At 45.1% G+C, this 143,857-nt stretch overlaps 7 protein-coding genes, 2 non-coding genes and 1 pseudogene across 12 annotated transcripts; 6 read left to right on the top strand and 4 right to left on the bottom strand.

The window, feature by feature from the left end:
- Positions 1-12,480: 12,480 nt before the first annotated feature.
- Positions 12,481-16,853, top strand: LOC120674712 (annotated as a pseudogene).
- A 6,077-nt stretch (positions 16,854-22,930) lies between these two features.
- On the bottom strand, positions 22,931-23,593 carry LOC120674714 (protein DMP5-like). The gene has a single exon (XM_039955852.1). It carries the CDS (start codon positions 23,591-23,593, stop codon positions 22,931-22,933), a length of 663 nt encoding a protein of 220 aa, XP_039811786.1.
- A 1,112-nt stretch (positions 23,594-24,705) lies between these two features.
- LOC120674715 lies at positions 24,706-26,987 on the top strand. Its single transcript, XM_039955853.1, has 4 exons — positions 24,706-24,743; positions 25,980-26,157; positions 26,248-26,621; positions 26,909-26,987. The coding sequence occupies exons 1-4, from the start codon at positions 24,706-24,708 to the stop codon at positions 26,985-26,987; spliced, it is 669 nt and encodes a 222-aa protein (XP_039811787.1).
- Positions 26,988-34,404: 7,417 nt separating this feature from the next.
- On the bottom strand, positions 34,405-37,361 carry LOC120673344. 2 transcript variants are annotated; one of them, XM_039954141.1, is made up of 6 exons: positions 37,148-37,361; positions 36,490-37,001; positions 36,043-36,333; positions 35,599-35,892; positions 35,318-35,440; positions 34,405-35,203 (listed from the first exon to the last, which is right to left on the bottom strand). In XM_039954141.1, exons 2-6 carry the CDS (start codon positions 36,845-36,847, stop codon positions 34,917-34,919), a joined length of 1,353 nt encoding a protein of 450 aa, XP_039810075.1. In that variant the 5' UTR covers positions 36,848-37,001; positions 37,148-37,361; the 3' UTR covers positions 34,405-34,916. The 2 variants fall into 2 exon arrangements, with proteins under 2 accessions (XP_039810075.1, XP_039810077.1); XM_039954143.1 differs by having other exon boundaries at positions 35,599-35,859; positions 37,148-37,322.
- A 2,936-nt stretch (positions 37,362-40,297) lies between these two features.
- Positions 40,298-46,394, top strand: LOC120673345. 3 transcript variants are annotated; one of them, XM_039954144.1, is made up of 13 exons: positions 40,298-40,461; positions 40,607-40,688; positions 40,785-40,849; positions 40,923-40,997; positions 41,261-41,341; positions 41,439-41,594; positions 41,686-41,781; positions 41,885-44,094; positions 44,207-44,415; positions 44,512-44,636; positions 44,716-44,754; positions 45,014-45,079; positions 45,222-46,394. In XM_039954144.1, the coding sequence occupies exons 1-13, from the start codon at positions 40,321-40,323 to the stop codon at positions 46,092-46,094; spliced, it is 4,218 nt and encodes a 1,405-aa protein (XP_039810078.1). In that variant the 5' UTR covers positions 40,298-40,320; the 3' UTR covers positions 46,095-46,394. The 3 variants fall into 3 exon arrangements, with proteins under 3 accessions (XP_039810078.1, XP_039810079.1, XP_039810080.1); XM_039954145.1 differs by having other exon boundaries at positions 44,515-44,636; XM_039954146.1 differs by lacking the exon at positions 40,785-40,849 and having other exon boundaries at positions 40,316-40,461.
- Positions 46,395-47,361: 967 nt separating this feature from the next.
- On the top strand, positions 47,362-47,468 carry LOC120677125. Its single transcript, XR_005676188.1, has one exon. It is a non-coding gene; the product is annotated as a small nucleolar RNA R71 (small nucleolar RNA).
- A 4,907-nt stretch (positions 47,469-52,375) lies between these two features.
- On the top strand, positions 52,376-60,383 carry LOC120673346 (protein DMP10-like). Its single transcript, XM_039954147.1, has 2 exons — positions 52,376-53,367; positions 60,259-60,383. Exon 1 carries the CDS (start codon positions 52,543-52,545, stop codon positions 53,218-53,220), a length of 678 nt encoding a protein of 225 aa, XP_039810081.1. The 5' UTR covers positions 52,376-52,542; the 3' UTR covers positions 53,221-53,367; positions 60,259-60,383.
- Positions 60,384-88,844: 28,461 nt separating this feature from the next.
- On the bottom strand, positions 88,845-90,055 carry LOC120674716 (uncharacterized mitochondrial protein AtMg00310-like). Its single transcript, XM_039955854.1, has 4 exons — positions 89,707-90,055; positions 89,447-89,581; positions 89,252-89,309; positions 88,845-89,156 (listed from the first exon to the last, which is right to left on the bottom strand). Exons 1-4 carry the CDS (start codon positions 90,053-90,055, stop codon positions 89,129-89,131), a joined length of 570 nt encoding a protein of 189 aa, XP_039811788.1. The 3' UTR covers positions 88,845-89,128.
- Positions 90,056-108,440: 18,385 nt separating this feature from the next.
- On the top strand, positions 108,441-108,830 carry LOC120674717 (glycine-rich cell wall structural protein 2-like). The gene has a single exon (XM_039955856.1). It carries the CDS (start codon positions 108,441-108,443, stop codon positions 108,828-108,830), a length of 390 nt encoding a protein of 129 aa, XP_039811790.1.
- Positions 108,831-132,659: 23,829 nt separating this feature from the next.
- LOC120677038 lies at positions 132,660-132,766 on the bottom strand. The gene has a single exon (XR_005676103.1). It is a non-coding gene; the product is annotated as a small nucleolar RNA R71 (small nucleolar RNA).
- Between the last annotated feature and the right edge of the window lie 11,091 nt (positions 132,767-143,857).

Genomic DNA, 143,857 nt, shown 5'->3' on the forward strand with positions numbered 1-143,857 from the left:
CTTATTTCCTTAAGGAAGCTCCGTGACAAACATTTTACAATGATATTCTCTACACTGTGACTTAATTTTTATTGTGATTGGATTATGAAGCATGAAAGTACACAATGATAAAACTTATTTTTAAGATAAATCTGCTTATGTTATTCTAGCATTAATAATATTTACAATTGAGGTTATTTTTTATCTTTATCGGATCTTGCATTTACTTGATTTATTTCATTGCTACCTAATTCAGTATATATCTGGTCTGATTTATTTAGAGCAAAAATTTTATGATTATTTTTTTACTAGTGAAACTCAATTAATCGTCACGTCTCTCATGGTTAAGCAAAATTTCCATTAAAATATTTTCGATTCTATTTGAAGGTTTAGAAACACTAGAAATGGATGTTATGGTTTGACAATTTATGATGAGATTTATCTGATATAGCTTATTTTGGTCTACTTGATGTTCTTATAGAAAAGCTAGATGAATAAAAAATTCTAGATGATTAACTGCAAATATCTATGGCTAATGCAAGTCGAGCTAAAGAAGCTAGATATTTATAAAAGTTTAATCATCCTATTTATGCATTTGATTGTGATCCAAATAATCTTGGACGATAAAGACAATGATATTTATGTTGGTGAATTTGTATGGTCACTTATGGATGGACCTAAACTTTTGCTTTCTCAAACCGATTTATAAAAATCAGCAAGAAGATCTTAAGTTCACTTTTGATGTAGCTAGGGGTGGTAAAGGGCCTTGAAATTTGACTTACATAATTCAAGATCAGCTCCTAAAAGGGTCGACTTTAATCTTATAAATTTTTAGCTAAAAATATATAAAGGTCAAGTTGGATTGGGAAAAGACTACTTAGGGCTTAGGGATGGCAACAGGTATAAAATATATGCGTACATGTGGCTACCAAACCCAATGGGTGCAAATATGGGTTTTAGTTTGTGTCCGCGGGCACGGGTACGACTCTAAACCTAATGGATATCTTCTAACGGGTTTGAAAAATTGATATCCGAATCCACAAACTTGCAAAATATTGACTTTTGTGATGTATCATGTATGAGACTAGTTCATTTGTTTGCTTAGATTTATTTGTTTCTTCAAATAAATGATATTGGCATGTTGCTTGTTGGGCTATAATTTATTAGTGTTAAGATATAGAGGTGCATTCATTGATATTAATATATTCACATGCTATTAAAATGTATTTGTGCGCTTGATTTTCTAAAGTTTGTGGGTATACGAGTGTGCCCGTGTGTATGCGGGTATCCGCAGATAGCAGGTACGAGTGTCATTTCCTATCTGTTGTGGGTTGCGGGCGCAGGTGCGGGTACGAACTTTAGCACGTGGATACGGGTTTATGAAGTTGATACGGGTTTGTAGTAGGGAGATACAAACGGTCGAGAGAGGGACGGGATCCCAAAGTCTCTGGTGTGAAGTGTTTGTGCGTGCGTTCTTGCTCTCGGTTCCCAGCTGCTGCGGAGGGCTGAGCGCTCTATCTACGACTGTGAGAATGTGTGTGTGGAATGGGAATAAGTCCGGAGTCCCACCTGCGAGGGGCGTTCCCTTTCTCTTTTTTATGTCAAGGGAAAGGGCCTGTTCGCATAGAGAGAGAGAGTCTTCATGTTTATGGTAATCTTTTCTGGCACCGTTGGATCTGAGGGACCCGCCTTCTGTCCCATTGCTCTTTCCGTCCGCTCCTTTGTGGAAGTGCATCTAGGCCCCTGATGGATTTGGGTGAGTTGAATAACAACATGATTAAAAAACTAATATTTTTTTCAAGATACATGAGCATGAATTTATTTGTAAGAGGAATTCATGTCATTGACTCATGTAAGAAGGATTCAAATAAAAAAGGGGTATATTGGTGAATTTCAAGCATATTGTGAAGAAAAACATAAATAAGTATTTATGCATTGATCAATGATGGTTTCTAATTATGTTTTGACATTATGAAGAGTTCTTTGTCTAAAGGCTCAAATATTCATGATTACAAAGCAAGACAAAGACATGATGACATGAGAATTAAAAGTGGAATTCATCGTTGATGTGCAAAGCTTAACTAAACAAGGTAAAAGTAAGTGGTGAAGAAACCAACTGGAGATGACTAGTGCGAGGGACTAATTAAGCAAGCTTTGGTGAACCGACGGTTTACCATGTGCAAATTGCTAAGGTAAAGTGGCTAGTATTCGTGGGGTTTTCGAAATATCATATCTAAGTCTTTGTTGGAAGAAGCAATGCAATGCATCAAAAACATTTAGGATGACACAATGAAGTGTCTTAGAGCTTCAAGGATAGATTTGTAAGTATCATAGAAATTCTAAATCATTAGCTCAAATATGATTTGCTCAAGAGAAGAAGTTCAATGTTGAAGTCCCAGTCTGACAGAGTCAAAGTATGGCAAGATTGAAATGTTTCAAAGCTAAAGTGACTGATTTGTGATTTATATTTAATTTTGAGTTTAGGTATGTCATACTATTCAAGAAGGATGCAACATTTGTTGTTTGACAATGGTCAAAAGTACTCATAGGTCACCCAAGTGAGGATACTTGAGAGAAAACCTTATGAACTAACTCTGAGCTACATGGTTGTTGACATTTTAGAGCATCACGAATGGAATCCGCAAGCGCACGGATATCATCACAGCTTTCACCTAAGAGTATTTCAGGGTATTGTATCCATGGAGAAACGCGAGTATATTATCTAAGACTTTGATTTATCCAAGGACACCATACTACTGAAGAGGTAAAGGGCAGAGAGGATTTCTATGACTCAGAATCAAAATAGAGCTAACTAGTTGTTTACTTCGGACTATCAGCTTCGTCTGGATAAACCAGAAGTTCCGATAATAAGGCGATTGTCCTATATCTGAACGTGGAGGGTTACGATGGCACTAAACAGGGTTGTCACCACCTGCAGGTTACCTCTACAAACCATGGGGTGATACAACAATCAACAGGTAGAGTCTAGTCTAGACACCATGTCTAGTGAACTATTGATCCCGTAAACAACTAGGGAACTAGCAATAACTTAACTAAAAAACTAAAGCACAAAGAAGATCATGAATACTTACTATGATTGATAAGCATTCGTCGAGTTACAAGCTAGAGAAAAGCGCCGGGGGCAACCGGCACCTCCCCGACTCTCCCTTACTCTTGTAGAGGTACAATTTGGAGAAGAGCACCGACAGACCGACGCCCCTCCTGAGTACCTTTACCCCTAACTCCAAAAGTGAGAGAGGAGTGAATGTGTTGTGTGTGTGTGTTTTTTTTATGGGAACTTGCATTAAATTAATCAGATAGAGCTGAACCATCAGCGATAATACAAGCAATGATGTCCGGGATGGGTGCCACTACATAATCCGCATCCGGCTCACACATACTCCCTAGGGTTGCTAACTCATGTGCAACTCTATTATTATTACAAGAACGAGGGCGTTGCTGAACACGCCAAGAAATAAAATTCATCTCTAAAATGCCACGTAATTCCTCCACCAAGAAAGTCACCAGGCTGAAATAAAAGGCCTGCGAGTATACCGCCTGCACAACTTCAACAGCATCTGTCTCAATGATGATATATATGTCCGACGTCCTCATCTGCCGCAGCTTGTACACCCTGAATGACGGCGATCAACTCGCCATGGAGACACATCAGAGACTCCACTCGCCCCCGCCTAGCTGAGACAACGTCACCCTCATCATATCTGACAATACAGCCCCATCCACCGTTAAGCAGCATCACAGTTAACTTTTACGCTACCAACTTCAGGTTTCTCCCATTTACAGGTCGGGCTTCTTGCTGAGTGCCTACCCTGAACAGCCGTTTCCTTCCATTCCTCTAACCTTATTTGGATACTGTGAGAAAGACAAGAGGCATCTCTCCTCGGTTCCCCTTCTCGAACCCTGTTGTGTTCAAACCAGCAAATCCAGAGCACATAACAGCATTTGGCTTTCTCTTGTTCCCTCAAGTTCATCAGTGCCTCTATTACTTCTCTTGCAATTCTTTTTAATAGTAGAGCCTCCCTTTCACGATTTAGCCCCAGCAGACTCCAACTTCTCTCATGATCTTGCACTTAAAAAACAGATGGGCCCCATCCTCATCAAACCTGTTGCACATCACACACCGGGTATCGATATACATGCCATAACTCCGGAGGGGGAGACTGTTATGGCATAGCCTCCAGAGGAAGTGTTTGATCTTTGCCGCACACTATACATCCCAAATTTTCCTCCAGACCGACTCAAGTCTCTGATCAGGTGTATAACCCAAAGCTTCATCTTTCCTGCTATGTGTTATTTGCTCTTTTCGAAAGACCTTATACGCGCTCTTCACCGAGAAAGCTCCTTTCATTTCAAAATGCCAGGCCACCCTATTCTCCATTCCAGCATGGACTGGGATAGACAGAATGATTCTTGCATCCTCCTCCCAGAAAATGTTGCGTACTAGGACTAGGGATGAAAACGGTCGGAAACGGTAATTATTCGGTAATCAGTTTTTTTGGTCGTTTTTTTTATTGCGAATAAATAGGATATAGAATCTTGTATACACATTTGTATTCTTGTTTTGAGCATTGAGCTTGTAAAGATTCATAAAAGGTAAACCTTAAATTCATCCTATATTTTCTCAAATGATAGATATAAAATTCGGTATGGATTCGGAAACAAATTTGGTATTTTTTTCACTTTTTTTGTTGTAGGGAGCAAATAATGCATAAAATAATTTATGCAAAATTTTATTCTTATTTGTAATAATATGCTTGATAATATAAAAAATTATCACCATCAAATTTTATACATATCTATTTTAAAATATTAAATTTATTCTAACAGTTCAGATTACCACTTTCATCCCTAACTAGGACAACATCCCATTCATCCCATTCACCAATTACTGGATCAATCAGTTCACTGACATCCCGTAGTAGTACTGCTCCTCTCGGCGTGATCGGTCTCCTCGACATATCACGTGGTATCCAAGGATCAAACCACATATTCAGATTTACCCCATCTCCAACTCGCCATATAATGCCCTTCTTCAGCAACTCAACACTATGGCGGAACCACCCAAAATAAACTAGTCTGAGTGCGGTAATCATCGTTGCTAAGCAACTCTGACAAAAGACCGCACTACACGGTAGTTCCTCGAGTAAAGTCTCAATTGAAGCCACGCTATCTGAGATCGAGACAAACAGCAACTCACACGAAGGCGAGTCCAGAAAGTACAACACAGAATATTTCTTACAACTCAGAGATTGCAGCGGAATTTAAATTATTACAAACCAGTTCAGCATAGTAAAGTACTACAGAGTTCTTAACTACAAAAAGTTCATCAGAGTTTCATTATTCAGCAGAAGACTGGAAATACGACAATTAGCGATAAGTAGGATGCCACGATGAAGCCTGTACGTGACATCACTCAGCAGGAGGGGTATGAGTGCTCGCTGAGGGACCGTCCCACTCAACTGACCAACCAGAAGGCAAGGTACAAGGCCAAGTCAAACCAGCAATCATTTCCTCAAAGTCAGTTCCTGAAAAACAGTGCCACAAGCAAAGGCTGAGCAACTAATACTCAGCAAGGCTTACCTGTCATCGGATATACCATAGTCCGTTATCTAGACATGCAAGACTTTGTAAGGTTCTGGGTTTATTTTGCTTAAAAGCAACAAAGGGTAGGTCCTTAATTTCAATTTTTAGCTTTCAGATTCTATGTTGATTAACCATTCTAGATAAGCACTTATCTCTAAACATGCATGGTAGTAAAGCATTATTCATACAACCGAACTAATCATCAACATGTTCCACTAGTTACTCTATGTGACAGATATTGTTAATCAGTCTCAAACTGTGAGAGGCGGATGATTCAAATCGAATTTGTTAACCTGGCCAGGCGAACCTAACACACATGCATGGGAAACTATGCCACCCACATGACTTTTCCCCTTTCTTTCCAGTCCGTGGATCCAGGTCACCCCCTCGACTATAGAGTCCAACCACTCTGCAGCTGCATGGCGCGACCATTGCAGACCTAGTCTAAAAGAGGGTGAATGATCGTTCCACTCGCCGGTCCAATCAAGTAATTAAGCTTATCGATTACCATATTTCTCGGTATGTGGCTAGTATTTTCAAAAGCTTAACGAAATGTGCCACACACCGCGACCTTAGTATATTTTCATACGCAGACGGAGTATCACAAGTACCAGAACCCCGTCCGTCATCCTTATATTACTGCAGAATATAAAATCATGCAACTCATATAATCTCACGAGTAACAGGAAAGTACTCGACTTTTACTGGTCCTAGTTAGCCAAGCATCTAGTCAAGATAAACCGGGTAAACATTACATCAGAACCTAGGAACATACATCTAAGGTTACAAACAACGCCTAGAAACTTAAATGCACAAATAAAATTATTACAACATATAGATTGAATAAATAGGCAAAAATAATAGGATCAAATGCACTGGGGCTTGCCTTCTTGGGCACTGCTAGCCTTTGGCTCTTCTGGACTTTGGCCCAGGTTTTTATTCAAGTCAGTTAAATTCAAAGAGGCACTCTCCGGAGTGGAATTGCTGGCAGGAACCAGTTCGTAATCTCCGTCGGACAAAGGTACAGATTCTATAGGCATGCAGAGATGGTATTTGTTACAACACGATGAAAATTGATTCTTTCCTTCACTATAAAGTTGTAATCCAACAAAACATGTAATTTAGTGATGAACTTGTTTACTTTACTTTACTGGACAATCATTTTTAGAGTAGTAATTGTATTTACTTTACTTCATAAAAATGAGCTGGGTGGCAGTTTTTAATTTCTAGGGTTATACATAAGGATTCTTGCAGAAATTATAACAGAAGCTACAAACATACTCTGGTGCTGAAAATTTTACACACGACAGAACAAATGCTCTAGAATCTACAGTATAAATTTCAGATAATAACAGTAAGGTATCTAATTATGAAAAATCCTTAAATCAGAATATGCTAGGAACAAACTAAATTTGTACAGAATGAAGTACATGGATTTTGGAGCTCAAAGTTTTACAGCAAAAAATAAACAGGATATGTTAAGTACTTTAACTTTTCCACAATTAATCTAAGCATATATCAGGAGATATAAATTCGACAAGATAAACATGAAGCTAAAAAAAATTATTTCTACAGGGAGTTATATCAGGTTTCTGTGTACCAAACTTTTACCAGAGCCCAGTTTAAACCTAAACATGCTTCAGAAAAAATATAGAGCATGATAACCAACATTACATTTATTAGTGAATAAATCTAAATGTAAGCATGCATAAATATTCGAGATATAAACTGATAAGTAAAGCATGCCAAACTTTTTGTAGAGCATCTAGATACACAGATTAAGCATGGGCGCAAATATCACAAGCATTCATGCAATAGTTTGACCAGAACAAAAATGATAAATCTAGCCATGGTATAGCATGCACAAAATGTAAATATAGTTCTGCTCCACCAATGGATCTCAAATTTTACATGCTTGATTATATGACCAAAAGGAAGTTTCGCAAATATTACCATTTTTTCTAAGCACAGTAGCTATTAATTACAAAAAAACCTACTTAATATGGATTAATCCAAATATATAGCTAAATAGATCCAAAAATTTCCAAACTTGCGCATCAGTAGGGTTTTAGTACTATGAACTCAGAGAAAAAGTTTAAGGCATAGTACTCAAATATTTATACCAGAAATAATACATGAAGTACACTAGTAGATCTAGGAATCATTAAGTTTTCATCTAGTTATAGATATCCATTTGTGTTCAAATTTTTACCAGATGCTAGAAATAGTATGGGACACCTTTCAGCCAAAAATCAGCTAAATTTACTGAGTACAACTCCTAGAACAAATATTCTCTCTTTAATCTTGTATTTAACCTAGAGATAAAACTATCCAGAATCTGTCCATGGGTCTGTGGACAAATTTGTATATCTTGTTACATGGATTCCAGAACAGTTGAGCTTGCATTTTTCTGATTTTTCTACAATTTGCTAGGCATTTTCAAATTTCACTGCATTAGATTCAAATGTTCATGTTTCTTTTTCCTTTTAGCCCCTAGAAACTTACACCGAAAACCCTAAAACTATTTGATTCCTTGCAATGGGGTCCCTGGCCGACGGGAGCATGGGAAGTACGACCAGATTCCGACGAAGCTCGTCGCCGGTGGTGAGGGCTAAGGGGCAGAGGAGGATCAGGAGATCTTGGCGAACCTTTTGGTGTCCGTTTTGGAGCTCGGGGTGGTCGGAGGAGGTGGCTCGGCGGTGGACCAAGCAAGGCGGAGGAAGACACCCGGCTCCGGCGAGCTAGAGCCGGCGCGGGGGAGTCCAATAGCTCCACTAGAGCTCGACGAAGGTGTGAGGGTCATCAGCAGGGGCAATGTAGGGGCAGAGGTGGCTCGTCGGCAGTGAGGCTGAGCTCGCGGCGTAGAGCGGCGTTTTGCGCGTGAGAGAGTGCTGGGGTAGTACTTTATAGGCCGTGAGGCTTAATGGCAAAGGAATGCGGGGCCTAGGGAAGCACTACGCGGCTTGGAGGAGCTCGCCCGGGCTTATCTAGCTGGCGGCGGCTCAGGCAAAGCTGGCGGGGTGGCGTGGCGGCGTAGGGCGAGGCCGGGGGTGCATGTCGGCCTGTGTTGGCGACAGGGAGGAAGGGGAGGTGGAAAACTGGGGGTGGGGGACTAGTTGGCCAGCCACGCGCTGCGGACGAGGTCCGCCGGCGGCGTACGGCGTCGGAGAGAGAGGAGGGGGAAAAACATAGCACTAAGGGCCTTTATGTAATTTCAAAAAATTCCAAGGACCGTAGTGTAAACTAAAATTTCCTCTATCTTACTGGCCTCAAATGAAAAACTTTTGAATACCAATTTTGTGTAGTTTTTCAAGATCCACAACTTTTGTTTCATGCACTTTTTTATTTGAGCTTTCATTTTCAAACTATATTGTAATTACCATTTTGCATAAAAGGGCTTTAAGATTTAACCAATTTTGAATTGTTTTTGGATGAAAACACTATTAGGCACATGTTACTAAAGATACTAAAATCAGCCTACCATTATTTTTGTATCACATTTGTTTCATGCATTGAGTTTGATTTAATGATTTGTACCCTCACATGAGTTATTCAATTTGTGAGTTTAAAACTTTGAATCTATTTTAACCTTTAGTGCTTGATTTAATTTCTTGCTCTCACATGTATGTGATAAATTAATTTGATTTACTTAATTTTGCCTTTTAAACACCTAGAGTGTGACAAACACCCTGTAGGATACTACGCCATGAATATGACATACCCCTAGACGGTTGGGTATCTAAGCAGGAACGACCATTGTAGTACTTTGCTTGCAGCAATTTTGCACACAAAGAGTTTGGATTCTGCAGTAAACGACATGCTTGCTTACACATCATAGCCATATTAAAGGCATGGATTCTCTAAAGCCAAGCCCGCCCTCCTTCTTGGGCTTAATCATTATCTCCCAACTCAGCCAGTGATTCTTGTGCTCGCCTTCCTGTTGATTCCACCAATATCAACAGATCATGGTACTTATTTGATCACAAAGCATTTTTGTAATATCAAAACAGCCAATAGCATAGGTTGCAATGGCTTGAGCAAATAGCATTGATAAGGATTTTCTTCTTGGCCCGTGATAGAAACTTCTCCTTCAATCCTTGGATGTGTTTCCACACCCTATCCTTTAAGTAGCTGAACACTTGTGTTTTAAATACACCCACATGGACCGGAATCCCCAAATATCTTTCGTTCATAGTCTCCTTCTCCACTTCTAAAATGTCCTTAACATTCCTTCTGCCAGAAGCGCCTATGTTTGGGCTCAAGAGAATCGCTGATTTGGTTTTGTTGATCATCTGTCCAGAACACTGTTCATACAACTCCAAGATATTTCAGAGTTGAGTCGCATCCTCCCCTTTCGCCTGAATCAAAATCAAAGAATCATCAGCAAATAATAGGTGAGAGATACTTAGAGCATTCCTGCAAATTTTCACTCCAGAGAGCATACCCTCCTCCTCTGCCTTTGACAACAAAGCTGAAAAACCCTCAGCACAAAGAAGTAATAAATAAGGAGACATAGGATCTCCGTGCCTCAACCCTCTTTCAGGCTCAAAAACATTTGACAAATTCCCATTCACTTTAATCTGATATTTGACAGTGGTCACACACTTCATAACCAGCTGAATACAATTTTCACAAAAGCCCATCTTATTCATCATTGCAGCTAAGAAATTCCATTCAACACGATGATTCGCTTTACTCGTATCCAATTTAATTGCAGCCCAGCCCCTTCTTCCTGTTCTCTTATTTAGCATAAAATGTGTCAATTCATAAGCTATCAGAATATTGTCAGAAATCAAACGTCCAGGGACAAGCGCACTCTGAGTCGGTGATATAATATCAGGCAAGATAAGCTTCAAACTGTTTGCCAGGACTTTCAAATGCAACTTATACACCACATTGCACAGGCTTATAGGATGCAAGTCTGTTACCTTCTCTGGCGACTGCACCTTAAGAATAAGGCAATAATTGTGTCGTTCCATGACTCCGACATCGGGGCACCATTTAGAACAGCCAGAACCTCCTGCATCACTTGATCACCAATTGTATCCTAGAAATGCTTGTAGAACAGCGCCGGCATACTGTTAGGGCTTGGAGCCTTCAAGTCTCCGATAGAGTCTAGGACGGCTTTCACTTCTTTAGGGGAGAAATCCCTCATCAGATCTTCATTCATGTTATCAGTAACACTGGGGGGCACAGCTTGTAAAAGCGAATGAATATCCCCATCGCCCTAACCCTGAAAAGCTGCACAAAGTGGTTAGAAATAAAATCCTGCTTCTTCACTTCATCTTCAACCCAACCCCCATCCTCCTTTTTAAGTTTTCCTATTCTATTTCTCCTTCTCCTCTCCGAACACCAACTATGGAAGAATTTTGTATTTTTATCGCCCTTCTCCAACCAATTTACGTGAGCTCGCTGTTTCCAATACACATCCACCTGTTCCTCCAGCTTGTCCAAGCGATATCTCAACACCACCTGTCCCTCGGTATGGTGTGTTTCTATTCTTACCCCCAACCCCTCATATTTATAGGGGTGAACTAGGGGGTCTCAGCCAAGGGTTGGAGCTCTGGCACCTGGAACCGCGTTTGTCATCCACATGGGAGACAACACGTGGAAGAGGAAGGTCGGTGGTGCCAACCTTTGGTCGGCCGACCATGGGCCAGGCCCAATCGGCCTCCCCTTTGGCGGTTGGGTCCTCTCGAGGTACCACGTGTCAAATACAAGTGTGTGGTCTTGTCTTAAGTCTTGTCTTAAGTCGGTTTAACCCCCCTCTGGTGGGCCACTCTAATCCATGTGCTACTGCATGTCGTGCTCTATTGGCTGAGAAGGTGTTGCCTTGGATTGATGATGTGTTCATGATGACTGTGTTCCTTCTCATGTGAGTTTGTTCAGTGGGCTCTTTGATCCTTGTGCTTGTTTTCTAACTGGCTGGAAATTCACGCCTTGGATCGTACTTTCTAATTTCTTGCATGTTTGGCCCAAATTCACCCGTACACATTTTCATACCAACATCTGTGGAATTTGTCAATAAATTATCCTATGCTAACATTTATTCCCTTTGATCTCATATTTTGCGCGATAATTGACTGTCAAAATGGGTCAAAATAGGCCGCCAACAAGCTCCCCCCACACCTAGTCATTTGCTCATCCCGAGTAAAGGCTAGGACTAATACAAATTATTCTAAACTTCACCTTTACCTGTGAATTTTGATGTGTCTACCATAATTGTTCGGGAGGTTGAAGAATGGAACGGTACTGACTTCAATCTCCTTCACTTTCCTGCTATATGACTTGGGGTTTTGAAATATTTTTGCAAAGACCAACCACAACTTTACTTCTCCATACGATCTCCCATGTCACTCGGTGTGTATATATCCTAACCAAAGTATTGCTTCTTTTCATCTTACTTCTAAAGATTGCTTATGTAGAGCTCATGGTAGGGGAAATTCAAGCATGCTTGTGTCACGTATTTTGCAAAATCAATTTTGCAAAATCAAACTTTGGATTCATGGAGATGACAAATCATACAAGTTGATCAAGATTGCACACATTTGTGAAAGGTGGATGATGAAAATGAAACACTCCGTTTATGAGCCTATCATTTATTTGGAAGACACGAGGGCATGGCTATATATAATAAATAATAATAGAATTGAGAAGACAAAAAATTATAAATTATATTTTTATTATAAAATTAAAATAATTAATTTACTATTATATTAAAAAATATTAGATCACCCTAACTAGAAATTCTAGATTCACCACTGCTCGTGAGTCACCCACACCTTCTCAATCCCAGCTCGGGGCCAAGCAGAAAAGACCACCGCCACGAACCATTGCAGGAGCAGCAAGCTAGCGAGCAACTAACCAACCACAAGGGAAAGCAAGAAAGAAGATGGCATGGCAGCGGTCGCGTGGCGAGCGGCCACTGGAGTGGTGTCCCTTGCGGCGGACGCCGCGTCGGGGGAGGGGGAGCTGTTCGCGCTCGCTGTCAAGGCAGCAGCCACGGAGGAGGCGCTAAGGTGGGAGCGTGGAGTGCTAGCGGGGCTGCGCTCGCCGCATGTCGTGCGCTGTGCTGCAGCGTCGAGGGTGCGGACGGCTCCTACCAGCTCTTCCTCGAGTATGCCCCCGACGGGTCACTCGCCGAAGGGGTGGCCTGGAATGGGGGGCCTCATGTGTTGGTTAGCGTACCTCTAGGGGCGCTCCGTCCGTCCGTCATGCACGGGGATGTCAAGGCGCGGAACATGGTGATCGGCACAGATGGGCGCACCAGGCTCGCGGACATCCATTACCACAGAAAGGGTTTGTAGAGGCGGGCGAAAATACATTTTTAGGGGCGGACGGCATAACCACCCCTGCTTTTCGCAGCTAAATATGGCGGTTTGCAGAGGCAGGTTACGAGAGTCGCCCCTGAAAATGCATTTGCAGGGACGGGTGGGAGGCTCACCCGCCCCTGAAAATGCATTTGCATGGGCCGGTGGGGGGCTCACCCGCCCCTACAGAACCATTTTCAGGGGCGATTGAACCCCCCACCCGCCTCTAGAAATAGTTTTCCTGCCCACCCAAAATTTTTGAATTCGCATTTTTGTTTACGGGATTTGAATTCACAATTTTGATCTATACGTCACTTTCGCACTATTATACATCTATTAATGATAACGTTCTAACTTCAAGCTCGTTCGCGATCGAGACGTCGAATATGTTAGACATAATATACTTACGCATATAAAATTCATAATAGATGAAAAATAAATATCAATATAGTACATCATCACAATTCAGCTCTTATACATATTTTTCCATCATTCCCCTAGGCGCTAAATTAGCGTTAACCATGCCCGAATTTGTGCCACTCAACTCACGAAGTGAAAGGTATTTATCATTCATTGCTAAGTCTTGTGTTTCGTCAAAAAATTTGCCTTTCACATTGACCACTTCGTGCAGAATGAAACGGCACAAATCATCGACTACATTTAGAAGTTGTCTCTCGTGGAGCTGGCCTGCGTGTTTCTCCGGGTCAAGCCTCACATTCTCGCACAGGTAGTACCCATAGTACACGGAATCTGCCGGTTGCTTGTGGCTCGGAAAATTTGTGCGATAAGTCATTTTCTTTGCTCTGTTGGCGGGACGAGGAAGTCCTTTTTGAACGTTGAACTTGTATGACCTGTTAATTTAAGGAAGTCCTTTTTGAACGTTGAACTTGTATGACCTGTTAATTTATATAGGCATATTTCTCTAGAGGCACAAGAGACAGATGTGCATATGGAAGATAAAGAAATTCACTCACAATTGAATAAGGTCAATGAATTCTTGGTATTAGACTTACTGGACGTGGTATGGCGCAAATATGGTATCCATGTCTATCCACTGTTCCATCATATGCACTATGTAGGCTGCAATTATCTTCATGGTTAGTTCGTGAAATCTTTTGCATTCCGCATCTTTGGCCTTCTTTGTTTCAAATGGCTTCAGATAGTCATCGTCATCCTTCATCCATTTTGGCCCAGCAATGCAAAGACTCACAAATTGCTACGGGATCAAGGTATCGGACCTTGAAATTACAAATAATAGCATCCATTGTTTGCATCCTGTAAAATTAATGTATAGCATTTAATATTTATGCTTATACAATACTATAGAATGTAATACAAAGTCGATGAGGCACTTACATGCACCATAGTCGAACCATTTCGATACCAAGTTGTGAGAGGTGGAACATGCGCTGGATGTCTTCAAAATCAAACGTGATATTATTGATTTGTGGCCCCTTAAGTCCGAATACATCCGGATGGTGTGAAGCACCTAGGGTTCTCAGCCCAAGTCTATATGCCCTCTTGTACCAATTATGCATCCTCTTCATGTAAGTTGGACAATCACATAGTATCCAGCTCGGTAGCAAGTCCTTTCCATACGGAAACTCTAGAGGAGCATCTTCTAAGTCTGGAAGGCCATCAGCCGCAAGCACCTTGTTGTGCACCGTGTCCGTATGGGGCGTAGAAAAGCCCGAGCTTCTACTGTCACTAGAAGTTGGTGGTTTTTCTTGTGACTTAGCCTTCTTAGCTTTTTCATCAGACTTCTTGTTTGCGGCGTGCCATCTATTCACAATTTCGGACCCTTCCTTTTTCTTTTGGTAAGACCACAGAACTCGAGGTAGCACTGATCTGCTCTGAGAAACCGAGGTTGTTGGCTGACTTGATGGCTCTCGTGTCACTGGAGCCGCTACTGATGGCGGTGCCTGAGTTGACGGCTCTTGTGTCACTAGAGCCATTGGTGATGGCAGAACCTGAAGTAACAGATCTCGTTGCTCTGGACGGTCTAGTGTTTCGGGCATCCCTTGGATCACTCATATATATTTTCTTCTGCTGATTTTCTCACATACTCAAAGTTTGGTAACCCCCTGGTACTAGCAGCCAATACCTCTGCTTTGGTGTGGCGCAACAACTGGCCCAAAAAATCTCCGTCGTCAAGTTCATCTTCACTACTGTCACTATCGATGAGCCTGTCATTGACATCATCACTATGGAATCCACCCGTTCCATCATGAACGCGGACACCATCATCATCTCTGTCAAGATCATAATAAGCATAAAAAATTCTGCCGAAATCATCACCTTGTATGCCGAAATCATCACCTTGTATGAGTTCATCCAATGGGTTATTCGTTGAAGGGGAAACATCCACCTCACCATGTTTCTTTCAAATCATTTAGTCTTTAACAAAACCACTCACTATCACATGCGATCTGATTGTAGTTGGCTCGCTAAATACTTTCAAATTCTCATAAACTCTGCACAGGCAATGTATCAACATTGTGCTCTCCTTTCTTGCGTGGTTCTCTGCAACTTTAATGAATTTATCTAGCTCTCTACGGAAATATGCGTCCATCCTGTTTGCATTGTACATCCAAGCCCTATTCATCTATAAAAAAATAAAAATAAATAAATAATGGATTAAAACATTCATAAATTCATGTCTTCAGTGAAATCTATAAATGACAATACAAAAATACTTAAAAGAAATTTACATATATAGTACTAAATAAGAAAATTAAAACCAAAGATCATGCATAAATTAAAACATATTATCGCATACCACTACATCTTAAAAGAAATTCATGCATGTGTGTAAAAAATGAAAAAAACTAATCTTCTCCCTCCTCCATAGATCTAGTAAATAGTTTCCTTAGATATGAGGGTAAAACATATAGATTTAGTTCAAATGCTTACATATATTGTTCTCCTACTAAAATAGCACAACTTCATCCAAAAGTTTGATGCAAATAGTCTCACAAATGGCTAATCTTAACCATGGAGATCTAAATCTAGTGAGAGGCTAAGAGAGCCCAATTTGAGAAAAAAGCACACAAAAACCTTAGAAATGACAAGATTAAGTGCTAACTTACCTCTTAGAGCCCTCAGCTCGATGGGAATCAAGTTGAAAACCTCCCCCCTTTTTTTTCTTTTTTCGGACGTTGGGAGAGCTCCTCTCCCGATCCAACAATGGGGGGTCAGGAGGAGAAAGAAGGCAGAATTTATACACATATTTTTAGGGATGGGTTGGGACTCCACCACCCCTAAAAATGCCATTTGTAGGGGTGACTTACCTCCCATCCGACCCTATAAATGGCTCCTTTTTTAGGGGCGGATGGGGGTGTGAGCTGCCCCTACAAATGACATTTATAGGGGTGGCTCACCCCAATGGGCGCCGTTTTTAGGAGCGGTCGGGGGTAAGCCGCCTCTACAAATGGTGTTTCTAGGGGCGGGTGAATTGCTACGGTGTCTACGATTATTTATAGCAATGTGTTAAATTTAGGTCTGTTCCTAAAAAAATCAAAGTGTTGCTATAAATTATTTTTGTAATAGTGTTCGGATGCGAGCGGGTGCCCCGCACCACGCGGCGTGCGATCGGCAGCATGCCGGCGTTCATGGCGCCCGAGGTGGCGCGCGGGAAGGACCAGGGCCCGGCCGCCGACATCTAGGTGCTCGGGTAGTCGGGTGCATGGTCGTCGAGATGGGCACCGGCTGCGCCCCATCGGACGATGTGGACGACGTCCTCGCCGCCCTCCACGGATCGGCTACACGGACGTGTTGGAGGTGCCACTCTGGCTGTCCGCGGAGGCCAAGGAATTCTTGGCCTGCTTCTTCACGAGGGACGCCGCCGATCGGTCGGCCGCGGCGCAGCTCCTGGAGCACCCGTTCGTGGCATTCGCCGGCGGCGACGACGACAATGTTTGGTGGGTGTCCGCCAAAAGCACGATGGATGCCGCGTTCTGAGAGTCGGGAGTCCAACGACGAGCCGAACGAGATGCTAGATGGCGCAGCTTAGAGGAAAGTCCCTGGCGTGCCCCCCTCCCCGACTGGATTGCGAGGAAGGTTGGATCGACGTGCTCGACGAGCAGGCAGCAGAGCTAGCTCTAGGTAGAGGGGTTCGCTAGTTCACTGGTCCAAAACTATAAAAAAACAGTTGAACTGCTGGTTCAATAGTTTCAGGCCGTAGAATTGAATCGCTCGCAAATACTTTCAAACCGGTGCAACATCACAATCAAGATTTTAAATAGCCGGCTATAGTTTCTGCTATAGATGGCTATAGCCGCTAGGAAGGGCAGCCGATAAAGCTACCTATAGACCGCTAAATGCCAGCTATAACCCACTAAACGCCATAGCAGTATCTTACCCCTAAACATTTTAGTCGGCGATTTAGAACCTTATAATGGATAATTAACAATATATAGTTGACCACATGTAAAAAAAACTATCAAATAACATAATTATATAAACAAATTCAACACAAGTCCGCAAAAGATGTGTCTTAATTTAATAAATTTCATAAGTTTTGGTGCTCTAGAATTGTTTTACGGGACATTTCAAAAATAAATATGCATGAAAAGATAATATACATAGCATTTTTTAATTAGAAAAGGTTTAATTTAAACATTTACCATTATAAAACAACCTCAAATACTAAAATAATGTTCACCATTGCAACGAGCTCGTGGAAATAATCAAAATGGTCATATTATATGTTCAATTAGGAGCTTATATGAAGCACATATAAAAAATAGTTGCGCAACGAAGCTCCTCGATATAATCAAAATGGACATATTATGTCCAATTTGGAGCTCATATGAAGCACATAAAAAAAAATAGTTCGGTTCAATTGAAACCGGCCGGTTCACCGATTCCAAAAAAACCGGCCGGTCCAACCGGTTTTTACCAATCAGATTGCATAGATGGTCCGTGAAGTGAACCGAACTGCTATAGTCTCTGATTCGTAGGGTTGGAAACGGGACGGAAAAATCCTGTCCCGGCTCCGTTTACCATCTAAACCGACCGTAAACCGTTTTCACGAGAAAAATAGAAAAACGGGAAAACAAAACGGGAAAACAGGAACGTGAACGGGAACAGTTGGGGTGTTTTCCCGACCGTTTTCACGGTTCCTGTTTTCAGCCGGGAAAATTACCGCGGGAATTCCCGTATTTGTCATCGTCGGCTGTATTGGCTATGTTGGAAACGTGAATTATTGTGTGCATGAGTTACAACATGAATTGTGAATTCATGATCCACTTTATCTTTGTTGCTTAGTTATACGATATTTACGCATACTTGTAATTATTTTGTCGAGTTAAACGTTTGAAGTGGTTGTATGTATTTTCCTGTTTTGAGTTATCGATTCCGTTCCCGATATCCCGTAATACCGATTTCGTTTTCCCGTCCAACTTTCCCGTTTCCGCTTCCGTTTCCGACCAAAAAATACAGTTACGGGAATAGTTAAGAGGTTTTTCTGAGCGTTCCCGACCGTTTTCATCCCTACTGATTCGGTTTTTTACGATCGAACCGTCGGTCCTGTCCGGTTCTAATACTATAGCTCCAGGTGGCGCGCAGCGTGCCAGCAAGGTGTCCGGTTCGCGGTGGTGCCAGCTGGCGGCATGGCTGGCGGCGGCGGCGTATTCACTATTCAGTGATGAACCGAAAACAGAGGACACTCCTGCATCTGATTGTAACGACCCGGCCCGAGATAACGGCTAAGATCTACTCTACACGTTGAGTAGACCACACCTGCTAAATAACTCTCTTGCGTTTCGTCCTTTCCCGTCCAACTTTCCCGTTTCCGCTTCCGTTTCCGACCAAAAAATACAGTTACGGGAATAGTTAAGAGGTTTTTCTGAGCGTTCCCGACCGTTTTCATCCCTACTGATTCGGTTTTTTACCGATCGAACCGTCGGTCCTGTCCGGTTCTAATACTATAGATCCAGGTGGCGCGCAGTGCCAGCAAGGTGTCCGGTTCGCGGTGGTGTCAGCTGGCGGCATGGCTGGCGGCGGCGGCGTATTCACTATTCAGTGATGAACCGAAAACAGAGGACACTCCTGCAGCTGATTGTAACGACCCGGCCCGAGATAACGGCTAAGATCTACTCTACACGTTGAGTAGACCACACCTGCTAAATAACTCTCTTGCGCTTTCGTCCTCGGTTCGCGCAAAAGGTTCGAACCGGAGTTACTAGCTCCCCATGGACCGGCTATTTAAGCTGGTTCAACTCCCTTTCCGTTTCCAGTCTGGGACTAAGGAGCTGAGCCCCGCGATGCTACAGTAGCTCACGCTACAGTGACCTGCGCGGCCGAGTCGGCCCGTGGGCCGTGACAATCTCCCCCGTTAGGATTCGACGTCCCCATCGAATCAGCTTACCCATATAGGACAAAGAAGCAGGATCACCTCTCTTGGGCCACGTCCCATACGTCTAGTGCTAACGATCCCATGTGCCACATCCGTGGGTTCACTGTCAGCAGCCCTTGTGTGTCCGTCCACATGCTGTTAGCATCTGTGTTTCCACACGCACGCGCCGATGTGCTTATGTACGCGCACTTCTGCCCGTACGTGGCGTGAAACCGCGAGAGTATGGCTCTGATACCCCTGTAACGATCCGGCCTGAGATAACGGCTAAGATCTACTCTACACGTTGAGTAGGTCACACCTGCTAAATAACTCTCTTGCACTTTCGTCCTCGCTTCGCGCAAAAAGTTTGAACCGGAGTTACTAGCTTCCCAGGGATCGGCTATTTAAGCTGGTTCGGCTCCCTCACTGTTTTCAGTGTGGGACTAAAGGTCCTGTGCCGCGGCGCTACAGTAGCTCCTAAAGGTCCTGTGCCGCGGCGCTACAGTAGCTCGTGCTACAGTAACCCGCGCGGCCCAGTCGGCCCATGGGCCGTGACAATCTCCCCCCGTTAGGATTCGAGTCGAACCAGCTTATCCATACGGGACAAAGGAGCCCATACGGGACAAAGGAGCAGGATCACCTTTCTTGGCCCACGTCCCATACGTCTAGTGTTAACGATCCCATGTGCCACGTCTGTGGGTTCACTGCCAGCAACCCATGTATGTCCGTCCACATGTTGTTGGCATGTGTTTCCACGCGCCGACGTGCTCATGTACGCGCACTTCTGTTCGTACGTGGCGTGAAACCGCGAGAGTATGGCTCTGATACCCCTGTAACGACCCGTCCGAGATAACGGCTAAGATCTACTCTACACGTTGAGTAGACCACACCTGCTAAATAACTCTCTTGCGCTTTCGTCCTCGCTTCGCGCAAAAGGTTCGAACCGGAGTTACTAGCTTCTCAGAGACCGGCTATTTAAGCTGGTTCAACTCCCTTTCTGTTTCCAGTCTGGCGCTAAAGGAGCTAAGCCCCGCGATGCTACAGTAGCTCGGGCTACAGTACCTGCGCGGCCCAGTCGGCCCGTGGGCCATGACACTGATGCCCGGGTTCAGACTGTCATGTAGGGGCACTGCCACTTCAGCTAGTGCTACTCTGCTTAATTCCCCATGTTCATACTCTGCTCACGCCTAATTTTTCCATCAGTCCGCGAGAGAGGCCACGATCGGTTCCGCACTCTACACTCGCGCGTGCAAAGGTGGAAATAATTACCACAGTAACCCCAGTGTTAGGTTTAGGATAAAATATACGTGTCTGTAATACCAAAGGCGTACCTCAACAAGGACTCAAGGGAGCATTGCAATGGCTACGCTGCAATATCATCAGTCTGAATCTGAGGGATTAATGGATTATAAAGAACAAATAAAATACTATCATTGTTGTTCAGAAAGTGTGGAACTACCCTGTTTTTGCAGGTAAAGATGTAGATAAGTTAGGCAAGTAAGTAACACTATTATACCAAAAAAATATAGCAAACAACATATCTGACTCTATGCATCGACATACTATATTGCAGATACTATAACTAGACAGCCTTGACCTGGGGATATTATCGATGGACCCCACCGTTTTCCCCGGATGCAGTGCTTCAGTTCTGACAGAATGAAGTACAGTACATAATAAGCGCGGACAGTGGGGTAATCAGCGGACGCGCTCTAGGAAGACTGCCATCGCGCGATCTCCGACACTCCATGAATTTCCTTTTTATGAAATTTTTCTCATCCGCAACTTTCTAGTTTTGGGAACTTATAAATTATACACAAAAGTTCTACATATAATTTTTTTTCCAAACAACTGCTCAGGAATATTTTTCAGCAAATTTTCATGATACACAAAATTTTTACGTATAACTTCTTTCAATCAACTTCTAAGATATTCTTTAACATAACTTTTCACGGTATACAACCTAAATGTATAACTTAATTTAGAAAATTTATTGGAGGATATTTTTTAGCATAACTCCCACAATATTATTATTAGGAAAAGTTCTCGCACAATTTTTACGCATAAGTTCACTATTCAACTTCACATTAAACTTTTTAGCATAATTTCAATGAAATATTATCGAACAAAAACTTCTCAAGAGATAACATAATGGAAAGTAAAAATACTGAAAAATGGAACTCAGATTAACAGCAGAACTCAAAGAAACACCTTAGAAAAAAGGAAAAGAAAAAAATTGTTACTAATACATGTGCATGAGAATCTCACGTACATACTCAAGGTAGACCTGTCTAACTAACTTCATAGATATACGCGAGTACAGGACACTCGCGCAAAGCCCAAGCAGCTTGCGTCGTTTTCTCATCGCGCGCTAGGAAGCCTACCAACGCCGCAAAGCTGATTCTACAGTCAACCGTGAGTTTCTAAACTCACGGTCGACTCCACCGACGCGCGCTAGCACCCACGTGGTGGGCCCCGGCACCCATGTGATATTATTCTCCATTCCCTGGTCGAACAAATATCCTTCCCGTCTGCCTCTCTCTCTTTCATTCGCCTCTTCCATTCTCTCTCTTTCCTCCGCGAGCTCCGCGCCCTCAGGGAGCGCGCGCCGAGGCGAGGCGGCGGCAGGGGAGCTCCCCCCGGGATCTCGCCCAAGGCGGCGGCGGCGAGCTCCGCCCCTCAGGGAGCGCGCGCGGAGGCGGGCTTCTCGGGAGGCGTGACGGCGGGCTCCGCGAGCGGCGGCGGCGCAGCGTAAGGAGGGGAGCGGCGCGGCGGCGGCGCAGCGGAAGGAGGGGAGCGGCGCGGCGGCGGCGGCGGCGGAGCGGACGGAGGGGAGCACCGCGGCGGCAGGCACCTCCGCCTCTCTCCGGCGGCCCCGGATCCGCGGCGGCAGCGGCTCGCGGGCTCCGGATCCGCGCCCCCCGCACCGGGGCCGCGGCGGGGAGGCGGCGGGGTGGGGAGGAGGCGCCGCCGCGCTAGATCCAGATTTTTTTTCAAAAATTTTTCAACATTTTTTTTGAATTTCCTTTGATTTTTTCGGATGAATATTTTTTTAATAATACAAAAAATAATTTCTTGAATTTTTCCTGCTTCTCCTTTTTTTGCTTGAAATTTTTTTTTGTCTCTAAATTTTTTCGTAAAAAAAATTTCACTCTCCAAAATTTCTCTTAAAAAAAATTCCAAAATCGGAAAACGACAAAAAAATTACTAAAAATAGAAAAAAAAACGGTCGGGAGATCGACCGTAGGAGGGACTCCCTACGGTCAACCGTAAATTAGCGAGACCCTACCAACGCGCGCGCTGGTGGAATTGGATTTCCGACACACTGGCAGATAGCTCAAACTTTTACTCTCAAATCAAACATTAAACTAGCCATATTATAAGAGGCCCGAATTGCCTTAAAGGGGGTCTGTTTTTCGATTACAACCAAATCCATATCCATCCACACTATCACAATTGAGCCCAGTTTCAGTCAATCTACGAGAAATTTCATGGGCCGAGGGCCCGCACATGTAACTTAATAAGTAAAACTTCTCATTGTTTCACATGCTGCTTGCATTTGAACTTTGAAGGTCTGAATCAGCAAACATTTTTTTGTCCCGAGATGACATATAGACTACTACCAATGCACGCACGTACAACTAAACAAATGCTGTGTGCGTGCCAAATTAAATTAAAGCGTGGATATGCAGCGTGTCAGTCACTGCGCGTGGGGCGCCATGTCCGCGTATCCGATGCTCTTCCTGGTGGTGGGGAAGATCATGAACACCATGCTGGACAGGAAGCCCGCCCCCAGCGGCAGGTTCACCAGCAGCTCCGTCACGTCCCGCCCGGCGTCCGGGAACAGGCACCCCTGGATGCTGGCGTCGGCGAGCGCCACGGCGAGGAACACGAGCGCCGAGAAGAAGGCGTGCACGAAGTCCAGCGCCGTGATCCGGAGCCTGGCCAGGTCCTTGAACGTCGCCTCCCGCTCCTCGCGCGCGCCCGTGAAGTTGAACGGGTAGAAGCCCCCGAAGGTGGCCGCGCCGTGGTAGAGCTTGCCGTCGCGGCCGACGAGGCTGTCGGTGAAGGAGAGGAGCACGCACGAGGCGGCGCACGCGCCGACCAGCGACAGGACCAGGTACCGGTTCGCCGCGTGGCACACGCCGTGGTTGCTGAAGGACGGCGCCAGCGCCTGGAACGCCAGCACGGTCCCCGTCGGCAGGAGCTTCATAAGGTCCGACGCGCTTGACAGGGCCGGCCGCGCCGCCGCTTTCGGCGCAGCGGCCGGCGGTGGCTTCGTCGCCGGAGGATCCGCCTGAATGGAGGAAGATTCTTGCTGGCTTGACGCTGGGATCTGGATCTGCACAGCGTTGTGATCCATGGCGCCGGCCGGCCGACCGACGAGAGCTAGCTGCTAGCTGATGATGGCCGATGTAATTTCTGTGGAGGCTTCAGCTTTTATAGGTCCCTAGGAGATTCAGCATGCAAGGCAACGAGACATGGTTGCGGAGAGCGGCACGGGAGTGATGCAGGCGTGCCCCCGTACCCGAACGACTATTCTGGCCACGACACAGGCATGGCGCCACCCACGTTGCTTTGGTCACGGCAACAAGAAACTGCCGGCACGGCGGCACCGTTGCACCAGACAGTGGCCCAACCATAACAGACTTCTCGTTTCAGACAGTTGGCATGCAGGGAGGCCGGGATTGGGTTGCTTATCACGATGCATACATGTTGTCAGCTCAATCTACGTACACCTGCCTGATGGATGTCATTAGATGATTTTAGGATATGTACGCACTCAATAATCAGCCACGTCAAAGAGTCCAGCTTGTTGGGAAGATGATCTGTGAGCTTAAACAGTAAGTTCATTAAATGATCTACAGTAAAATGATAAGATACTTAATGGAAGAGAGTTAAGGAATGGGAACGAACGTTCCCGTCCCGTCCTGATCGGGGACGGAACCGACCATGGATGTCGGTCCCCCCCCCCCCCCCCGATGAGAGGCATATAAATAGAAGGGGGAAACTCCGTTCAAAACCCGATCTGTGCGTGCTGCCATCACCGGGGTTTTGTGACCAGCAAAAACACACACATACACTTACACAGAGGCAAAAACAAGAGACAAGATCTAAGAAAGAAGATGGGAGGCCCTAATGACCAAGGTATGTCATCTACGTGGTTTCATTTTGAGCTTAAGATCCTAGAACATCTAACAATGGCATCAAGAGCCTGGTTAGCATCGAATTGGAACTCTATATAGTACTCTGAGCACACAAATCATGCTTAACCTAAGTGATTTTGTTCATCTTTTATAAGCTTATGCCTCTGTCATGAAGAATTAAACCTAAATCTTGCAAGCCCGAAGCCCTAACCCTAGCCAAACCCCAAAACCCCAAATCTAAGAAACCCTAACCCTAAGATCTAAAGAAGAGGGTCGGGGGCTTACCTAAAGGGCCTTCTAGGCCACCACCGTCGCCATGGCTACCGCCATGGCCGTCACTAATGGCGACCGCACGCTCGGGACTTGGTCCCGAGCGGCCTCGCGGCCCACGCACCGGCGGCGCCGACCCCTCGAGCGCGCCATGAGGCCGAGGTGGCTAGCTGCCGGCCGGATCTGAAGTTCGCCGTCGCCGCCGCTGCGGATCTATGCGCGGCCGGCGAGGTGCCTTAGGGCACCGTCGAGCAACGCTCGACGAAGCTGTGTGCCCGCGTTCGCGGCACGCAGCTCCGGCGAGCGGAGCTCGGTGGTGCCGCCTCCATCCTCCGCGCTGGCGAGGCGCTCGGCGCCGCTCGCCGCCGTCGCTCGCTCCGCCCTCTGCTCGCTCGGCGTCGGGTGGAGAAGAGAGAGAGGGGGGAGGGAGAGATTAGGGTTTGGGGGGCTCGCGGTCGACCGGCCTTTTAAGGCGGCGCACGCGCGGCGTCGACCGTCGGATGAGATCCAACGGTGCGCGCGTCCCGCGGCCGGAACGGGCCGGCGGGGGCCGGCGGGGGGAGGCGGTTTCCCGGCCCAGCCCCAGGTTTTTGGGCCTGGAGCCTGGGAAGTTTAAGGGGGCGCCAAAACGGGCTCCGAAATTTGATGTTTGCGCTGATTTTTATTATGGAAAATTACGAAATGTATAATGGGCTGCATAGTGTTGGGTTTAAATGCTTTGGGCTGCATAGTAACGGGCTGAAAAAGTTTATGGGCCAAAATAATATTTAAATTAAGGTTACAAATATTGCTTTATGTTTCATGTTTTTATCTTTAAAGCATTATGATAAGTGTTATTTCATGTTTAGTTCTTTAAAGATGTTTTATTATGTTTTAGTAAATAATGATACAAATAATAATTAGATTTATTATATAATGAAATTTTCTTATGTTTATTTAATTTTTATGATGATTACATTATGTTTATTATTCAAAGTTATTATTTTATGTGTTATAAATTATTTCCGCTGCAAATAATTACTCTGACTAAGTGTGACAAATAATTGTCATTCTGGCCAAAGCTGATTGACACTTATTTGGTCATAAATTTTATTAATTCAAATCAATTCTGGCCAAAGCTGATTTGATTGAATTAACAAGAGAAGTTCATGAAATTCAATAAAGTGTGGTTTGTATTTATTATTCTGGCCAAAGCTGATTAATAAATACTTATTCACAAAATTTTGTTGTTCTCATTCATTTCTGGCGAAAGCTGATTTGAATTTGATCAATAAAAGAAGATGCTTATTTAATGATGTTGATTCTCTCTTATGCAACATTTCAAATTGCCAGTGTCTTAGGCAATATTGAGCAGCTTAATGGAAGCAACTATGCTTCATGGAAGGAGAAGCTGGAAATCACTCTAGCTCTGCTGGATATTGATTATGCCCTCCATAAGGATCCTCCGGTTGAGCCTAAACCAGAGGATGAAAATTTTCAAGTCCTGAAAAAGGAATATGATGAAGAAAAGGCAAAATAGAGTGTTTCAAATAGTAAATGCATTATGATCATTAGAAGCTCCATTATTGATACAATAAGAGGAGCAATTTCTGATACTCAGTCTGCCAGGGATTATCTTACTAAGATTGAGAAGCAATTCAAAGGCTCCTCTAAAGCTTATGCCACCACCCTCATCAAAAGGTTGGTGGGTGAAAAATATGATGCTACTGGCAGTCTAAGGGAGCACATTATGAAGAAATATCACATGGCTTCCAAGCTTAAGTCAATGGAGATGGAAATCTATGATGGTTTTCTTGTCCATTTCATTATGTCATCACTGCCCCAGGAGTTCTCTCCATTTGTGATCAACTACAACTCTATGAAAATAAAGTGGGGTATTGATGAGTTGATTGCCATGTGTGTGCAAGAAGAAGAAAGACTTAAGGCAGAAAAGATTGATCATGCTAATCAATTCAAGCATTCTGAAAAGAAAAGGTATAAGAAATTTAAGAAGGAATACTTGAAGCCTAAGCCTGGTCAATTCAAAGGAAAGGGGCAATCTTCTAAGCAAGGCCAGCAAAACAAGCCAGCAGGTGGCTCCAGTGCAGAGGAAAAAGAAAAAGATCCCGAAGGATGCCACTTTTGTGGAAAAAGTGGACACCGTCAGAGGGACTGCATTGGCTTTATGAGATGGCTCAATAAGAAAGGTACTGATGTTATAACTTTTGTTGATGAATCCCTTTATATTGATTATGCCACAGACTCTTGGTGGATTGACTCAGGTGCAACAATTCACGTTGCAAACTCTTTACTGGGATTCGCTACGAGGAGGACCCTAAGAAGAGGGGAAAGAAGAATTAGAGTTGCTAATGGAGTTGAAGCAGAAGTCAAGGCCATTGGAGACTTCACTTTTACTCTTCATACTGGCTTTAGACTTCAGCTAAATGATGTTCTTTATGTACCCTCTATGAAAAGAAATTTAGTTTCTGTTTCATCCTTAGATGATAGTGGTTATCGTTGTACTTTTGTAGACCATAGGTGTATAATTATATATGACAATAAAGAGGTTGGTCTTGCCGTTAGACGGGAACAACTTTATAAAATATCTTTATGTGATGCCACTTATCATGTTGATTCCACCTCAAATGCAAACGTCAGTACCAAACGAAAATATAATGACAATGACTTCTTCGAAATTATGGCACTACCGTTTAGGCCATATTTCGAGGGGGAGAATTGAGCGTCTCATTAAAGAAGATATCCTCCATCCTTTGGATGTCTCGGATGCAGATGTTGAACATTGCATTGATTGCATCAAAGGGAAGTATACAAAGAAAATCAAGAAAGGTGCAAACCGAAGCACGGGAGTTTTGGAAATAATCCACACAGATATTTGTGGTCCTTTTAATGTAAAATAAGTGGATGGTTTTGATTCATTCATTACATTCACCGATGACTACTCCCGTTACGGATATATTTATCCAATCAAAGAAAGATCCGAGGCATTAGACAAGTTCAAAATTTTCAAAGCAGAAGTTGAGAATCAACATGATCGAAAGATCAAAATTGTAAGGTCTGACCGTGGTGGAGAATACTACGGAAGGCATACACCTTATGGCTAAACTCCTCGACCTTTTGCAAGGTTTTTGGAAGAAAATGGCATAAAAGCCCAGTACTCTGCACCGGGTGAACCACAGCAAAATGGAGTAGCTGAAAGGCGTAATCGCACTCTAATGGATATGGTACGAAGTATGATGAGTCACTCCATTTTGCCTGTGAATATATGGATGGAAGCTCTAAAGACAGCTGCACACATTCTTAATAGAGTTCCCAGCAAATCAATTCCTAAGACACCTTTTGAATTATGGGCTGGGAAGAAATCAACTCTAAATTATTTACATGTGTGGGGCTGCCCTGTTGAAGCTCGAGTTTTCAATCCAAATATGGGAAAGTTAGACCCCAAGACAATCAGTTGTCATTTTATTGGTTATCCTGATAAGTCAAAGGCATATCGATTTTATTGCTCGAATCAGTTTACTAAGTTTGTTGAAACAAGACACGCTGTGTTCTTGGAAGATGAAGTAATTAGGGGGAGCATGACTCCTAGGGAAATTGATTTAGAAGAAAAACGGGAATATGTTCCAATGCCCATAACTCAAGATCCTATTTTCTCTGTGCATGTTGATGTTGCACCTCAAGTCCAAGGGACTGTTGATACAACACCTGTTGAAACTCCTGCAACCACTTCAAGTGTTGCACCTAATGATGAGCCTAATGAGCATATTCAACAGCCTCCAGTTGTGATGAATGAGCAAAATAATGAGCAACCACTAAGAAGGTCACAACGAGAAAGAAGATCGGCTATTCCTAGTGATTATGTCACTTATATGAGTGAAGATACGAATGAGTTGAGTTTGGACGATGACCCCACATCATTTAAAGAGGCCATGAATAATGAGCATAGCTTGATGCTATGAAAGATGAAATGGAATCCATGAATGCTAATGAAGTATGGGACTTAGTAGAAATTTCTAAAGGAGCCAAAATAGTAGGCTGCAAATGGGTCTACAAGACTAAATGTGACTCCAAGGGTAATATCGAAAGGTTCAAAGCAAGACTCGTGGCAAAATGTTTTACACAGAGGGAAGGCATTGATTACAATGAAACCTTCTCTCCTGTTTCTTCTAAAGACTCATTCAGAATCATCATGGCACTTGTGGCTCATTATGATTTGGAGTTGCATCAAATGGATGTTAAAACCGCATTCCTGAATGGTGACTTATATGAAAATGTATACATGGCACAACCTAAGGGTTTTGTTGTGGAAGGAAAAGAACATTTGGGATGTAAATTGAAGAAATCCATTTATGGGCTGAAACAAGCGTCAAGACAATGGTACCTTAAGTTTGATCAAATTATCAGAGAATTTGGTTTTGAATAGAATAAAAGGGATAACTGCATTTATGCTAAGTTCAGGGGGAGTAAATTCATCTTTTTGATATTATATGTGGATGATATACTCCTGGCCAGCAGTGATAAGAATTTACTGCTGGAAACAAAGAGGTTCCTTACCTCCAAATTTGAGATGAAAGATCTTGGTGAAGCCACTTATGTTTTAGGCATAGAAATTCACCGAAATAAATCCAAAGGGATCTTGGGGCTATCTCAGAAGGCATATATAGAAAAGGTGCAGAAAAAGTATAATATGCATAAGTGTCCAGCCTCGCCTGCTCCTATTGTTAAGGGCGATAAATTTGGAAAATTCCAATGTCCAAAGAATGAGTATGAAGATGCGCAGATGAAGTCAATTACTTATGCCTCAGCTGTCGAAAGCATAATGTATGCACAAGTGTGCACTCGCCCTGATTTGGTATTCGTGACCGGGATGCTTGGTAGATTTTAATCAAATCTAGGACCAGAACACTGGAAATTAGCGAAAAAGACCTTTCACTATTTGCAAGGCACTAAAGATCTCATGCTCACATATAAGAAGTCTGATAACCTTGAAGTCATAGGTTATTCAGACGCTGATTTTGCGGGATGTGTTGACACTAAGAAATCCACGTCAGGTTATATCTTCACACTCGCAGGAGGAGCTATATCGTGAAAAAGCTCCAAACAAAGTGTTACTGCATCGTCGACAATGCAGGCTGAATATGTGGCATGTTATGAGGCTACCGGGCAGACAGTATGGCTAAAGAATTTTACTCCGGGATTTAGAGTGGTCGACAGCATTTTAAAGCCACTCACATTATACTGCGATAATCAACCAGCAGTAATCTATTCGAGTAACAACAAGTCAATGAGTGGTGCCAAGCACATTGACATTAAGTACCATGTTGTGAAAGAAAGGATCCAGGATCAGACAATAAGTATTAAGTATATAAACACTAAGTATATGTTGGCGGATCCACTCACAAAGGGCCTACCACCCAGTGTATTCAAAGATCACATTACCGGTATGGGTCTGGTAGATAAGCCCTTGATCCTGGATTAGTTGGGACCAATATGACATCATCTCCCCATAATCCTAATGTGGACTTCCTCGGAGATTGTTCAGGAACCATAGTCACTTAGTTCAGTCGAAGAGTAAGTCTGTAAGAATAAGTCTGATGTAATAAGTTTATGGAGCTCCTAAGTTAAAGAAGTTTGTTTCGAAATAAAGTAGTATGTTATAGTCACTGGGTTCAGTGGTGTTTGTTATTAACCATTGTAATCTTTTTGTCTTGATGTACTATTTTGTTAAGAAATAAACTTATAAGTGTAAGCCCTGCGATCAATGGGGAGAATGTTGGGATGATGATCTGTGAGCTTAAACAATAAGTTTATTAAATAATCTACAGTAAAATAATAAGATAACTTAATGGAAGAGAGTTAAGGAACGGGAACGAACGTTCCAGTCCCGTCCTTATCGGGGACGGGAACCGACCATGGATGTCGGTCCCCCCCCCCCGTGAGCAGCATATAAATAGAAGGGGAAACCCCGTTCAAAACCCGATCTGTGCGTGCTGCTATCACCGGGTTTTTGTGACCGGCAAAAACACACACATACACTCACACAGAGACAAAAACAAGAGACAAGATCCAAGAAAGAAGAAGATGGGAGGCCCTAATGACCAAGGTATGTCATATATGTGGTTCCATTTTGAGCTTAAGATCCTAGAACATCTAACACAGCTTGGTTCGAGAAATTGGGTGCTTGTGTGTGTGTGGACATGCTCTAGATAATTTGGTCTAATCAACATTTCCCGTGCGGCCGTGCTAATCTTGGTCCATCAATAGCAGAACCAGGTAATTTTTTAGCAAACTGCCAAAAGTAAGTCAAATGAAATCTTCTTGTTACCTGTCAGGCCATAACGCATGGTGGGCAAGAAGGAAGGACATGATGGCCAGCCCCATATATTTATGTTTTACATTGGATTTTTATTAACAATTTTGTACTAGATCTTGATGATTTTTATTCAAACTGAAGCCACCATGGAGAACATGACCAATGATCAGAAATGTCTGATGATCATAGGCGCCCTTCTGTTTTAGAAGATCATGTAAGTTTCTACATGAATCATTATGTTTGTGTTGTGGCCATATTCATGTAACCAATAACGCAACTGATGAACACTCGGAAATGAAGCTCTGAACTAAATACGTCTGGAAGATCATTGTGACAATGGAATGTCTAAAACTGAGCCAAGAATTTGAAATCCAAGAGCTGATACTGTAAAATGTATTCTCGATGAACTCCAGATTTGCAGAATTTGATGGCCACAATTCAGATAAACATGAGCTACCTTCGTTACTGTAACAAAGTCAAGGATGAATCCTTAGAGCATACTAAAAAAAGTTGCATCCAACAGCTTCGGCAAACGAGCTCCGTCGCTATCTGAGTCGCCTTCCCGCGAGTCTCGCGCGGCAAAGATGGCGACGCGTCCCGCTTCGCCATCCGCCCTCCGGGCCCACCCGCGCCCTCCCGTCCTTCAGCCTGTGCCTCCGTTTACACGACGGGGATCTCGCTCTCCTCGAGCCTCCTCCCGCCGGCGAACCTGCCGGCCGCGAAGCCACCGCCGTGGAGCGTCCGAATAGTGAGGTCAACATTGGCCTCCTCCTTGGCGCCCTCGCCGGTGGCCCGCACCCCGGTGTGCGGCGAATCAGTGGGCATCTCGCGGCGGCGATGGGGGCGAGCGACGACAGCGCAGTCAATGCGACCGCCGAAGCACGAACGAGCACTAGCGCCGGCATCGGTGACGCCGCAGCAGCCGGAGACGCCCCGAGCAGAGGAGGTGAAGGGAGCGGCGGTGGTCGGTGGCGAGGAGCCCAAGATCCCGGCCCCGATTCCCTCCGTCGGGAGCTCCGCGGCGCCGTCGCCGACCTCTCCGCCCTAGCCATGGCCGCCGCCCTCCGGCCGCTCGCCACCATAGCCCTCCGCCCACTCGCCGCCATGGCCATCCGAACTCGCCTCCTCCGGCCGCCGCCCTCCGCCCGCTCGGCCTCCGGCCGCGGCGGCGGAGCTCGCACGCCGCCGACGAAGCTCTCGCGCGGCGGAGCTCCTCGCGCCCGACGGAGCTCGCGCACAGCCGATCTCACGCAAGTGGGTTTGGGGCACGCCGACGCGCGTGGAGAGGAGCACGGCGGCGCGCGGAGAGGGCGGCGGCACTCGGTCGGCGGTGGGGATGGTAGGCGGCGCGGGAGGAGATGGGGAGGAAAAAGAGAAAAAGCATGACACGTGGGGCCCAGTAGTCTTTGTTGGTTTAGAGAATTCTGTTTTGGAGAGTCTGTTGGTTTACCCTCTAGTTTATGAAGCTTTTTTTATCTTTTAGATAGTTTCTTTCTCTCTAAATTTAGCTAACATTATTGCTAATCTTTTGGAGATGCTCTATTAATCTCAAATCCTAAACCTCAATTCAGATAAAGCTGGCTTGCCTTCATTAAATGTTTTGAGTGCCCAATTTGCTCCGAACCAACTAAATTGACTTATGCACCTTTGCGGATCTTAATGATCCCAGCAGAGTGCTTGTTCTGTGTGGTTGATCTGTGCTAGAAGAGGGTTCAGGAATTGGGCTCCGTATTAAATACAGGCGTAATCCATTAGGGTTTGCTTTGCAAGTAGGTAAGATCAAATAATAGCGCTATCGAAAATACTTATAGAGAGTTGAGAAGGATAACAATAAACTTACTTGTCAAGAACAGTGATCCAAAGAAAGGAAAGACTTGCCCAAAAGTTTGATCATGGTACTTCATACGGCATAGACAGAGCACCAAAGCTAAATTTACTAATGGCTCTGAACGATATCTGCTAATATATCACTTAGCTGAAGAAGTTCCATTCATATCAACAAGTGCAGACATTTTAAGTTTGTCCACCTCATAGTCAAGGGTCAGATCATGCAAAAAACAAAAGAAAAGAACTTGCACCAGTAAACCCACTTCTACACCTGACCAAACACCTCACCAATGAGTAAACCACAGATTGTATGTTGCTTTTCCAGGTAAATTGTTGAAATTGGTGAGTCTATCTAGTAACTACTAACTAGACTCGGCTATAAGAGAGAAGCCTGGTGTACAACTATTCATTGTACCTCAAACTATCATTTCAATAATTTCCAATTTATGGTCTCTTAATATGTGGATAATGAGCAACTCATTTGAATAAAAAGCACTACTCCAATTTTGCTGTACACTACGCTATTATAACTGTGGCAAGAAACCAGTGCTACCATAATTCATGCTACCCGAACAAAAACAAAATGACTAATTGAAGAAAAGAACATCCACCTGTGCCCAAATAGTGGTTAGAAAGTAGAAACATTCCAATATGCTATACAAAATTCAAGTGACTTCTATGCTACAAGACTTGCCCACATCATTTAAATCAGAACACGATTCAAATGAATTCCATGTTTTTGAACTAGACAACTTGCAAGCAATCAACCCATGTTTCTTCAACAAGTGAGGAAGGTACAATCATCGTATGCTATGCTCCCTCCGTTCACCATTGACTTTTGATCGTGTGATTTTCGTGTCATTCAAAAATTTAGTGCACATATGCAAAAGTACAGGTCATGCTTAAAAACCTTTAGTGATAAAAAGAAGCCATAAAAAAATTTATATTTACATAATTTTCTTGAATAAGACAAATAATGAAATGGCGTGCCCAAAAAGTCAACAGTAATAAACATTTAGGAAAGCAGGGAATACAAATTAGTGCATTAGTTAACCCTCTTCTTCGGTCATTGGGAAGATAAATTAGAAGAGACATTCTTCTGTGACTATAGTACATCTGAGAAGTGAGGGTGATCTCCAAAACTGACGAAAAGTATGCATTTTCTGACTATGGAGCTAAACATTAACATTATAGTGCATTGTGTTTGTAAATTAGGCTATCGATCTTGACAAGATAACTGAGAATAAGTTGAAATAGAAATTCGCACATCAGGAATTGTCACACCAATTGGCTAGAGTACTAAATGCCAATCCTATGATAGAGGAAGAACCAATCTAAGGTATGACCAGTCCAGATCATTAAATTATTATGTTCTGTCATGTCTTATATATATAATTAAAATGAACATTGAAATATAATAGCTCGGGCCACAGAATATAATGGTGCCAAAATAACAATGTAGTTGCCAAGCTATACACATCATATGACTTCAGACCCAATCTACCAGATACACTGAAAATGTGCCCAGCAGTAAAAAGAGCAGAACACAACACTATTTTTGTTCCTGCTACTTCCAGTATGAAATGAAAATACTTTCTGGTATGTGCATCCATGAAAACATAAAGAAATTCGCTTTTCTATTGACAAGACAATTTGTCATTTCATTCAAAACAATGGCAGACCTCATGATTGGGAAGTCATTTACATCATTACATGTGCATGCTTGTCCAACCAAAAAAAATAGGCTTCAGAAGAAAAAAAAAATACATTTCTGTTTCATGCTTCAGTATAAACTATTTGTTAATAGTTTCAGGCCTGTTTGATTCCCTTTATTTGACTTATGTCATCTATAATCAGACCATTATTCATGCTATTTGATTATGGGCATGTGAAAGGCCATATTAGCTTTTGCCTGAAACTTACTCATTTCAGTTGTAAATCAACAAGGGCTATATACTAGTTGAAGTTCCAGATTTTCTAGGAGGAATCCAAAAGCATTGGAAATCTTGATCCATCTCTTCTAATCCTGATTATAGATATTTTCATGCACTCCATTACTGGATTATATCATTTGATGGTTGTTGGCAGCTATTGACTGGCCCTGGTGTCCTACAGCTGCTTCTGCTTGTAAATTACATAAGCATCCACCAACACTCACCCTCTTTCTTCTCCGCCTTGACGGTGAACTTATGCATAGGCTTTGCAAATCTGCTAAGTGTATTGACAAGAAGATTAGACTGGTCGACCTCACAAGTGACAGTGGAAGCATCTTCCTTGATGGTCTCAGCACGCACTGTCTTATCAGGAATATCTGTGGCTTCCACCTTAGGCAAGATGCTTAGGTTTGGTGGATCCTCCACTTTTACCATGGAAGCAGACTTGTGAACAGTACTCCTTTGCTCCAGTTCTTCTACAATTACTGATAAAGAAGCATGCACGATTAGTTGACAAAAGAGGTTCATCAAAGCACACAGTTCAGAAAACCGCACAGTAGTGAGAGAAATAAAAAAAGCAAATAGTGGAGACATCTCACCTTCCTTGGGCTTTGTGACCTGTTTCTCCATCACTGCAACAAGTTTCTCTTCCTTAGAGTCATCACAGGTCTGATCTGAGACTAATACCGGAGACCCAATGAGCACTGCATCAGAAGAATCATCTGCACATTCAGACACTAACATCAGTGACCACCCTCAAACAGTGCAGAATGTACAATTTCAAATCATGGAAAACGAAGGACACAAAGCCATTATAAAATGCAGCATTCAATCCATGGAACAATAAATGATTTAATCAGGGGAAACAGCAACTCCTCACCTTTCTTTCTATACAGGGCTGCCCTAGCCACTTTAGATTTTGCTCGTCTCCTCTTTGTTGTAGCCACCTCTTCCGCCTCTACAGGCACCACGGCCTCTGGTGCTGATGTCCTCTGGCCTCGCTGCAAGGTGGCTGTGGCCAGCATATCCGTTTTATATGCTACGGTCCTCCTTGTCTCATTCCCACCTTCAAGTGGCTTTGTGGCCTGTTCCTCCACCACAGCAACCACTTCATCCTCTTTAGGACAATCACAACTTTTATCTGCAGACCCAATGGCCACTTCAGAAGAATGATCTGCACATAACATTGGCATTAGGGAATGCTCAAGAACAAATATCAAGTCTACAATTTGAAATTACATCGAACGGTGAACAGAAAATCAACATCAAAACCTGCATTTCCAACAGTCGAAGTTAATAAGGGGAAGTGAGACCTTGTCCTCACCTTTCTGCCCCTTCAGCGCTGCCGCCGCCACCTTAGATCTTGTGGACCTTCTCATCCCTTTCTTTGCTACACCCACCTCTTCTGCCTCAACAGGCACTGCTGTCCTCTGGTTCCGCAGCAGGAGGGCTGGGGCTGGCACCTCCTCCATCTCATGCACTACATGCGTCTTTGTCACATTCTGACATTTTATGAAATCTTCCAAAACCACCACGACCATATTATGCGTTTTAGGATCATCACAGTCCTTTTCTGAAACTATTGCAGACCCAATGGCAACATCAGAAGAATAAGCTGCAAATTCAGAAATCAGCATCAGGAAATGTTTGCCAACAATAGCCAATTTACCCTTTCCAATTACGATAAACGAAGGACTCTTTCTGGCAGATTTCTGAAAATCTGCATTCAAGCAATCCAAGTTAATTAGGGAAAGCGAGAACTTGTCCTCACCTTTAGGCTCCTCCAATACCGCGGCCTCCTCAGCCCCCTTCTGATCCAAAGCCATCTTCATCTTCGATCTCGCAGACCTCCTCGTTCTCCTCTTTCCTGTCGCTACGTCTTCCGTCTCCACAAGTGCCATGCTCTCCACTACCCCCGTCCTCTGGCTCCCTTGCAAGGTGTCGGGGGCCAGAACCGTCGCCTCCTCCTTATGCAGCGCGGCCATCCTTGTGTTCACCCGCGCACGGCCACCGCGGGGAAGAGGGCACCGGTGCCCCTGCTCTTCCACCTCCACAGGCACGACCTCCCGTGCCGCCGCCCCGTGGCTTCCCTGCTGCAAGGTGACTTGGTCTCGCACATCCTGGTCCATCTTATCCGCCGCGGCCGTCCTTACCTTGGACCGCGCACGGCCGCCGCGGGGGGGGCGGGTCCCCGTCTGTCTTCTCCTCCTCGATTATCACTTCATCCGCCGATTTCATCGCCGGCGGCGGCGCCCTCCTCCCGATCTCGTAGAGCCCGTCCACCTAACCCACACAACAAACAACCGCCACGCCTCCCGCGCGTCAAATCGACCACCCCCGCTCGCTCCAAAACGCCTCACGCACGCGCAGGAGAACAGATGCGTTCGAGATTCACCGGAGGGGAGATAAGGGGGCCGGGAGATGCTCACCGACGGGAGGGCCATGAGCGCGTCCGCCATGGCCGCGTTGGACATGTTGGCGCGGACGGCGTTGCGCTTGCACAGCGCCTGGAGCTCGCGGCGCGGGAGGGCGCGGAAATCCATGGCCGCCACCACCGCCGGTTCTGCTGCCGCCGTTGCCGCCGCGGCGCCGCCTCTCTCTGTCTCTGCCTCTGCCTCTGCCTCTATTGTCTAGTGCCTTCTCATCTTACCTCTTCGCGATCCGCCTGCTTTGCCGTCAGCGGGGCAAACGGACGGCCGAGATGAGAGGTCAAGTGCACAACTGGGTCGGCACATGTGGCAGTGGCACGGTAACATCTAAACGGGCCTGGAAATTTCGAGCATCCCAAACGTGTGTGTGAATTGTGATCTTTTTCACAAGAAAATATCCGTACCCCCTTAAGGGTTCACCGTGCCTGATTTTCGAAATGAACATTCATCCAACCAAATCTCTACCAGCAGTCTGCATATATTTTTACCTATTTAGAGAACGGACCGTTTCTACAGTACTTTGAGACTCTAGTTGAGAGTAACACGGCCCTGTGAATCTAGACGTCCAATTGTCGTTCATCATCTGATAGATGGCATTTTGGATGGAGTTTGTCATGACCATCGACTTATTTATCATAGCATGATGCATAGCCTAATCTAACATCTGCTGGAAGTTCATATGGTCTTCAGAGATGGTGATATAACGTGGCATGGGGACCTTCCCCTCTCTTCCCACAAAGCTGAACGACTAGAGGCAAGCAGCTTTGAAGCCGTCGACGGCTCGATCTACCTGCTGCTTCTAGTCGTTGTTGAGATGCTCTTCGGTGAAATTGATGATATTGTTGGTGTTGACTTCAGATCCATCACCCGCCTTGCCGGCATCATGGGCGCCCGATTTGATTTCGACCGTGTTGATGTAGTGGTACATGTTGTCGTGGATGCTGAAGATGTGTCCCACCAAGCATGCCAAAAAGCGTGTTGATGCAAAAATCCCGCCGGACGGATCCCCGCGCTCCACGTACGCTAGGGAGAGGCAATCTGCTTTGCTCCGGAGTATCGAACCTAACAGGCGCACGTGTGGTGCACTGAACATACTAGTCAATTTGACCTGCTATTGACAAGAAAAATAAACGTTACATTCCGGGGCTATTGGCTAGCCAGCCGATATTGATGATGCCAATAATCGGCTATCATTTAGCCGTTCGGGGATTGCTTAAAACAACGTAGCTCGGAGACAACACTTAGATCTAAATCCAGTTGACTTGCTTGATTAGATCACAAGAGGTAGCTGATCGAGATAAATCTAAACTGGATAAATTGCGACAAAAACTTAAAACAAACTGGATTAAATGGATTAACCTAGTATGATTTAAGCAGATGTCGATAACTTGTGGTAAAAACAAAAAAAACAAACCATATTAATCGGATTAATCTTGATAGATCTAAGCAACTGCCGATAACTAGCTAGATTAATTGATCAGTTAACCTAACAAATTGATAACTTTTATCGATAAATTGATGAATAAAATCCTGTCGGACGGATCTAACTTGCTCGATAACTTGAATCGGACGGATCTAACTTGCTCGATAACTTGAACGCTATAGACAGGGGAAAAAATGATACGCTGTCAACCTGGGCCTATTACACAACTTGACTTGAAACTTACTAGCAAACGATTAATGTGAACTCGTAAAGAGAAAATATACTGCAACTATGGCGAAGCTGCCTGCGTGAAAGGTAGATGCGAATGTAAAGTTTTTTTGTTGGATATGGTTGATCAAAGTTTACAAATGACGGAGGTCTGCTATTTATAGCCTAAATCTAGACCTTGTTACCGATACGATGAGATTACAACTTGACTATCAAGGAAACAAACTTTTATAATTTAAACAATATAAAATTTAAAAGATAACTTGCTGAAGTAGTTCTGGTTAGCTTCTTTCTTAGCTACATCGGCTGCGACGCCCATTCTGACCCAAAGGCTCAAATATGCTTTTCTTTTTTCCATTACTCCTGCGTAGGCCCCAAACATGCTTTTCGTTTTTCCTTTACTCCAACGTCTACCCATTCTTCATCCGCTGTCTAATTAACAGACTAATACGTGCTAAAAACGGTATCAATAGCTTCCCGCCAAGATGAACCTAGAAGGATTTCAAACCAAGATCAGCCGACCCCTGGTGGGACCTCTAGTGTGTGGCCTAGAGGTGGGCCCCCTCTGGATCCTAGGTGATTGCCACCTTTGTACATTGGTTTGCCCGGCCAAGTGAGCTTTTGTATGTGTGATACAAGTGGGAATCTTTCATGTAGTTCTTCTATGTGTTTTCATTTTATTTTGGATTTGTATTTTGAAATGGGCAAAAAGTACACTATGGAGTTAGGTTAATGATATACATATGTGAGTAAGTTGGATCATTCTTATTAATGAGTATAGTTGATGGTAAGATTTTCTATTTAAGAACTGTCAACACATGGAAGGGTTGGCGACATTTATTGATACATGCATGGACGGTGGCTGAACGTAACATTTGAAGTGCATAGTACCAGCAAATGATCTTGGCGTCAAAATCTGTGGCGCCGAATTCGTTGACAAAATCTATGGCATCGAGGTAGTGAAGTTTGCCACAATTGTACAAAAGAGAGGAGAGCTCGGTACGTCGTGAGTCATGTCGCTTGGCGCCGGCCTAGGATCTAAAGTTGTGTTTATTTTGCCTAAGGGTCTAAACATGACTTTTTAGAAAAAAAACGTATTGCAAAAAGTCGGCTTTCTCGGCTAAGGGCGTGTTTAGATCTTTTGGCAAATTTTTTTAAAGGGAATCTTATTATTTAGGAGTATTAAATAAAATCGATTTACAAAACTTTTTGCACGGATGAGTTGTAAATCGCGAGATGAATCTATAAACCTAATCAGTTCATAATTAACGAATGGTTACTGTAGCATTACTGTTGCAAAATCATGGACTAAGTAGACTCATTAGATTCATCTCGCGATTTAAAATCTATTCATGCAAAATATTTTGTAAATAAATTTTATTTAGTATTTTATGTATGTTTGTATATTTAAATATTCGATGTGATGTTTTTTGTTGTAATTTTTTTTATCTAAACACGGCCTAAACCCGACCAACGCAAAAGCAAAACTCTACCTCCCCCCATCGCCGCCACGGCGTGCGCGATGGTCGTCTCCTTCAGGCTCTCTCGCCGCGGGCGCCGTGTCCACCCGCCGCCGCCGGTACCGCTGTCTGCCTCCATCCACGCGGCCGATGATTTGCGTCCTCACGCCGCGGCATTCCCACCGCCTGATCCGCCGTGCGAGGTGAGCTCTCTCAACTCATTTCTCCCCCACCATCGCCGTCGTCTATGATTTTTGTCTTCTCGACAGCGTCTTCGTCCTAATCGATACCCTTCTGCGTTATACTAATGAATGGTTTAATTGCTTTCCCCCCCTTTGGATCGTGTAGGCCGCCGTTTCGCGGCTTGATGCTGGAACCGCTGCTCGATCGGAATTGACTGACAGAAATGAAACTATTCCTGCTGAATCAGGTGAGACCACTATCGAATTCCCAGTAGTAATACGCCTTTGCCGGCCCAATTTCCTTACGTTTTGGAACCTTTTGTGGAAACACACTCCTGCTGTAGATCTTGAGCCGTCCTTTGCACTGAACCTGTTTCCGGATGGGTATTCAGTCGGAGAGCCGGGCAAGGTCTGTATCTTTATTGCAACTGCCTATTTGCCGCACGCAGTTTCAAATTGCGGATGTTGGTTTCTCTGTGCAGGGAATGCTTTTGTATCTGATTGGTGATGATCCAAAGAAGCGGCCATACAGCAGGGCATCGAGAGCTTTGCTTTCTGTAAGTACTGATGTTTATTCTGGCTGTTGTATCTAGTGCATTATTATTAAGAATGTCTTCCAGCAAGGACAATGTCATCAGTACTGTTATGAGTTTTATCAAGGTTTATTGTTCTTTTCTTGAATCAAGAAGCTCTGCCTGCCATTTCACATTTTTACCAGCTAAATCAAAATTTCAAAATAATTGTTTCTGTTGCAGCTAGTTGTGCATACATTATATGATTGCTTGGAAATCCATTATTTGATTGCAATATCTGCTTGCAGGATATTGAGCATGGCTGCTTGCCTCAGGACATCTTACACGATATCCCTTGCAAATTCCAAAATGGATCGACTGTGTGTGAGGTTAGCCAAAATGGTACATTTTTTGCAACTTTTTAGCATATTTGTATCATTGTATGTATACTAAGGTGTGTGTGGTCTCCTTTTACTGTCCAATTAGGTGAGGGACTACCGAACAGTTTTCTCTAATGGTGATGATTATTCAGGACATGACTTCCCAAGGGTTAATAGAGTCCATCTTAGGTTGGGCACTGAGGGTGTTTTGAAAGATCTTTCTTCCATTGCAGATACTGCATGGACATATCATGATCAATTAGTGAGAACTTCTCTAAACCTGTGATATGCGAGGTTTTGTCACTAATACTTTAAATAGCCGGCCTGGTTTACTTTGGTCTTTCGTATTTCAGACTGCCGAGTCCATCATTCTCAATGCCTTCCAACCCAGACTTAATTTGGACCCTACACCTTGCCCTGAAATGCTTTGCAATTCAAGTGCTAAGAAGGTAACCTATCTTTCAACTTTATGGATTCTAGAATTCAGTACTTTGTTCAGCTCATAAAGTAAATTTTCTTTTGTAATTTTGTACCAAACACGATGCAAAATAGATTGATCTGGGTCTAAATAAGGGAAGACAGCATAATAAAGATACCTCTGTTCTTACGATGCCTATCAATCCTCCTAAAGATTGCAAGACCAAGGAATTCAACATCTGCAAAGGTGCAACACTTTGCATCAAGAATGCAGCTCTAGTCAAGAATGCAGCTCTTGAGGGCATACCAAGTGGATTATTGGACAGCTTGTCAGTTAACTGTCCATCCACTACCCATGTTAACAATGCCAAATCAGCTGCAAATTCTGATACTAACAATATGGTTCAATCTTATTCTACTCTTCCAAACAGTTCTGCCTTCTGTGACAGAATGCAATGTGCATCAGATACTGCTCCTGGTCATTTATTTCAGACTAATGAACAGAGGGCGCAGGTAGAAATTTTACAAGTTAATCGTAAAACTGGACAACCACAAAGGGTGACAGTTCTTCCACATAAGACAAAAAAACCCTCAAATCTTATGCATGAAAAGCATGAATTCAAAAAGTGCAGCCCTCCAAACAAAAATGGAGTGTCGAGTTCTCAGAATTGCAAAGGCCTTCATAAGTCAATAATTTCTCGAAGTAAAACAGTGCTTGATCTGGGATCTCCAAAAAGACTGCAAGTTGAGACTAAGGTAGGTCAGACAATAGACAAAAAGGGCATTGAAGTGCACAAACAGGTGCCCTTTTCAGTGCCTCCATGGGATCCATGTACATCCTTGAACACAACTAATCCAAGTGTTGACAGAATCCTTGAAAATGTTAAATTTTTGCATAAGAGGTCGAATGAGTGTCATGTGGCTCCAATTGTAGACCGGAACAATTCTGATATGTTAGATGTTAATGTCCATGAAACACCCTTTGTGGACTTATTCTGTGGATGTTTAATAAGGGGAGCTTATGAACCTGTTGAGGATATGACTGTTACAAAATCCCAAGGCACTGATTCAAAAAGAAGGGCTTCTGAAACTTCTGTCATTTCTTTGAACCATGAAATTAAATTGGAAGGGAAAAGGCAGCAAAGTTTTGATACTCAGGTCAACACGCCCTGTAAGAACAGAAGGTTTGAGGAACCAGCTGTTACTGGTGGCATTAGCAGTCAATTGGACATTGATCTAGAACTAGATAAGGGAAGACAGCAAATTGAAGATATGTCTCTTCTCAATATTTCTGCCAATGCTCCTGAACGCTGCAAGGCCAACGAATTCAATGTCTGCAAAGTTTTAGCAGTATGCAGTGAGAATGCAGCTTTAAAAGGCATGCCAACTGCTATGTATAACAACAGGCAGTTGAATTATCCATCATCTGTCCATGTTAATAATACCAAATCAATTGTAGAATCTGATCCTGGTAGTGCTCTTCGATCTCCTTGTACCCTTACAAACAGTTGTGGCTTATGTGACAGAAAACAAGTTGGATCAATAACCCCTCCTGATCATTTGCTTCAGAGTAATGAAGAGCGGGCACAGGTAACAGTTTCACAGGTTGATCGTGAAAATAGAAAAATGCAAAGGGTGACAATACTTCCACAGAAGAGAAAGAAGTCTTTAAATTCGTTGAATGAAAGGCATGGATCCAAAAACCATGGTCCTCCAAACAGAAATGAGTTGAATTCTCAAAATTTCAAGAGAGATAAGTCAACAGGATCTTCAAATAATGATGTGTTTCATTTGGGATCTCCAAAAGGACAACAAGCTGAGGTTAAAGTAGGTCAGATAATAGGCAATAAGGACATGAAAGTCCAGGGAAAGGCGCCCTTGTCAGTGCATTCAAGCTGTCATCCACCTACATCCTTGAACACAAGCAATCTATTGGTTGAGAAAATTCCTGAAAAGGTTAAATCATTGCATATAAGGTTGCTTGAGCGTCACGAGGTCCCAGTTGTGGACCTAAAAAATTATGACATGGCAGATCCCAGAGGTAGCAGAACACCCTCTGTAACCTCATTCAGTGCAAATTCAAGTAAAGTAGCTTGTGAACCTGCTAAGGATAAGGCTGCGACAGAACCCCAACTTAAGGCTCTGAATAGAAAGGTCACAGGAATTTCTACTATTTCTATGAACCAAGAATTCAACTTGAATGGGAAAAGGCAGCAGAAATTTGATATTCGCATTGAGCCGCCCTGTGAGAACAGAAGCTTAGAAGAGTCAGCTATTACTGGTGGTGTTAATAGCGAACCTGATATTGAAAAGATTATATCTGAGGTCATCCTGACTACCCAGAGGTATTGCTTTGATGTACATAGTAAAACTTTTTTTTTTCTGTTATCACTAGATTATTATGAAATCGTTGTATTAAATATGATAGCATTGCTCAAATTCATTATCTTCCTGCAGGCATGGACTGAACCAAAAGGCTGCTAAAAGTGATGTTCTTGAAACATCCTGGTTATTACCACCATGTGAATTCTTTCAGTTTGAGAATGTTGGCGAGATTCCAGTTATGAGGGATGAAACCATGACATGCAATGTGCCCAACGGAGCTACGAGAACCTGCAAGATTAGAAGACTTACCTTCCACCCATCACAGTATTCCTCCTGTAATGGTGTGTTTTTTCTTTCGTAGAATCATGTTTCTTCTCTTATAGAATCAAATTTTTGCTTTGAATACCCATTGTTTTCCTAAAGGTCATCATGCACAGCAGGTTCGACTGATAAATCTCAGTACACACTTTGCCTGCTTGACTTTGAACCACATGATCATCAAATAACTGTGGGAGCCATCAATGGAGATGAGCAAGTGCATATTGCTACTCTACCAACTTCTGTGAGCACTACTTAATTGGGCTGTATCATAAGGTTATGTTACCTCTTGATTTTTGTCTTATCTGTAAGATGTTTTGCAGTGTCATGCAGAAAAGTTTGTGGATCAATTCATTTTACTGGTAAGCATTTTCCAAAGCAGTCACTATTTTGCCACACCGAAGCTAGCCTTTTCTGTTTTACATTTTCGGCAATATGAGTTTGCTTAATGGTTCTAAACCATATTATCACTCCTTGTTTATGAAATGTATATAAAATTTTATACCCATTTTCCTTAGAATCTGGGAATGAGCAATCATCAAACATTTATGATCATTATAAATATGATACTCATTTCGTAAAATTTTAGTTTTATTTATCAATTCTGCATCATCCATGCAGATGAAACGTGATGGATACAACCTTTGCAACGATGAAGTCTGTAATGGATCATCTGAACTAAGACAGGTAATCCTAGGAATACTAGTATTACTCTAGAAAGTTGGTAGCATTTGTTTTGTGGTTTTTGGGACACTAAAGCATATGATTTATTATTCATATTCGCGCATGCTGTTTGCATCATTTACTTGTATGGCTTTGCCTTTTTCAGCAATCCCAAGATGTCTCTCATCTAGGCTGCCCAACTAGAGAAGATGCAGAATACCAGATGTTCTCACCTTCTCCTGCGAATAGTTTGCTGAGTAGCATGGACAACAATGTAGGCTGTACCTTCCAGAATAAGCTTCTAGATATTCATGCAACTTATCCGCTGCCATTGACTCAGCAGTTGGTACTGACAGAACAACCACTGACCGTAGAAAGCCCAGAAGCATTTTTGTTGAATTCAAGTCATCTACTAGGTAGTCAGCAGTATACTGGCCAGTATCTCGAAGACCAGGGTTCATCATTTGCCTGTAACCTATTTGCAAGGAATCCGCACCAATTTCCATCTTTACAACCATCTCAGGAAGTTTCCGTGGATCAGTACTTGCAACGCAGAGAAGATACTGGATCAGTAGGATTCAGTGCAAGCAGATACAACCAGTTGCATCGGGAAGCTTTGATGGATCAGTATTCACAATACCGACATAGATTCATTGACATGTACGGTATGAGAACGACTGCAAGGTACAACCAGTGGCACCAGGAATTTCCAACAGATCAGTACTTGCGATACAGAGATATACCATGGTTCAATGACGCGTATGGTGCGAGAATGAGTACAAGCAAGTACGGTCAGTGGCGCCAGGTTTGCACACAGATGGGCAATGTGGTTTACCAGTGGGATCTACCGGCTTTCGGCAGGCAGATTCACAACAGCCCTCCACTGCATAATGGTTGGAATACACTACCGGAGCTGCAACCAATTAGGAGGCCCCAGATGAGCTCCAGGAGCATGGACTTTGATGGCAATGTCACGAGCACAACGGTTCCGATCCCCATGCCTCTTGGTTTCCAGTTCACGCTGCAAGGAATGTGGTGATTTTATGATGCCTAGTGTGATTTTGGCTGGCGCTTCATTCGTGCATGTTACATACTAATACAATACAGGCAGTAGAGGATACAGATTTCGTTACAGATAGTAGTTGATGTGGGAAGTTCCTTGTTCTATTGTTTCTGTGTGAATGAACGATGCTGTCCTATACTTCTTTTTTTGAGATTTATCAGGTAGTTATTAGGATGTCTGTAAACTTTAGAGCCTCATGGTTCATGAGTAAGTACTACTTAGTTTGAAACATATAGTGAAAGACATATACCATCAGAAAGTGATTAAAATTCTCGATGTCCTTGCTTCATTGTTCCGGTCCAGTTTCCTCCGGTCTGGTTCTGCTTTTGATTTTGTTACTCAAATACAATTTAGATCAGTTTGGCTAGCTGTGGCTAGTGGCTGATGTTGATTTGTTGTGAGAGAAAGTACTTATCGCTGGTGCTGATTTGGTGTGAGGGGAAAGCACTGCTAGCTTTAAGTGCCGTATCAAACAGAGAGCATTGACCAGATATAAATTCGTACTGATAAATATTTCCAAGGATGTTGAATAAAAATTTATGATATTTCAAAATAGTACCGCGGCAAAAAAGTTCTTAGGAAATTAATCGCACAAAAACACATACATGCGCAAATTTCCTTGAAGAAGGCACTCATGGCAAAATGAAAACGTCGGTTTTTGTTTCCTTACACCTAGCAGTAAAAACTAAGCTAAGTTATTATTAATTTGTTACTAATGTTATCATTAATTTGTTTCTGGCCATAAACTCGGTCCTTTAAAGAAGGCTGAAAATTGTTATTAAAGTTCATACCTTGCTACTGACTGAAGGGAAGGTTGGGTTTGGAATTCCAACCCTGCTGAGGACGGAAGCCAGAGTTGTTGGAGTTGTTCGCTCCAACGAAGTGAGCTTCCTCCTGAGTGATCGGACAAGAGTTGCTCATGTGTCCAGTTTCTCCACAGATCTCGCATGTCATGTGAGAATCCATAACTTGGTTAGCCACCTGGTGCGGGGACTCCAGTCTCTTCATGAGAAGGTCCATCTTGGCAGCAAGCATATCGATGCTGTCGACATGATGAATTCCCTTGCGGGGCTGTTGCTTCCTTTCACCTTTCCAACTTTGGTTGGAAACAATCTTCTCTACCAGCGCTTTTGCTGCAGCGACACTGAGTGAAAGGAAGGAACCACCTGATGCTGCATCGATGTGGTTCTGAGCTGGTGTGTTCAGACCATTGAAGAAAATCTGAATAATCAGCCATTCCTCCATGCCGTGGTGGGGGCATGCTGCGATGTACTCCTGGAATCTCTCCCAAGCTTCCAGAATGGCTTCATCCGGGAGCTGTTGAAATCCAGAGATCTTGCCTCGAAGGGCATTGGTTTTGCCCACCGGGAAATACTTCGTCAGAAATGCATTGGAGCAAGCCTCCCATGTGGTGAAGTCTGCTTTGTTGGTGTAAAACCACATCTTCGCCTTGCCTAGCAAGAAGAATGGGAACAGTCGAAGACGAACATTATCCATCATGGTACCTCTGGGATTGATGGTGATGCTCACTTCCAAGAAGTTTTGAAGGTGAGCGTTGGCATTCTCGGATGCCTTGCCACAAAATGGACTCGCTTGAACCATGTTCACCAGTCCTGACTTGAGCTCAAAGCCATCATTGCCTTGGTCATTGTTCAGTCTAGTAGATATGTGGCTGCTGGACGGGGCCGAATACTGCCTGAGAGTCTTGGCCATGGGTGGTGCTGAGACTGACAAACGAGGGTTCCAAGTGGGTTTCTTCTGGGGTGGGATGACGCGGCGTCTCACAATTCACCCAATTCTCTGAGGATTCGGATCGAAGTTGGATGGTAGATCAAAACCAGTCATGCACTGCTCTGCATCAAATAAAAGAGAGAGAGAGAGCAATGGTAAGCCCGCTAAAACTAGCGGTGATAAAACAATAAGGTTTTCCACTCAATTATATGATAACTTTAGCCAATTGCTTCCCCGGCAACGGCGCCAGAAATGCTTGTTGGTGTCTCTTGTGCTCAATCTGAATGGGTATTCTGCAAGCGCACAGAATTCACTGGTGTAGCACTTCACCTTGGAGTATTCCGGGGTATCGTGAAATCCTCAGGGAAGCACTATGGTAAAGTGTATCGTAAATTTGTACTGACAACCTTTACTGAAATTATCGACCGACTAATTCAGTAGGGGTAAGCCAGATAACTGATGTCGCGGGCTTTGAGGGGGTACCCACAGCCGGGTGGCGGAATGCACCTGCCTATTCCCTGAGGGGAGTACTCGGGGAAGTGCTAAGCGATTAGGCCGATCTATCTCGGCGGCTAGAACACAAGAACTCCAAAGATTTAGAGTGGTTCGGGCCGCCGGAGCCTAATACCCTACATCCACTGTGTGGTGTATTGCTCTTAGTGTGAATGAGTCTATCCTCTGCCCAGCCCGGGTTTCTTTCGGGCCTGGGTCCTTTTCTAACGGGCGTTCCCTTTTATAGAGCAAGGGAGGACGCGTACACAGGCGTTGGGCCCCGACAGGTGGGCCCAACAAGGATGTATATTATACTGGTAAGATACTAATGGAGCTACAGTGATAGAGAATCTCTTCCCGAATATGCTTCCTCGTCCTGTAGACTCTCTGGCTGAGGGGGGCCTTTATTTGTCCTATCGGCGAGGTGCCCGTTGGGCAATGTAGGTTGCGGCGTAGACTGTGGGTCTACCTCGTAGGAGTTACGATACTCCGTCGCCGAGCTGTCGTGTCTGGGTGGCGTAGCAGACTGACGAGTGTGGCGTGGGTGGCACCAGTGGCTGCACTGTGCGCCTTGGTAAGGCGCGGACAACAGTACAGCCTGGCAAAAGTCACCTCGGGCTCTACAGCAGAGCGCACCTTCGTTTACTGCATTGAATGCGGTAGGCGGGCGAGCCTTCCCGGGGAAGCGTCACGGTCGCGCGCGCGTGCCGCCACCTGCGGACACGTGGCGGCTCCGGACCCCCCCGGGTGGGGTGCCTGATTCCTCCCGCTGAGGGGTCCGGATAGTATGTGGGGGTCTGGGACCCCGTGGGAGGTCCGGGGCCCCCGGCTGCTTTGCCCTGAGGGCTTTCTTCACCGGGACACGTGGCGACACCGGACCTGCCCCGAGAGGGAAGCAGGTTCAGTGCCGTTGGTCTGGTGAGATGGAGCCGGAGCCCAGGGGTCCGGCTGCTCAGCTCTTTAGGGCGTAGTTGCTGATAACTACCCGAGTCTTGACACGGCAAGAGGGGGTACCCCAGTTCTGAGGTACCGACAACTGATGAGGTAAATGGCCAAGCTATGACCGCGTGACACACAGGAGATTCTATACCTTAGAGAGGTAGCAGCTGGGAGGACAACGAGCGAGAAAGGACTTCTGAAACACTTCTAAACTACTGAGCTAGCCTCACTAGAACTAATCTAAACTTCTATCTTGGTGTCGGAAATAGGAGCTTACTTCGGCAGCCTAAGCGAAGGGCGCAGACAGGGGTGAGAAGGGGCCCAACATACTTTTGGCAATCCTACTGCTATTAAAACACCCGAACGTGGTGGACTACGAGGGACGGACAAGGCTGTCACCACTTGCCGCCTACTACTGCGGTACCGTGGGGTGGAACATACTTTCTAGCTAGCACTGAGTCACACACCACGTTTGCTCTCGGTACTAGGATTTCTCGAGGCCTTCAAGAGAAATCCCCCTCAACCTAGTGAACTAAGTTGAGTTACACTAGTACGGGCGAGAAAACCCATAAGACTAACTCCGACAAGCAAGAAAGAGAACTTAAACTGAACTAGAGGTAAAAACTTACTCCCGCAGACAAGTACTAGTACTTGGAAAGATAAATACTTGCGGAAAGTAAAGCTGACTTAAGTAAATAAAGAAGATAACTTATATTAAAAATAGTCAAAGTAAAAGATACAATAGCTTATACCGAGCTCCGATGACGGCTCCGGATCCCCGAGACAAGCTCGACTCGACTCTAACTCCCAACTACTAACCTACTCTAGACTTGAGAAGAGAGAATTGCTCCTTTTGAGTGTGTGTTTACAAGTGAGGATGGGGGGCCTATTTATAGCTGCTCAAGGTCGGTAATCAGGTAACCGCTGTAAGATTACGCTACCCCTGACTTGGCTTGAACTTCATGCGAAAGGGGAGCTCCAGTGGCCGACTTGTGGGGCTGGGCGGCCTGGCCCTGCTGCCACATGTCCACTGACTTCGCGTGGACAGCCTCAGATAACTCCAGGAGGTCGGTAAGTCGGGTGGTTTCCTCGGATACCAGAATCTTAGGCCGGGCGGCTTGGGTTGGGCCGGGCGGCCTGCCTCTGGCACTCCTCGGCCCTCTGTTTCACCGACATTGCGCATCAATGCTCCATATTGCCTCTGGACTGGGTGCTTTCCTCATTTGACGTTCTTGGCATTGGCATGTGGGTCTTTGGTTTAACCTTGTGCCTTCCGGGTCCACCGACAGGATATGAGATGTTTGCCTTGTTCTGGAACCTTATGAACATGTCACATTGCTCCAGTGAATGTATCGGACCCATGTATGTGGAGGTGTCAGGCCGGTCAGCACGGAATGTGCCGGGCGGCTGAGGTTTTCTCTGATTTCGACCATCTTTGGACAGTGAATTCCTGCAAGCACTACTCATCCAAAACTTGTGGAATTTATTAGAATCAAATAAAATATACATGAAACATGGTGCAAAACTCAATTTATTCCGGAGAAGTTGACAGTTAAAATGTGAGATAATGGCCGTCAACAGGTTGAAGAAGGTCCCAAGGGTTTGGTTGTTCGCTGATGAAAGTGGTACGTGAGTTTGGTTTAGAACATCGTGAGACAATTCGGTTCCTATCTACCGTTGGTGTTAAAGGGAGAACTGCAAGGAGCCAACTCTAGTATGTCTGCAGATGGGCCTGCTTGCATCTTGAGGTGGTGCCATGGAGGTCAGGTCGGGTGGGAGGGGCGGGGGAAGAAAGGGAGGATCGGCTAGTCGTTTATTAAGTTGAGTCGTGCCACGCCGCACGGCGCAACTCACTGAAAGGTCGCGCCACGCCGAACGGCACGATTCGCTGAAGGGTCGCGCCAAAACATGTGGCGTGACTCAGCCTTGCCAGGTCAGCAGAACGGCCAGCGTGGCAAATTGGACCAAAGCATGTGACACTAGCGTGGCAAATTGGTCATGCCATGCGACCCTTTAGTGAGTCATGCCACGAGATTTGACGTGACCAAAAGGAATACTTAAAAATTTAGATCCACACAGGTTATTATTAAAATATTAGATTAAAAAGGATTAAAATTAAAAATTCCCTTGTGCTGCCCCTCAGATCAACTGTTGTCATGGATCCTTCCAGATTAATTTTGCAGGTGCAGGCACATATGTCTAAAACAAACAAATAACTTATTAACCATAAAGAATATTGTACTCATGGTGCTATCGTTAAAGTGGACGCAAGTGACACGCATCCGGAGGCCGTCTTTGGGTACTTCTACCCCATGGACGGAGGTGCGGGTGAGGAGTAGATGGCTGCTAGCTACAAGAAGGACACTATCAGCATATAGTGTTAACATTCTTATTTTGCATTATGTATGGAGTGCATGTGTAGTAGACTTTCCGCTGCAAACTCTGAAGACCTGATGTAATGTATTGAACCTCTTTTTGTACTGTGAAATTGTGTTTGTACGTGCCTATATGTAGTGGTGTTGCTGTTGTGCGAGTGAAGTGTGTTTAAATTCTAGACATTGCTCATGACACATTCCAAGGAGTATCGGGATTGATCCTTTTTTATCGAGTTGATAAATGGATGATGACTTGATTAAACAGGATCAATTTGGGTTAGGAATACATGATCTTCGAGACATGCGAAACGCAACTTTATTCTAATTCATGTCAAAAGAAAATTCTAAAGTATGACATTGCGTCTTCATGTATTCACCTTAAGGGTATGACATCTGGTCTGAAATATATTGCAAGGAAATAAACCTGTTTCTTAGGAAATCAGCTAGACTCGCATATGTACATGCAAGTTGAGTAGGAACAGTACAACTTATTGGGGCCACCTTCCTAGAAGAAGGAATTAATTCGTGGCATGACAAAAAAAGACTTTTCTCAGTAAGAACGAAACTAGCTCGTTACAAGTCACCGCTGGCCGCGCAAGTTAGCCATTCATGACAGATTAAAAATCTAGAGAAAATTCCAAGTAGGATACCTAACTAGAAAACATCGTGTGACTGTCTGACCACACACATGCGTGAAGAGTTGAAGTCCATGCATGTACGACGCCTTCCTCACAGCTACACACCTATGAAAGTATACAAATCAACGCGCCAACAATGGAATTATTCCACGATCCAGGATTATATTCACCTATATAAGCAGCCCAAGAACGGACCATATCACTCTGAGAAAACCAAAGGATAGTAGCTAGCTAGCTACTTTAACGACGATGGCATCTTCTCCTCCGGCCATCGTGATCCAGATGCCTTCTTCGCAGACCAACGCGACAGCACCGCCGACACCTATGGTAACCGATGAACCCCCAACCATGCCGATGGCAGAGAGCTCCGGAACAACGACAGACAAGGTGATGACGAGCGCATCCAACCTGGCGCAGCTCCTGCCGACGGGCACGGTGCTGGCGTACCAGGCGCTGTCCCCGTCCTTCACCAACTACGGCAACTGCAGCGCCTCCAACAAGTGGCTCACGGCCGTGCTGGTCGGCGTCCTTGCCGCCTTCTCCCTCTTCTTCTCCTTCACCGACAGCGTCGTTGGCCGCGACCGCAAGCACTACTACGGCGTGGCGACGCCTCACGGGTTCAACGTGTTCAACTTCTCCGGGGAGGAGGAAGAGCGGGAGTGGGCGCTCGGCGAGCTCCGGAAGCTCCGGCTTCGCCCCGTGGACTACGTGCACGCCTTCTTCACTGCCGTGGTGTTCCTCACCGTGGCGTTCAGCGACGTCGGGCTGCAGAGGTGCTTCTTCCCCAACGCTGGTTCCAACACCAACGAGCTCCTGAAGAATCGGCCTCTGGGGACGGCGTTCTTGTCGAGCTTCGTGTTCTTGATCTTCCCGACCAAAAGGAAGGGCATCGGATACAACGACACCACTCCTGATAAGAAGGCATGATGCGGCCGGTCACTCAATATTTCTGATCCGGCCGGTTCATAGCAGGGCAGTCGACTCGAACACAATTCAAAGTATGTACATGATAATCCGTAGTTTGTTGCTGGTAAAATGGTTGGTTTTGTGCTTCGTTTTTGCAGGAAAATAGGTATTGTATGTTGGAAATTTATGATCTCAGGATAACAACCTAGATTTACATGGCAATAATTTCCACAAATTAGAGATAACATACCAAATATATTCATGTACCGTGATTGGCAAGTACACCTAATGTTTCCATCTATAAGTCGGCCCCGGTCCCACAGTGCTATCTATAAATATGAGACGGAGGGGTACCCTCTGGAACACTAATCAGTTAATCTCGCGATTAGCGAAACACCAATCAATTAGAGCGCTGGAGGGGCTGGAAGCGCGACTTCCTCATCTACTTCGTGGCAGGCACAAGGAGTTGCTGTTCCTCATCTACTTCGTGGCATGCACAAGGAGGAGTTGCTGCTCGTCAAGAACTTCATCAACAGAGAGATCTAAATCTCTCCAATGGTGAAGATCAAGTCTATTTCATCTACATCAGTCATCAGCCCTACTACTACAACTACAGAGGCGTCTATGGATTCAAGAAGCTCTGGTCAGTATTAATCTAATTAATTCTGCATTAAGTAATTAGTGATCATGATTAGACTAAGCTAAGATCCTGTTTATGATTAATTAATTCTAACAATCGGTATCAAGAGCCATCTTAGATCTGTCATGATCCTAATCCAGAGCCATCAAGTTCGAAGCCTCTGATTAATGTAAGTTTAGATCTGTTTCGTGCTTAATCATAGGTAATTAATGCTGATATGGATCTAATCATTTAAGTGCTATATGCAAATCAGTGCAATGCAATTAGTAGATTGGATCTACTATTCTGTTTGCGTGAAATAAACACATATTGGATCTGTTATATGCAATTAGTGATGTCCAGCGTGATGTGTATGCTGATTAATGTTCTACTTTGTGCATATACGTGCGACTAAGCTTCCTCATCCGCACTATTATAATGTGCAAAGTAATCGACTTGATTAAACTAAGATTAAGTCCCTGCACGTAAGGTTTTATGGGCGAATTAAATTAAGGTCAATGTTTATGAAGTCATTAGCCTTATCCTATTCAGATTAGATTATGAGTAATGCAAATCTTAATCTGATTAGGCTAAGTAGCTCGGATTAGATCTAAACAATTATGTTTACGCTAATTCATGTTTAGGCCGAGGCACTTTCATGTTAATTGATGATTAAGTTAAGTAATTACAGTTAGGGTTTACGATTGCTATTAATCTGTTCCCCAAATTAGCCCCTGTTCATACTTATTCCGCAAAATTAAAGTCAAGTCCATGCAATTAGATCCAAATCCATGAGATTTGTTGCATCCGTAAGCATTGAGAAGAAGGGGAAAGCGAATCTCAGATCGCATCAAGAAAAATCCAAATTTTCCTAACCCTAACCCTAATCCAAGGTTAAGAATGAAGAAAACTTACCTCGGTTCACGATGCGGTGCGCATCAGGCGCGCACCGGTCCAGCCAGTAGCACCGTGAGGAGCCCTTGACGGCCGTGCGTGCGATTAGTACGCACGCACGCGCCGGCGAAGGGCCCTGGACGATGCATGACCAAGACCGGCGCTCGGGATGGTGGCCATGAGATGGCAACACCACCGCTTGCGGCGCACGCCGCTACCGCGCACGGCGAGGGCCCCGCACATGAGCAGGATGCGGCACGCGGCCCAGCGCGTGGCCGGCCATGACTTGCGCCAGCGCCTCGGGCGGATCACGGCGCATGAGCGGCGGCCGCGGCACCCACCGCACACGGCGCTACCTGCGGCCCCGCGCGCGCGTAAGGCGGCAGCCGTGGCCAGCCTCTGCGGCAGGAACTCGACACCCGCGCGTGAGCATCAAGCGGCGGAGCAGGCCAGGGCCCCGCGTGCGCAGTGGCGCGAGAGCGCTCGCGGTACGCTGGGGCACGGCACCAGGCCCACGCATGAGGCGCATGGGCATCAGGTGCGCACTGCGCGCATGCGAGGCGCATCAGGGGCGTTGCCGGCGACCGCCGGATCCCTGGCGGCGGCGCTGGACATTAATGGCATGAGGAGCGGCGGCTGGGGAAAGAGATGGGAGAGGGAGTGAGGCCTTCTTCCGACTGCCTTCATCATTTTAATATGAAGCTCAATGAGCTCTAGATCGTCCGATAGACATGGACGGCTTGGATGGAGCCCGATTAGGGTTTCGGCTCCTGGCGGGCCAAACCGATTTGGGCCAAACTGGGCCACGCACGCTGCTGGTTTGCGCGACTCGGGAGTTTTCAGCCTGATTATGAGCTTTAGCCCGGTTTAAGTTTTAAAGTTTTTCTTTTACTATTTTGATGAGTTAAGCTTTAATTGAGTTATTGTTCACATTTAAAGGCTTTATTTAATTACTGTTGTTTATGTTTAAGGCTTTAATTATTTTCTGTTGCACTTATTATTACCAGCATTATATTTATTTAATATCCATGAGTATTTATTTTATATTTGAGATATCTATTGTTTATAATTTCGCAAATAAGTTTATTGCTTAATTTATCTATGATAGATATTTCTCAATTATGAATAGTGATATTTTCCATAATTCTGATGTTATAAGGTCAATTTAAAAATAATTATGGAAAATCATCTTTGATAATGAGTTCAATTTCGGGCTATTGATGAGTCTTGTTTTTCAGCACAATTAATTCATAATGCTAGATGTGCTTGTTAAATGAGAAAGAATCTAAAGATTAATGAGCCTTATCTTTTGTAAGTGCAATAAAGTTTAAATTTTCAGTGCAATTAAGTTTGATAAGGTTTTATGCACTGATTATATAATGCAAAGTTTAAGATTTTATAAGGCTTATATCTAAAGTGAAATTTAATCTCTTTATGATTTATGTGTTATTTCACTGCTTAAGTTTGAGTTTAAAATCCAGAATAAGTTTATTTGCCTTAATGTTTTCATTATGCTTTATTGATGAACATTGCATTAGTTCGCATTGTTTAAGCCGAAAAATTATATTTTTCCACCATGTGCAATTAAGATGCTCTCTAATCAAATGGAACCATCGAGAAGTTTGATTAGAGTACACTTGTAATTAATTCCGACCATCGTTGTTTTAATTATGAGTTAATGATAAGTTTCGTTTGTTTTCCCCATCGGTGATGCAAATTGAAACTTATGGCATGATTTTAATCAGACCATCATAGGGTTAATCTTGTGCCTTTATGTGCATCTTGTTGTATAAGATTATTGAGACTTCAATTTTATGATTTTTCAGTGGATTATAAGGACTTACTAAGTACCATTGAGCCCTTTAATGGCACCAACTTTCCTAAGTGGAATAATGAGGTGTGTGCAGTTCTCAGAGTTCTCGACTTTGATTACGCACTTTATGAGTATAAACCTGTCAATCCTTCTATAAGTACTGAGAATCATAATGAGCAATTAATTTGGAGAAATGGTAAAAATCCAACGAATTTGCAAAATTAGTTATAAAACATTCAATCTCAGATGCCATAAGGGGAGCATTTCCTTATAGGAAGGATGATAGGGAACTAAATGTTAAGGAGTTTATGAACTCCATTAAGGAATGTTATAAAATTAATTATTCCAACTTCCTCATAAATAAGTTGTCTACCTCACGTTATGATGGGCGCAATGGACTAAGTATACACATTAAGAGCATGTACAATATGGCTGCGGAGTTGAAAGCACTTGGCAGGTTCATCTCTGATGATTTGCTGGTGCCATATCTTATGGCTTCTCTACTAGAGAATTATAATAAGCATGCTCAAAATGTGGATACTCCAGTAAGATATAAGTTATGTGAGTCACTTCATCAAGTGCAATGGAAGAATAATAAAGTTGTCTCATAAGCTCTTTTAAGTTAAAGTTTCCCCTAAATTTTGGTGGATTGATTGAGATGCATTCCCAGTAGGTCATTAAGTCTGACCCATAAGATCAGGGAGTTCAAGGGGAGCAAAGTTTAATGATGATGATGATGAAGAAGATGTTAAATGCTTCGCATTAGTTTTATATATTTAGTCATATTTGTTTTCAGTAATAAGTGATTCTGAACAATTTTTAAGTTTTGAGATAATAAGTATATCATCATTGTTGATTTTGCTATCTTGTCAAGGAATTATTTTATTTATTTCTTGCATATTGTGTAATGCTTCAATAAGTTGTTTATGAGACCTTGTCGAAATTGTGATATTATTAGTTAAATCACATTTCGAAGGGGAGAATTGGAATGTCTCATCAAGTATAAGAGATACTCCAGTTGTAATGTCTCATAAGAATGAGAGATACTCCAGTCATTAGATGTAAGACTATAAAGAGTTATCACCATATTTTATTTGCCCATAAAGATTGATATTCAAAAGGCTTAATTAGAAAATCGGCTCATATAAAGGGTGAATATGATGGAGAACGCTAAAAAAAACCCATTGTGACAGGAGAATTACTCCATAAAGCCAATTGTCTCAAATAAAGTTAAGTGTGACTTTATTCATTATTCTGGCCATCGCTGATTAATGGATACATGTTCACAAAGTTTTGTTGCTCTAGTTCATTTTAGCCATCGCTATTTGACTAGTTCAATGAAGCTCGAGACTTTTGAAGTATGGCTTATATTTATCATTTCTGGCCATCGCTGTTTGGTAAATATTTGACCATAAACTTTGCTGCTCTTGTTCATTTCTAGCCATCGCTGGTGTGAGCTTGATTAGTAAAGGAAATTGATCAATGGTATACTAAAGATAAAGAACTTATGTCATGATGAGCTACCATTTATGGATATCCTAATAAGTCTGAGGGTATCATTTCTACCACTATAATTGTCTCAACCATTGTGTTTCTAAAGGAATGCAAAGATCAGTTGTTTCAACTGTTGTGTTCTTAAAAGAATGCAGAGATTAGTGGGAGTCGGTGGGAGCTCACAAAGGAGGAAGAGATGATTTGGAGAGATGTGGGCTTAGTTACCCCGCATCGATGATTCAAGTAGCAGAATCTCATAATATTTAACTCATGCCATTAGTTAAGTAAACCTCCATCTTAAGCTACCATATATTTTGTTGAGGATTCTCATAAGTTGATTAATCCCAACATGAATATGTGATATATAATAACTGTTGATGTTGGCATAAAAGAATGACCTCATTCGTTTTGAAGGTCACTATAAAGGAGGCCATAAATTGAGTCTATGAGCTTTAGTATAAATTTGTGATGGAATCAAATTAGTATCTTGCCATGATCATGATTCCGAAAGAAAATTAAAATACTGAGCTTATAGCTTACCATGATTCTAAATGTTTATGGATAAAGGTATGTACTGAGATTAAGGTGGAAAATTTACTATCCTAGTACTTAAGTGGATGATGCTCTACTAAGTAAAGTGGCGATTAGAATATGCCACTAAGGTTGAGAGCATTTCTATCCTTCAATTAGATTTAAATTAATCTTGGTGAAAGCCTCTTATACTTTGGGCACTAATGTACACTAAGATTGGACCAAAGAAGTATTAGGATTACCACTAGAGATGTAAGCTGTCCAAAGTGGTAAATGTGAATAATGTTAAGATACGCTGTTCTATTTTGCATAGTAAAGCAAATTATGTCTAATACCCTAAGAATAAAGTTGAGATAAAGTTAAGGAAGACGTTCCTTATGCTTCAATCTTTTGAAGCTTATGCATGAGTCTCTAAGTGATTGACTTTGCATTTGTAAGCCGGAAATCCTTATGTGTTTAATATTATCCAAAAGAGGTCCATTGGATAATGTACAAGACACCATAGCATGCTTGTTTATTATAAATTATTTAGCTAAGAGTTCTGTAAGAGTGTGAGGATGTAAAAGTGCACATTATATTATGTCCTTCACTTTCGCAGAAAAGAGCAATTTTATTGAGAGCTCTAAGCAAACTTGGCATAATGAAAGCTGAGATTGCATAAGGCATGTTTTAACTTATCAAGCTTTAGAATTATATTCCGGTGTTAAGTTTATGGACAGCAAATTGATACTGCTATGATTGCAGTATTCATTCGAGTAACAACATAATTATTGATGATGTATAGACTACTGATGATTAAGTATTATGTTGTGAAAGAAAGGTCCCAGGATCAAGTTATTAAAGTTAAAGAAATAAGTTTGAGTTTATGCTAGCAAGTTATTCAAGACTTGTCACTCATCTCATTTAAATTTTCGCGAAATTAAGTATGAGATTTGTGAACGGTCTTGGACCTGATTCTGGATATATGATCATTCCCAAATAAGTAATAAGCGTTCTATCGAGGTATTGCAGTGAACTGTGGGTAATGGAGTCCCGGTAGTGAATTAAATACTACTGACGACGCATTGGTCCGGTCTTACTGTTGTACTGAGTGTGAACATAAGTTTAAAGCGAACCTAAGTTGTTAACCGTTCGATCAAGTGGGAGAATGTTGGAAATTTATGATCTCAGGATAACAATCTAGATTTACATGGCAATAATTTCCACAAATTAGAGATAACATACCAAATATATTCATGTACCGTGATTGGCAGGTACACCTAATGTTTTCATCTATAAGTCGGCCCCGGTCCCACAGTGCTGTCTATAAATATGAGACGGAGGGGTACCCTCTGGAACACTAATCAGTTAATCTCGCGATTAGCGAAACACATATCAATTAGAGCGCTGGAGGGGCTGGAAGCGCGACTTCCTCATCTACTTCGTGGCAGGCACAAGGAGTTGCTGTTCCTCATCTACTTCGTGGCATGCACAAGGAGGAGTTGCTGCTCGTCAAGAACTTCATCAACAGAGAGATCTAAATCTCTCCAATGGTGAAGATCAAGTCTATTTCATCTACATCAGTCATCAGCCCTACTACTACAACTACAGAGGCGTCTATGGATTCAAGAAGCTCTGGTCAGTATTAATCTAATTAATTCTGCATTAAGTAATTAGTGATCATGATTAGACTAAGCTAAGATCCTGTTTATGATTAATTAATTCTAACATTGTACTTGTATATAGGTACATGTTTAATAGGTAAATTCTTTTGGTATACATAAATAGTACATGTTTTCGAAATTTTGGTACAAGGAATGGATAATATAAAGATAAAAGAATGGTATATATTAACCCTTTTTGTCGATAAATTGAGTACTAATAGCATAAATATTTGGCTTCTTCAACACGGCTTCATTTAGAAACATATCTTACATAACAAGGTTTTTGCACCCCTTTTTGCTAAAAAAATATTTGTTCCGAAGAGAAGTCAAGATGTGGCATCTTTACATTACATGCAATTCACTTTTAATATAAACAGAAGTCAACCGATAAGGACACTACTAGAAAACAGAATTTCCTTATGTGCTAGGAATGTAACCGTAACCGTTAGGAGTATAGGGAAAAACTATCAGAAAAATTAATTCTGATGGAAAGCCGACAAGGATAAAATGATAGAGAAATTATAATTGCATATTAGTATACAAAAATTAAATTTTCTTGTGAGCCTTCGTGGTACCGTAATTTTTTTTTCTATCACATAGTAGGGAAATTTCGGTTAGGTTTTGTTGCTGTGAGCTCTAGCTTCTTGGCGTGTTGGAGCACTCACACTAAATCAGTTTGCGTGGGACGTGGCACATTTCAGCACACTGGAGACGTGATTGTGTGTTGCGGTGGGTTTTGGTTACATCATATAGTACCAGCAGTCACGTGTGATGAGCCTTTCAGCACACATCACGCTGGGACTGCGATGAGTAAACAGAAAAGCTTAAAAAATAAGGAACGGTTTGAGGATAAGGATAATCGAGGATGCATCGAATTATAACATCCAACTAGAAAACCGTGACTTTGAATGGAATGCAGCGAAAACTGGAGAAATCGGTGGAAAAAGAAAAAGAATACTTCGTTGTTACCGTGCAAGTTCATCCAACGCCCAAGGTCGGCATCGGTCTAGGAGGCAACTATATAGGCCAGTCGTGGCGCGCCGGCATCCATCGTAAGCGACGTACGATACCGATTTGAATTAATTTCTCGGTCCAACAGCAACTAGCTAGTCCACAAGCACGGTGCGCCCATTTACTTGTGGACGTTCCGTTCCTTTGCGTTGATACAAAGAAAAACACGGTGCCCGCACGCACGCACGTCCTTAGCATGGACGGCGACCTCCAGGCTCCAACGACCCGGCCCGCTCTCCGGAGACGGGGGGATGAGCGACGGCGAGGAATTCAAGGAGAGGCGCTCGCACCCGGCTTGATGGCTGATGGGCACTAGCGATGCTCATCAGTGTTCACACCGACGCTTCCTGCATCTTGCGTTTCCACATCACTGCTTGTAGCTTTTGGAGCGGAGGAAACTAAAGGTGGACCACGTCGTGCAATCAGGGCCATACCAAAATTTTTGAGATTCTGATGCAAGATATAAAATGGGGTTCTATATTTCATAAATATAAATAACCAAAATAAATTAAAATTCATCATTTAACTTCATGTATTTAGCAATGATAAGAAATGATATATAGGATTCTATCGCAACAGCTAGTTCCTGTTTAACATGCACACACTACTACAAAAACGTTGATTTGTCTCGGTTGGGAAACCGCTGTTGTCCCGGTTTCCCAACCGGGAACGCCTGTCCGGGACAAAAGGGGGTGCCCTTTTGTCCCGGGTGTGGCAACCGGGACAAAAGGTGCAGCCAGCGCCCACGTGGCTGGCGCACCATTTTGTCCCGGTTGGTGTTACCAACCGGGACAAAATGTCTCTTTTTTTATGTTTTTCTTTTCTCAATTCTTTTTCTATTTCAATTATACTTTTGCATTTCAATTAAACTTATGTATTGGAATTCAGTGTGTATGATCTCCACTAATATATACATATATATATAGTTACTTATATAATATTTATCCTAGATAGTTTTCATATATAAATTAATTCACTTATATATATATGTATACACATATCTATACATGTGAATTCCTTTACATATGAAAATGTCTAGGACCAATATTATATAAATATATATACACATATATATTATTGGAGTGCTTATATATATAATACATACATACTCCATCATATTTGCATAGGTATATTCGTTCTTAATTACATAGTAGAATTCGCCTTTTGGAAATTTAATACATACATACTCATAAATAGAAATTTAATACATAGACACACATATATATTTACATAGTTATATTCGTTCTTAATTACATATATACGCGTATATTGTCATATTTACTGTGATTGTCAATATTAGATATTCCATCATAGTAGAATTCGCCTTTTGGATCGAGGACTTGCTCAACAATAAATCCGGAGAATTGTTCTTGAATCGCCATAATCTTTTCCTCCGGTATGAGTTTATCGCGCATCTCCCCGACCTATGGAAAAAGGGGATAATTAATTTCGACTAATTAAAATACGAGTTCAAATATTAACAAGTTTTTTTACTTACTTCCTCCTCCCAATCTGTCCAGCCCTTTGGAGGACCTACCAGACCATGGATGTTCTCGCATACATAGTATGCGCACAATACAGTGCCTGGTTTCTGCCTCATACACTTTAAGAGAGAAGAAATTATCAGGTATTTACATGAATATATAATAAAACTAATGAATCGTGCAACGAATCATCCAAGCGCGTACCGGAAAATCTGTCTTGATCTTCAATTCCTTGTCAAATTTGCCTGGATGATTTTTAGCGAATTCTTTCCAAACCCTGTGTATGATTAGAACAATTATAGTCAAGTAACAAAGTGATTCAAATTATCGGTCATGGACGGAGTAGTGGTAGAATTACTTTTTCATCATGTTAAGAAGATTTTCGTATTGTTCTGGAGGTCTCCTCAATGAGTCCATAACCACGAGTAGGCTCTTCTCGGGAATTATGACAATTAGGACAAAGTGTTCACTACAAGATTATACGGAGGCAGTTCTTGGTAGTTAAGGTTTAAACAATTCGATTATAGAATAGAAAGAGTTAGACGGAAGGAATCACTCACGCAAAGTTGTAAGGAAACAATATCATTTGCTTGTTGTGATGAACGCTTATGTACTTGAACAAGTTTTGGAATATGTCATCGGGATTGTCCCGTAGAAGCCTCCAATTACAAGTAATTGGGTCGATGAAGCCGAGGTGAGAGTATCCCTTTCTTCTGCAAGTATGTATCTCCATTCTACATGATACCGAATAAATTAAGAGATCAGTATGTTGAGATCATGCAAAACAATACGTAAGGAGAGTAAAATACTTACAGAACCCACAAGCCGACCATAGAGATGTCGAGGGCCTCCTGATGGAATAGTTGGTAAATTTCTTCCTAGTTTATCCATATAATGGCCTCCCCCCGTAAGAAATCGTCATCTTTAATATTTGCGCCCTGCATGAAGATGCAATCGGCCATCGCACGCATGTAGTGCTGGTGCAGCTTATACATTTGCGTTGGAAGCACAGACACTACTTCGGGGGGTACAAGAGTTTTGCCGATCTCAAACGTCCATTTGACGACCACATCGGCCTTTGGAATATCTTCTTCCCCTGCAATCTGAGCGGCCGTCAGGTTTGATTCTTTCAGAAATGTAACAAAGTCTTGTTCTTGCGTCGTCTGTCCCATTACGAGAGGCTCTATTGATTGTTTCTTTTGGGCTCCGAGCTGTGGAACGTCGGACGACGACGACTTTGATTGTCTCTTCTTTTTCTCAGTAGTTTTGATAATTGTGCGTTCGTAGTCTGAAGGGGGGTCTCTCGGAATGAATTTTCTCTTATTTGCTTCGCACATTTCCTTAAAAAATTTCAAATCTATCGGATTTATGACTTTCTCGGGCTCCGGCTTCGGCTTCGGCTTGAAGTGCTCTTTAACTCTTTCTTGAGTTATCCGATCGCATTCTTCAAGGCTCATGTCCCAGGGTTTAATAGGAGCCAATAAGAACAGTTGTTCACTTATATCCATGTTATGCATTAGATGCTTCCGCAACCAGCTGCAGAAAGTGTTCATGTGCTCACGTGTAATCCATGCCTCAGACTTTTCCGGGAAATTGGAGAGCAGAATTTTCTTGTGTTCCTCGATATATGGGTCAACCAAGGATGATTGTTGAAGAACCGTATAATGCGCTTTCTTGAATGAGAAATCATCTGTGCAGACATAAGATTTCTTTCCTAATGTACCCTTTCCAGTTAGTCTCCCCTCATATCGCGATTCAGGGACTCCAATCGGTTTAAGGTCATCAATAAAGTCAACACAAAAGTCAATGACCTCCTCAGTTCCGTAGGCACTGGCGATGCTTCCTTCTGGACGAGCTCTATTACGAACACATTTCTTGAGTACCCCCATGAACCTTTCGAATGGGAACATGTTGTGTAGAAATACTAGTCCGAGAATATCAATCTCTTTGACAAGGTGCACTAGAAGATGTGTCATGATGTTGAAGAAAGATGGTGGAAATATCAGCTCAAAGCCAACAAGACATTGCACCACATCGTTTTGCAGCTTTATCAAATTCTCCGGGTCAATTATCTTCTGAGAAACTGCGTTGAGGAAGGCACATATCTTCACGATGGTTAACCGGACGTTATCAGGCAGAATCCCCCGCAGCACAACCGGAAGAAGTTCGGTCATAAGCACATGGCAGTCATGGGACTTGAGATTTGTAAATTTCTTCTCTGCCAAATTTAAGATTCCTTTTATATTGGATGAGTATCCAGATGGAACCTTTATACTGCTCAAGCAGTCAAACATGGTTTCTTTCTCTTCCTTGCTAAGAGTATAGCTGGCAGGACTTAAGTATTGTCGTCCATTATCTCGCTGTTGTGGATGTAAGGCATCTCGTTCTTCCATACGTTGCAATTCTTGACGTGCTTCTACTGTATCTTTTGTCTTTCCGTACACTCCCAAGAATGCTATCAGGTTGACGCAAAAATTCTTCGTGAGGTGCATCACATCAATTGCATGACGAACATCTAAGACTTCCCAATATGGTAGCTCCCAAAATATAGATTTCTTCTTCCACATGGGCGCCATTCCGTTTTCGTTCGGAACAGGTTGCCTACCAGATCCCTTTCCAAAAACAACTTCTAGATCTTTTACCATGTTGAAGACGTCTTTACCACTACGGTGCATCGGTTTTGTTCGGTGGTCCGCTTGGCCTTTGAAATGCTTGCCCTTCTTTCGTACCGCATGCCTGATGGGAAGAAACCGACGATGACCCATGTATACAACCTTCTTACAGTGAGTCAACCATATATTATCGGTATCATCTAAACAGTGTGTGCATGCTTTATATCCCTTGTTCGAATGTCCTGACAAGTTACTAAGAGCAGGCCAGTCATTGATCGTTACGAACAGCAATGCTCGTAGGTTGAAGTTTTCCTGTTTGTATTCATCCCACATCCGTACACCTTCATCGCCCCAGAGCAATAAGAGTTCTTCGACCAATGGTCTTAGGTACACATCAATGTCATTTCCGGGCTGCTTTGGACCCGGGATAAGCACTGACATCATGATGAACTTTCGTTTCATGCAGAGCCATGGTGGAAGATTGTACAGACAAAGAGTCACAGGCCAAGTGCTATGACCACTGCTCATCTCACCAAAAGGATTCATGCCATCCGTACTCAAACCGAACCTTATGTTTCTCGCATCCAAATCAAATTTAGGGTACGTTCTATCTATTTTTCTCCACTGCGACCCATCAGCGGGGTGTCTCAACATCGAGTCTTTCTTGCGTTCCTCTTTGTGCCATCGCATCAACTTAGCATTATCTTTATTTCTAAACAGACGCTTCAAACATGGTATTATAGGCAAATACCACATGACCTTCGCAGGAACTCTCTTCCGGGGAGGCTCCCCCTCGACATCTCCAGGATCATCTTTTCTAATCTTGTAACGCAATGCACTGCATACGGGACATGCATCCAAATTCTCGTACTCGCCTCGGTAGAGGATGCAGTCGTTGGGGCATGCATGTATCTTTTGCACTTCCAGTCCCAAAGGGCAAACAAGTTGTTTGGCTTCATACGTTGTGGCAGGCAATTCATTGTCCTTAGGAAGCATTTTTTTAACAAGTTTGAGTAATTCACCAAATCCCTTGTCGGATACACCATTTGTCGCCTTCCATTGCAGCAACTCCAAGGTGGTGCCAAGTTTCTTAAATCCATTTTGACAATCTGGGTACAACAACTTATGGTGGTCCTCTAACAACTTCTGGAACTTCAACCTCTCCGTTTCACTCTCACAGTCTGCCTGCACATTGTGCAATGCTTGCCCCAGATCGTCGCTGGGATCATTTTCTGCTACATCTACTTCGGGCTCTTTCATGGGAATATCGTCATCGAATGCACCGATTCCAGCATTCCCGGGAAAGTGGTCGTCAAAATCTTCTTCTTCATTGTCTTCCATGGTAACCCCCTGTTCTCCGTGCTTCGTCCAACAAACATACTTTTTCATGAAACCATTTGCGAAAATGTGGCTGTGTAGGATTCTTGAAGATGAGTAATCCTTGTTATTGTTGCAATGAACACACGGGCAGCACATAAAACCATTCTGCTTGTTTGCCTCAGCCACAGACAAAAAATAATGCAGGCCATCAATGAATTCTTTCGAACGTCGGTCAGCATTGTACATCCATTGCCGGTCCATCTGCATTTTAAATAAATCGATTTGAATTCTTTACACGTATCGAATAAATAAAATATATCAAACCTAAATTAAACTAAATGTAACATAACATGAATAATTAAAAGATATGCAATATCCATCATACATCTAAAAGAAAATTACATAACATGAATAATTAAAAGATATGCAATATCCACAATATGATCATATATACAAGTACATCACATGAAGTATCTACACTCATTCTAAAAATTTCTACTATCCATATACTCATCTAAATCTAAAAGAAAATTACACCTACATATGCAATCTAGCTAGCTAAATGTCCAAGAAATAAGCTAGCTACACATTTTCTCTATTTCTAAAGTATGAAATGAGCTATACAAGCCAAGAAAGAAGAGAAAAACAAGCCCCAAACCTTTAGAGCAGATGGATGGACGGGGAATCAAAGATCTTCACAAATGTGGTGAAGAAATAAGCAAGAACTCCTCTATCCCGAGCCAAGAACAGCAAGAAAACAAGTGAGCTGAATGGCTCGGGCGGGGGGAGAGGGAAGGGGATAAGGGGCGCAAGGCCTTTTGTCCCGGTTGGAGGCACGAACCGGGACAAAAGGGGGGACTTTTGTCCCGGTTGGTGGTTCCAACCGGGACAAAAGGCTACGCGGGCCTTTTGTCCCGGTTGGAACCACCAACCGGGACAAAAGGCTCCCATTTTGTCCCGGTTGGTGTCTCCAACCGGGACAAAAGGCCCCCGTCCCCCCCGCTGGCCCGGCTAGCCGTTGGACCCGGGACAAAAGCCACCTATTGTCTCGGGCTCAAAGACTGCCGGGACAAATGGCCAGGAACAAAGACTTGTTTTGTAGTAGTGACAGTGGCCCTGCGACGCTTGCACATCACTTGACACTGCGAAGGGAGGGCAGTGGCCAGGGTTCACCTTTTCGTTTTTTTTACGAATCCCGCCGATCACCGGAAACGGAATTCCGGACGAAATTCCGCCGAAAACCGCATTTTCCGAACGGAATGTGAATTCAAATTTAAAAAACGGAATTCCGGAAATTCCGAGCGAAATTCCGCTACTTTCCGGCGGAATTCCGCTACTTTCCGGCGGAATTCCGGACTTTCTGGTGGAAAATGTCATTTTTTGACTACAAATGCTCCAAACATATGAAGAATTAAATAATTTAATAGAATATTTTTTTTATCTATTGTATATTGCAATGTACAATGCATATTAAATATATTGCACACAAATTATTCATAACAAAAGTATATTGTCACATGAAATCACAAATAAAATGCATGAAAACTAAATTTATCACAATAACTTAAATTGCATAGACCATAATATAAGTTTATAATACATAAATTGCATAGTCTATATAAAAACCCAAGTTCAATCCAATAAACAATGTTTATGTATATCACGTAGTACTTAATAATTAATGAAGATATGATGAAAGTGTAAGGATAAATAAAGGAGACCTCTCATTCCATTCAAAAGGTATATTCTTTTAACCCATTGATAGTACTGATATTAAAAAGCTATAAATCATACCTCATTAGACTACAAATAACCTTATTTTTCAACTAAAATGCAATTTTAGCATAGCAAATGATCTTAGATTTGAGTGTGTTCTAGTCCTATTTGCTCAGAAGAACACCTAGTTTTTTATCATATTTTTTCCCAATTTTTTACAAATATTTTTGAATTTTTAAATTTGAAAACGAAAAATAGCGAAAAATACCGGAATTCCATTTCCCGGCCACTAGCGGAAACGAAAAATTTTCCGGTTTTCCGGCGGTTTTCCGCCGGAAAGTTGAACCCTGGCAGTGGCACGGTGGTCACTGCACAGCAAGCAGCGGAGAAGGCGAGCGCCGGGCGCGGGCGTCGGCGGAAGAGTCGCGCCTGCGATTGGGGCGCGTATGTATTTTGGGCTGTCTGTGGGCTGTTTGCTCATTAATTAAGTTTGGGCCGTACTAGTCACAACATTTCGGGCCAAATCCAGCATGGACATTCGATCGCTCCCGATGGAAGAGAAGCTCTGGCAACATCGACCTTTTCCTTTTTTTATTTCATTTCAGTTATTCTGAGTTGCGAAACTCCTTGTATGCGGTAGTAAGCAATTAAATTAGTGATCAATTCTGTAATTAGTTAATTACTCAAATAGATTAATAACATCATTAGAATGTCATCAAGCAGTTATTAATCTCACCAAGGGGTCATTGCCAAAGGGGCATGTCCCTTGGAGAAGAGACACCATTTCCCCTCTGTACATATAAAAGGAATGATCCAACCATCAATCAATACAATAATTCATTCCATCAATTCTCTTGCTCTCTCAATTCTACTCTTAACACGTTATCATGCACTTTGCTCTCTACTGGGAAAATACGAACGAAAGATGACCGGAAGAATGGTGGCCACTTGCCGGCGGCAACAACGAAGAATGAAAGAAACTGCACATCGTTCTGGTCCATGGTTCTGCAACAGGGGCATCCGCATGGTCCCTGTACTGCAGGATGACATGGTCATCGAGGCTGCCGCTTCCGTGGTGGTCATGGATGAAAGATGGATGCGGTCACTAGATGCCTCGCCATCCATCTCCTCGCTGGTGTTCTCGCTGGAGAACTCAAGTCGCCGGAATTGACGAGTAGACAAGAACTCTTGCAAAGAATACGCTTTGCACAACCATGGCGAGAACAACAAAAATTGAGTAAGAATGAAAACTGCAATCTTACATACTCGACTTTGCCCCTGCGTCGTCCCCGCGTAGGGCGACACGGGCGGCTCTCCGTCACCAGCCGCCGCCGCCACCCCCTTCTCCCTCTCCCCTTCGCCGTGCCGCCGCCAGAGCCGGCCGCCGGAAGTCTGCGCGGCCCGCGAGGACGGCGGCGGCGGGGCAACCCTTCTCCTGCTCCTTCGCCGGGTGGACGCGGCCGCGGCAGGCGATGGAGGGGCTCGCCGCCGAGCGCACGGCGTGGCATCAGTGTTGCCTGATCTGAGGCCTCCGCGGCCGGATCCGGCAGCCTCGGGGCCGGATCTGCCGCCAGACGCCATGTCGGCGGCCCTTCGCGGCTCAGGTTGCGGCCGCGGCGAGTGGCGGCGGTGTCGGTTCAGGTGCGCCGCGTGTGGCTGCGCGCGAAGGCGGGGGGCGGCGCGTCTGCTGCGGTTTCCGGAGGTGGCTGCGTGGCTGCATCGCGGCTCGTGATGGGGGCTGGCGGAAGCGGGCCCCCAATGCGGCGCTCACGAGGAAAGGGAGCAGAGTCCGGCGGTCCGGCGACGAGCGTAGCGGCAGCAGCCGATGTGGAGAGACAAGTCCTTGGGGGGCGGCACCTGGTTGGAGCACTGGTGCTGGTCATGGAGGGCCATGGCATGAGCTACGCCGCCCTGCAGTTTAGGCTGGGCGAGGTTGTGGCGGCGGCGCGCGCGGAGATGGCTGCGGTGCGGAGGTCGCCACTGGTGTGGAGCTCAGGTGTGGTGAGCGCTTCCAGACGGCGAGCGCAGCGGAGGTGGAGGTCAACGGCATGGTGCATGGAAGCGCGGCGGTGAGGGTGTGGCTGTGGTCCGGGAGTGCTAAGCCGTGAGGGTGTTGCGTGGGGTTGGAATGCTCCTAGCGAAAGCCATTGCTGGCATCATATAACCCTGTCCCCCCGGATATATAAGGGCGGGCAGGGACCCCCTCCAAATCATCAATACCTAAGGCAATACAAACCACACAGGACATAGGATATTACGCAAACTCGCGACCCGAACCTGTCTAAACCTTTGTGTTCCTTGTACCATCGAGTTCTAGAGCAGCCGATTCCTACCTACAAACCCTACTGCTAAGGGTATCCCTGAGCAGGCTTGGCGGTAAACACCAACAATCATAACTCCAGAAACTCCAAGAGCCATTCACACTCAACAAGGAGGGTTGTTCCTTGTATAAGTAATCCATGTATCTCAGAGATGAATCAAGACTTAATAATGAAATAGAACCCCTTTTGTTCAGCTGTGTGCTAACAAATTCAGAGAGTGATCTCTACCCTTTGCTTTTGTGATTTCCCTTGGAATTACAGAAGCAGCCGCTTTATCGGCTCCCAATCCATGCTCCTGCTACTTCGTGTGTAGGCTGCGTAGGTTGGTTCTTTGAGAGTATGATTGGGCGAATTCTTGGTCCAGGCTGTCGTATAAAGATGGTGGTTGGCTCCTTGTGCGTGTTGTCAGGTTACACTAGTTACCCGGCTGCTTACAGCTAGTTACCTTGGCTGAGATTTCAGCTAGTTATCTTGTTCAAGATCCTACGTCATGAAGATCGGGACCGAGACTCATCATCTGGTATCAGAGCTGCATTGCCACGGTGGGATTCTTTACCCTTAGCTACATAATGGTCCTTGAGGGTGAGATCATAATGGTGCCTACCAAGACAGAGGAGCAGACTGCCGACATACTCACAAAAAGTCTCAACAAAAGCAAAATTTGAAAAATTTTGAGAAGCACTCGGCATGGTCTGTAGGACTACTTTGGATAGAAGTTTGTCTTGAGGGGGAGTGTTGAAAGAAGCAAGTCAAACTTCTACACTCTTCTCCACAATTCAAGGATAATATATTTTCCATGAAGCTCTCTAGAATATCTAAATAAAATAAATCAAAGATATTTCTAGGACTAGATATTTTTATGGAGAGTGTAGAATTCAGATCAAGGGCTATGATTTTGCCACATGTCAATAATCCAATGACCTTGTAACCCTATAAATAGAGACCCCCTCCCTTGCCATGCCATCCATCCAAGAGCATGGTAGATGATAGCAAGGTAGATAACTAGGTGAGAGCATGAGAGGGTGAGTGCTAGGTAGCCACTAAAGAGTGTCTTGTGCAATACTATTATGTTGTAATAAAGCAAGTGTTTTGTAAGTGTTAGTCTCCCAGTTTATAAGTACTTAGTGTATAAGTTGTGATCTATCGTAGGTTGGCTCTGCTACCCGAGATCACATAAGGTCTGGGCTTCATCGTAGGAATGTTCTGCCTCCTGGAAGCCAGCTTCATCTGTTGTTAGGCTCTGTCACCCAGAAGCAAGAAAGCGGCTCTGCCGCTGAAAGTACATTATACACTAAGTAGCTAGAAATTGAAAAGGCTAACCGACTCTAGAGTGAGTTGGTGTGTCTTAGGTGTAGGCCCTCAGCTTAGTGGGTATTAGGGCCACCTCGGTTCCCAACAGCCCATTTTCGTCAGATTTATCCTCCTAGCGAAGGGACCTGCTATGGCCATGTTCACCTTCCCATTTTCTTGAAGCAGCCGAATCAAATCTTCATTGTAGGGCCATTTCTTCAGAAAATCGAGGTTGAGAGGATGCGGTCTATCACTGTTCTCATCTTTTACATAACAACTCCAGGTTCTCATTTTCACCCGGTTTAGGAATACTATTGAAGGGTCTAATAGCCCCGGCATCCATAAGTGCTTCTAGATTTTGTACTTCATGCAACTTCACTGCTGGTGGATAATACATCTGTCGAATAAGAAAATGGGTTTGCGGAACACTAAGCCAAGACCACCTCTTCATAATCATGGAAAGTCTAATATCTAAGTCATCCAAGCTGCACATGGTGGGAGATAGGAGCGACATACTGGTGAAATGGTGAACATCATGCAACTTCATTGCTTCTAGAAGATAAGTGACAAAGATAGAACATGCAAATCGGACCTGAGGAGGTGCTGGTAGGATCCCCCTGTAGTCTGACAAAATCTTGCACGCAACCCGAACAGTTGGACCGAGAAGGGTAAGTCCATGCCTGTGAGGACATAATCCTTCTTTACTGTAGCTCGATTCAAAATCAACATGTGTAGTTGCTCCATCAATGACATATGGGTTTGAAAAGGAATTGTTGTACTCAAATACCCATGCTTGTTAATCCAATCATAGTTCCACCCTTCTCTGCCGTCAACTACTAGACTGAACTCGTGACTGCCATCTTCGTCCTCATATGTGACTCTTATGAAATGAGTACCAGCTTTGGCAGTACTATATATGACTTTCTTTGGGCCCAAGAGAGAATTGACATCCAAGGCTTCCCCATGGTCACAACAATAAAGCCTTATATGCCCGATACACTGATCATAATTTCCTTGAAGTATTGGAAGAGAACCATTTAGGGGCAATGTATAACATTCTGCGTAAAACAAAAAAGTATTAAATATTAATTTATAGAAGAACTTGATTTATTAGCACAAAATGTCGTTTGAGAAAGAAATAATTAGTGTCTTACCTGTACAAGACCAATAACTTTAAACAGGGGATCCAAATCTGATGTATCAGCATGGAATGTGGTAAACAACCGCCTGCCCACGCCGCTCTTCCTTACCGGCCTGACTATGCGGTCTGTCCGGCGGGGCATCATCTGGTCACCGGAACCAACGTACAGTGCTTTGCGTGCAACAGCGCTAGCTTCACTAGGAGTCAGTTCTAGCTGACGTGCTGTTTCCATCTTCAGAGCCAGTACTAGCTGATCCTGCACCACCCAACTCATAGATGATGGCAAACATACATTTTTGCACAGGCTGAGCAAAATCAACAAAAACAGTGCATTGCCATGCAAAGAGCTACCTTGAAAGAAAGGAACGAGTTGGAGAGATAGGTAATCTGCTGCTCTAACTTATCATTCTTGTTAGCTATATGCTCCTAAAATTAGACAGTGGTTCACTAACTGTATTAGGAATTACACGGCGTGCATGCAAAATACGCAAAGGAATATATGTTACAAATGAACGAAGATATTGTCAAAGTCATAGCTAGCTGCATGAATGTACCTTGAAGGATGAAATCTCCTTTAGCTCACGATTCATAATTTTCACACAAGTCCTGAAAATAAAAGGCAAGATTGTTTCTTTAAATGCAGCAAACAAACTTAGCGAAGACTTAGCTTTGTAACTGGGTAAACCAGCTGATCTGCTGCTCTTTTTCATACCTTCAGTCCACTCGAAGTCCACATCTTCCTTGCACATTAATTGCTCCATTTGCCATCACACACCACAAGAATAAAACACAGAACAAATCCTTCGTCTATGTAAGAACTTAATAGGGTTGCAGCACTGGTTGCTTGATTTGCAGCAAAACTACATATACAGCATACTACAGAGTGCAGACAGACAAAAGGAGTAGAAAAAGAGATAGCTTTTCAGGCCATTGAGCTCCTCCGTGAGCTCCTTAACCTGCCTCTTGACTTGAAGGTCGCCGGCCACGAGGGACACAATATCATCTGGCTTCCATCGCGGCGGTAGCACCCAGTATGGATCAGACACACAGGCCTGTCGCCGTACCTCAGACAAGCTCGGCCGGCTCAAGCCAGTACTCCATGGCACCATCCGCATTGTGCTGGCGAAGGAACCCGTGAACGCTGCCGTCCGGCACCCGCCCAGCCATGTGCTTGAGCAGGTGGTGGTCACGGAGACCGGTGTCGCCGATGTGCTTGCGGGCTTCCTCCCGCAGCACCTGCCGCATCACCGGTGCGCCAAAGCTGGCATCGCGGGAGTGCATTATGTCCAGGTTGCTACACTCGCTCACCTAGGCGCAGACATCTGGTGAAACAAAACTTGATCATAACCGATTAAGAAATTGCGAGCAGCAATTAAATCCCATAAATAAACTCCTCACCTTTACTACCCGTATGGATTTATGATGGATTATTGGCGATTTTGGGGGCAATTTGTCGTGTTCGATCTCGTAGAAGGCTCCTGATGGAAATCAGACCAATTCACACTTTGTGTCAGGTGGATGTGCGTGGAGAATAGTAGTGTTGCTGTGTTGCATCGTATATGCCCGGCCGTGCTCACCAGTGTGGTATGTTGGGGTGGCGTCGAAGGTCAGGCTGTCTGCTCAAGGGCGACCTGGATTGGATCCTGGAGTCGTGGTTGGCATCATCCTTACCATTACTAGGGGTGCAAATGGGTGACCCTTAGGTGCACCTCCAATCTTCTTTAGTTCAAAATTTTGTACTAGTTTTCTAAATTAAGATTTAGAAAACTAGTACAAAATTTTGAACTAAAAAGGATTGGAGGAGCACCTAATGATTACCAATTGACACCCCTAACCATTACTGATATGGCTACTGCTGGTCTTCGTGTAGTAGTACTTGCTCACCTGTGTCTTCTTGTGACGTGCAATGGTCATAGAAACAACGGGTCAGACCGAGACGTGTATGATTATTGGAATAGTTAAGCTTTTCGGAGAGTGAGCATGCAGTGCGCGTGCATGAGAGAACCTAGCCTTGTGAAAGAGAGACATCTGTCAACAGCATGTACCACTACACCAAGAAATGAAAAGAGACATTTACATGCAAAGGGAACATATTTTTTCTGCTCTTATAGGACAACCTGGCAAATGTAGTATATTTTTTAGTACTCCCTGCATTCCAAATTGTAAATGTGGCACTAAAATAGAACTTAGATATATAGCCAATTGACAAAGTCAAGTCGAAATGTTTAAATGATAATGGCAACTACACACAGTGACCAATTTGACAACTATCTGAGACTTCATTAGGGAAAAAATATATGTAATTATGCTAATTATGTGAGTTGCATTTGATTCAAAACAAACCAAAACCACCTCTTCGTGAAAAAATGAACACGAACACTAATCCACCTAGTGGCACGTTGTCCGGTACCATGATTAGGGGCACCCTAACTAGCGGACTAAATCGCCCTCAAAACACAAAACACGTGTTCGGCAAACAGGCCCACAAAGGCCTACAGTCCCCTTCTGATCCAAAGAAAAGGAAAAGACTCAAAGAGGCCCACCTCGCACTCGGCCCATGGCCCGGCTCTACAGTGCAGCCCATCCGAAGCCCCTCAAACCTGCGGAGCCACCTCCGCTTCGCTCGAGGCCTCCCCGACGAGACCCTCGACAGCGTACCGCAACTCCGCCTCACTCGAGGGTAGCGGACCTACCCTCGGGGGAGCAGGCCAACTCCACCTCGCTCGAGGATACCCCTCGGCAGACGGAGTTAGCGATCCGCCGGCTCACCGCCCGTCTGACAGAAGCAATAAATGCCAACCACTCCACCGCGGAGTGGGAAGTCAGGCGGCGTCAGGCCACCACGCCGCACAGCGGTTGTGACCGGAATCCCATCTGCCAACTCCGGTCACTGCCCCGCCATCCCCGGCACTGTGGCGCCACTGTGGAAACCTGCGACGCCCTGTGTGGACGTGCCTCGCACTGCTCTCGCCACTGTGCTGCCAACCCCGTGTACCTTCCTCTGCTGCAGGACCCTCGATCAGCATGGGCACGACCCTCGAACGCGGCCCAGACCTTGACCGGAGCAAGACTCCCGCCTGCTGGACCCGCGAGACGCCGCCACGTCAAGCACGAAGGATAGTACCCTCTACAGAAGACACCACGATGCCCACTGGAGTCACAAGGACACTGGCGCGATCTCCGTGAGAACCAGTATGTTGCCTAGGATGACTGCCACGCCCGTCGCCATGCTCTCCAGTGCTCCACAGTGTACTTTCTACAGTACACATTTACTGCGCACCCCCGATTCGGGGGAGAAGACGATGACTTCTGACCCCCCCTTGTACATGTACCCCGCCCCTCTTTGTGTCTATAAAAGAAGCTCCTTGTGTCTATAAAAGAAGGAGGTGGGCCTCTCATCCGCTCAGATGCTCACACTCAGACCGACTCAGCTAGCTTCACCCTGTTAACGCGAGATGATCACACACCAAGCCCAGGAGCCCCATACGCCAAGCCCGGACTGCACTTGATTTGAACCAAGGTGTGCCAGTCAATTTGTCCTGTAAATTGACAAGGAAACAGCAAACCGTCAAATTCAAGAGTGTATCAGCAGGATTTCCGAATCACTCTTACGCGAGGTATCGGCAAGTCCCTGCCGATACAGAAGACGACAAAAGATCGGGTATGATGAGCGTGTAATAAAAGCGATCTGTAACGGATCGACAATGAGCTGCCGATGCCGATAAGCAACTAGACGGCTGGATCTAAAGCCGACTCGTGCAGAGTAATAATGTACAAACCTACGAATGTATGGATTTGGACAAAGCTAAGCTTATGATTCAATCTAATCGGCTTTACAAGGTTTATTGCGATAAACAAGGAGCTTACAGCTGATTAAACAGATCACTAAGTCGGGTAGTTTGTGAATTAATCTAAACGAGAAAACAGCGATGCGCCTGAGGCTTAGATAAATTCGGTAAATTTTGAATAGATCTGAACGAAGCCACAGCGATACGCCCGGAAACTAAAGCTCAGATGTACTCGGTAAACGAAAACTTACCAGCAAACCAAGTCACTCGAATGTGAGACGTCCTTGATCAGCTTGAAAGAACTCGCCGAAAAGAGACGAGAAAGTAAATTGCAAGTAGTAAAGTTTATTTGTTTGGATGTGTATCAATCTTTACAATAGTCCGGGGGTTCATATTTATACCCCACGCTAACACAATCCTATCCGATTACGGTAAATCATAATTCTATTCTAGGGAATAAAAACTACTTCTAAAAATAAGATAACTCTTGCCAAACCGAAGCTAAAATACCCGGTCAACTTCCTCTCCTTCGGTCTGCAAGATCTTTGACCGTGGCATACGATCATCCTCCCAAATTCACCGATCGTACAATGCAGAACCTTTTCTCCTCCGCAACACGCCTCCTTGACACGTGCCAAAATCTGGTGTCAACACACCAGCGTACAGATCACTCGCTCATTCCCCCTGATATTGGCACTTGCCTTAATCACTTAGCAGAGATTTGGGAGCTTCCCTCCCTCTCTCGCCTCGCTTGTACCCCTACTACAAGCACCCCCGGTGCAAGATAGATAGTACAGTGCACTCGCACACCTTTGCGGGACGTACGACCCCGTGGCCGGAACCAGAGTAAAATCATGCGTTCCTGTGTTGCCTCTTGCATCAACCATCCAGGGTAAGGGATCACGCAGCATCGTTATTAGTAGGTGCCGGACCGCCGTGTCAGGACACCGACAGTTGGCGCGCCAGGTAGGGGTCAGCGCCGCGTGACTTTTGTCTCCATTCTCTCTTATTTCTTGGATGGAAGACGAGCCACGCCTTCTCCCGGCAGGCACGGTGCTCCGGTTCGGGAGCCTCGACTTCGTCGCAACCCGCAACGGTTACGACTTGGAGCTCCACCCGACCGAGGCCAACCCCGACACTCCGACTCCACCGCCCCAGCGCAGGAGGCGCTCGGGCCAGCGCACGTGACAAGCACGCATGGAGCAGCGCAGGGCGGCTCGCCTCAGCTCCCCCTCGTGGGTCGAGGCTGGCGTGTCACAGCCCGGTGCCGCGGCGAATGGCGTCACCACCTCATCATCACCACCGAGTGCAGACCCGGAGCCTCCCAAGCGGGGCGCGACAACGCCATCACCCTTTCCTTTCGGGATGCGCAACGCGGCTGCGACCTACACTTCGTTGGTGAGCACCAACATGAGCGCGTACGAGGATCTGCCGGGTCATCACCTCATCTCGATCCGCAACCTCATCGCGTCGTCACCCGATGATTCCTACCCCGACACAGCCGACGACATCAACTTCTTCATGGGCAACCTCGCGGCCTCGAAGTGGGACTACTCTGGGGTACGTGACCTCGATGCTTTCTGGTCATTCCAGGTTGCGGCGACGTACTGCCTCACCTGCTCCGAGGACTCCAGCGAGGGGGATTACGATCCCACTCGGGAGTGCTTCATGGTCGAGCTTGCGGATGGGGTGTGTCGGTGTTTACCGCCAAGCCTGCCCAGGGATACCCTTAGCAGTAGGGATTGTAGGTAGGGATCGACTGCTCTAGAACTCGATGGTACAAAGAACACAAAGATTTAGACAGGTTCGGGCCGCGAGTTTGTGTAATACCCTATGTCCTGTGTGGTTTGTATTGCCTTAGGTGTTGATGATTGTTTGGAGGGGCCCCCTGCCAACCCTTATATATCCGGGGGGACAGTGTTACATGGAAAGTCCTAGCCGAGTACAGTTGGAGTCCTACTACAACACAATCGGGTAGTTTCCTTTGTACTGCAGCTAGTTCTATGCCTATTCGGGAAGTTACAAAAGAGATAAGGTAAATCCATGAGCTATCTCTTACTCTAGAACATTCTATGTCTATAAGCAGTCCCGCTGTCCCGGGTCTGACAAGCCCCCAAGCTCTTCGTAGCCGAGTCCTGCAGGCGTCGAGTACTTGGCTGGGCGTCTTCGAGTACTTCAAGTAGTCAGAACATCCTTCTGGTTGCTTCTGGTCCTTTCTTCAGCTACGTCGAGTAGTCCTTCAAGTACTTCCGTTTGCTTCGAGGCTGTGAGGTGCTCAAGCCCTGAAATATTGATCATATATGGTGCACGAAGTACTCGCGCTCCATATGGAGTAGCCACCGAGCCTTAGGTTGAATCGCAGAATCAGGCTGAGGGTCACTTCAGACTATTTTCCAAAAAAAAATGAAAAATAAATCTCTGATGCCTATATCCAGCAGCCCCCGAGCCTTAAATCAAAATCCCTATTGCTGCGAGTAGCCCCCAAGCGTAGATTTGGAATTAAGGATTTAAGTCGTGGCATCAAATTTTATTCTTCAGATTATTTGCAGGATTCATCAGATCAGGAATCCGAAAAGACCTCTTTTTCGGGTAAAATCCCAAAAAAATGATACAATTGGATCCGCCACACTGATTGCACCCAAAATAATTTCAGGAATAAAACCCGGGATGTACGGCTCTTTATTCAGTGCTCACATGAGACGTTACTGTTTGGAGAATCTGTATTATTGTAGCTTTGACTGCATCCGTGAATGCTGCCATGAATGCGTCCGTGAAACGTGCATTGTTGATTCACGGGTTCTCCTTCAGCAAGTGTCCTTGTGGCTATAAAAGATAGGGGAGAGGCTTTTGCCAAAAGCACCAAAGTATAGCGACCATGGCTTTTCCTTGGTGTTCTTGCTCTCGTCCTCCTGAATTTTACGTAGTTCCTTCCAACAAAAGATGCTAGAAGAGAACTTGCAAGTGACAAGAGAAGTCTCTGCTGCCTCCTCCTGCATCCCTAGAGTTCTCATAGGATCCTTGCTGGACATCATGTCCTTGCATCATCCAATGAGGCAGATTTGGGGTCGCTGGGTTGGGTCTTCGGGGGTACGGCTTGCTTGAGGTATTGCTGTTGCAGTAGCCCTTGATCGCGTACCGTGAAGCGAGGACAGGGGGTTCTATCTCTCGAGTTGTTCAACAGCATTTTTGGTGAGATTTATGACTCGTTCCAACTCGGGATTCTGGGGCATCGTCATGAGTCGCAGGGTTGCTTCTGTCATTGCGGCGATTGGTGTTCTAAAGATTGGATCCGCAGCATTGTTGAATTCGTTGTTGATGTTGCGTGGCGGGAGATGAGCACGTTCGGCCGCGCGAGTCCTGCGTACTTCTTTGCGTTGATTCTTTTCCCTGCGGGCTGTACGAGTGACTTCGTCTTCATCAGCTACAGCGTCTTGGGTCAGATTGTCTGCTGAGATCTGATCCAGGGCTTCGTTTGGATCGTGGTTGCTTAGAGAACCCCCGGCTAGATGATTATCGGAACCAAACGCTCGTGAGAGAAGCTTTCCAGGTCTGATTCGTAATCAGCTAGGGCAGTTCCACCGGAGCTAGTTTCCCTCTCGGTTTCGAGGGGAGTGCCGTGTTGAAACGGGAGATCGTCAATGCTGGCGACTTCTCGCAGATTGTCGAGTAGTTCTGCGAGGGTATCATCTCGGCAAGAGTTGAGTTGCATCTTAGCCAGCGCATTGGTGATGAAATCCAGGCTGTCTTGAGGTGACTCGACTGGATCTGGGTAAACGTAAAAAATGGGTGCCTCCCGGCTAGCGGTGGCTGATTGGTTTTCGACGTGAAGTGGGCGATCCAAGGTATTTTCTTTGGAGGATCTAATCATCTGTTTGTAAACAGACGATGAGTTGCGCAAGCCAAAGACGGGTCACGCAATAAGATTCCCAATCCGAGTGGATTTTGGTTTGAGATCAATCTGAGTCTGAATAGAACTCGAGTTGTATTCGAGTTTCGGCTCGATCTCCTTGGCGAGGTCGGGAAGCAACATGACACCGCGATCATGAGATCTGGCGAGCTTGTTGGAGTCTTCCGATGTGGAGTTCTTCGGCGTGGGAGAGTTGGTTAAGTGGCTATCAAAACTGCCTGAACCATTGGCGACGCAGACCCACGAACCGAAGATGAAGGTGGCGCCTCTGGGAGGCTTCATGGTGTTGAAAGCAAAAGTGGTCATCGAACTCGCCGATGAACTCACCGAACCCCCTACTTGGCGCGCCAGCTGTCGGTGTTTACCGCCAAGCCTGCTTAGGGATACCCTTAGCAGTAGGGTTTGTAGGTAGGGATCGACTGCTCTAGAAGTCGATGGTACAAGGAACACAAAGATTTAGACACGTTCGGGCCGCGAGTTTGCGTAATACCCTATGTTCTGTGTGGTTTGTATTGCCTTAGGTGTTGATGATTGTTTGGAGGGGGTCCTTGCCCGCCCTTATATATCCGGGGGGATAGGGTTACATGAAAAGTCCTAGCCGAGTATAGTTGGAGTCCTACTACAACACAATTGGGTAGTTTCCTTTGTACTGCAGCTAGTTCTATGCCTATTCGGGTAGTTACAAAAGAGATAAGGTACATCCATGAGCTATCCCTTACTCTAGAACATTCTATGTCTATAAGCAATCCCGCTGTCCCGGGTCTGACAGGGTGGTCGATGAAGCACCGAGCGGCGACGGAAACAACGAGGAACCCCAACCAGCCAACCAGGCAGTGGTGCCGGTCGCAACGCCAGCTGCTTCATCAAGCTCGGCGGCGCGACGGGCACAGCTGGCGCAACTCACAGAGCTTGAAAAAAGGCTCGAAGAGGAGCAACGGCAGACATGACTGCTACGTACCGCGCTCGAGCAGGAATGCACTGCGCGCGGTGCGCGAGCTCAAGCGGCGGGGCGCGTCGCCCGGGAGTGGATCCTGGCCGACGACAACGTCGACAACCCGCTGGACCTGAAGAGGGCCAGCCAGAAGCTCGTTGCGGAGGCTTACCTACTTCAAGCCATGCCCGAGCCCTCAATGACCAAGGGTCGCAACCTGTGCAACGAGGCACGGGTGCTCATCGAGCAGGCTGCGGTGTAGCAAGCTGAGAGCTCCACATCTCAAATGCGCTCAGCGGCATCGGCGACGGCCGGTGGGACTGCACAACAGGACCACGAGGCCTCGGTGCACGTTTCACCGGGAGGAAAGGGCAAGGCAGCCGCGGCGGACGACACTAAAGCACCCTCGGTGCATGATCGCATGAAGAAGCCTCCTGTGAAGGAGCGTCTTCACGACGCGCGCCGGCACGACGACGATGGGAACTCCTGGGATCTCCAAGAGTGTCGACAGAAGCCCAACGAATCCCTGCGCGACTACGTGCGACGCTTCTCCAAGCAATACACCGAGCTCCCTAGCGTCACCAACGTCGAGGTCATCAACGCCTTCATTGAAGGCTTGGCGTGCAGGAACCTGGTGCACGAGCTTGCACGAAGCCGTCCCATCAGCACCAACGAGTTGTTCGATGCCGCCACCAACTTTGCTTCCAGCGAGGAGGCAGTCGGTGCCATCTTCGACAACAAGACGAGCAAGGGCAAGGAAGATGCACCCGCGGAGAGCAGCAATAGCAAGACCAAGACCCCCGCCAAAAAGCAGAAGCGGGGGAAGAAAGGAAAGAAGCTGGTCCCACCGAACTAGTGCGGACAGGGGCAAGCGGAGGACTCCGACAAGGCCTTCGTCGCTTCCCCAGATCGCAAGGGCCCTTGAGGCCCCCCTCGAGGCGGTGGCGGCCTATTCGATGACATGCTCAAGAAGACGTGCCCTTACCACAAGGGCTCGGTCAATCATATCCTCGAGTAGAGCAAGATGCTTTGCATGTACTACAACCGCGTCGCGCATCGTGACGAGGACAAGAAGAAGGATGCGGGCGACAAGGGAGGAGACGGCGAGTTCCCATCGGTGGAGAACGCCTTCTTCATCTTCGGAGGGCCGACGACGAGCATGACCTCTCGACAGCGCAAGCGCGAGCGCCGGGAAGTCTTCTCCGTCACCAAGGCCACGCCATCCTACCTCGACTGGTCAGAGGACACCATCTCCTTCGGCCACGAGGACTACCCCGACTATGTACCGAACCCAGGGCAGTATCCACTCGTTGTGGATCCCATCATTGGCAACACTCGCTTCTCCAAGGTGCTCATGGATGGAGGCAGCAGCCTCAACATCATGTAAGCGCACACCTTGGAGCTCATGGGGATCGGCTTGGACAAGCTCCACCCCAGCAAGTCGCCGTTCCATGGCATTGCACCGGGGAAGCGAGTCCAACCCCTCGGCCAGATCGACCTGCCCGTCTGCTTTGGCACGGCTGCCAACTTCCGCAAGGAGGTGCTTACCTTCGAGGTGGTGGGGTTCCGGGGGGCACACCATGCCATCCTTGGGCGTCCATGCTACGCCAAGTCCATGGCGATCCCCAACTACACCTACCTCAAGATGAAGATGCCGGGCCCAAAGGATGTCATCACCATCGGCTCCTCATTCGAGCACGCCTACGAGTGCGACGTCGAGTGCGTCGAACACGCCGAGGCTCTAGCGCTCGACGAAGCCCTCGCCGCGCAGCTGCAGGAGATGGCCGAGGAGGCCATGGACTCCAAGCAGCGGCGCGCGGGCAACTTTGAGCCTGCCGAGGGCACCAAGGACGTCTCCCTCAACCCAAAGACCCCCGACGGCAAGGCGATGAAGAAAACCGCTGCCCTCGATAGTAAATAGGAAGGGGTGCTCGTCGACTTTCTCCGCGCCAATGATTACATCTTTGCGTGGAGCCCCTCAGACACGCCTGGCATCCCGAGGGAGTTCGCCGAGCACTCCCTGGATATCCTGCCGAACTCCAAGCCGGTCAAGCAATGCCTGCGGCGCTTCGACGAGCTCAAGCGACGGGCGATCGGCAAGGAGGTACACAAGCTTTTGGAGGCCGGATTCATCAAGGAGGTATTCCATCCCGAGTGGCTAGCTAATCCTGTACTAGTTAAGAAAAAGAGTGGGAAGTGGAGGATGTGTGTAGACTACACTAGTTTAAATAAAGCATGTCCTAAAGTTCCCTTTCCTCTACCATGTATTGATCAAATAATCAATTCAACTGCGGGATGCGAACTTTTATCCTTTCTTGATGCATATTCTGGTTATCACCAAATCAAAATGAAAGAGTTCGACCAGCTCGCGACTTCTTTTATCACCCCTTTCGACATGTACTGCTATGTCACGATGCCCTTTGGCCTTAGAAACACCAAAGCCACGTACCAGCGATGTATGCTCCACGTGTTTAGAAACCATATCGGGCGAACTGTAGAGGTATATGTCGACGACATCGTTGTGAAATCCTGGAAGGCGGACGACCTGGTAGCCGATCTCAGGATCGCCTTAGATTGCCTTAGGGCTAAAGGGGTAAAACTAAACTCCGAGAAGTGCGTGTTCGGAGTCCCTCGAGGGATGCTCTTGGGTTTCATTGTCTCCCAGTGGGGCATAGAACCCAACCCTGAGAAAGTCTCGGCCATTGCTCGGATGGGACCGATTCGAGACCTAAAGGGCGTGCAGAAGGTCATGGGTTGCCTAGCGGCCCTCAGCCGATTCATCTCACGCCTCGGTGAGAAAGGCATGCCTCTGTATCGGCTCCTAAGGAAATCTGAACGCTTTTCGTGGACCCCCAAGGCCCAGGAGGCCCTCGACAAACTCAAGGCGTCGCTCACAAGCGCTCCAATTCTAACACCACCAATGGACGGCGAGCCCCTCTACCTATACATGGCAGCCATGACTCAGGTTGTCAGCGCAGCCGTCGTTGTGGAACGACAAGAGGAGGGGCACCCTCTGCTGGTCCAGAGGCCGGTGTACTTCATCAGTGAAGTGCTATCTGAAACCAAGACACGGTGCCCTCAGATCCTGAAGCTGCTCTATGCAGTGATCTTGGCTCGACGCAAGCTGCGCCACTACTTTGAGGCACACCCCATCACCGTTGTCTCGCCTTTCCCCCTGGGGGAGATAGTCCACAACCGGGAGGTCACGGGTAGGATTGCCAAGTGGTCAGTGGAGCTGATGGGAGAGACTCTCACCTACGCCCCTCGCAAGACAGTCAAATCCCAGATCTTGGCAGACTTCATTGCCGAGTGGACCGACACTCAGCTGCCCCCACCCCAGATTCAAGTTGAATGCTGGCTCATGTACTTCGACGGGTCGGTGATGAAGACCGGCGCAGGCGCGGGCCTGCTTTTCATCTCACCCCTCGGAGAGCACATACGCTACATGGTACGCTTGCACTTCCCGGCATCCAACAACATGGCGGAATATGTGGCCCTCCTCAGTGGCCTCCGCATCGCCATCGAGCTCGGCATCAAATGCCTCGACGTCCGGGGAGACTCCCAACTCATCATCGATCAGGTAATGAAGGAGGCTAGCTGCCACAACGAGAAGATGGAGGCGTACTGCAACGCGGTGCGTCGTCTCGAAGACAAGTTCGACGGGCTCGAGCTCAACCATATCGCGCGCAAGTACAATGAGGAAGCGGACGAACTGGCCAAGATCGCGTCCGGGCGGACCACCGTTCCCCCGAACATCTTCGCCCGCGACCTCGCCAAGCTGTCCGTCGACTTCAAGAACCCTGCGGAAGCCATCAGAGCAGCACCCGAACCCTCGGGGGCTGCGACCGTCGAGCCATCGGCCAAAGACCCCTCGACGGAGGAGCCCGAGGCCATAGACACTGACATCGAGACCTCCTCGGCAGATGAGTCTGAAGCAATGGAGTTCGATGAGGCCCCACCTCCGCGAGACTGGCGCACCCAGTACCTCGACTGGGTGATTCGAGGGGTCCTACCCTCGGACCGTGCTCAGGCGCAGCACGTCGCCAGGAGGGCCAAGTCCTTCGTCTTGATCGACGACGAACTGTACAAGCGCAGTCCCTCGGGCATTCTACTGCAAGCACATTCGAGGATCAAATCTACTGCAAGCATCCGAACCTTCCCCTCACTTCTACCTAGCTTCGCAAACCAGCTCAAGCCTTCCCAACAGTGCGGCGGCGACACCCACAGCAGCAACGCCATGGTGCTCGAGGCGACTATGATCTGCATAGACAACTCGGAGTGGTCTTGCCGCCATTTCTCCATCGGCGAACTCCGATCTTGAACTAATCTCCTCTAGCAACACCTGCAGGCGCGCCGACGCGCCCCTGCGGGGCAAACTAAACCCCCACGGTCAGCGCCTGGGTCACGTCCTCGAGGGAACAAGCCTCTGCAGGGCTGATGCTCATCCCAACAAAGGCTCGGGGCTACTGTCGGGTACCATGATTAGAGGCACCCTAACCAGCGGACTAAATCGCCATCAAAATGCAAAACACATGTTCGGCAATCAGGCCCACAAAGGCCTACAGTCCCCTTCTGATCCAAAGGCAAGGAAAGGACTCACAAAGTCCCACCTCGCACTCGGCCCATGGCCCGGCTCTACAGTGCAGCCCATTCGAACCCCCTCGAACCCGCGGAGCCACCTCCGCTTCGCTTGAGGCCTCCCCGCCGACACCCTCGACAGCGTACCGCAACTCCGCCTCGCTCGAGGGTAGCAAACCTACCCTAGGGGGAGCAGGCCAACTCCGCCTCGCTCGAGGCTACCACTCAGCAGACGGAGTTAGCAATCCGCCGGCTCACCGCCCGTCTGACAGAAGCAATAAATGCCAACCACTCCACCGCAGAGTGGGAAGTCAGGCGGCGTCAGGCCACCACGCTGCACAGCGGCTGTGACCGAAATCCCATCCGTCAACTCCGGTCACTACTCAGTCATCCCTGACGCTGTGGCGCCACTGTGGGAACCTACGACGCCCTGTGCGGACGTGCCTGGCACTGCTCTCGCCACTGTGCTGCCAACCCCATGTACCTTCCTCTGCTGCAGGACCCTCGATCGGCATGGGCGCGACCCTCGAACGCGGCCCGGACCTTGACCGGAGCAAGACTCCCGCCTGCTGGACCCTCGAGATGCTGCCACGTCAAACACGAAGGACAGTACCCTCTACAGAAGACACCACGACGCCCACTGGAGTTATAAGGACTCCGGCGCGATCTCCGCGAGAACCAGGATGTCGTCCAGGACGACATCCACACCCGTCACCACGCTCTCTAGTGCTCCACAGTGTACTTTCTACAGTACACATTCACAGCGCACCCCCGATTCGGGGAGAAGACGATGACTTCTGACCCCTTCCGTACATGTACCCCGCCCCTCCTTGTGTCTATAAAAGAAGGAGGCGGGCCTCTCATCCGCTCAGACGCTCACACTCAGACCGACTCAGCTAGCTTCACCCGCGCACAGAGCACTCTTATTCCCCTTAATATTGGCACTTGCCTTAATCACTTAGCAGAGACTTGGGAGCTTCCCTCCCTCTCTCGCCTCGCTTGTACCCCTACTACAAGCACCCCTGGTGCAAGATAGTACAGTGTACTCGCACACCTTTGCTGGACGTACGGCCCCACGGCCGGAACATGGGTAAAATCGTGTGTTTCTGTGTTGCCTCTTGCATCAACCATCCAGGGTGAGGGATCACGCAGCATCGTTACTAGTAGGTGCCGGACCGTCGGGTCAGGACACCGACACACGTGTACATGTAGAATGTCTAGTGATCAATCATTCAGTTGCACAAAACGACCCGCAAGTAAACAAAAAAAAATGCATTATTATCAACTATTACATCTCAGTATCAACTATATACATCAAAAAACATCATGTCAAAATGTCGAATCAACCAAAAAACGACTAATAAAGCGGCGCACCATATCCCATATACGGAGTACTAGTGTAACTGACTGCAGAAGTGTATATCAGTGGAAAGGCGAACAGATCTTATCTCACCCAAATCACAGAAAGCAAAAGGTGATAGACTGATAGTGGAACTGGCAAAAGTGTCTACGCCGGATTTATGGCCCGACACGTACGTACCGGCGAGGTCTGGAGATGAGCCGCGAGCGCAGGACTCGCCTCCACCGTCTCTACTTCCATCTGCTTCCAGATCCTCGGAGCTTTGTTCGCCTGATATTGCAAAAGCAAAAGGCAAACAAACCCATCGATCAAAATAGCCAGTATATAAGAGGTTTTTCAAAAAAAAAAAAAACTGCAGAGTTAAGGAAGAAGGCCAGAACCAACTAATCTCTGGCCGGCCGGAGACCTTCGATGATCAAAACCATAAGAAATTTTCGAAAGCGAACCAAATTTTAAACTGCTTCTGCCATTCTCCGACCAGACGGTCGTCGCTTCAATCCACTGCTTAGAAACAAGGCCATCCAAAAAGGAGGTGGCCAGATGACTAGTAGTCCCATCACCAGGCAAATAGCACTTAGCACCCATGGACCGATCACCCAGGCAAATAGCTGAAAAGGCCCACGAGATTTGGCGCAGAGAGCCACAAACAGCTAAAAGGCCCACATGAACGTACTGCAAGAGTATTTTTTTTTGAGATGTAAGGCAGCATTATATATTAAGATAACCGTTCGTTACACAATATGGTCCGGATCATCTCCGGAGGCTCATTAAACCAGACGAAATCATCAAACTTATCTGCTACCTTAGCTAAAACATGAGCTGCCTCATTACACCATCTACTGACATGAACAAAGGAGATAAAAGGATTAGCAGTGATCAAGTTTTTTACATCTTGAATAATGATTCCAACATGAGATCTGTCATAAACCTTGGAGTTTATCTTTTGTATCACATTTTGACAGTCCGAAGCCACCACCACTTGCTGGAAGTTGTTCTCTAAAGAAAAGGAGACTGCTCTTCTAATAGCAATTGCTTCAGCAAGCTCTGGATCATCAAATCTTTTTACCAGCTGACAGCTTGCAGTTATAAAATCTCCCTTATGATTACGGGCTACAAAACCAACACCCATGCGTGGTGGACTTTTGAATATTGCTGCATCTACGTTTATCATTAACCACCCATCCGGCGGCGGAGTCCACTTTGTAATGGAACAATCAGACTCACACCTATGTGATGTCGGTGGTTTAAATAAGTGCAGCAAGGCCATTTGTACATAAGCTTTCGCCTTCTCCGCAATTATTTTGGGATGAACTTGTTTTTCACCATTGCGAACTGAATTTCTTGCCTCCCACACATGCCACACAGTGATAGTAAAAATTGTTGCTTCGTCTTCAGTTGCAGTAGATAGGAAGTCAAATAGCCATTGCTTCATCGAGACTGGATATCGGATTTTACATTTGAAGCCAAAAGACCTTTTTATTTCGCGCCAAACCTCAGATGCATACTGGCACATTAAAAAAACATGTTCAACAGTTTCTTCCTTGTGACAAAAATAGCATATATCGGGGCCAGTTATATTCCTGTGTTTGAGTTGAGTACCTGTTGGCAAACAGTCTTGAGCCATACGCCAAAGCACAATCTTCATCTTTGGTGGTGCCTGAACAGACCAAAGACGTTTCCATAATTTAGAATTTTCTTTTTGATTTGAACTCTCTCCCCTACCATTGGCACTCATATAGTTATGAAAACTTTCAAGTCTTATTAATGAGTAGGCTGATTTTACAGTATAAATACCTGATTTGGAAAGTGGCCAAGCTGGAAAATTGTCACATGATGTACTGCTCAATGGAATCTGTAGGATCTTTTCTGCATCTTCATTGCTAAAGCATGTTCTAATGATGGCTTCATTCCAATTCTTTGTTTCTTCATCTATAAGGAAATTGACTGTTATATCATCTTGAAGAGAAACTGTTGGTTTTAGTAAAGAGTAGTTTTGAATCCAACGATCATTTTTTAGCCTAATTTTTTCCCATCTCCAACTCTCCACAGAATACCTTTCTCTAGAAGTTTCTTTCCATGCATCAAACTGCGCCATGTGTAAGATGAGCTTCTTGGCTGAGGTGCTTGCCAAAAATCACAATGAGGAAAGTATCGACCTTTCAGCACCTTTGAACAAAGAGAATCTTGGCATGTGAGAATTCTCCAGCATTGTTTTCCGAGCATTGCTTGATTAAAAAGCTCCATGTCCCGAAAACCCATGCCACCCATTGCTTTTGGTGTAGTCAGCCACTCCCATGAACACCAATGCATTTTCTTCCTTCCGTTTTCAATACCCCACCAATGATTTGAAACTGTAGTTTGCATCTTATCACATATTCCAGCTGGTAGGCGAAAACAACTCATGACGTAAACAGGGATCGCTTGTATGACTGATTTCAGCATAACTTCCTTACCTGCACGAGACAATGGGCGATCACTCCAACCCCGCACCACTTTCCACATTCTTTCTTGTAGGAAATTAAAAGTATTTGATGGTGATTTTCCTACCCAGGATGGCATTCCCAAATAACTTGCCTGCCAAACTTCACTCTGCACACTAAGGATTGTTTTCACTCTTTGTTTGACATGCACCGGGCAACGATCAGCAAAGAAAAGTGCAGATTTCTGGAGATTAATTCTCTGTCCGAAACCATCACTGTAAGTCTGCAGAACGTCATTTAGTGCTTGCAGGTTCTTTACATCCTCTCTTGTAAAGAAGATACTATCGTCTGCAAAGAGAAGGTGTGATATAGGTGGACCGCTAACTCCATTCTTAATCCCTTTTAAATGCCCCTTTCTTTCTTCCTCCTTTATAAGACAAGACAACCCTTCTGCACATAGAAGAAACAAATATGGACTGATCGGATCACCTTGTCTTAATCCCCTTGATGGTATAAAGGCTTGCGAGAGCTCACCATTTATTCGAACAACATATTTAACATTTGTTACACACCTCATAACAGTAGTGATCCATTTACTCGAGAATCCCAGTTTGGTCATGACTCCTTCTAGATATCTCCATTCAACCCTATCATATGCTTTCATCATATCTATTTTAAGGGCAAAAAAAGGAGTGTTAGATTTTTGCTTTTTAATAGTGTGCATATATTCATAGGCAATTAAAACATTATCTGTAATTAACCGCCCTGGGACAAAAGCACTTTGTTCCTGTGAGATGATAATTGGCATAATAGGCTTTAATCTATTGGCCAACACTTTTGAACCGATTTTATAAAGAACATTGCATAAGCTAATTGGCCGATAGTTAACTAATTTCTCAGGTTTTGATAACTTAGGGATTAAAACAATATTAGTATCACATAGACCATCAGAAATTTGATCACCTTGTAAGAAACCCCTCACAGCAGAGCAGATTTCTTCCTTAAAAAAATCCCAATGGCACTGGTAGAACAGCGCCGGAAATCCATCGGGACCAGGCGCCTTGGTTGGTCCCATTTGGAATAAGGCATCATGAATCTCCTCATCTGAGAAGGGCTTGTCTAAATCCTCATTGGTGATCTGGTTAACCTTGCATGGGATGGTCTCAAGAACAGCATCCATTCGCTGGCATGGCTCACTAGAAAATAAATTCAAGTAGAAGTCATGTGCCATGCGTTTGATTTCTTCTTTATCTTCACATTTTGTTCCATCTTCTTTGAGGAGATAAGATATCCTATTAGTGTTTCTCCTAGTTGTAGCTCTTGCATGGAAGAAGGATGTGTTGCGGTCACCCTCTTTGAGCCATTCCACTCTTGAACGTTGTCGTGCCATGATTTCTTCACACTCAAAAAGCTCACATAGCTTTTTCTCAATCGATCTTTCTTCTTCTGAATAGCCCGATATGGTACTTGAAGATCGAAGAGTTGCCAGTCATTTTTCAAGCTTCTTGATCCTATTCCTGACTGAGCCAAAAGTATGCTTACTCCATTGCTGTAAAGAGCATGCCATTTTCCCCAGATTTGACCAAACTGATTGTATGTTTCTTGGACCTTCAAAACCTTCACTCCAACTCTTCTCTACTACTTCTTTATAATCAAGGCTCTTGCCCACATTGCCTCATATCTGAATGGTCGTGATAAGGATCTATCTTCATTGCATTTTAGTCCCTTACCAACTGAAATCAATATAGCATAGTGATCTGATGAGTAGGTAATAATGTTCTCAACTTGGTACTCAACAAACAGCTCCATAAAAAGTCCATTTGCCACCGCTCTATCAAGTCTAACCTTCACATTCTTATCACCACTTTGCTTATTAGTCCATGTAAACTTTGGTCCTATGAAGCCCAAATCAAGCAGGTTGCAATCTTCAAGACAATCCCTAAAAAGCTCCATTTGTTGTTCTCCCCTTTCCACCCTGCTCATATGTTCATCCCTGCTTAGTACTTCATTAAAATCCCTAGCACACATACATGGACCCGCCCACTGTGATCTGATAAAGCGGAGAAGATCCCAAAGTTTGTAGCGTAATTCGGTTTTGGGCTCACCATACACAAAAGTAGATCTCCATTCCCCCACTGACTCCATTTTTATTATCACGTCAATAACATTTGTAGTATAATGTTTGAGCGACACAGATCACTCTTTAACCCAGAACAGAGCCAAACCTCCACTGTGCCCTTCACTATTCATAGCAAAACATCCATAAAAACCTAAAGACCACAGAAAGTTCCTTACTTTATTGTCCCTCATTTTAGTTTCCGATAAAAACAAGAGGGAGGGACGAAAACGCTTCACTAGAACGCGAAGCTCATGAACTGTCGAGTCTGTCCCGAGGCCTCGACAGTTCCAACATAAGGTGTTCATGGCTGTCGGCGGGGCTGGGATCCAGCCACCGCCGAAACACTTAAAGTTGCAGCTTGCCCTTTCTTCTGCTTCTTTGACATCTCATTTTTTTCCTCCTCAATCAGTCCATCACCATCAAAGTGGTCTAAATCAAACGTTTCTATTGGATGAGCAACCGTAATGGCCAATTCCATGGATTCTACACCTCCTGTATTTTCAATAGCCAAAGTAGAGCATGCTTCATCCTGTGATTTGAGCCCCTTCTTCCTCTTCTTTCCCTGATTTAGCATAGGGGAATCCTGGTTCCCAACTAACAGAATCCTATCACCTTTTAGAATTTTGGGTTCCATTCTAATAATCATATGTTGGCCATCTCCTCTCCCATCCTCGGAGACATAGTTATTCTCATTCTTAGAGCTCATATTTTGTTGTCCTGCAGGGCATGTGTTCTTTTCTTTATAATCTGAGTGTCTACAAGTTGCATTTTCTGACATTGATTTCGACGAGCGTTCTGAATGATTCTTCACTTTGGATCTAGCACTCTGGCCACGTGTCTCATCAAACACCTTCTTCTTTTTTTTCATCTAAAGCTCTTAGATCCACACTGTAGGGAAGCATGCCATTTTCATCCCGTTCAGCAGGAGAGGGACACTCTACAGAAGAATGTCCAATCCTTCCACAAGAATAACAGTAGCTTGGCAATTTTTCGTATCTCACTTCATACCACTCTTTTGCCTGTCTCTTTTTTGAAAAAAATGGACACACCCCTTCGTAAAGGCTTTGTTATGTCAATCTTTACCTTTACTCTAAGGTAAGGTCCCCAAGCTTTGCCTTTGTCATCAACATCAACTTTCTCAAAAACACCTAGCATTCCAGCCAATTCTTCTCCCCAAATTTTATTCATCAGACCAAAGGGAAGATTTAGAATTCTCACCCAAATTGACAAGTGATTGAGATTGATATCTGTCGGCCTCAAATTGGCATCAAAATCCTGAACTAGAACTGCTCGGTTACCCACTGTCCATGGCGAACCATCCAAAACTCGGTCTTTGTCCTGTATTGATGAAAATTCTGCAATAAACAGATTATCCCCTACTGATGTTGCATTCAAACCTTTCGGATTTCCCCACGCAGGCCTCAGCGCAGACATAATTGTTTGGATATGTAAGATTCCCTGCGATAAGACCTTACCAATAATCGCACAGCTCGATGTCGCTAAACCTTCTTCGACATCATCAGCTATCTCCAAAGCATCACTTTCCTCAGCTGTTAATTTCAAACTACCAATCATTTCAGTAACCCTATCTTCTGAAAGGGCATCAAGACTTCTCTCACCTTCCATTTTTTCCCGTCCATCAGAGCACAACAACTGGTCTTTTCCCGCCATTGTTGTCTATTCTGAAGCCCTGCAGGCTGCTTGGGCATAAAAGCTCCTCACCCCCCTTTCGGACCTGCAGATCCGTGCTTCCAACCCCACCACAAGCGCAAGCCAAGGGCGGGCAGTGAAGCTAAAGTTCACCCCTTAGTCGCCCCGAACCGCGAAGGATGGCAGCCAAAGCAACAATGATCTACAATTTCCGGAAAGATTGAGGAGGAGGAGGAGCAAGAGTATTGTTGTGTTCATGTGCTAGTTAATGGGGGCAACTTTCCATAGATGTGACAAATATCTTCTCCCTAACGAAACCTGAGCCAAGCTCAGGCATTTCATTGGGCCACGTCACATGCATATTACAAGCTGTAGGATCTCTTTTGCACGTCTTAGATTTCTCTAACCTGACCCGTGTCCCATTATACGGATCACCGAGGGACATCATGCATGTGCGTGTCGTAGACTCTTCCAGAAAATATGAGCAACATAAGCTGGCCGGTGGGCGCACATACCCGCAGCTCCTTCTCACTGTTTAGCTTTCAGGGAGGCGGATGGACGGCGGTGGGCGTAAAGGCGGCTTGCGTGGCGGGCGCAGAAGCAGGCAGTGGCGGACGACTGGTAGAGATAGCTCGCGGAGGCGGGCGATGACCGGCGACCGGCGGAGATGGCTCGCAGAGGTGGACGGCGCAGAGGAGTGCAGTTGCCAGCGATTGAGGTGGTGGCAGGCGCTAGCACGGAGGTCGGGAGGTGGCACTACTAGAAAACAGGCCTTCAGCACCGGCTGAGAAGGGCCCAAAGTGCCGGTTTCCCAACCGGTGCCCCGCAACCGAGACCATTGGCTTGGGTATAAAACACCAGGTATTTAACCCGATGCCTTAGGCACCCATTGGTACCGGTTGGAAAGTCCAACCGGTACCAAAGAGGCTGCCACGCTGACGCAAGGTGGCAGCCCCTTTGGTACCGGTTGGTCTTTCCAACCGGTACCAATGACCTTTTCTCTTTTTTTTCCCAAATCCAGTTTTGTTTGTTATATTTATTACTATTTATTCTTTTATAATTGCTAAACGCACTCGAGCTCTACAGTACTATACGTTCATTAGTCGTTCGTGTTTGTTTTCAGAGAATATTTGAAACTAACTAAAAGTGAAATGCGAGCATATAATTAAACTAATTAGATGAACTAATATATTTACAAATATACAAACATCAAGGCATCACGTTTAGAAATATTTACAAATGTACAAATCATGTTTGTAGTCCAAATATTGGTCCCCTCAGGAGCTCGATGGAAGTCCTCTATGGATGTGACCGTCGTGGTAGAACTCACCTCTAGGATCTAAGATCTCGTTCAAAATGAATCCGGTGAGCTGCTCGCACACGGCGTTGATCCGATCAGTAGAGTAACATTCATCCCCCATCTGAGACATCTATCATTTAGGAAAAAAAAGGATTAACATCATGTGCGTTAGTATAATAATGAAAATGTACTAGTGAATGGTTTTTACGTACTCTTATGTCCTCATCAGTAGTCTTCCTGTATGGAGTCATGATGTGCAAGTAGTCACATACATAGTATCCGCACCAATTAGTTCCTTGTTTTTGTCTCGCACACTTAAAGAGAAACAAATAAATTACTCAATTTAGAACAATTTGGGATTATATACTTAAGTAGACAAATGTTTGTGAATCAACATACCGGATAATCCATTTTAACATTAAGTTCGGGTCTCCATTGACCACGTCCTTTGTTTTTATTCACAAATATTTTCCACACCCTACGCTCAAAAGTAAGTTTGATATTCAGGAATTGCTATTAACAGAAAAAGGATTTGATTGTGTAAACTGAACTTACCTATTCAAGGGGTCTATGATATGTTGGATTGCGGACTTTGGATTTCTCATTGAGTCAAAGAGTATAAGATTGCCGGTCTCTATGGAAAGTATGAGTAAAATCCAATGATAACTGCAGATATAGATAGGATATATACATACATGCATTAGACGACTTAGTATTTATTTAGTAATATAACAGAGGATTGAGTCGACCAAGACTTACCCAAAGTTGTACGGTATGTATATATAGGATTTGAAATTTTGCCTAGTCAACGAATCATACATGTTTTGGCATGTCTCCTTGTAATTTTGGTTGAGCATTTTCTGGTTGACTAGCAATGGAGACATGAAGCCGATCTGATGGTGCCATCCATGTTTTCAGCTTCTCTGAATCTCCTGTCTAAACGATATAATAGAAATTATATAATGCACACAGATAATTACGTTCTTGTTAACAAAAAGTATTAAGGTAGAGGTAAGTGATACTTACATAACCCAAATGGTAATGATAGATACGTCGAGGGCTTGTCGATGGTAAATGTGATATAAATCTTCAAAGTGCACCCAGAAGTCATCGTCCCCGCGGAAGAAATCATGGTCACGATACTTAACTAAAAATATTTTGCCTTCGTCATTCGACATTCGCAGGTACCATCTATGCAAATTGAACATCTGCGTGCCTAGACTTTTCTCCTCTTCCTCAGTGACAAAAGGTTTTCCATCCTCGAATGGAGTAAGAACGGGAGCGACAGGGATTTCTACTGCCTCATCTTGCCCCATTGCCTGCTCTAGTGTTAATCCAGTTTCTGAAAGAAATATCACTGCCTGTAGGTCCGCCTGTAGTTGTACGTCCGTCGGGTGTAGGACTGGCAACCCTGGCACCCGGAAGGGCTCGACTTCTTTTTGTTGTGTGCCAAGCTGAGGAATGGTCTTGCCACATTTTTTTTTCACATTCCTCACCTTGTGTGCCTTTGTCAGAGTACGATCATAGTCTGAGGGTAAGCTTTTCGGTTTTTGTGGGTTGTCTAGGTTCGCGAGAAGCTTTCTCCCTAATTCTAGATCTACCTTTTCCCCCTGCGGGGGGACTTTAGGCCTCAACTGTTCTTTTATATATCGAGCAGTCTCCTCTTCCAACTCCTCAGCGGTCTTCTCGTAGGTCAATTTTCCTTCGATCGTTTTCGGCTTCTTCTTTGAGGGTCCAGCCGCTGGGAGGGATGCTGTCTTTTTCTTTCCTTTTTCTGGTGCAGGAGGAGTTGGAGTACTCGTGGCCCTTTGCGCCGGCGGAGATGGTGGTGAAGGAGCTGGTTGTGGGGACGGCGGTGAGGGAGGCCGCGGAGATGGGCGATCGGTCTGCACGGGAGCCGTTGTGCTTGCAGTAAGTTTGATGTCAGCCTTGCGCCATAGAACGACCCCGTGAAGTGCGTCTCCCAATGTCTTCTCTCCATCCCCTCCAACGAAGTTGAGCTCAAGATTCTCATTATTTCCATCTATCTGCTCGACTGTGACGGAGGTGTAGCCAGGGGGTATCGGCCTTCCATGAATTGTAGTAGAAGGATTCAGGGGCAGGGCTGACCCGTATGCGACATGAATGGATATATTCCTTGCTCGCACGATGTCGGAATGGTGACATCATCCACTGGATACCTCTGGTCATCTACTGCCGTTGGCTCAATCTGGGGTTGCTGTTCAGCTTGTACATCGGGCGCCGCCGTGGATGCACAGCTGCTGCATCACTGAGAGGCCGGGCTTATCACAACATTCGGGTGCGACCCAGCAGTGCCCCTTTGGCTCAGAGCTATCTGCACTGCCTCATTGACCCTGCCGTCCATCTGAGATTCCAAGGACGCAACCTTCATGTTCATCTCTTCTTGTATGTCACTGAGTTTCTCTTCCTGTTCGGCTTTGCTCTTTCGGTGAGTCTTGTAAGAGGAATCTCCAGCCCAAGCAACTTTCCATGGGACCACGCTGATGCCGCGGGCTCGTCCAGGCTATTCCGGATTCTTTAATACCCTTGTCAGCTCATCATTCTCCCTTTGAGGCAGGAATGTTCCTTGTTGGGCCTCATCTATTGCAGCGACTAGATCGCGGGACACTTCTTGCATATGCTCGGTTACGACCAAACTTACATCCAACTGGTTTAGTGTCACGCCATTAGCAAATAGCCACCACTTGGATCTATCCGGCCAATCCCTAGTCGTTGGCCTGATGCCTCTATCTATAAGGTCCTGCTCCATCTTCTGCCATTTTTAACTGACTTCTTGTACTCGGCAGCCCCAAGGTGGTGGCTATACTTCTTATTTGCTGCATTCACCTTGGTCTATTCGGATTTTTCTTGGGCTTCCTCTGATAGTTTGTATTGTTTGAACTCCTCCCAGTATGGTTTAACCTGAGGAAGATCGTCCCAGTTCGGCTCTTTATCCTTCTTGATGTAATTGATGTACAACTTCTTCTTGAAAGTTGCAAAGGCAAGGGCCATCTTTTTCAAGGAACATTTTTTCACAAGTTCTTGGTCAACTCCTTCAGGAAGAGTGAACATATCCTTGAGTTCTTCCCATAGCATTTCCTTCTGATGTGCAGGCACGGTGTGTTGCTGTTCTTTGGGTTTGCTCGTTTTCCATAGTCTTGTGGTGATCGGAATTCTTGCCCGAACAATAACCCCACATTGGTTGACAAATTTTGTGCTAGCAGCCTCTGGAGCACTTGGACAGCCCTCTGCGTCCACTTCTGTGATGACCTGTCTTCCCTCCATTTTCTTGGTTGGCCGGCGTCTCCCTTTTGACTAGCTCAACGAAGTCGATGCGAAGGTCGACTAAATTACAGAAAAGATATGTTAATCGCAAAACTAATCTACCGAAGTCACCATGCATATAGTTTTAAGATTCGTACTAGAACATGCTGCTGTTGATTGGGCGGCGGCGCAAAGTCATCATCTTCTTCATCGGCATCTCTAGACATATTCAGGAATGAATTAGCTGTCCGAGCATCTTCTTCAGCGATTGGCTGTGGTGTTGGCCCTCGTATCTTTGTTTATTGCGTCCAACATGTATTGCCTGGCGGCCTCGTCATCACCGAAGGGGTTCATCCTTAACTGAAACCGTAAAAATGTGTTAGAGTTTGTGTCCATCCTTAAATGAAGCAGGAGAATTCAATTCTTTGAACGAATATGCGTGTTTGAAAGAGAGAGAGAGAGAGTGTGTGTGTGTGAGAGAGAGTGTGTGTGTATGTTAGAGGTAGAGAGAGTGTGTGTGTTTGTGAGTGTAAGTGAGTGAGTGTGTGTGAGTGTGTGTGTGTGTGTGAGAGAGAGAGTGAGAGTGTGTGTGTATGTTAGAGGGAGAGAGTGTGTGTGTGTGTTAGTCAGTGTGTGTGTGTTTGTGTGTTAGTGGGATAGATATATATATATATAGAGAGAGAGTTAGTGTGTGTGTGAGTCAGTGTGAGTGTGTGTGAGTGTGTGAGTGAGTGTGTGTGTGTGAGAGAGAGTGTGTGTGTGAGAGAGAGTGTGAGAGTGTGTGTGTGTATGTTAGAGGGAGGGAGAGAGAGAGAGTGTGTGTGTGTTAGAGGGACAGAGAAAGAGAGAGAGAGAGAGTTAGTGAGTGTGTGTGTGAGTCAGTGTGTGTGTGTTAGTGGGACAGAGAAAGAGAGAGAGAGATAGTGTGTGTGAGTGAGTGTGAGTGTGTGTGAGTGTGTGTGTGTGTGCGTGTGTGTGAGCGAGAGACCGAGCGTTGGTGAGGAGACAGTGAGAGAGCGTCGGTGGGAAGACAGCGAGAGAGCGTCGGTGACAAGGAGACAACGAGAGTTAGCGAGAGACCGATCCCCATTAAGAAGTCGTTAAGAAGGAGAGAACGTCGTGTTTGATTTCATAATTAAGAATGAAGAATTCATAATACATAAATACATGAGTTACAGAAATACACGAGTTACATAATAAATACATGAGTTACATGATAAATACATGAGTTATAGAAATACATGATAAATACATAAATACAAGCATTATTCACTCTCTATTTAAATACATGATTAAATAAAGTCTCTCTAATAACTAAATTCTATAACTAAATTATACACTATATATAATGAAAACATTGTACACTATACATAAGACTAATAATAGAAATTCTCTCTAATAACTAAATTCTACACTTGTTCCTCCTATTTTTAAAACTCATAAGAAGAACAATTTTAGAACTTAGTATAAAATAAAAAAACTATATGTTACTCCTATTTTTAAAACTAGCTACACAAGGTTTAAAAACATACTCATAACATCATCATGTAGAGCTACTCACAAGGAAAATAACAAAATTAGTTTTGCATTTTTCTGATTTTTCTACAAATTCTTATGAATTTCCAAAGTTCACTAAGAAAAAAAATAGAAAAGGGATCGTTTCTTTTACAGAAAAGACCCTGGAAACATTTAAATCTTTGCAAATGGGTCCCTGACTCAAAGGGGAAGAAGAACAGGGGAAGGGCCGGCCGTGTTCCGGCGAGATAGCTCGCCGGCGGCGAGGGCCGAGGGGCTAGGGAGGATCAGGAGCTCAAGGCGCAACTATAGAGGGGTTTGGTGGGGCGAGGAGTGGTCGGAGGAGGCTTGTCGGCGATGGACAGAGCGCGGTGGCAAAGATGCTCATCGATGGCGATGCTCCGGCGGTCAAAGGCAGGAAAGGAGTGGCCGATGAGCTGCGCTGTAGCTAGGCGGAGCTACTAGTGAGCTTGGGAGGGGCGGAGCAGCACTGGGGCGGTGGGTCCACAGAGAGCAGAAGCTCGCCGGAGATGAAGTAAGGGGAGGCAAAATAGAGGCGGGCTCAGCACAAGTGGTGGGGAAGCACGATCGAGGGGCTCGCCAGCGACCGATTTGAGACGAGAGCTAGGGCAGCGGTCGGGAGGGGGCTGGCCACGGAGCAGTGGTGGAGGCGGTCCGGCAGCTCGGCTACCGGCGACGGGGTGGTCTATGGAGGTCAAAGAAGGGGTCGGGGAGGATGAGGAGGGTGTAGGGTCGCTCACTGATACCGGCGGATGATGAGCAGAGGGAGGGGATCGACGGCGGCCGGAGCTCTGAGCGAAGCTCCAATGGTGGCCGGCGGAGGATGACCGGGCGCGGAGGGGGCGGCGGCGGAGGTCGACGATCGGGCGTGGAGAGGGCAGTGGCGGAGCTCGACGATCGGGCGCGGTGAGGGCGGCGGCGAGGTCGACGATCGGGCATGGAGGAAAAGTGAAGGAAGAAGAACAGGGGTATGCCTTGAATACGCCGACCCCTTTGGTACCGAGTGAAAAATTCACCCGGTACCTAAGGAGGCCTAAGGCACCGGTTGGTAACCAAAAATCGTTGCCTAAGCATTATGAAATATCTGTACTTTAAGTCTTTTGCCGCCAACCATTTCGGAAACACCGTGTAACGCAGTGGTAACCATATCTATTCTAATCGCCGAGGCCCGGGTTCGACTCCCCCGTGCCCCTTTTTTTCACCAAGTCTTTGGTACCGGTTGAAGGTTTCAACCGGTACCAATATATTATTTACAAAATCTAATAATTAAATAGTAAATTATTTAATTGCATAATAAATCATTTTAATTGCATAATAAATCATAATAAATTATTTAAATGCATAATAAATCATTTAAATGCACAATAATTCTACTTATTACCTAATAAATTATTTAAATGCATAATAAATCTGATAATAGCATAATAAATCATTTCAATGCACAGTAATTCGAATAATTGCATAATAAATCATTTCAATGCACCAGTAATTCTATTTATTACTTAATAAAACCTTTAAATGCCTAATAAATCTGATAATTCCATAATAAATTGGATAATTGCATAATAAATCATTTCAATGCACAGTAATTCTATTTATTACCTAATAAATCCTTTAAATGCCTAATAAATTTGATAATTGCATAATAAATTATTTAAATGCATAATAAATCATTAAAGTGCATAATAAATCGAATAATTGCATATTAAATATGATTATTGACCAATAAATCAGGTCATTGCATAACAAATCTATTAATGTTCACGAAAAATATTACAAGACATAATTATTCAACTAATGGAATATTAGCAATGGTTCGCTTTACAATCGTCCCTTCATTGTGATCATGGCGTGTGTAGGGAGCCTCCTCTTCGGCTAAAAGAATACTTGTGTCAACCTCCAGTGCGAACGGAGTCATATCTTCAACCTTGTTGTATTCTTCTTCATCTGTGACGTCGTCGACTCCCACAATTTTCCTTTTGCCTGCCAGAACTATGTGGCGCTTTGGCTCATCCCCCGCACCTAGAAAACTTGATTTATTTCTTGACTTGTCCTTTCTCGATTTGCTAGACATGTCCTGCACATAGAAAACTTGAGTGACATCTTTAGCTAGTACGAATGGTTCGTCTCGATAGCCAAGCTCTTTGAGGTCTACCGTTGTCATTCCGTACTTGTCGATATTGACACCTTTTCCTGTCAGTTTAACCCATTGGCAACGAAATAGAGGGATCTTCAGCGGCCCATAGTCAAGTTCGCAGATCTCTTCAATATAACCAAAATATGAGTTCGTTTGGCCACTAGAGTCAGTGGCATCAATACGAACACCACTATTTTGATTGGTGCTCTTGTTATCTTGGGCTCTTGTATAAAATGTGTAACTATTAATTTCATATCCTTGGTACATCAGGATTGAATTTGCCGGACCCCTGGCCAGCCAAGCTAGCTGCTCATGAATTTGATCGTTGGCCATGACTTCCTTCTGCAACCAGGTGGCGAATGTATCGTTATGATGTTTTGTAATCCATGTCTCAGACTTGAAAGGGTACATGCTTCACACAATTTGCATATGCTCCTCCATATATGGAGCCACCAAGGCTGATTGTTGCAGAACTGTGAGATGTGCTTTGCTCAACGTAGCATGATCTGTGGTATTTACTGATTTTCTTCCAAGTGTGCCCTTTCCAATCAGCCACCCCTCATGACGTGATACTGGAATCCCAATTGGGCAGAGTTCTTCCACATAGTCAACACAAAACTCAATGACCTCCTCTGTGACATAACCCTTCGCAATGCTTCCTTCTGGACGAGCCCGATTACGAACGTATTTCTTTAGGAAAACAAAGTATTGTTCAAAAGGGAACATATTATGAAGGAACACAGGACCGAGAATACCAATCTCTTTGACTAGGTGAACTAGAAGATACATCATAATATTGAAAAATGATGGAGGAAATATCATCTCAAGACTGACTAAAATTTGGACAACATTCTCTTGTAGCCTGCTTAAACTTGATGGATCGATTGCCTTCTGAGAAATTGTGTTGAGAAAGGCGCATAGCTTTATGATTGTTGCTCGAACATTAGCTGGTAGAATACCTCTAAGTGCAACTGGAATCAATTGCGTCATCAACACATGATAGTCATGGGACTTTATGTTTGCGAATATCTTCTCTTTCAAGTTCAGTAGGCTATTTATATTTGAAGAGTAGCCTGATGGGACCTTGATACTGTTCAAACAGTCGAACATACTTTGCTTCTCTTCCTTACTAAGAGTGTAGCACGCAGGACCTAGGTAATGATGTCCTTTATCCCTTTTTTCTGGATGTAGGGCGGCCCGTTGTTTCATACGTTGAAGATCTTGCCGCACTTCCAATGTATTCTTTGGCTTACCGTAGACACCAAGGAAGCCTAGAAGGTTCACACAAAGATTCTTTGTTAGGTGCATCACATCAATTGCGTGACGGACGTCTAAAACTTCCCAATAAGGTAACTCCCAAAAAATACTCTTCTTCTTCCACATAGGTGCATGTCCGTCATCACTCTGCACTGATCTGCTGCCGAGTCCTTTTCCGAATACTACTTTTATATCTTTGACCATTTCAAACACCATTTTCCCACAATGGCGCCTAGGCTTGGTACAATAATATGCCTTTCCATCGTAGTGAGCATGCCTCCTCCTTAATGGGTGCTTGATCGGAAGAAATCGACGATGACCCATATACACGATCTTCCTACAGTGCTTGAGGTATGTGCTGTCGGTTTCTTCTAAACAATGAGTGCATGCCCTATAACTCTTATTGGAATGTCCGGAGAGGTTGCTTAGTGCTGGTCAATCGTTGGTGGTTACGAAAAGCAATGCACGAAGGTTAAAATGTTCCTCTGTGTGCGCATCCCACATACGAACACCCTCCTCTTTCCACAACAATAGAAGATCCTCAAACAGTGGTTTCAGATACACATCTATATCGTTACCGGGTTGCTTCGGGCCGGGGATAAGCACCGGCATCATAATGAATTTCCGCTTCATACACAACTAGGGAGGAAGGTTGTATATACAGAGTGTCATAGGCAAGGTACTATGGCCACTGCTCTGCTCACCGAAAGGATTCATGCCATCCGTACTTAAGCCGAACCTTATGTTCCTCGCATCATTTGCAAATGTTGGGAATATTCTGTCCACTTTTCTCCACTGCGACCCATCAAGCCATCCCACATATTGTCTTGCTTACGTTCTTCTTTATGCCAACGCATCAATTTAGCATTTGTTTTGTTCATGAACAAATGTTTCAGACGTGGTATTAGAGGGAAATACCACATCACCTTGGCAGGCACCCTCTTCTTGACACGCATCCCCTCAACGTCGCCTGGATCATCTCGAGGGATCTTATACCGGCATGCATTGCATACAGGGCATGAATCCAAATTTTCATACTCACCTCGATATAGGATGTAGTCATTAGGACAAGCATGTATCTTCTGTGCCTCTAATCCTAAAGGACAAATAATTTTTTTGCCTCGTATGTTGTCTCCGGCAAGGTGTTACCCTCAGGGAGTAAGTTTTTTATAAGTTTCAGCAACTCCTCGAATCCCTTATCAGACAAACCATTTGATGCCTTCCATTGCAGCAATTCCAATATGGTACCCAATTTCTTTTGGCCTTGTTTGCAATCTGGGTACAATAATGTTCTGTAGTCCTCCAACATACGCTTCAGATCTCTCGATTTCTTTTCTGTTTCGCAAACTTCCTCAGCTTCGCGCAGCATCTGACCAAGATCATCTTCTACAACGTATCCTTCAGTATCTTCTTCAGGCTCATCCATTGCAGTGTCATTGAAAAAGGCATCATAATTGGCTGCAAAGTCAGGAATCCTGTCATCTTCTTCTACATTATTATCTAGCATACTTCCTCTTTCTCCATGCTTGGTCCAAACATAGTAGTTCGGCATGAAATCACTATTGAACAAGTGACTATGGATGGTTCTTGATGATGAGTAATCCTTCTCATTCTTACAGAATTTGCATGGACAACGAACGAAACCGCCATACTTGTGTTTCTCGGCCGCTTCTATGAATTCATGCACGTCATCAATGAATTCCTTTGAATGCCGGTCGGCCATGTACATCCAATGCCGACTCATCTGGGTCCACAATATATTTATATACATCATTGTAGTGTACAAATAGTTCATTCATACTACCAATTTATAACTAACATTGAATACGCTATTAATAAAACTTAACTACAAAATTATAACAATGCATATGGCCTTCTGACTGCATGACTGTGTAAAAACTTTGTTTATCTATATGGAACTTTATACTTTTGTACAAGAAACGACGCATGTGGCCTTCTGGCTACATGACTGGGTAAAAAACTTTATTTCTATATATGGACCCTGGTTTGTTTGCCTAGAGCCTTGAGGATTTGGGATCATCGTTTGTGCAATGATTCTCTTTGGCACGGTAATTCTGGCTGTATTAATGGCACTGACATGATAATGTTTTTTTCTTGTAGACGCGCACACTACAGCGCAGCAGCGGTAGGCCTAGCTGAGCTGCGGGTCTCGAATTGGCGCAGCATGCATCTCGAATGTGGAATCTTGTAAAGTTTTGGAATTTTGAAGGGAACTAAATAAAGCCCCCTTGCATATGTAATTGATAATATTTCCATACAAAATTTGAATTCAAATATATAATTGATAATGCATATAACTATAATAAATAGATACTATTCACTTATCAAATAAATTGATAAAATATATAAATGCAATTATTTGATAGTATTCACATATCAAATAAATTAATAACGCATATAACTACAATAAGATGCTACAACTAAAAATAATTATCACATGTATAAACTAAATTAAGTGATAACTGCTTCTAAAAACCAATTGCTAAGTTATGGAGAAAAATAACTAACCTTTTTTGAAAAAAAAAACAAAAATCCGCCTCCCCTCCCCTCACTCAGCTGCCATGAACAGTGAGTTCACGGCAGCTTGGAGGGGGGAGGGGTTGGGGTATTTATAGGTGTGGGCCAAAGGCACCGGTTGGTGCTCAACAACAGGTGCCAAACAATAGGCATAGGCACCGGTTGAAGTTACCAACCGGTGCCTTTGTGGTGAGCACGTGGCGGCACTGGGTCATGGCAAAACCCGGTGCCATTGTCCGCTCTTTAGGCACCGGTTGGTGCCACCAACCGGTACCTATTTCTCCTTGTTCTTTTGGTACCGGTTGGTGGTACTAACCGGTGCCTATACTGGGGTTTTGGTATCGGGTGATGCTTTAACCCGGTACCAAACCCTTTACCTTTGATCGCTGCTGGCCAAAGGTACCAGCTGCTTTTGCAGCCGGTACAGATGCGTGGCATGAGTACCGGTTGTAACAACAGCTGGTACTTTTGGCCAGGACCTTTGACCCGTTTTCTAGTAGTGTGGGCGCGGAGTAGCGCGACGACCGGTGTGGAGGTGTGCGCTGGCGCAGAGGCTTGCTCTGAGGAGGTTGGTGATGGGTGTCGAGGTGAATTAGGACGATGGATGGACGGGGGAATCAAAAATCTTCACAAATGTAGTGAGCAAATGAGCAAGAACTTCCCCCTCCCGGGTCAAGAACAGTAAGAACAAGTGAGCTGAATGGCTCAGACGGGGGAGGGAGAAGAGGATAAGGGGGCCAAGGAGTTTTGTCCCCGTTGAAGGCACCAACCGGAACAGAAGGCCCCCTTTTGTCCTGGTTGGTGGCTCCAACCGGGACAAAAAGAGGGCCTTTGGTCCCGGTTGATGCCACCAACCGGGACAAAAGGCCCCTGTTCCCCCTGCCCGCCCGGCTAGCCGTTGGATCTGGGACAAAAGTCATCTTTAGTCGCGGGCCAAAGGTAGCCGGGACAAATGGTCTGTATCAAAGTCATGTTCTGTAGTAGTGAAAACCTCCAAGTCACCTGCTATGGTGAAAAAAATACATCACCGTGGAGTATATATGATTGTATATGCATATGTGTGACAAATTTGTGCATCTGTCTCACGTTTTGCAACTTGTTGGACTAAAATGATACAACCATACAAGTTGTAGATTGGTGCAAAATACTCTTTTTCTGGTATATCTTTTAGTTCTTGGTACTTTTTTCTTGTAAATATCTTCTCTTTAATTTAAAGGGTAATAGTAATACAATGCGCCATCTACAATGTCAAAGCCTCAAAGGCGGATCACAAGGAAATATATTAATTCGTGCGGATCAGGAGACCTCTTGAAAGAAACAAATAGCACGTAATCAATCAAGCTTCTTCAATGGCGGACCTGGTCAAATAACCAAAATTTAAAGACCTAGGTAGCACTTCATTCTATCATTTTTTTATGGTAGACGCACTCTTCTTGCGCTAATTTGTCAGCTAGGAAGTCGCAGCCTCCAAGGTCGAAGCATTGGATCTAGTAGACTGAAAAAATGCATTATGTATTTCCACGAAGATGCTGCTTGTTTCTGTCAGCATTTACTTTCTTTGTTCGCGGATTCTATTCGAATTTATTTGAAAATGTTAATTAATATATCCAGAGGTTTGTTGAGTATTCTATTCGTACTTATATGAAAAAATGTTGATCAAATCTACAGGAGGTGCGTGCACTATGTGTGAATACATTTTAAATTTAAGCAGCAGTATCTTTCTGTTTTCACTGAAGAATTTACTAATTATTTTCATCTACAGCATGATGCTGCAGATACTATAATTAATAGTAATGCATCACTGATGAATTCAATTAACCTGTACTCTCTCACCATATTTCAATTTTTTAATATGATGTTTGGTGGAGTCAAGTTTTTTTTTGAGGGAAAACTTTGGGGAGTTCCCCACATCAAATGTATTAAAAAATAAACTGTACAGGAACTGGATAGAAAATATGTTTTTGCCACCCCGGGCATTTTTATTTTTCGTATATTCCTGAAAAATGCATAAGCCCATGTCGGTAAGACACTGCGCTACTGCCGACGTCAAAGCCTCAACGAAATGTATTCACTTAGATCATTGGAACTCTTGGAGGAAACAAGTAGATAATTATTTAAGGGTGTTCAACGGAAGGACCGGGTCAGATAATTATTTGGTTCCACGGAAGTAAAACACCATGAGAGGGTGGGTTGCATTGGGCGGAGTTAATGCTTGCGGATCAATTTAGAATAATTAACCTTCATATCTGCACAGCAGAGGCACGCCATTAAACAGTTTAGAGTGGAATAGTATACATTGTGCAAAGCCTCTACATACTACAGCCCTATATAAAGACACACATATGGAAGCCTCTTCCATAGTATTAGTCTCACAAAGTTCAAAATGGACAGAATTGTATTAGCAGCATTTGGCCTCGTTGTTATCCTGGGCATTGGCCTTATTGACAACAACTGATGCTGATCCTAGATACTCTAGTGTTGCCGGAGGAGGTGAAGGAGGGGGATCCGGTGGTGGGGTTGTGGATGGTGCCGGAGGGGGTTCTGGGGGTGGTGCTGGGTCAGCCGAGATGGGTCAAAATGGGCCATTTGCTCATGCAGTTGCCGGAGGGGGTGGTGGAGGGAGTGGTGGTGGCAAGTACGGTGGGTATGGTTATGGGGGCGGATCTGGTTTGAGCTCTGGTTTCACCCTGAAGAGCGGACCAACTTATAGTGGATATACTGGAGCTGGTGGTAGTGGTGAAGGTGGTGGTGGTGGAAAGGCTGGAGGTGATTATGGTTCTAGTGGCTATGGGACAGGTGGTGGGTCTGGTTCTGGTACTAGCGATGGAGTCAGCTATCAAGTTAGCTCCGCATCTGCAAGTGCTAAGAGCAATGGTGGTGGGCAAGGAATGAGTCAAAATGGTGGGACCGGAGGTGGCCAAGTACGCGGATCCGGATATGGTGATGTAAACCCTTGAAGCTAGCTTGGCATCATTATCTAAAGCTAGGGCCCACCTTTAATTTGTTTGTTCTGCATACATTATTTTCTCTTTATTTTATTGTACCGCTTCAACTTATGCAAGAAATAATAAAGGGCTCCATTCTTGTGTTCAATTTGTTATTGTGGTTTCCATTTGCATTTTGCAATTGATATCAAGATCAATAAATCAATTTCTCTATATTGAAATGTTTATTTAATTTGTGAATTTATGGCGATGTACTGAAACGTTTATAAGTACTACAGTCCAAACTTCATGCAGACAAAACAGCCTGGTCATAAAAATTAGATTTTTATTTAAAACACTACTACACCTGCCCAAAAATATCTGGCAATTAGTTCTTCATTTTCAGTAGCCACAACGTTCAGATTGTCTTCAAAATGATATATAGTGACAATGATTACCATACAACAATCTCTAGGCATGCTCACCACTTATGATCACATTGAGAAGATGCTATGGAAATCTGGAAACAGGGAAGAACAAGTACATGCTAGAAGGGAGACATGCGGTTCGTTGCCTGATGTTGCCAATTAACACATTCTGAGCATATCTTTGACTTCCACCAGTTTCATATATCAATCCATTTGGATATTTACAAATCGGGGTGGTATAAGTCCTTCGACCCACACCCTTTGCACAACATTGGTGTTGTCCTCTCCATTTACACACATCAAGTAAAATGGAGTAGATCCAAGGCTTGGAGCTAAAAAGTAGAACTAGGAATTTCTAGTTCCAGTTCCCCACCATCACAGATCCACAAGCCTGTGGATGTAGAGGAATTTCTAATTTCAAGTCCCCACCTTTACAGATCCACAAGCCAGTCGATTCTCTCTCTTTCTCTTATGCTTTATTGATGATAGGTAACCTGACATGCAATGGCTCTAGGCATAGAGCCAGAAGAAAAGTACAAGTGAATCATATCCACAAAGAGTTTATGGCCATGGGCACATAATTGTCATATAGCCACACTATGCCAACACGGGTGACGAACAAAATGAACTATAGCAATAGTTTTTTAGCTACTATATGGAATACGAGTAGTTGTTAGCGCACTTGACATTAGGATACTATGAGCCTTTAATTTACTTTTCATTTAACTCGATTTATATGCTACCTTTGCTATTCTTTAATGTGCAGCTGGAGAAATTCTGGGCAAGGCAGACAACCACTGCAGTTGGGTACAACTTGTTCTTTTCAACCTGCCTTCGCTTGATCGGTGTTGGTAATCATGCATCATCTGTAATCACTTGCGCCTATATGATGGGCACAAGGAGCCATGGCAGCTTTGAAAAGTATGGATTATTGGTATATCTTTAAAATAAGTATGCATTGCATCTTTCATCCTGCTGCTGCTTCTCAATCTTCACATTTATTTGACCTATTCGTATACTCCCTCCGTCCTCAAATGTTGGTCATTCTAGGATTTTTTCCAACAAATTATGGAGATGGAGAAAAGACTCTCCTACCCTTAATTATTAAGCATTGGGACTCTATTTGAGTAATTAAATATGTGCTAATTAAAACACCATGCTCTTTCCCATGCACCTTCCCCACGTACACCTCCCCTTACATGGTTGCATGCACGTCTTTCTATTGGTAAAGACCAGAAAATGATGTACAATTAAGATGATTTGATCCACTCTCAACCTAGAATGTTTTACATTTGAGTATAAAATTTGAACTCTAAAATGCCCTATATTTCAGGGCGGAGGGAGTAGATACTAAACACATGCACGAATCCGGGGAAACGAACAGCACCCACCAAATCCAGTCTGATAGACCTTGTGGTCCGTGAAGTGCATTTAGTTAACTTGACACTAATTACAGTTCAATAAACTAATCAACCACTTGCTGAAGTTGAAAACCTTTAGTGCATAGGTAGATGACAAATTAGCGTAAGCCAACATTTATTTCTGTTGTTCCTGATAGGGACGTACATAGAAATTAAATAGTAACCCCATGGCTAATGTACCATGCTTGAGAACTGAAAAATCCACCATAAAGACACGCATAATTATAGCTTTTATAATTTGCCCCCTAAAATATACGTTTATCAATTGACATCTCTACCTTCTGATAACAACGTATAATTTTCATCATATTTCTCCAAAGACATAACTGCTGGAAAACATATCTTCCATCCACCATAAAAATCCCGGTAGAATTTAAACTTCATATTAATACCAGTACTCAAATTAGTATTAACAACCAGTACTAAATTGAAAAGTCCTTTATGGGCGAATTCAGAAAGAAAGCATCTTTCTTTCAAGTCGGATCAAACTTGTTAGTGCGATGGCAAGAGGTACTAAACGAATCAACCTTTTTTTTGGCTAATTTATGTTTAGGTAGAAATGGCTCCTTATTGTGTTGTTTGTGATTTTGCATGCATTCATTCAAAGAGAAACATGAGCTTGAAATGTATTTGGGTTGTTTGCTATAATGTTATAATGATTAATGTCTTGGATCATCTATGTAGTCCTTTTTATTTTGCAGATAAATTTTGTTGCATCTTACATGCTTACTTTTATACATACAATTTCGTCATGAGCTTATGAATTTCAACGTAGAGCTCCTTGACACAGAAACACAAACATCCAGTGGCCAAATGCATTTCCACTTTAAATGTGCAAGGGATGCAACACGTTTGTGGCAAGAGTATGAGATGTAGACTTTGGAGGTGGTGATAAAGGATCAAGATGGATGGTGAATGCTTCTGTGATGAAATGATATGAAAAGAGATAGTTGTAGTGCCTTTGTACTACATGAAAGCCAATTTATTTTGTATGGCTTGGTTGAGCATCTTCTATGATGATTGTCAAATATATGTGGGTCATGTTTGTGATGATTTTAATTTTTAATAGGCATAATTAGATGTTTGGATAATCTTCTATGATGTTTTTGATATATTGACGATGAATTACACTACCAGAAAATGGTCCATTGTACCGGCTGCAATGGCAGCTGGTACTTTTAGCCTGGACCGATGGACCGAGGTGCCTAGGGAGAACTTTTGGTACCGGGTCGTGGCACAGCCCGATGCCAATGATCAAGAATAGGCACCGGTTCATGCCACAGCCCGAGACCAATGAAGGAGATAGGCCTTAGGTACTGGATGATAGGATGCACCGGAACTGAAACGTGAGTTTCAACACCGGTTGAAACAATCCACCCGGTACCAAAAAAATGGCCAGCCCCTCCCTCCTCAATATTTCTAAGTCCCTGGCCGCTGGCTCCTTTCATCTCTCTACCCCATCTAATTTCTCTAACTCTCATCTCTCTCTACCCCCTCTCATTTCTCTACCCCTTCCTCTCTCTACCTTATCCTCACTAGAGAGCATGGGCAGCCAACCGCGCGGGAGCCGGCTGTGGGAGCCGCCGTGGCGTGCGCGGGTGCCGGCCGTGGGAGCCTCCATGGGGCGAACGGATCTCCCCGGCGGCGAGCGGGTCTGCGCAGCCGGCGCGGGTCACCACAATGGCGAGCGAGGAGCTCTGCGGCGGGCGAGCGGCTCCGTGCGGTGAGCGAGGAGCTCCACGGCCGGCGAGGAGCTCCGTGGCGGGCGAGCTACTCCCGGCTGGCGAGGGTCTCCGCGGCGGCGAGCGGCTCCACCCAGCAGCGACGACTTGGACTGCAAGGGGTTCTGTGGCGGCCAGCGGCGGCTTTGGTGGTGGCGAGGGGCTACGTGCAGCCGCCGAGGAGTCTAGTGGGCGAGCGAGAACGCGCCGGCGAGGTGCTCCGCGCGGCCCTGCGACTCCGCTCTGGCAAGCGAGCCCGCGCTAGGGCCGCCGCTGCTGCAGGAGCCGGCCATTGGTGATTTTTTTGTTCTTTTTTTCTTACTTTTCTCTGAAATAGAGATGGGTGTGGATTGTATCTATCCTGTGATCGATTGTTTGAATGATAAATCTATATATGGAATTTGTATCTGTGGATCTAATATTTTGTGGTTGATTCTTGAATGATTGGTGGGAGGTGCGAAGGGAACGGAAGAGGGTACGAGGGAATGAGAGAGGGTGCGATGTCTGGTGTGACCGCCTTTGGTACCGGTTGGTATTTCCAACCGGTACCAAAAAAATATTTAAGGCACCGGTTGATATACCCGGTAACAAAGAGGGAGCCTTTGGTCTCGCTTTGGTAGTACCGGGACTGAAACCAATTTCTAACTGGTTCTAAAGGGCTGTTTTCTAGTAGTGTTATTTTGTCACAAGAATCATATTTTGTAGTACGATTCAGTTTATTTGGTCTAGAATAGTTATATTTGAAGAGGATTTGTGACGACGTTCCCCACATTGGATGACAAAAAGGTATTGTTACATATTGTGTAGAATCGGTGATGATAGTATAATTGTCATAGAATGCATTCCATGATGACAATGAAATTGTCATAAAGTATATTTTAAGATGCTAATGAAAGCATCATAGATATATACTGCTACGTCATTCTATGATGATTTTCTCATCATCGTCACTAAGAGCATTATGTGACGGTGGTTACATGACAAACCATGTCATGCAATAAAAATGTAACTTCTTTACTTTTATGACGAATTCCTTGTTTTCTATGAAGAGTAGTAATCAATGTTGCCACTAAATTCTCTTGTAGTGTTGAAGACTGCGATGGTGCGGCTAGGGTGTTGCATGACGTTGCCGGGTCTTCGGTCAGAATGTGAGCTCATGCGCCGACATACAATAGCAACGAACAAGACTCGGCCAGGGTGCAATCATACAATATTTATAAGGCACGATTTGTTACTGTGGTAATGCACGTGCATATTTGCTGGTAGAAGTAGAAGAACCTATATAGATAACTTGAGTGGTAGAGTTCACTATCGAGAGGGTCAACCATCGATGTGGGCATGACAAAAATACGACCATTCAAGAAGAACATAAGGTGAGCTTATTCCTATTCACTTTTAGTAATTTTGAGAATAGTTTTCTACCTAATAATATTTTTATATTTAGGAATAATAAAGAAGCGCAATAAGTTATTGAAGAGAGGCATAGAGGACAAAAAGATCCGCAAGGGCATCCAAGCCAAGTTGGAGGCCCACAATATATCAAATTTGAGTCCAACTCGGAGTCATGGACTAGGCCGCCTTTAAATCATCGCCTGGGCCATATACGGAGTCTGTTTTGGATGTTCTATATGGAAAGCTAAGGATGTAAGCTTTCCAATGCCACCGGTCCCATGTCAATATGACTTCCGAGTCAACAAGAATTGTCAAGACAAGTGGATGTCCAGAATCTATCCAAGCGTTGTGCCATCGTCTTTTGGGACGTTGGACCATCTATAGTTTGGAGTCTATTAGGGACATCTCCAGGAATTTATTGGACGATCTTAAACCTTTATATTCAGCAGACGTCGCTCAAGTTAGGGTTGCTTTTGCTTAGATTAATCTGTCAAGAGCAGTTTTGTCGTTATCAGTTTGTAAGACACCAATTTAAGTGCTTAATCTTTTTCAGTAATATTTTTGTGTATCTCTTATGTTCTTTGATTCGCAGGAAAGGATTATCTTTCGTGGCGAGATCAACTGGATTGTGCACTATTGATAACCAAGCATGTATTTGGTTTGGAGATCAAGTGGGTTGGGTTCGATCCAGTTTTTTGGGTTGGGTTTGGTTGAGAGGGATGGATCTAACCTAATTTTTTATTTGGTATGAGGGATGAGGCGGTTTGGGATGGATGAAATATTTAACACCATTAGCATCCTTCCTATGGACCCACATCTCAGTCTCTACTCACTCCTTTCTTCTTCATCTTCTCTCCCTTCCTCCTCCCACAGGAGTTTACCTGGGGCGCCGCCGCCTTGCTGAGCGCACCTTCTAGATTCCCACGATGTGCTCCCACGCCTCCTTTCTGCGCACCTCCTCGCCACCTAGGATTAGAATGCTAGCTGCCTGCGCCGCCACGAGGACACCCGCACCAATGACCGAACCATCGAGATCTTCGCGGGCTACCGCGTGGTATGGATTGAGGCAGAGCACCTCCTCCTAGCCCGTGCCTCCGCGGCCATGGATGAGGTGCCTCGCTCCACACGCAGTTTGCCGAAGCCGTGGATGAGGCTGCTGACAGGTCAAGCAGCTCCTTGCCAACCACCTCCTACCCATGCCAGTGGGCGCGCCGCTGCAACCGTCGCCCCTTTGAGCCGCTGCGCCCCTCGACCATCTGCCTCCTTCGCCGCGCCCGCCCTTGAACGAACTAAACCACCTCCGCGCGCCGACTACGGCTCGTTGGTCCGCCTTGGCGCACGGGCTTCTGCGACTCACTCTCCTGCCACCGTCCAAGCACTGCTCCAATGCCGCCTGCGCCTTCCACTCACGGAGGAAACATCATCGATGTGGGTTGAGTTGGTCCGCTCGAATCAGAGGGACCAACTCGAGCTGCATCACACGGGTGTTTTTCCCTCAGAGATTAACCCAAACCCAACTCACACAAAATTCCAACCAAATGGGCATCAAAGTGGGTCGAACCCGTCCAGACCCACGATTGAAAACACACCAAGAGATGGCGTGGTGCTTTGATTGTGGGCTCGGGTCTTGTTGATTCCATGCCAGATCACTTGTGTCGTATCGTCGACCAATCGATAGTTATCATCTAACGGAAGATCGGGCACCTTCGCATTCCCATCATAGAGGATGTGGTCGTCTCATGGTCATCAAGTTTTATATAGAACGGAGTATGTATTCTTAAGAGTTTTTTTGGACAATGTCTATTCATCAAGTGATTATGGGCTTTTAATGATTTTTCCTAGAAAATACAAATTCTGCAGTGCTGCAAATATTCTCTATAGAACAATTTTATTAAATATTTTGAGTTTCGCATTCAAAAGTATGTCAAGTGCCTGCTATTAGAGCATCTCCAAGAATTTATGTATAATCTTGGTTAAATTTGGAGTTTGAGATCTATGTAAAAAAACAAAAAGCTTCACAAATCATAGTCAACTCCAACACACTCTCAAAAAACACTCTCTATCTTCAAAAAAAGAGCTGCTTCCCATCGTCCCCGTCCCTTCTCTGCCTCCTCTTCCATGGAGCACCGCGAGCTGCTTTGCCTCCCAACACCATTTTCCACTTCCTCCATCTCCCCGCGCAGCCATCGGCCACCGGCCAAGAGCGGGCGCACAGTCAGGCGGGAGTAGACGAGCAGCCATCGACCAAGGGTGGGCACGCGGTTGGCACTGGCAAGGGAGGAGCGTGGCGAGCTAGGCCAGGCCGGCGCGGCTAGGCCCGTGCGGCGGCCACAGGCAGGCAGGACATGCCGGCACGGCGGCCGGGCAACCATGGCCAGATCCGGCGGTGGGCGGCCAGATTGGGCCAGGTGGGCACGACCTCCATGAACGCAGTCTCCGACGAGGGTCAGGGTCGCATGACGAGGCCCGGACAACGGCAGCGGCGGCCGTGGGGCGACGACAGTGCGAGGGCGGGAGGACGGGAGCGCGACGGCAGGAGCGGCGCTTAGGGGCAGCCCAGGATGGCGGCGGTTGAGGCGGCGCAGGAGGGAGCGGGTTGCCGGAGGTGCGCGGCGGAGCGGGCCACGGAAGATGGCGAGCGGGAGAGGTCTTCTTTTTTTGCCCAGCAAGGGGAGGAAATAGAAAACAAGATAGCTAGCCAAGCAAAATACATAATCTGTTGGATCCTAGTTTTGATGAAGTTTTTCTTTTTTTAGCTAACTTATCAAGTATAGAAGAGCTCTTGGAGACGATCTTATATTTAACTTACTCCTCTAATCTTTCTTTGCACACGTAGAATTCTTTTTATGAAAAAGTCTCAGAGTTTTTTTTTATTTTTTTGCTTCAAGCCGCTGATGCGCGCTAATAACATCAACTTCAAAGGTCGCCACTACATTGTCAACCCTATGTGCCAACGCCTATTTGGTAGAGTGGTAGAGTAGCATCTGATTCTGATTCTCTATGAGAGCTGATTATCTGAGCCAGAGAAGTGATTTTCTGGCTGAAAATGATTCTTTTTTTTCTCTAGTATAAACTCTTAAAATGAGGATGGAGAATCCATTCACAGAATCACAGGAAGCTTTCTTTATAGTCCGAACCTCTTATTTCATTTCAAAGAATTACCGGAGAATCAATTCTTTTTGAAAAATTGTTTAGCAGAGCTTTTACTAGATTCAGCAAAAAATCAGCTCTGGGAGCTTTGCCAAACGCACCCTTTAACTAATATGTATGCGGTACTGGAATATAATACCAATTCTCCACAGCTCATGCCTTATGCATCTATTACTCAAGAAAAATGAGCAAGTCGCCTACATTCCAATAAATTTCAGCCCACGAGAGTTTAAGCAAATAAAAGTACCGTGTCCCATCTCAGCAACTACGTAGTCTCATTATTGTGGGTCCATCGTCTCGTCCCTTAAGCTTGCCTTTGCTGTTGCTACCCGCTTTGTTGATCTTCATCTATCTCTTGGATCTGGAAAGGGATACACAGCGCCACATGACACATTTGACATGACAGGTATGCGTGGCACTATATCCAAGAAAAAATATGTATTCCAAATTTTCGTCACCATGCTGTTGACAGCCAAAATTGGCACCAACCGGTCTGACCGGTCTGACCGAGCGGTCTGACCGGTGGAGCCACTATGGCCTGTCCGGCAGGGACCGACCGATCTGACCGGTCCAGATAGAGTCCGAGTACAATTAGGGTTTTTCATAGATTTAGATCTGTAAATAGAATTTCTTGCGGGATAAGTCCACCCCACCCTATAAATATAAAGGGTCACGGCCGATTAGGTATTCCCAATCGAATCAATCAAAATATTGCATTACTTTTTGTCTCTCAAACCCTAGCCTTTTCCAACCCTAGATTGCTTTCTTCCTTCGTCTCTACGGCGTTTGAAGACGTTCTGAGTGGCCTGCCGACCTCAGAGCAACCCTAGCCGCGCAAGCTCCGACGGGATCCCTCCCGAGCTCGCGTTTCTAGGTCTTCGCGGTTCTCTGCTCCACACCGGTCAGACCGGTCTGTGGAACCGGTCAGACCGGTCCGCCAGTGCATCGCTGGTTCAGATCGTTTTGACGATCTCCTGCGCGTTCTAGCGCACTCGAGTGTATTGTTGCGATTCTGTGTCAACACACTTTTTGGCGACTCCGCTAGGGAAAGATTAATCTGGTTTTAAAACTGATCTAATATACTCCTTGAAGAAGATGGGCTCTTCAGAGATCGACAAGGAAAACATCATCACAGCTACAATGGAGGAGCTGACCGAAGATGAGCGCAAGGCCTACCTTCTTGTGGAGGAGCACATCAGGGAACAATTCTTGAAGGGCTTCAAGAAGGATCGTGGTGGCCTCGTCAAGAGGGTGGAGGAGTTCGTACTACCGTCTCTCAAACTTAGCAAGGATAAGATTGAAGAGATCCCCAATGTAAGCCTCTCTCCCTCTGATATGTTTGATAGAATGTCATTCATAATGGATCAAAAGATTGTTGCTGCACAAGCTGCTGCGGGTGACATTTTGATTAAATTGAGTAGTGATGTTGATGCACTTAAAGGTAAACAACCCATGTCAGATCCTAACTCATTAGATTCGAGTTCGGCTACCCCTGAGTTCACATCTGAACTACTCTATGGTATGCCGCCGAACTCGTTCTCAGGGCAAACCCCGCCACCGTCGACCGTGCACACAGCACCAGCCGGACCGGTCCCACAGACCGGTCCAACTGGTCAGACCAGTTATCAAACCGGTCAGACCGGTTACTCAGTACCGTCGCCAACGCCTCTCGAGACAATTCCAGGTTCGGCTGCCCCTAGCCGAACTAATGAATTGTCACTATATACACCACCTCGCACTACTATTGTAGCGGGAGGGCCACGAGGATCTGGACCTAACCAAGGACCGATCCCGACTTCTTCACAGACGATGGCACATGGAAATTCTAATGCACATCATTTTTCTGAGTTTTATACTAGCCAGCACTATCAGGCCGATCTCCTTAAGTTCAAAGAGGATCTGGCAAATGCGATTAAAAGTAAGCTTGGGGTGGATATGGGTACTACACGTTTATATCAAAAAACCCCGCTGAGTTTGATTTTACTCCTTTTCCTGCTGGTTGGCGTATTCCTGAGTTTACTAAATTTAATGGTGATGATTTTCGTACAACTTGGGAACACGTTAGTCAATATGTCTTGCAATTAGGAGAGGTCGGTTTCAATGATGCTTTGCGTGTGCGTTTATTTTCTTTATCTTTGACTGGAACGGCTTTCTCTTGGTTTTCCTCGCTTGCTCCTAATTCTATTCGCAATTGGGCTCAGTTGGAGCATAAGTTTCATGATCACTTCTTTAGTGGGGAAACCAAGGCAAAATTGTTGGACTTAACATCGATTAAGCAAGGCCGTGATGAATCTTCTTCGGATTATTTCAAAAGATTTAAAGAAATTAAAATTCGGTGTTTTAGTTTGAAAATTTCCGAAAAGGATTTGGCGGATTTGGCGTTTAATAGTTTACATTCTTATTTGAAAGGGAAACTCGGGGGCTTTGAATATCATACTGTGAATTTCTTGTATGTCAAAGTCATGGGTTTAGAGTTTAAACTTAAAAATGCCAAAGATACTTTCAAGCCTCATCGGTCCAACACACATATTCTTGATCATGATTCGGATAGTTCGGACGATGATAACAAGGAAGTATATGCTGCTGAGTTTGTTTGGCTATCAAAGGCCAAACCCGGTTCAGTTCCATCTCTCTCAAGCCGATTCAAAAGAATCGGCAAGAGGAGCTGAAATTTACTTTTGATGTTTCTAAGTGTGATCGGATTTTTGATGAATTACTTAAGAATGGTAACCTCCGATTGTCACATGCTATTCCATCTCCTGACCAACTTAAACGACATGTATATTGTAAGTGGCATAACTCTACATCTCATGCTACTAATGATTGTAATGTTTTTCGTCGACAGGTACAATCGGCCATTAATGAAGGACGGTTGGTACTTTCTAAGATGCAAATTGACAAGGCTCCTTTCCCTGTTCATACGCTGGAATTGAACAATCCAAAGGTGCTCATTCGGCCAGAACAAACCGAAGGAGCTAAGGGGAAGCATGTTTTCATCGGTGATCCAAGACCGATGAATACAAGTGACAAGATCCTTGCCCGGGAAGTTATCAAAGAGACGACTGATGATGGCAAGGATACTCTGAAGATCATTGTCAGAAATCCCAGACTCGGGGGGCAAGGAAGCTCTCCACCAGAAAATCGGTCTGCAAATCAGGCACGACCGGTGAGACCGGTGTCTCTGACCGGTCAGACCGGTTCCTCCAGCCGGTCAGACCGCTCTGGTGACCATCCCCGGACTTTCAAGCCAAAGCGTCCAGAAGTGGGTACTTGGAAGACCAATGAGATGAAGGTGCAGGGAAGAACTGCTAATCAGAATCCCACCTTCAACCAGTTGTTGAACAAGTACACAAAGCCCATTCAAAATGATCGGCCGCTAAAAAAGAGATCGCGATTGCCACCGCACCAAGATCGTCCAGTGTCTCCAAGGAAGGAATCTAGCAGGCGCAGAGGTGATTTTGTCACATTGTATCCTCCCCAGAAGATGTATGCTTCCATGCCATGGGTGCCACCGGCGTCAAGTGTAACAAATCCAGCATGGGAACATGAAGGGATATGGATGCAGTGTTTCCCGACGCCTTATCCTCCACATTATCATGGGGAAAGCTCCAGGGTGCCCGTGCACGACCGATTGGGACCACGCCAATCTGGTCTAGTGTAGTAGGCTGCACCGGTCAGACCGGTCTCACTAGAGGCCGGGCCAGGTTCCTGCTCCAAGATTCGAGTATCGCATCAAGGAAAAGAGAGAGGAGCAGAAGCCTGTTGCTGATCCAGAGAAGCCTAAAGCCGATGTTATTCAAATCGGTGAAATCAAAGTGCCCATAAAAGACACGGGCAAAAAGCAGATGGATATTGAAGAATTGGCTGATGTTCCTTCACAAAAGCCGGTCATAGCTAATGATCATGAGACCGGTAGCAGCAAGAGCACAGCGGACAAGTACCATCAGCCTAGGTGGTGCACTTCAGGTTTAACTCATACACAGAAGAGGAAATTGCAGCGCCTTCGCATCAAAGAAAAGAAGGAGCATGAGAAAGAGAAGATGAGGGATGAGAACTTCAATAGATACAGGCATATGTTCCCTCATAGCAAGGTTTGGAAGGTCAAGATAGCTGATCAGCCAGCCAGACCGGTCGGACCGCCGCAGCCGAACGGTCAGACCGGTCAGATAGACCGGTCAGACCGGTAGAGCCTACTGCAGAACCAACAGTCGAATCGGCACCGCCCGTTTTGGATACTTCTGTAGATGAAGCCCTAGCAGTTCCTCTAAGAGTAGAAGACGAGGAATTGGTGGATTATGAAGCGTCTCCAGAGCGCACCAACTTGGAGATTAATGTGGTGCACTTGTCTTCGGATTATTTCGTGGTTCCGGAAGAGGATTTGGCTCATTTTCAGTTTGGGTCCCGTGAAGCTATGTTCCAGAAGCCAAGCGAGAAGGACAACCATCTGAAGGCTCTTTACCTGAGGGGACACATCAACAGGAAGCCGGTGACTCGCATGCTAGTGGATGGTGGGGCCATTGTAAATCTTATGCCCTACTCGCTGTACAAGAAGCTCGGTGGCTAAGACGAGGATTTGATCAAGACAAACATGATGGTCAGTGGTGTTGGAGGGAGCGAGCCCCTTAGCGCCAAAGGAGTTGCTTCCATGGAGCTCACCATTGGGAGCAAGACGCTTGCTACGGCTTTCTTCGTCTCGGAGGTGCAAGGTAACTACAATTTGATTCTTGGGAGGGATTGGATTCATGCAAATTAGTGCGTTCCTTCTACCTTGCATCATTTTCTTGTTCAGTGGATCGGTGATGAGGTTGAGATTGTCCAAGGGGACACTTCATCCTTTGTTGCTTTAGCCGATTCGGATTCTATTAGTCCACACGACAACGTCAAGTGTTTATCGGGCGTGGATCTATCCGATTATGATTTGATTAGTTGCACTAAGGATGGTTTTATTTCTGCTATACTAAAGCTGATGGATAATCGGCTAAATCATTTAATGTAAATCAGATGAGTACAACAGAAGCTACAGAGTGACCGGTCAGACCGTTTGTGCCGACAGATCAGACCGGTCCAGTCCCGTTCGGTGCACAGAGCCGACCGGTCAGACCGGACACCCCGACCGGTCAGACCGGTCCACCACAGAGTGGTTACAGCAGAGGCTAGATCAGTATCGGGCGCATACGAATGATATGTGTGAAGCCATTGAAGATTCTGATGATCTAGACAAGCTAGGCCAAGGGTTTGCATCGGCCGATCCTTTAGAAAAAGTAGACATTGGTGATGGAACTATCCCTAGGCCGACCTTTGTAAACGAAAATTTATCGGCTGAATATAAATCCGATTTGGTTAATTTATTGAAGGAATATGTTGATTGCTTTGCTTGGGAGTATCATGAAGTGCCCGGTTTAAGTCGTGATCTTGTTGAGCATCGTTTACCGATTAAAGCCGGTTTTAGACCTTATAAACAACCGGTTAGGCATTTCAATCCCATTATTTATGACCGAATTAAAACTGAAATTAATTTTTTACTTGCTGCTGGATTTATTCGGTCTTGTCGTTATGCTGATTGGATCTCTAATATTGTGCCCGTTGAGAAAAAGGATTCGGGGAAAATTAGGGTGTGCATTGATTTTAAAGATCTTAATAAAGCTACTCCCAAGGATGAATATCCTATGCCTATAGCCGATATGTTGATCAATGAGGCTTCCGGACATCGTGTCATTAGTTTTCTTGATGGTAACGCCGGTTACAATCAAATATTCATGGCCGATGAAGATATATCTAAAACGACCTTTAGATGTCCAGGATTTGTCTGTTTGTTTAAGTGGATTGTTATGACTTTTGGTTTGAAAAATACGGGTGCTACTTATCAAAGAGCTATGAATTTAATCTTCCATGATTTGCTTGGTGTCATCTTGGAGGTATACATTGATGATATTGTCATTAAATCGGCCGGTTTGGATCATCATTTAGCCGATTTGAGACTTGCTCTTGAGAGGATGCGCCGATATGGTTTGAAGATGAATCCACTCAAATGTGCTTTTGGTGTATCGGCTGGAATGTTTCTTGGCTTCATTATTCATGAGAAAGGAATAGAGGTTGATCCTAAAAGAATTGAAGCCATGAGGAAGGTTGAAGCCCCTACATGCAAGAAGGATTTACAGAAGTTCTTGGACAAGGTAAATTTCTTGAGAAGGTTCATATCTAACTTGTCCGGGAAGACCGATGTTTTTACTCCTATTCTTCGGTTAAAAGATGAAACCGAATTTACTTGGGAGGCAAAACAACAAGAAGCGTTTGAGAAGATCAAGATTTATTTGTCTTCGCCACCCGTACTCAAAGCACCTAGGAGAGGAGTACCTTTCAGACTTTATGTGGCTGCTGAAGACAAGGTTATTGGGGCTGTTTTGACTCAAGAAACCGAAGGGAAGGAGTATATCATTACATATTTAAGCCGACGACTTATTGATGCGGAGACGAGGTATACATTTATTGAGAAGCTGTGTTTGTCTCTTTATTATGCTTGTACCAAATTAAGGCATTATCTACTATCTAATACTTGCATAGTAGTATGTCAAACCGATGTGATCAAACATATGTTACAAAAACTGATTTTGAGTGGTAGAACCGGCAAGTGGACTTATGCTTTGGTTGAATATGATTTGGCTTGTGAACCTTTAAAATCTATGAGAGGCCAAATTGTAGCAGATTTTATTGTTGAGCATCGGATTAATGACAAGCATGATCTAGAAGTCGGCTATATTACTTGCACACCATGGATTGGTGTTGTTCTTATTTCTCCGAATGGTGCTGTTTTTGAATTTTCAAACCGATTGGAAGAAGAGTGCACAAATAACCAAGTTGAATATGAGGCTCTTCTATTTGGCTTGGAATTCTTGCAATCCATGGGCGTGAAGCATGTTGAAGCCATTGGAGATTCTCTTCTGGTGGTGCAGCAAGTATCTAAGGTATGCCAGTGCTATAATGGTTCTCTAAATGCATATCTTGATAAATGCCTCGATATTATTTCTTCTTTTGATGAATTTATTATCAAACATATTCCGAGGGAAGAGAATGGAAAGGCAAATACTCTGGCTTAGCAAGCATCTGGTTATAATGTTACGAAAAAATATTTCAACATTCGCAAGCCGATGTAAACGAAAGCCGAGTGTCTAGTTCTGTATGCACCGGTCCGACCGGTCAGCGAGACCGGTCTGACTGGTGATGCAGCTGCTGGTTCTGATTCGGCCAAAAAAGATGATTCAATTGTCTCGGCCGAAGCCCAGGATTGGAGGGTTCCTCTTATATCATATTTGAGAGATCCTGGTCGTGGTGCAGAGAGAAATATTCGGCGTTTGGCTTTCAAGTACGTTTTAATTGACGATGAACTTTATCGTCGAACTGCCAAAGATTTGCTTCTCAAGTGTTTAGACTCGGATCAGGCCCGGGTTGCTATGGGTGAGGTTCATGAAGGTATTTGTGGTACTCATCAATCGGCTCCCAAGATGAAGTGCTTACTTAGAAGAGCCGGTTTCTATTGGCCCACCATGCTATCCGATTGTTTCAAGTACTATAAAGGATTTGAAGAATGTCAGCGGTTTGGTGATTTCCAATTGGTGCCTGCTGCGTTGATGCATCCTATTATTAAATCATGGCCGTTTCGAGATTGGGGGTTGGATTTCATTGGACAAATTAATCCTCCATCTTCAAAGGGGCATCACTTCGTGTTGGTTGCTACGGATTTTTTCACTAAATGGACCGAAGCGGTTCCTTTGAAGAATATGACACATAAGGAGGTAATTGAGTTTATTACTGAGCATATTATTCATAGATTCGGCATTCCACAAACTTTAACAACGGATCAAGGTTCTTCATTTATATCAAAAAAGGTGCGTGCCTTTGCTGAATCTTATAAGATTAAGTTGCTCAATTCATCTCCATACTATACTCAGGCCAATGGGCAGGCCGAGTCTAGTAATAAGATTTTGATCAAACTTGTCAAGAAGAAGATAGAAGAGAATCCTAAGAGGTGGCATGAAGTGTTATTCGAAGCATTGTGAGCTCATCGTATATCTAGACATGGTGCTACTAAAGTTACTTCTTTTGAGCTTGTGTATGGTTAAGAGGCCGTTTTAGCCGTTGAGGTAAATCTGGACGCATATAGATTGACAAAGCAAAATGATCTCTCCGCTGTTGATTACCATGATTTGATGATGGATAATATTGATGAGGTGACCGACAAGTGTTTGAAGGCTTTGTAGGAGATTGAGAAAGACAAGCTTCGGGTTGCCAGAGCTTACAACAAAAGGGTAAAACTTAAATCTTTTCAGGTTGGGGATATGTTTTGGAAGACAATTTTGCCTCTTGGGATGAAAAGCAACAAGTTTGGCAAATGGTCGCCAAGTTGGGAGGGTCCATACAAGATTATCAAAGTTATCTCCAGTAATTCGTATATGGTGGAGACGGTGCAAGGTGAGTGTCTACCAAGGGCTATCAATGGGAGGTACTTGAAGAAGTTCTATCCTAACGTATGGCAAAGTGCATGAGGATGAAGATGGCCGGTATTGAATATCACCCTTAGTTTTATTTTTTAGACTTGTATGCTCTGTGTAAAACATATACATCAGAATAGTTCTTACTTTTTGGCTTGTGAAACTCACCAAAAAGCAGGGGGGCATATGTTGACAGCCAAAATTAGCACCAACCGGTCTGACCGGTCGAGGCACTGTGGCCTGTCCGGCAGGGACCGACCGGTCTGACCGGTAGGTCCGACCGGTCTGACCGGTCCAGGTAGAGTCCGAGTACAACTAGGGTTTTTCATAGATTTAGATCTGTAAACAGGATTTCTTGCGGGATAAGTCCACCGCACCCTATAAATATAAAGGGTCACGGCCGATTAGGTATTCCCAATCGAATCAATCAAAATATCGCATTACTTTTTGTCTCTCAAACCCTAACCTTTTCCAACCCTAGATTGCTTTCTTCCTTCGTCTCTACGGCGTTTGAACACGTTCTGAGTGGCCTGCCGACCTCAGAGCAACCCTAGCCGCGCAAGCTCCGACGGGGTCCCTCCCGAGCTCGTGTTTCTAGGTCTTCGCAGTTCTCTGCTCCACACCGGTCAGACCGGTCTGTGGAACCGGTCAGACCGGTCCGCCAGGGCATCGCTGGTTCAGATCGTTTTGACGATCTCCTACGCGTTCTAGCGCACTCGAGTGTATTGGCGTGATTCTGTGTCAACACATGCTCCGTATGGTACAGTAAACAAGCACCGATCAGATCCAACGTACGTCATCATTCTTGTGATTTGCGAAATACTATTTTTATTTACTTGTCACAGATCAGAGGTCGTAGATTAATCGGTGTCCCCTCTTTTGGCCCCGCTAATAAACTTTTGGTGCATAGATAGTTGACTAAGTCGGCGACAGCTAGTATCTCTTGCTCTGCAGTTCTTGACAGTGAGTTAGTGAATGAACCTTACATATATTGGATTATGACTCGGTCAATATCGTCGGTGCCCCATTTCAAAAATGGAAAAAAAGTGTAAAGCCCTGCACAAGCTTGCAGCTCAGATTTACCCCGTTGACTACATCAAAGATCCATGGTAAACTACTAAAAGAAGGGCATCCAACAACACCTGTTGCATGACCAGGTACTAAAGATTCTTTTTGTATCGGATCATGGCACCAACTAGACCGGGTGTAAAACATCAAAAAAATATTTCAATTTCAGAAAGAGGCCCCCACACGCGTGACATCGCAGTCACAAGTAACGCGATTTTTTCACACAAATTACGCGCTCATGAGGGGCGATGAGATTCAAACTTAGAACTTCTTGTCTCATGTGTACACTTACCATCTCATTACACAGCATGTGTTTTTTTTTTGGAAAAGGAAAACTTTATTAATTTCAAGAAGAATACATCAAGGTGGTCTTGAAATTTTTCCAGCCTCTACCGTAACGGCACACAGCCTAAAAGAGTTTGTTCTTGGCACATCAAGCCGTACACACTAATGACTATCAATCCGAAGACTAGACCACCACCCATGTGCCCGGGCAAAAAAATCCTTGGCCACCTGCTTCAAGAAATGAGATGCCGCTACAAGCTTGTCCTGCAATGTATGCCGCTGAAGGATAGCCCATGTACCGAGCCAGTGTGCAGTCAAGTAGATAACCTGCAAAATCTTTTATTATCAAACACCACAGCATTTCTGCATCGCCAAACAGATCAACACAGGGCTGCCGCGCCTAGAAGAACTAGTGGTTTAAACTCTTTGGGAATTCCATTAAGCCAGCTCCCAAACATATTAGTCATATTGCATGGTTTCCGGATGCCCCAAGCCGCATAGACCGAAGCTCATAGCATACGTTTAAACCGGCAATCTAGAAACAGATGTTGAATTGTTTCATTTTCATGACAGAAGCAACACTGTTGGTTTCCTTGCCAGTTCCTTTTAGCTAGATTGTCCTTTATAAGAATGACTCCTCGCCTGAGATACCAAAGAAAATTTTTTATGTGGAGTGGGGTTTTTAATTTCCATAATCTCTTATTTAGGTTGGGGACATTTTAATTGATTAGACCCAGATAATGTGATTTTACTGAAAAAACACCTGTCAGGTTTAAGTTCCATTTGAAACCATCCTTTCCGTTCCATTTGAAACCATCCCTTTCCGCTCAATGGCCAGCCCCGACCATTGCCATTTTGCACACGCGCCGGCAGGGGACGAGCAGTGGTGCTGAGCCCCGCCGACAAAGGAGGGGCTGCGGGAAGGGGAGAAGCAGGGAGGGCGCGCAGAAGGGACGGGTAGGACACGTGGAAATGCTCTAATAAGTACACCTAGCTAAATGAAATACTACCCGGTTCCATGCAGTTAAGTTCAGTTGACGTGGAAGGGCTGACCTAGATATCTGAGAACGTCTTTCTTTTTAATTTAGAATAAAATGTGCTATATGCCCCCCAGGAGTTCGCAAGTTGCAAGTGAATGAATAATACTAAAATCCTACGCTGAACTGCTCCATCTCATTCATGCTGGCAGCTAGATGGGATCCACAAGACTCCACATGATTAAAATATGTACTAATTTTTCCCTAGCTCAGACGTCAAGTATGGATTGGAGCGAAGTCGTCATCTACACACACACACACGCAACCAGTGCATTCTAGCTATTACCATGAACTGGAGGACCATCGCGCGAACCACCTAGAGCGCGCTATAAATAGCAGCCATGTTCTTTCGTTTCTCGGCATTCATCTCATCTTTGTACTTCCAAGGCTTAAAATGGGTAGCACTAAAGTTGTCGCGTTTAGCGTCGTCCTTGTCCTCTTGAGCTGTGGTTAGCCAATGCTGCAAGAGTAGCCAGCAGGCTCTTTAGTGCTCAGGGAACAGGCGAAGGAGGGGGGAGAGGGCAGTGCATCTGAATGCGGTGCAGGTTCGGGTTCTGGGAGTGGTTATGGATCCGGTGATACCGAGAACAATGGAGCCCACGCTAGATCCGGGAGTGGGGGTAGTGGTGGCGGCGTATCAGAATATGGTGGCTCTGCATACGGTGCCGGATCAGGTGTGGGCTCAAGCTCTGCCTCCAGAGCTGAAGGATCGTATGTTGGATCCGGTGGATATTCTAGTGCTGGCGGTGCTGGAGGAGGTGGTGGTGGTGGACAAGCACAACCTAGCGATGGTGGTGGATCCAAAGGTTATGGGATCGGTGGTGGCACTGGAACGGGTTCAAGTGATACAAATATATACTCAGGAGGGCCATATTGGGGTGGACCAAGTTCTGTAAAAGCGAATGCTGCTGGAAACGGTGGTGGTGCCGGTGGTGGTGAAGTTGGCGGGACTGGTGGTGGTGAAGGTGGTGGATCTGCTTATGCTGACACGCATCCCTAAATGTTACTCTGCCCTATTAATCTAAAACTGGTGTTTGCGTTGTTCTGTCTTAATTTCCATGTTGCAATCTTTGGTTTCCCTTATTTCTCTTCATGTATTAGCCTTCCACCAATAAAGGGTTGCAGTACACCAGTGTAGCATCCATTTTAATGACGATATTGATGTTCTGTTACTGCAATGAGTTATATGCCATCTAGCTAGAATACGTCAAAATATTTTGACATCCATTGTGTTAGTTACTTAATTCCAAAGCTTGGGTCATACCTAATATACTGTCTACTTCTAAGATTTGGCCTTTTAGTATTACTCAAATTTTAGTGGGCAATAAGACGATAACATTGGGTACGGCTTCTGCCTTATCCATCCATTCCCAACTCATGATAGAAAGTGAATCATAGATCTAATTCGTAATCTTTAAATCTCTGCTAGTATTTGTTACCCTCCAAAGATTAATTCGAGATTTATTCTGCAAGCGCATACAAAAATCATTGTACCATTTCACTTGGAAGTATTTGTAGTTTGAAAGATACAAGATCTTATACTAGAACCTCCAAAGACCCCTTTAGACCCACGAGGCAAAGCTCAGCTCAAACTTTAACTCCTAACTACATTACTCTAACTCTACTAAGCAACAAAGTGAAGTGGAGAGCTCCTTCTTAGCGTGTCTTGAATCCTGGCGTGAGTTCACCTATTTATAGTGCAGAGGTAGCATGGAGAAGGTACTTACAGGGGAGAGTGCACGGCAGTTGAGGGTGGGCCGGGGTGGCCAACCCTCCGATACCCTGCCTTGACATGCCAAGGCTCTAGATCGTCATGCAGCAGGTGGGTAGTGCAGTGGTTGAAGCGGTTGGTTCCCGTGGGACACACATCGTACGGGGTCGATCAACCTTTCCCCGACTCCTCTACTCCATCTAATGCTCCGCAGTCTTGGTCCTGGACTTTGAGATGACACCTTTCAGGTAGTTTCATTCAGTGATCTGATGCTCCGCGGTCTTGTCTTGCAAGTTTGGGACGATGCGACGGAGCGCAACCAACAGGAGTCTCTACCTAGGACACGTGTAGAGCTCCTGACCTCCTCACCGGGATGTCAACCCAGGGGGTGGGTCATCCCTTCTTCTAAATTGTAGTCCAACCCATGGATACATAAGGAGGGGCTAGGCCTTCTTTCTCTATCTCTCGGAAAACTTTCAACTCTCTTTCTCTATCTCTCGGAAAACTTTCAACTCTCATTCGCACACACACGCAACACCCGCTTGCAAGCTACCCATTGTAAGCTCTTAGCACTTGATTGCAAGGAATACAAAGCATACCACCCACACTGGACGTAGGAGAGTCACCTGATATAAATCCTTGTCTTTGAGTGTTAGCCATCAAGGCACGAGAGAAGTGTGGCGCAATTTACTAGCCGGTGAATGAAACACTGACAGTTGGCACGCTTGGCACTACTACAAAAAACTTAACTAAGGCGGGCAAAAATGATTAAGAGAGTCAGTTTTCATAACAACCTCATATCAAATGTCACAGTAAATAACCTATTTTCTGAGGCGGTTATGTACCCGCCTTAGTTAATCAAATAAAAAAAATAAAACAAGTGAGATGCCCGCCAAGCCCATCGGCCGTGCTCTTCGTCCGCCGCCTGTTGCGCTTGCTAAGGACCAATTTCAAGCGTTAATTTGATTAGAAAATCTGTAGAGTTTAAATATTTCATATGCATTTTTATCCAAAATAAAGTAGAAATCCACTATACCCCTAGAAATTATGCAAAGATGGAAAATGGGACTAAAGTGCAGGTTAGGAGGGCCTTGTGATCCACGGGAAAAATCGTCGACCAATCAGAACGCAGAATTCAGGCTCACATAGATCAAAGGGCCCACATGCAGCACCTTACCGATGTACCAGAGGTACAGGCACATGGAACCGTGAGGGGACACGTGGCGGCCTACCAGAGCAAGGGGAGGTCGGTGGGGCCCACCTGGCAGTCGACCGACCACCATGGTCGGTCGAGTGGGCTCGGGCTCCATCGCCTTACCCCCTTTGCAGGCAGCTTCCTAAGGTCGGTTTAGGGTGCCACGCATCGTCCAACCAGGTGCATGACGCCCATTGAGCTCCCCCCTATAAATATGAGAGGGGGGTAAGAATGGGGTAGAGAAGACAAGACAAGCAAGAAGCACTCCTCTCACTTTCTCTCTTGAGTAGTTCTAAGGTTAGTGGAGTTTAGGTGAAGTAATTGTCGGGTCGCCGAACATTCGTTAGGGAATAGGTATGGGTTCGCTACTAGATCTCTTCTGTATTGTTCGGTCGTGTATACATGATTTATCTTATAGTTATTTATATTTGCATGATATATGCCCTGCAGTGTCAGACATAAATTTTATGATTAGTTTACTTTGATATTATATGCTTTGCCTAGTTAGAGATTTAGTTCTACTTAACTTTTACATGCTCCAGTATTCGTATGTTTGCTCTATTATGATATCTGTCCATCCAAAGGGTGGGGGTTCCGCGTAGGATACTAGAGTATCGCTTACTAGTGTAGACATGGTGTCTGGGTTAGTTAAGTGTTGCTGGATGTCGCCCTTTCCCATGATTTGTAGAGGTAGCCTGTAAGTGGTGACAGCCCTGTTTAGTGCCATCGTAATCCTCCACGTTCGGTTAGGGGGGGTAGGAGGGTATAAATGTCTGTGATGGCTCGACAGTCATATCTGTCAGCCATTTGCATAGTGTTGCCTTGTATTAGGAATAACTTGATAGTACCTAACCACCCTATGCAAAGTATGTAATGCTAGTAAATGATATAGATAATTAAAAGGACATTAGATAGATGTTGACTAACTAACTTCTACCTAGCTCCCTGCCTTCTTTTACCCTTTGTTAGAAATAAGAGTTGCTTGTCTTCTCCCACTACCTTTATCCATAATTATCTTACCCCTATTTATGCATTTAAATTTCCATTGAGATAAGTTCATGTTGCCTACATACACAACTTAGTCGCTGTCTTCCCTGCGGAATTATAAATGGCACCCCGATATACTCATTGGGTAAAATGCTGCACCGGTTATTCCGTCCGCTCGCGGAATGGTTCATGGTTCATTAGTTTGGTTATCAGTAACTGCTATACGAAATGTCAAGGAATTTGTTGGCACTGATGCCAGGCATTTTTGAAGCCTTTACCGAAACCAGGTTGAACGACCATATTTCCGAAGTAGACATTACGAAATACCAACAAATATTTTTGGCGCCGTTGTCGGGGAAGGCATAGGTTAATTGAGTAGGCAAGGTCATGAACAAAAGAAAAAGGAATATTCATTTGCTAAATTGGCTAACTTGGCTTGTTTTCTCCTTTGTTGTGATGAAAACATGGTAGTGTATGACCGGTTTCGATCTATTGCAAAACTTCACGTAGAATCCAGAGTCGCTCTTAAGAAGAGTTCGGCCTCGTGTCGTACCTCCTCAGCATGTACTCTCGGCATCAGAACCACTCGTTAGTGCATCATCCACTTCTAACTCCATGGCTCAGAAGACTCTTCGGGATTTCTCTGCTCCTTCTGCCAACAATGTCCCTGTTGGGCCTGATGTCAGTACTGAAGGAGAAAATTTTAAGATCAAGACGAGCTTAATTATGATGGTGCTAGCCAGCCTTTTCTTCGGCAAGGCCAACGAGGATGCCAGTGCTGACCTTCAGCAATTCCTGGAGCTTTGCAGCACTTTTGTTATCAAGGGAGTGTCACAAGATGCTATCCGGCTCCGACTGTTTCCGTTTTATTTTATGGGGAGAGCAAAGCAGTGGTTCTATGCTAACAGAAGTTCAGTGAATACCTGGTATAATTGCACCAAGGCGTTCCTTGCGAAGTTCTTCCCAACGGGCAAAACCAATGCCCTACGAGGGAGAATTTTGAGTTTTCAACAAGCGTCCAATGAGACAATTCCTGAAGCTTGGGAGAGACTTCAGGAGTACATCCTTGCGTGTCCACACCATGGGATGGATAATTGGCTCATATTGCTGAATTTCTACAATGGGCTGGCTCAGACAGCCCGTGATCATGTTGACGCTGCTCCTGGTAGAGCTTTCTTCTCTCTGACCCCTGAAAGAGCTACATCTTTAGTAGAGAAGATAGTTTCCAACCAAGGTTGGAGTGATGATCGACTCCAACCGCGTCAGCAAGGCATGCATTTGAAGCCGACATGCTAGCTGCCAAGATTGATCTCCAACTCAATAAATTTGAGGGATATCCACAAGATAAGGCTCCGATGCAGACACTTCAAGCCTTGGATGCTCGCATGACATGCGAGGTTTGTGGAAACACCAGAAATTTGGGCAATGACTGCCCGGAAACCCAATTTCTCAACAACAATGGGTTTCGCCCACAACGAGGTCAGGGGTGGAATCAACCACGCCCATTTTATTAAGGAGGCAATGGAAATGCAAATTTCAATCCCAATCAGCCTACCATGAGGGATTTAGTCTATGGTCAGGCAAAGATTAATGACACAATTCAGAAGAAGCTGGCCGCCAATGACAAATACTTGGGGACCATTCAGGCCAAGTTGGATGGATTCTCCACAGCCATCAACAACCAGCTGAGTTTCAACAAAATGCTTGAGACTCAACAGCTCAGTTGGCCGCTGCTACTCCTGGAGTTGACACAAAAAAGATTCCAGGACAACCAGAGTCCACCATAGAAAGTGTCAACGTAGTAACTGCGTGATGGAGGAAGCCGCCACGGAAGACTTTCTACTCCAGTTATATAGAGAACCTCACATTACCCAAGAGAGGATCGTGAGGTGAATTAGCAGCATTAGTCGGAGAAGACACCAGGACACCAATGCTCACTTGCTCAATCTACGACTGTTACTTCGAGCAAGCTATCTGTGAACTTGGTGCGAGTGTCAACATTATGCCCAAGGCCACATTCAAGAATCTCAGATATCCTGCTCTTTCCCCTAGCATGATGTGCGTTCAACTGGCTGACTTTACCATACAATATCCAGAGGGTATTGTCCACAATCTTCTGGTCCAAGTCAAAGATACTTTCATCACTATGGACTTTGTGGTCCTCGACATGGAAGGTGATCTAGGGATATCTCTCATTCTTGGGTGACCATTTCTGAGAGATGCCAGAACCATCATTGATGTTGGAACCGGAAGGATCAGCCTTCTCATCATGAGAAAGACCATGAAATTCAGGTTCCAAAACAAGAAACAAGAACTGTACCTGATTCATGAGGATGACAAGAGAGACGGGATGTATGCTGAACCCGGCTGGGAAGATTGGGAGGTTCATGAGCCTCCAACGAAACCATCCTGGGAAGATTGGGAAATTCATGAGACTCCAACCTAACCAGAATGGGAGGAAGGGGAGATCCGTGAGTCTCCTACAGAACCAGACTAGGAGGAAGGAGAAATTTGCGAATCACCAACAGAATTAGCTTGGGAGACCTACAGCCAACTGTCCCAAGATCTCTATCCCGCGCTGCCTACAACACCCAAGAAAACCAAATAGGCATGGCGCAAGAAAAAGACGTCATCGTCCACCACCACTTCTCCAGGTATAGACGAGCTGACCTCAACTTAACCAGGTTTGGAGAAATGTCCTGCTCATCGGACCCTAAACAAAGAGCTAGCTTGGGGGAGGTTCCCTCCTCCAAGTCAATTATCCTTCACTGCTTTCTTATAGTCAAAATAAATAAAAACAAAATAAAAATTTATTTTCCTTTTTATCATATGCTTATAATCTTTTTAACCTCTTTAGAGTTGAAAGGATGAAATTTTGCTCTATTTTTGCTTGTTTTATCTATCTAGTTTATAACTTTAAAAGCTTTCTAAGATTTGAGTTTGTTGGCTTGATAAACTACTTCCTAAAAACCTGTCAATCCTTTGGGTAGCATATGCTTAGTCCAAGTCTAGGTTGTTGTGAGTTTTGATATGGTAATTAGAGCATTATGATCTTTTTCTAAGAGATGCTTGAAATCTGGAGTTTTAATTTTGCAAAGTAAAACAAAATAATAAAGGCAAGTTCCTCAATGATGATAAATACCTACCAGAGTCATATGTGTAGTGTTGCAAAACTTTATCCATATGTTGCTTGATACTTTATTGAGTTTTCTTAAATTGTGTGACCCTAGTAAGAGTCTTTTCATACTTTGTGATCAAGATCACATACACGTCCATTTCATGTGCGAAATTCCTACACTGGGAATTAGCATTATCCATCATTCATCTATGCAATAAAAATTCCTTGTTTAGTCCATGATCACTCTCTACATGTTATAAATGGTATGGGCTATATAAAAAAAATGAATAGATGCATACCTAAAGAAGGTATGCCACATGCCAAAAAGGCATGTCAAAAATAGAAAAGATGCATGCCCAAAGAAGGTATGCCACATGCTCATAAGGCATGTAAAAAAAAGAGTATAGCCCATATCCATTAAAAATAAAAAAGAGGGGATGATCCATGACAAGGAATTAGCCATACTATCACTCCATTGCGTACACACATGCACATCTTGATGACATTTGTATGGTTTGATTTCTTCATGGATCTTCTTTTTGACTTTACAATATATGTAGTGCAAGTATGTCCATCCTTTTATCCTATCTTTGAGCTCCACAAAAAATCCTTTAGTAGGAAAGGAAAAAGGGTATATTTCCCTGGTAAGAAAATAATCATTGAGTGATTCGAGAGAGTCATTTGAGGAACTTTGCCTTGTTTGCAAAAACCTTTTTAAGAAAAAAAACCTTCAGATGGATTGTTGATCTATAAATAAAAGAATATAGCTCTATGCACTGTTCTAACTCTCAACATCTCAAGACGAGGAGAAGGCTAAAGGCCCCATGGATGAGTATGTGATAAACAAGCGGTATGTGAGCCAACTTATTCAAATTTATAGACATGCTATTTTGTTACAAATTTTGACATGATAGATAAGTATGACTTCGAGTGATTTTCTTATCAACAACATGATTTGTCCTAGTTTGCTCGGGACGAGCAAAGGATAGCTTGGGGGATCTTGTTGACGCTTGCTAACGACCGATTTCAAGTGCCAATTTGATCAAAAAATCTATAGAGTTTAAATATTTCATATCCATTATTATCCAAAATAAAGTAGAAATCCACTATGCCCCTAGAAATCATGCAAAGATGGAAAATGGGACTAAAGTGCAGGTTAGGAGGGCCTTGTGATCCATGGGAAAAATCGTCGACCATTCAGAGCGCAAAATTTAGGCTCACATGGATCAAAGGGCCCAGAGGCAACACCAAATCAATGTACCAGATGTCCAGGCACGTGGAACAGTGATCCGGGGACACGTGGGACGGTGATCCGGGAACACCGACGGTGGGGCAAGGCCGGCAGATCCGGCGGATGCGGGCACAGTGGAGGAGCGGGCGCGATCGAGGCTGGCGGATCTGGTGGCGGTGGCAGCAATGTGTGAGCGGCGGCTGGCGTTGGACGCGGCGGCCTGCGTGAGTTCGAAAAATATTTATTGTAATAGTGCAATGGTCATCAACGCTCTTACATGCGAACATGAGAAAACTGAGTACATGAACCCAAGCACTATTGGAGGCCCCAGCCTGAGCTCGGACCGCCACAGGCCTTATTCCCCTCACAATTTCATCCCTTGGCAAAGTTCTCCATGTACTCCGGGGAAACTGACCCAGTGTGTGTGTAAAAGACTTTCGATTCACCTGCAAAACCGGTAGGTTTGTACATGACATTTTCATCATCCAGTACCTCACCCTCTACCTCGCCGACTATGAATGGGCATGGATCGAGCACTTACCGATGGAGGACTGTTGACGGTCCTTAAGTCAGAAATAGAACCGTTAACTCTTGCATCTTTGCGTGATATTTAATCACCAAACTTATTTGTAGGGCTTAACTCTAACAAATTCCACAAGTTTTGGTGAATCTTGGTTTGCAGGGACCCATAAGTGAAACAAGGAGAAAACAAACACAAGATGCCAAAAAAAAATGCAAAGAAGATAGCATCCAGCGTCACACTTACAATAAGGGCCATTTGATAGGTCAAACCGACGTACAAAGCCCGAGCACACATGTATCTAGGACAAGGACCTACCTATCAGTGACCCAGGTGGTGGCGTGAGGCGGGAACATGGGGTTCGCCGACCCCACCCTGAAGCCCGTCTAGGTGCACCTTGGTGGGAAGCACGATCTTATCCCCCCAACGTCGGTTACCAATGTTCCCATGTGGGAGATGGCGGGAACCGTCCAGAAGAGATATAAAAGGAGCCCTCCCCTTCTCATTTCGACACACCACCAAGACCTCCAACTCTTCACTTTGTTGGTGGAAGATACGCTTCGGGGTGAAGGAATATCACAACAGCTCAGATCGTCGAGGGCGAAGCCTCAAGAAAGCAATCACAACCACAGTAACAACATAAAAATCAAAGAAAGGGCGTAATTGCTCTATATTCAATGTCTTTCACATAGTTACAAGGGGGTATTTATAGCCCAACGACTCACCTACTCACGGGCCTAAAACCCCTAACTACCCCTTAACTGCTAGCATCTAGGAATATTCTAGGGGTATTCTGGTAATGTTACAAGAACCGACAGAGTGTAGTGGATTTACAGCTGCACTCTACACTCCGCACAATCTCCTGACAGTGGACCCCCCTCGCCAATCGCGCCTCTTCGTGACTGGAGCCTTCATTGGTCCTTCAGAGGTGGCTCTTGGGACCGCTTCGCTGCACGCCTCTTCGCCGAGAGGCTCAGCCTCTTTGCCGCCCTCCGGTAGGACTTGCCTATATTCTTCCCCCCTTCATCTTTGGGCCTTTGGACAAGTCCCCTTTGGCTTTGTTGACTGCTTCGCCACGCCGCTCAGCTTCATCTCGCGCAGCCGAGTACCTTCGGCGACGGGCGAAGCTGGCATCCCCAATAGTAGCCCCTCGGGGCCACGGCTGTACCTCGGAGCAATGGTGGCCCCGACTCGCGCACGAGTGAAGCGACGCGCTCCAAGCGCCACCCTTCGAATGTTCGCCTGTGACCATTTGGATTTCTTGCAATTCGAAATAATTTCGAGGGCGTTGTGTGAAGTGAAAATAATTTGTGTTTTTGATTTTTGTTTTTATATTTTTTTTGAATCGAGGAGTCGCCGTTTTGTATAAAGACGTCGATGCCCCTCTGTGTGACCGTTGGAGGCATACGCTGTGCTGCCCTGTGACCGTTGGAGGCGAGGGTATTCCCGTATTTTTGGAAAATACGCTCGGCCCGCAGCACTCATATTTGCCGACGCATGGCCCCGGCTATAAAAGGGGCCGGGGGGAGGGGGCGTGCAGACACTTTCGAGTGAGCTTTTCTGCCCTTCTCACTTGCCTTTTGCCTCTTGCTCTTCTCAGCTCTTGTTGATCCCTTCGCATTCCCGGTCTTCGTTCTTCCTTCGCGATGGCTTCGCACGGAGACATGGCACCCCGCTCGACTGTGAAGCCTCCGCCCACACGAGCGAAGTCTTGGAGGGGATGATCCTTCAGGGGGTTGTCGATCGCTGCCAGGTGCGAGCCCCACCTCCTGATCAGGGCTCGGCACGCCCTGAACCCGATGAAGTGGTCGTGTTTCGCAACTTCTTCACAGCGGGTCTTCGCTTCCCGCTGGACCCGGTGGTTGTGGACATCTTCTGATTGTTCACGGTCTACCTTCACCAGATGACACCTACCTCGTTCATCAGGCTCAATCTATTCATGTGGCTTGCGAAGACTGGTAGAGTCGCGCCCACTGCCGAAGCCTTCGCCCGGGTCTTCCGCGTCCACTATCAGTCGAAGAGCATCACAGTGCACAAGAAGGATGGCGGTAGTGGCGAAGCGGAGCCCTAGTATGGGTGCTATACCTTCGCCTTTAGGCAGATGGCTCCGAGCCCCGTGCAGGCTTACCGGAACAAGTGGCCTACTGATTGGGCTAATTTCTGGTTCTACCACAAGATCCACCTAGATCCGGAGACGAACACCAGAACTTTGTGGGTCGAGAGGATTCCCGTGCTCGAGAAGACACCGGTGATTGCAGCGCCGGAGAGCGCGGAGGCTAAGGCCTTCGTGGCTTTGCTTCGAGAGGTCACGAAGAGCTTCAGCACCCGAGATCTCGTCGAAGAGTTCTCGGCATTCCAATGTTTCCTCGTCCAGGAGTGGTGGACCGTGACCTCTTGGGTAACGTGGAGTTCAAGCAGCTGGTGGAGAAACTCGGGGCACTCGGAAGAACCGAGTGTTCAGTTTCTTCGGGATCGTGCCGCCCCGCCGCGAAGCCGAAGTTCTACTGGTGGAGGCCAAAGAGAAAAAGCAGCAGAAGGCTGCTGTTGGCGTGGGTGCCACAATTGTTCTTGAGAATAAGAAATGGCGAGGAAGTGCCGCTGGCACGGGTGCGGCGAATCACCCGCGACTGCTAGAGTCCCTGCTGAGGGTGTCTCTGCTCTAGTCTAAGGGCGACTCTGAGGACGACGTGGAAGAAGAGGAGCGTCGCGAAGAGTCCCTTCCTCAACAAGCTTCGGTTGCTGCGGCTCCAATCACCGCGAGGCGTGCTTCTACTCTAGAGTACAACACAATGGCCGCAAAGAGTGATGGGGACAAGGGCGCACTGCCTCCCCCAACTAGGTCGAGTCGCGGCCCGACTCCTACGCTAGCCCCAATGAATGCGGCCGCCGATCCGAATGTCTAGGATGAAGCCGAGTTGTCCTCGATGTCTGGCGAAGATGGTGGCGATGGTGGCGGAGGCAGGCCTAAGGGTGATGCTCCAGAGAAGGCGTCCGCCTCAACCTCAAGCGCGAGCTCAGACTCTTCGTGCGAGAGCAGCGGCTATCTCGTCGGCGGAGCTGACCCTGCCGCGGTGGCCGAAGCCCTGGGGGCCTCTAGGGCAATGCTCATTGGGGGTCAAGTTGTTGGCAGCCTCCGCTTCGAGAGCCGTGATAGAGAACTTGAGTTCTTGGCCGAAGACAAGGCGTCCTTCTGCTTTCCCCTGATGGTGCAAAGGCTGATGAACACCGGGGCAGCCATTGCCTTGTAGTGCGCGGAGGACCTCGCTTTGAAGTCCTTCGTGGCTGCTCGCTGTGCCCGAAGACAGATGGAGGTAGAGGTTGGGTCATCCTTGCGCATTGCGGAGCTCGAAGAGAAGGTCGTGCCTTGGAAAAGGAAAAAACCGATCTCGAAGCTTCATTGGCTTCGGTTCGAATTAGGGCGGAGGCCTCTATAAAGCAGCTGGAGGAGGCGCGCAGTAAGGCCAAGGCTGTGGAAGAGGCAGCCAAGGCTGCCGAAGACCATCATCAGAGTGCCAAAGAGCTTGTTGGTATATTCCGACAAGCTATTGCTGACGGAGCCTTTCCTCTTCAAGTGGAAATTCACAGGCTTTTGGAATGCTTCAGCATTGATGCTCCGCCGCTGCGCTCGCTGATGGCCGCAGTCTGGTCCTTGCTCGAAGCCCCGGCTGGTGGCGAAGCCACTGTCTCAAAGACAAAGCTTCGCACCCTTCGTGACCCATCCATGCAGTGGCTGTCTTCTGATGCCGTGAAGACAAACACGTTAGCCGCTCTGCCCCGCAATATTGCCAAGAATTTCATGGCAACGTTCTACCAAGAGAAGGGGTGAGAGCTGGTGGCGTTGAGGGTGAGCGTACGAAGAGTCAGGTAAGTCCGCTATTCGTTAGCTGTTGCCTTCGGCTCTTCCCAATCAACGCTGATATCCGTTATGTTTAGCTACAAGAGAAGGTTGTGGCTTGGGCTGCCGAAGTGCTGAATCTCAGGCGGAGCCCCCCAATTAATGATGATGGAGATGCCGATGATGGCGCGGGTGGTGGGGTTGACGCCAGTGCTGGCGAAGATATCGGAGAGGTGTGAGCCTTGATTTGGAATTTGTGATGTAATTTAGAAAAGTGTAACCGTAACTGTTGATTAACACCTTCGGTGTCTGCATAGGACCCTGCGTCGGCACCTGCGCAAATCACCGAAGGTATTTTGCTTTTGCAGATGGAACGCGAAAACTTTGTGATATCTGGTGCGATGTGGCGCAAATTTAATGCGAACCGGCTTGGATGACCTTCACAGAAATTTGTATGTTTAAAGAGAGTGCTTATAACTGCCGCAATGCGTAGTCGAAATGTTTTTTTGAAAGGTTCACGCGCGACGCAGACAAGCACCATGATGTTCTTTGCGATCTCACCATTCGTCACGAAATAAAATGCATGATAAACACGGATGTTCCGTACTTACCACCTGCTGGGCTCCTTGAGCCAAAGCCAGAGCCCGTGGAGGAACTCCACGGGGAATACTGCTTCATGTATAAAGAAGAGGATGCCTTCGTTCAAGGCGATTGATTGAAGCCATCATTTATTGCAGGGCCAAGATTCGAAGCCTATCTCCGAAGATTGGCTGAAGAGATCTTAGACATCGCGGTCTGCGAGGTCATTGATGAGTTGGACCGCGTTATATTCGAAGAGGAAGAATCCGTTGTAATGTCGGAATGAATGGGTGAAGGCCCTGTGTAATTTTAATGTTGTGGTGTCAAGTAAAATACCAATGTGTAAAATTGGGCGAAGCCCCAAAATGAAATACGAAGATAGTGATTGTGAAGAAAATGTCCCTTCGAGGACGCCTTGTATTTTGTTTGCGAAGTGCCACCCCCCTCTTTAGCGTTCTTGGAGGGCGACATTTTTGTTGTAAGAATGTGGGTCTTCGACTGCGCGAAGACCTTGATTAATTGCGAAGCGGAACTTAGCCTTTACTTGGGGTGACCCACAACTGTAGGTATGCAACGTTTTTAATTGCGAAGCGCCACCATTGTTAACGAAAATTTTGTCCCTTCGAGGACGCGTTGTATTTTGTTTGCGAAGCGCCACCTCCCCTTTCGCGTTCATGGAGGGCGACACTTTCGTTCAAAGAGTATGGATCTTCGAATGTGCGAAGCCCTCTTTGCACCAATTTTTTGCCTACAGCAACCAGGACGAAATCCTTGATTAATTGCAAAGTGCCACCCTCTTTTGTTTCCTGGTGTGGCCCATGACTGCAAGGACGCAATGTATTTGTTCGCGAAGCGCCACCCCCACCCCTCCCCCCTTTTGCATGCTTGGAGGAGTGGGGCACGCCATAATCGTCGTGAAAACCTGCAAAGTGCCTTCGGAACTTTGTTCCAAAGGGCTCTTGATAGGGTGACCTTCGGCACTTTTGCTCGATTAGGTGAACCCTAACCTTCGGCTTTCGCACGATAGGACTTTCCATGCCCTCGGCACTTCGACGCGTAGGGTCTTTTTTGTGGAGGGGGCCTTTGGCTCTTTAGCACGTTTAGGCCAGCCCTGGTCTTTGGCTTTCACACTATAGGACTTTTCATGCCTTCGGCTCTCTGTGCAGAAGGCCTTTTCGACTGGGAAAAATCAAGAACTGAGACCCAAGGGTGCTGCGGGCCGTTCAGCTTCACAAGCCATGGGCTCATTTCTCGAAGTGTCATTCACGTATAACACACCGATGACTCCCCCCTTCGCTGTGATGAAGGGGGGTAGACGCTTTGGTGCCTTCTCAGATAAGTTCTTTTCTAGGAACCTTGCTTATATTTCACAAGGGGTTACACCGGGTTACCGCCTCATTAAAAACTTCACACACTTGACAACCACAGCGATTATGCGAAGGCTTCCCCTGTGAGGAAAAGAGTACGGGCCCTTCAAAACATTGTTCAAGCTAGTATTGAAAAAAGATTACAATTTATTACAAAAATTTGAGGGAAACTAAACATAGTAGTGTTGATGCATATCCTTGTTCCATGAGTAAGTCTCTTCGACACCTTCAATTGTGCGAAGCCTACAAGCCCCGGGCCTTGCCATTGAAGTGACTAGGAACGGTCCTTCCCATTTGCTGTACATTTTGCCTTGCAGCTTTCTCTTCGGGATGCGGCAAAGAACGAGATCACCTTCTTTGATTTCCCGAGGTCTCACCTTCTTGTTGCGCCACATTCGGGTCTCCTCCTGGTACTTGCCGAGGTTAATGGCTGCTTGTGTTTTGATGGCTTCGATTGTGTCGATTGTTGGCTTGATGTCCTCGTCGAGAGCTTCTGTTCTGTAGGACCCGTGACGTAGTTCTTCTGGTGTCATTGCCTCTTCACCATAGAGAAGCTTGAAGGGAGTGAACTTTGTTGCCCTTGACTCAATTGTATTATGCGACCAGATTACCTTGGGTAGCTTGTCCACCCATTTGCCCTTCGGCTGCTCCATGATGTTTTCTTGATTCCGGAGAAGATTATGCCATTTGCTCTTTCGACGGCTCCATTCGACTGCGGATGGTATACTGATGCGAAGCACAAATTGGTGCCCAATTGATGACAGAAGTCTCTGAACGTGGTACAATCGAACTGCTTGCCATTGTCCACTGTGACTTCTTTGGGTACGCCGAAGCGGCATACTATGTTTTGCCAGAAAAATTTCTACAAGGTTGCGGCTATGATATCGCGAAGCGCCTTGGCTTCGATCCACTTTGAGAAGTACTCCACTGCGGCTACTGCATACTTGAAGTTGCCTGGAGCTGTTGGCAGGGAGCCCAGGATGTCGATGCCCATCGCGCGAGGGGCCAGACTGGAGGTATTAGGTAGACTTCTTCTGGCGGGAACTTGCTGTAGTGGGCGTGCTTTTGACAATTAGGGCTTGTGCGCACAATTTCGTGGGCATCCGCCACAGCCGAAGGCCAATAGAACCCTTTGCGAAAGGCTTTTCCCACCAGAGCTCTTGTTCTGATGTGTGAAGAGCACATGCCTGCGTGTATTTCTTGCAGCAGCTGTTTACCTTCGACTTGCGAGATGCACTTTAGCAAAGGTGCATTGACACCCCCTGGATACAGTGTGTTGTTGATGATTGAGTAGCTTCGCGCCCGAAGGGCCAGTCGTTTTTCTTCCTTCTCATCCTTTGGGACAAACTGTCCCCTAAGGTAGGCCATTATTGTCGACCTCCAGTCTTCGCTTGAGATGGCATTGACGAATTTTGTTGGCTCTTCTGCGCAATTTACTGAGCCGCTCTTGAGTGTTTCAAAAAACACATCCGGAGGCAATGGATCATTTTCTGTTGTAGCCTTCGCCAAAACATCTGCCTGTTTGTTCT

Source organism: Panicum virgatum, chromosome 5N, assembly GCF_016808335.1.
Source record: "Panicum virgatum strain AP13 chromosome 5N, P.virgatum_v5, whole genome shotgun sequence".
Classification (NCBI taxonomy): domain Eukaryota; kingdom Viridiplantae; phylum Streptophyta; class Magnoliopsida; order Poales; family Poaceae; genus Panicum; species Panicum virgatum.

Coding starts and splice junctions, on each gene's coding strand:
- LOC120673344 (XM_039954141.1), bottom strand. CDS start 36,847: ATGGACCAGGATGTGCGAGACCAAGTCACCTTGCAGCAGGGAAGCCAC. Junction 35,441..35,598: donor AGCCCTGTATAGAAAGAAAG/GTGAGGAGTTGC, acceptor CTGAATGTGCAG/ATGATTCTTCTGATGCAGTG. Junction 35,204..35,317: donor GGTCACAAAGCCCAAGGAAG/GTGAGATGTCTC, acceptor CTTCTTTATCAG/TAATTGTAGAAGAACTGGAG.
- LOC120674716 (XM_039955854.1), bottom strand. CDS start 90,055: ATGAGTTGTTTTCGCCTACCAGCTGGAATATGTGATAAGATGCAAACT. Junction 89,582..89,706: donor AAAGAAACTTCTAGAGAAAG/GTATTCTGTGGA, acceptor ATTTCCTTATAG/ATGAAGAAACAAAGAATTGG. Junction 89,157..89,251: donor TCAAGACTGTTTGCCAACAG/GTACTCAACTCA, acceptor TTAATGTGCCAG/TATGCATCTGAGGTTTGGCG.
- LOC120673346 (XM_039954147.1), top strand. CDS start 52,543: ATGGCATCTTCTCCTCCGGCCATCGTGATCCAGATGCCTTCTTCGCAG.
- LOC120673345 (XM_039954144.1), top strand. CDS start 40,321: ATGGTCGTCTCCTTCAGGCTCTCTCGCCGCGGGCGCCGTGTCCACCCG. Junction 40,462..40,606: donor CGCCTGATCCGCCGTGCGAG/GTGAGCTCTCTC, acceptor TGGATCGTGTAG/GCCGCCGTTTCGCGGCTTGA. Junction 44,755..45,013: donor TGGATCAATTCATTTTACTG/GTAAGCATTTTC, acceptor TCATCCATGCAG/ATGAAACGTGATGGATACAA.
- LOC120674714 (XM_039955852.1), bottom strand. CDS start 23,593: ATGGATCACAACGCTGTGCAGATCCAGATCCCAGCGTCAAGCCAGCAA.
- LOC120674717 (XM_039955856.1), top strand. CDS start 108,441: ATGGGTCAAAATGGGCCATTTGCTCATGCAGTTGCCGGAGGGGGTGGT.
- LOC120674715 (XM_039955853.1), top strand. CDS start 24,706: ATGGCCGTCACTAATGGCGACCGCACGCTCGGGACTTG. Junction 24,744..25,979: donor GACCGCACGCTCGGGACTTG/GTCCCGAGCGGC, acceptor TCAAATTGCCAG/TGTCTTAGGCAATATTGAGC. Junction 26,158..26,247: donor AGGAATATGATGAAGAAAAG/GCAAAATAGAGT, acceptor TCTGATACTCAG/TCTGCCAGGGATTATCTTAC.